This window comes from Castanea sativa, chromosome 1 (assembly GCF_040712315.1).
Source record: "Castanea sativa cultivar Marrone di Chiusa Pesio chromosome 1, ASM4071231v1".
In the NCBI taxonomy this organism is placed as follows: domain Eukaryota; kingdom Viridiplantae; phylum Streptophyta; class Magnoliopsida; order Fagales; family Fagaceae; genus Castanea; species Castanea sativa.
Genome location: NC_134013.1, coordinates 5,685,562 through 5,821,421, shown reverse-complemented (window position 1 = coordinate 5,821,421; position 135,860 = coordinate 5,685,562). Strand labels below are relative to the sequence as shown.

Sequence of the window (135,860 nt, the reverse complement as noted above, 5' to 3'; positions counted from 1 at the left end):
TTTTCGTTGACATATTCTCACATGACCAAGTCAGATAAAATTTTTATATATATAGCTTCCTCGGTACTATTGCTTTTCATTTTCTTCCCTCGCCCCAATACCAGGTACCTGACCACTCTCCTCGTCTTACGAATTTTTGAATCTTTGAAGTTGTGTATTGCTTGCTTTCAGATTTAAGCAATGCATTTGTGCTGATTCGTGCATAAATTTCGGGCCTGTTCGTGTGATTTCATTTATATACGTTAGCATTTTATATATTGAACAAGTTTGCTTTCACATGTGTGACCCCATCTGAAGTATACCTAACATAATTCACAAACACTTGCACTTACCGCAATTTTTACTTACACACCTAGGTACTCGTACTAACTCTATCTCTTGCTTCACACACAAGGTGGGGACTTCTTGTTTTTAATTGTTCCAAGTGGGGTCAAGCCCCCAACTTTGAAAGTTCCAATAGTGGGGTCAAGCCCCCAACTTTCAAACTTCAAGCTAGGTTATAGTGCAGCTTCTAGGTAGCTAAAAATTGTGGTTGAGGTTTAATTGAAAGGTAGTAGGAGAAATAGATATTTTTTATAAAAAAAAAACTAAAATGTGCATGAGTATTATTGTTTGACTTTTTATATGTTCAAATGTAGAAATTTTCAAATCAATTGTGAATATAGATGGAAAAAAAATAGATATAAATTACTAAGTGTAAAATGACTTTTCTCATTATTTTAAGTATTTATTTGACGAAATGATTTATTAAGTAAAAGTATGATTGTACCTTAAAAGATAGTACTTTAAAATACTATACATTATATTTTGAGGTAAAAGTAAGCTCATTAAGCTTAAAAGTCTATTAGTATTTTGAGATTTTTTTTTTTAATGACAATACTTATAGTAGTCCTTTCACAGAATTCAAAAGCTTGCCTGGTAACGTGAACTACATAGTGCAACATTACGAGAAGGCTCTAACAAGCAATTTGGAGGAACCCTCAAAAATGATGGGGAGGGTTATGGCTCATCTGTTGGAAAAGGTTAGGAGTACGGGTTTTCTAAATCCCTTCAAATTCAAAGCCGAGAAGATGGAGAGGGTTAGGGAAATCCTGATGAGGTTTGGCTTTCTAAAGGACACGTACCCTTACCAACCTGAGCTTTCACGTCATGTCGTATTGGTTGCACTACTGAGTTGCGTGTTTTTTAGCAGCTTCGACATTATGCAGACTCTTAACGATGACAACAGCATTGTGTGGTGGACTGTACATGTCTGTTTGTTTGCATTCTTCTATTTCTTTTTACAGCCTTGGATTCGATTCTTTTCTCAGCCATTGATAGGGAAACCAAGCTATTCCAATCTTTATAAGTGGTAAATATTACTCCCAATCTTATAACTCTGTTCAAACTTTATTCTGAAAGACATATAGATTTATAACACATTGATACATACATATATAAATGTGCAAAAGGCAGTCAACTTCGCTTGTACATGCTCATCCTTATGCATGTGTGAAGGAAAAATTATCTCCCTTCAATAGATTAATTTCATAATTCAGATTAAATATTATAAATCTAAAAGTATGTATATCTAGTGTGAAATTGTTGAAATTTAAAAAAAAATGACACTTTGAACACTGATAAATATCCTAATCATGAAATGTACACTTGAAAGGAATACTATTCCATGTGTATTTTGAGAGGGAGAAATTTTTCCCCCCTAACATCAAATCCTGACTGCCACTGTAAACAGGTATGTATCTTGGCTTTTCGTAGCGGCTGTGTATCATCTTCCCAGTTCTCACTCAGTGGCAATGTCTATGAGAATGAATCTGCCTTTATTTTTGACAACTTTTGCCTCTTCTATATTCTGTCTTCTCGCCTTCCACTGTATTTTTAAGGGCATCCAGTACATTTTTCCATGTGATGAGACTCAAAAGCTGCCAGACATATGGACCATTTTCCAGTTTTCTGCTGTAAGTCCTGATGAAGACCCTTTTGGTACCTCTATTATATGCTATCAAGTTATAGGTCTTTTCATTTGCTGTGCAAATTAGCTCTGAATAATTTCTCCATGCTTTGAAGGTTGTGAGTATAGCCTGCTGTACTTTTTTGAGTCACTGTAGAGAGGGACCGCTTGAACAAAGTTATTTGATAGACAAAGTCTGTTCATCTTGGCTTGCTCCGTTTGAGTCTGCGAGTTACTATTATTATCATCCGGATGATCTCTTGTGGGGCAACGATGGGATAATATACGTTCCACTTTTTCTCATGTGGGGTAATCAAGTGATAATATTCGTTCCTTATGCCAAGGTGCTGCTGCAACCTATTCTGAGTGAGCTAGTTTTAGTGTTTTTAAGTGTTTTACACTACTGAGAAATACGAATTGATCCATGAACTAAGAAGAATGGAAATCCACCAAAATAAGAAATTTATACATGTGAATGAGAATTTAGCAGCTGCCACATTAATTTATTGCCTAGTCTGCAAGTCATATTAGAAGTTGCTAGTTAAACTGAGTATATATTTATTCAAGATTCAATACAAATTTAATCATAGATAAACTATAAAGCAAATATATTTCAAATACATGTACACATGCAGTGTTTAACATATGAAAATAGAGTGAAAACCCAATAGGTAAAAACACTCCCAGGCCAAGCCCAAATCATCAAATCTTCTATGAAGGTTTTTGCAATACAAATGATACTCACACAACTTCCTGCTGGATGCATAGTCAAAGTACTCGAGCTCCCCACTTCTGCTAACAACTGCAGTCTCCTACCACATTCCTTCACAACAACTTGATGCTGCAAGTGTATCCGTTGACTGCAAATTTGATCTCTTAGTTACTCCTAAGTTTCTTAAGGATTTGACCAAGTGTCTACTGAGAGTTACCGTCCTATCTTGCGTGATCGAGCCTTGATCTTGCTTGACTATAGTTGACTATAGTCTTCACTCTTTCACAATGAACCAAAGTTTCAACCTTTAATTTAGTCCTCTTTACCCCAATTCAAATTATATTTACAAAATAAAAAATTACTAGTAAATTTGACATGGAATATATTAATAGTCAAAACTAAAAATCCTAACAGAGTAAAAACAAAAAATTTTAGAATTCTTAATACCAATAGCATTTTCAATTTTTTTATGTCATCTTGTATTATCCTATGTGTATATTTTGGATTTTTCAGTTCTTTTATGTACTTACTCTGTCATATACATATTCTCTCTTTTTGTTTTTTCTTTTTCAGTTAGCTAGCACTAGCAGTGAGTCATCACCTGCGAGTTCTTCAGACGAAATCAATCTCATCTACTCATGCTGGGTCACATTTATGGGCCTGTACATTGCCAATTATGTAGCAGAGAGGTCACTTGAGTGAGTATTATATATACTTGATCTCCTAACGTGCAAAGCGTTTTTAATAATTTCTATAAACTTATAGTACTAGTTGACATGAATTAGGACGTAGAGATGCTTTAGCCTAGAGATGAGCTGTATTGAGTTGTTCTTAATTAATTCTTATGTTCTTATGGTCAGACCAGGTGAAAAATACAAGAAGAATAAGCAAACGAAGCCTGATTTTTTAGATATGGTTCCCTGGTATTCAGGGTATATTTCTACCATATTTTATTTATTTAATATTAAGTATTTTTTCTCTTCCAAACACCCCCTTCAGTTGTTTTTGTTCTGGTGGTGGCTATGTGTTGCAGTACATCAGCTGATCTATACAAGACTGTTTTTGACCTCGTGGTATCAGTAACTGTATTCCTAGGTCGCTTTGACATGCGTATATTGCAGGTATATATAGGTGTATACTTAGCACACATCATTTAAAATCTCATCTTTTTTATTCTTACATATGACAATAAGTTCCTTTATTCCTTTAAATTTGTTATGGAAAAAAAAATCTGGATATGGATCATAATTAAGTAACTTCTTTTATCTCCCCTTTCCTTCCATCTTAGGCTGCAATGAATCAAATTCAAGTTGTGCCAAAAAATAAGAAGGAGGCTCAAGCTGGAATTCAACAAGGAGATTATTTATATGATCATTTTAGTAAAGAAAAAGAACTATGGTTCGACTTCATGGCTGACACCGGTGATGGTGGGAACTCAACTTATACTGTGGCACGACTACTTGCTCAGCCCCATATTAAAACCAATTCTGGAATCTTAAAACGCGGAGACTTATTACTCATTGGTGGGGATCTTGCGTAAGTTGGCAATACATATTATGATTCATAACATGATAATTTGCCATTTTCTTTATGTCGTTAGCCTTTTAATTTTTTGATTTGAGGCAAAAATTTTTACTATTTTTTAAAATAATTATTAAGGTGTCATACGTGATTGTTGTTAAATTTTCATTTGTTATACTATTCTACTTCTTTTTGCTGAGAGGCTATACTATTCTACTTCAATTGTGTTACTACTATGTTTATATATTACTTGCTGTCACATATGTTGTTTAATTTTGAACATTTGCTTTTAGGGTTTAATTTTGATTGTTTCACATGTAAGGGTATTCATACTTGTTTACATCATGTTAACACTCTTTCATATCATGTAAAAATGTGGATATCAATTATAAAAGTGTTGGTATTATGTGAAACAATCATTACTTTTATTATTATAGGTATCCCAATCCCTCGGAGTTTACATATGAAAGGCGCCTTTTTCGTCCTTTTAAGTATGCACTTCAGCCACCACCCTGTCATGAACAAGGACATATGGGTGTCAAGAAGCTTGATGAGATGCCTCCCTGTTATGAACAACAACGTATGGCTGTTGACAAGTCCGCAATCCCTCCTGGGATGACTGGGCTGAAGAAAGACAAAAAAAGAATCAAAAAACGAAAACAATCATTGCCATATGATGGACCTCGGTGTTTTGTTATTCCCGGAAACCATGGTTGATCTTAGTTTTTATATAGCTTCATCATCTTCTTAATTACTTTTTTTGAATCAGAAAAAAAGGGAATATCTTGTATATATAAAGAAAACATGATGAAAAGTAGTATTAATTTTATTACAAAAATAACTTACAAAATATAAATTGATGTCTTAATAAATATATGTGGTTTCACTTTACTATATTCACGATAAACTTATAGTATCCTATAGAAAAAAAGTATTAGGATCATCTACAATTCATTGGAAATCTTTTTACTATATATTTTCGATGAAAATTGCCGTTCATGTATCACTTTTTTTTTTGTTTTGGAGAAGAACATTCTTCATACTCCTTTAAGAACACTTGCATCTAGATTGTCACTGTTTTGTGGTAAAATTTTGTTTTTGCTTGACAGATTGGTTTGATGGACTTCACACCTTTACGAGAAATATATGTCATAGGAGCTGGTTGGGTGGGTGGTTCATGCCTCAGAAGAAGAGTTATTTCGCCTTGCAACTCCCTATGGGATGGTGGATATTCGGTCTTGATCTTGCACTCCATGGTGATATCGATGTCTACCAATTTGAATTCTTCTCTAAATTAGCTAGGAACATGGTATATACTTACATATGTTACTTAAAGCATTAAATTAGTGGATGAGAGTAATTAATTGCCTATGCATGCATATGCATTTTATACCATGAAGTATATAAATATGTATTATTATTATATGGATGATCTTAATGTTAATTGACTTTACCTTGCTTGTATATAACTATGTGTAATTAAGGTGAGAAGGACAGACTCAGTAATCATCATGACACACCAACCAGACTGGCTTCTTGATTGGTATGAGAATGGTGATTTTCAAAAAGATACTTCAGACTACCAATCAAATGGAAATAATGTCTCAAACCTGATATGTAACATTTTAAAAGAAAGGTGTAAACTTCGAATTGCTGGGGATATACATCACTATATGCACCATTCAGTTGTTAGATCAGATAAGTTAGATAATTCTCAGCCGAAAAGAAAGAATGAACCAATTTATCCCCAACATCTACTTGTAAATGGTTGTGGTGGTGCATTTGCACATCCCACCCATGTCTTCAGCAATTTCAAAGAATCTCATGGAGTTTCCTATAAGTGCAAACATCCTTATCCTCCTTACGAAATTTCAAGAAGGGTAATAGTGAAATTTTATTTTTTGTTCTTCCATTTCCTTTAATTACCAACTTCACATTTTATGACATTTTTCTTCTGCTTCTTGCTTAATACATCTTATTGATTTTTAATTTGCAGCTTGCATTAAGAAATATTTGGAATTTCAGAAAGGAAAATTGGCAGTTTGACTTTATTGGTGGCATTATTTACTTTACGCTGGTCTTTTCTATGTTCCCACAGGTGAATTTCTTTTCTACTCCTAGTAGACTACTCAAATTTATAATGGTTTTTCTCTCAGATTTAAATCTCTATGTAGGAAACATTAGGAATTCATTGCAAAATTTATATTAGTAGACAGTATCTAGTTGATTTTTACTACTTTTTCTTTTTCTTTTTCATGTTCTTCTCCAGTGTGAGCTTGATCACATTTTCCAGGAAGATTCAATTTCTGGTTTCTCGAGGAGTTTCTTTGGCACGGTGTGGAATGCTTTTATATTCATGATGGATCTCTCTTATGTGTCTCTAGGAGGTGCTACGCTATTGCTAATTCTGGCAATTGCATTTGTACCTTCCAAAGTGTCAAGTAAGACACGCGTTATGATTGGAGTTCTTCATGTTTCTGCTCATCTGACCGCAGCTCTAATTCTTATGTTGGTGCTGGAATTGGGTATTGAGACCTTTGTCCGGCATAAACTTGTAGCAACTTCAGGTCAGTTTTTCCTCTTTTATGTGACATTCAGCGAATTTTTTCTTGCTTCAAATAGTATCAAAGAGTACGGTAATGTTTTCTGTTATATGTTGATTGATTTATTTACATCTAACATAGTAAAGAAACAACTAAAATAAGACCTAACACTTGCACGCTAACAAATTCAACCACAATTTTTTTTTTCTTGTTCAGGCTATCACTCTTTATATCGGTGGCACCAATCTATGTTCCATAGGCACCTCCCAGTTCCAATTGCCATTCAAGATAGTATAAAACGATGGACTTTTGGGCTTTATCCGGCATGCATCAAGTATCTCATGTCTGCATTTGATCTACCAGAGGTGAGAACAATAGGTACAAGGACCCAAAAAAAAAAAAATTCAATGACTAAAGTAACATATTGTGATTGGAGCAAGAGTTTTTACACACTAGTGCGTATACACACGTGTAAAAGAGCAATAAAATCCTGAGTTAATTCATGTTTTCAATTTCAAAATCGTGAGTTAGACTTGCGATTTTAGTGTTACTACCACACAAGTGTGAAAGAAACACTATTCTTGTGATTTATGTTAATAAAAATGATATCAGTTGTAAGCCTATGCAAAAATAATGTTTTTTTTATTACAAATTCACAATTTATTACATGAGAAATGCTCTTTCTTAATTACTCCACAAACATGCTTCTTCTTCCTCTTCTCTACTGACCAATATTCATATGAAATGTGCAATCAGCTCATGGCTGTGACAAGAAGCAATATTTGCAAGAATGGGATGGAGTCTATCTCTCGATGGGGTGCAATCATTTATTATGCTTCCGTATTCCTTTATTTCTGGGTCTTGTCAACCCCTGCTGTTTCCCTTGTATTTGGAAGCTACTTATACGTCTGCGTCAATTGGTTGAACTTACACTACGATGAAGCCTTCTCCTCACTTAGGATTGCTGATTACAAGGCATTCACGCGATTTCACATCAAACATAATGGTGATCTTGAAGTTTTCACCCTCGCAGTTGATAAGGTAAGAAATTAACCCTTATAGGTGTAATTATATATATATCAGATACATTCAAATAAATTTATAGACAAACAGTTAATTTAAATTAGTAAAGCCAAATTGTTTGTTTTTGTGCTTGAATTTGAATGGTGGACTATGGTAAATACATGAACAAAAATAGAGCATCTGTCTTTCATAGAAGAAAAAAGTTTTTAATTTTAATTTTTCTTATTGTTTTATCTTGTATAAAATCCATGAACCTAATGAATATGGGATCTGGATCATTGACATTTAGGTACCAGAGGATTGGGAGCTGGATCCTGAATGGGAGGGGCCGAATTCAAATGAGTTGAGCCACCATAGAAAGAATCCCAGCCAATGGAAAGCTGCTGATTCGGATCAGGAGCCGTTAAACACAGTTAGGATTATTGACAAATTCGTTATTCCACAAAAACCTATTCCTGAATCTCTTGATGATATCAGTGGAAGTGAAACAGAATAATAAATCCGATTTCTTGGTCAAATACTCACCGACTAGGGCCGATGAAAGCAACAAATAATGTCTTGTAAAGCAGTGCTACACATGATCAATTGTACAATAATTCATTCTTTTTCATGCGGCGCAGCTCATCTAGGATTGTAAAAAAGCCAAGCTATGAATGAAAAGGTTCAGTTAGGCAATTGTGTACATTTATTTTTGGGGAAAATGTAAAATTTTAAATGAAATAAAAAAGGTCAAAATCAAATTGACTTTTTTTTTTTTTTTTTGAGAATCAAATCAGATTGACCTTAATCTCTTAGTTTAAAATTGTAAGCCAGTACAATGTAAATTTAACATTGTACCCTGCAAAGAAAAAGCAGTACAACACTTAGTTTACCTAATTGCTTGATTAATTGACATTACTGAACACAAATTTCACCACCAGCATAAAGTATAAGCAACTATATTAGCAGTAGCCAGCCCATGCAGAGCTAAACATAGCAGTACTGCAACTTACACCATCAAGAAAAAAAACAGGTGAAATATTCTCATAAGAATTTTGTCACGCCCAAGTTCAGCCAGTGTAGCATCTCTGCTGATCCTCTCTAGCTTCTAGGGTTATACCATCCTCGGCCTTTTGGCTAAGATCGAGTGTAGCTTCTAGGGTTATAATCCAAATACAAATAGCGTTGTCACATGTCTATGCCACTAATGTCTCAAGACATGGACATCAGCCCTAAGAATGAACAACATAGAAATTATAAAACTCATTGCAAACAATGATAAACGAGAGTAAAACAAAAGAACAAAAGAAAGTGTATATCAACAGAATGTCAGGAACGAGGCCAATGGACTTTGGGAAAATTGACACCTCCAGCCACATAAGAAAATGGTGGTTGGTGACAAAGCTAGAACTCGATCCATAGGACCCAAACCAAAAAGACTGATTTGAGTTGGTTTGGCTCGATTCTCTGAGTTAGAGAATTGTGTTACCTGACCCAACCTGAACTAGATATATATATATATATATATATATATATATATATATATATATATATATATGTATGTATATATGTATGTATGTATGTATGTATGTATGTTACGTACAAATCTTAATATTATACATTGCTGCAATATAAAATTATAGATACATCATCAAATAGTGTGTACTATCCCTTTTCTTTTGTCATCTACATCTGTTTCTACTCTTTAATATACTAGTCCATTTTGTTTTTAAGAGAAAAGAGACCCATGGAACCAAACTTAGCCAATCCAGAAAAAGATATTTGGTTTGGGTTGGTTCATTTCTATAGCTAATTCCGTTTGGTTTTGGGTTGAATTTGGTTGTCTGGATTGTTAATTTTCCCAGAATCAAACTACTACCAACCCGAACCAAGTTGCACCTCCAAAAAGGGGTATGTATGTTTCTTAGTAGAGAGAGAGAGAGAGAACAAAAGGAAGTTGTGCCCAAGGTGAAAACTCCATCTGCAACACCTACAACAAGTGCGTGAGGTAGCAATGGTGGAGTGGCAGAAACGTAGTGGTTACCAGTAAAAACAAAACCTTGTTTCAAGGGGATTTCAAAATTGAGGTCAATTAGTAATAAATAATATCATTTTATTTTTAAAATAAGATTATCAGCCCATAACATGTTTAGTTCAAAACAATAGGCAATTTCTTTCCATAGTCCATCAGATAAAATATTGTAAACAATTTTCAAAAGGCTTGTAACTGAACTTACTGGGCAACATCAGGTAGTAGGTCTCATAGTAATATATAATACAATTTTAATTTTAGAATAAAAATAGATCATCAACCCATAACATGGTTTGTTCTTCAAACAATAGGAAATTTCTTTCCATAGTCCATCAGATAAAATATTGTTAACAATTTTCAAAAGGCTTGTGACTTTACTTACTGGTCAACATCAGGTAGTATCATAAAGAATGAACTTAGTAGTCTACATGGCACTAAAACACTACAAGACTAAAAGGGCAACTTCAACAACCCAGAGCATACCAGGAGTCATTCAGAGGAAGCTTTGCTGTACTTTGGGAGAAAGAACTGAGATCCAGCCCCCTGCACATCAATCATCCAGTCCAATAGGACTTTTTAATAGGATAATTTGGTAAAGGGATCAGAGTTATCAAAAAAGAAAAAAGCTAACTAAAAAAGCTTCAAGGTAATAGAGCATGAGGAAAGTCATTGAAATGATTTCCAGCATATCTGTTCAATTTACTAATGAACAAACAAAAAAGAAGAATTGTAACTTCACCTCTTGACAAACATTCAGAATTGTAATTTGAGATGACTTCATAAGATGATCAAGCGGACAATCTGCCCCAGGAAACGAAATGCCTTTGTTGCTTCTTTTAGGCATCTGTTTTCCTCATCACGACACCAGTGCTGCATCAAAGAATTATAAATATCCAACAGATAAGTATTAGAGATCTCCCAACTTCAAACTAATGCAAATCAATTAGACATGGCAGGCACATGTATTAACCTCTCCAAGCATGTTGAGCTTCTTGTGAACATCTTTTATCAACTCTGCAACATTGCCCTCCCATCTGAAGAACTCCAACTCCCTTCCTTCTAGGAGCTTCTCAGAAACCTAAAGACAACAAATCAACAAGAAAGTGCTGTATTGATGGTTTGATACACATGCTTGAAAAAAATATAAACATTTGGAGAGATTTAATTTTTCTTGATGTGTCCAAATAGGGAAAAGTTTTATACAGGCCATCGGCCATCAACCCATCCAGGGACATCCAGTGAAAGAGTAACCATACATTGTCCAAATTATTGCAAGTGCTTAGGGCTCAATAAATGAGTGTCGCTTAAAATCTGTGATAAATGTAATAGGAAAATAACACAGAAATCACACAAATACACACAAGTGAATCTATGTGTCCGTGCCATGTCTATAAAGAAACCAACTTCATTTCAACTTTAAACTTGAATCATCTACAAAATACATGTCGGGGTGTCACCTTGAGACTAAGGCTTGATCGTTATTGTTGTTGTTGTATCATTTCCCAAATACTCAATAAATTACTGTAAAAGGATATTTTTCCAACCATGAAACACCGATACAGCATCAAATTGCTGAAGCAGCATGGACAAGAATATAAAATTACGCATACTTGTCTTGCTATAACTTGACCTCCTGCTATATGTGAAAAATATATATTGTAGAAATGGCACATGAACAATGGGGCACTCTTCTCTGAAAGTTCCCCCAAATACTTGGCATAAGATATCCCCGGACCGCTAGGTTAAGGAATCACAAAGCCCTGCTGCCTAAGCCACTCTAAATCTTTTTCAAGAGCTTCTGATCGCTCCAATCCAGTTTTTCTGAAATAGGCATCTGTAATAAAATAAAAAAATCCCACACATTAGAATCTCACAAAAACCACCAACTCTTATTTTCTTGCATCAAAATTATCCTACAATTTTTTTTTTTTTCCCATCAACGGGTTTAAATACAAGATTGGTTCCTAAAGTTTAGCTCATAAGCAATTTTAGTGCATTAACGACATTGACAAACTAAAAACTGACACGTCATCATTATATTGGACACATTAGAGACTAAAAATGTTCACTTAAAAAATTTGTAAAGAACTAAAATTAGTCAATTCAAGTTTTTTAGGGACTAAAAGCGATTACTTTAATGCTCTGTTTGTTTTGTAGCAATTTCTGTATTTTCCAGTATTTGGACAATCCCAATAAAGTGGAAAATGTTTTCCGCGCGAATAACGTTTCCAAAACTACACATGCTTAAGAAACCACCATAAATAAACTACCAGCCACAAATGATTTCCAGTTCATTTTCAAGGTCACAACCAAACACAAAAAAAGTGAGTTAGTTTTCAAGAAAATGTTTTCCCTGAAAATGGGTCATTTTCAAGAAAACATTTTCCGTTTGAAACATAAAATAGCATATCAGATTGTCAGGACAAAAATAAAATTAAACTCAGTCACTCACAGGCAACGTGACTGGATTCATCGACAATGCGCTCCACAGTGTAGAAGACGAGTTTGCTATCAACCAAATAATTGAGGAAACCTTCCATGCTGGGCTGCCACGTCACTCCTCCATCATCACCATCATTATCTGCAGCTAAATTATCGTCTTCACCGAGTGAATCTTTAGTGTATTTTTTGCCTTTAACGTTTCGGAGTCTCATAGCAACGAACCTCATCTCTTCAGTGATTCCTATGCTTTCTCCTGGATACTGCCTCCTATACCTCTTCCTCCGCTTTATAATTGGCGGAGCACTGGTTGTGGTTGTTGTTGAAATCGACGGAGATGGTGAATACGACGACGTGTTGGAACCAGAGCAACATAGAATTTGGGCTCTTCTTTTACTCATACTCTTCTTCTTCTGATTCGTCGTGTTCGTTGAAATGAAGGAAGAAGAATGCATTGGCATTGAGTGTTGTTGTAGTAGAAGAGGTTGCTGCACCGTTGTCTTCAATAACGACATCGTTTAACTCCAACAGTAGGGTGAGAGAGAGAGAGAGAGAGAGAGACAATGGTGGTTCTGAACTTCTGATTTACTGATATTTTCTTGTACTTCAGCAAGAGAATTTGGGCTTCAAATTAATGGGCTTCATAGCTGTTATTGGGCTTTTTGGCCTCACGGGCTGTGATTACAGTGGAATTATTGGGTACCAATTACAGTTTTTTTTTTTTTTTGAAAGCCAAACGTAATTAAATTCATTAAATGGGGCCTAAGCCCATAGATAAAACATCCATACAGATTTGATCAGTGATCAGGGGTGGGGTATCCTCCACCCATGCAATACAATCATCAACATTACAAGCATTTCTAGCAAGCAAATGTGCTGCAATATTGCAGCGTCTTCGCACATGGTTGGTTTCCCACTTCTTGAATGCCTTCAACCTCGTTCTTGAGCTCTCCACCAATTTCTTGATTGAGCTTGAGGATTGGTCAGGATTCACAAGAGCGGACATAACTATTGAAGCATCTCCCTCAATCACTACTTCTCCGAGTCCCAAGTCTCTTGCCAATGCAATTCCTTCCTCAGCTAAAGGAATTTCTTACACATTGCTCCCATCAGCTCTCCTTTCTCGTTTTTGATTACCACTCCCACTCCTGACTGCCCTGCCTCTTTAAACACAGCCCCGTCGATGTTGACTTTGAACCATCCAGGCTTTGGGGGGCGCCATGTTGGTTTGCTCCACCCTTTCGTTCTGTGATTGGTGTCATTTTAAGTATTGTTTTGCCGAAACTCCTCCACGTAGTTGGCTGCATCCCTGGCTACTGTTTTGGCCAGTTTGCATCTGCCTTCATGCTTTACCAGGTTTCTGTTCTTCCAAATTCCCTAGGCTGTGGTTGCAAATAGTTCCCAATCCATCTCCATTGCATACTCCTTCATCAACTAGATAATGTCGATGAATTCTTCCTGCTGTGAAATTCTAGAAGGTAACTTAATACCTGATTCCTTCCACACCTCCGTAGCCATCGAGCAATTCCATAAGGTATGATGTTTCTTTTTCACCACAGAACACGCAACCATCCAATTTCCCTATTTTCCTTCTGACTAGGCAGTGGTTTATGCCTTTGTGGGCAGAATGTTTTTGCAAGCCCTCCATAAAAAAATGTTTAATTTTGTTTGGACATTTCAGCTACCAAATGGACTTCCATATATTAGTCATCTTTGAATTATCCGAGCTAGTCCCTTGGTCACTGTTCTGATGGCCTTTTTTGAGAGCTTGCAGGGCTACCCCATACGCAATTCGGACTATAAAATTCCCATTATTCGTCCAAGTCTAAACTAAGGAATCCTCAGGTAGACCAGGGCTGATTGGGATGCTCAAGATTGCATTAGCCTCATGAGGGAGGAAAATGCTATTTACTTTCTCCATATCCCATGTACCTTTTCTACAATTCATCAGGTCAGCTACTCACTCCACATCTACCCCTTGTCTTCTTGGACTGCATACTTTGAAAGAAACAGGATTTGGGAGCCATCTGTCCTCCCAGACATTAATCATTCTCCCATTCCCAATGATCCATCTCATGCCCCTCTCAAGAATACCCGTTGCAGCCCATATGCTTCGCCATGCATAGGAAGGGTTCCTTCCCAGTTGGGCCTCCATAAAGCTTGAGTTCTTGAAATATCTGGCCTTGTAAACTTTGTGAAGAAGGGAGGAAGTATTCTGAAGAAGCCGCTAGCCTTGTTTGGTAAGGAGAGCAAGATTGAATGCTCTTAAGTCCTTAAAACCCAGCCCTCCGTCTATTTTCCTAGTACACATTCTGTCCCATGAAACCCAAGCCATTTTCCTCTCACTTCCTTGTTGCCCCCACCAGAAACTATTCACCATACTATTTAGCTATCGGCATAAAGAATCCGGGAGCTTAAAATAGTCCATTGTGTAAATGGGGGTGGCTTGGGCCACCGCTTTGATGAGGATTTCCTTACCTACACTTAATAGGAGCTTACCTTTCCACCCGGCAATCCTTCTTCTCACTTGATCCTTCAGTCCATTAAATGCTTTCTTTTTTTCCTTTTCCTATCATCGAAGGCAACCCCAAGTATTTTTCATATTGCTGAATGATTTGAGCTCCAAAAAGGTCCTTCACCCCCTCTTGTACTGCCCTCTTTGTGTTTTTACTAAAGAAAATGGAGGTTTTTTTCCTATTTAATTTCTGACCAGAGTCCCTTTCATAGTTTGTCAGAATTTTGCTCACTCGACTACTTTCTTCAGTGGAAGCTTCACAAAAAATTATACAATCATCAGCAGATAGCAAATGAGAAATCTGAGGTGCCCCTCTACACACTTTTACTCCGCTTAAACTTCCCAAATTCACCTCCCTTTTAATCATGGCTGACAGACCTTTGGCACGCAACAGAAAAAAAGTAGGGGGATATAGGATCCCCTTGTCGCAGCCCCCTAGTAGGATTAATGCAGTCTTTTGGGACCCCATTAATGAGGACTGAGTAAGATACCATCTTCACGCACATCATGGAAAGGGCAATCCACCTTTCTTGAAAACCCATTCCCCTCATTATAGCCTCTAAATACCTCCATTCTACCCTATCGTATGCCTTACTCATGTCGAGTTTAATGGCCATCAACCCTTTCCTTGTTTTCTTGATACTGTGCATTGTCTCAAACGCGACGAGCACGTAATCTGCGATTTATCCCCTTGGCACAAACGCACTTCGGGCTTCATTTATAACTTCAGGTAGGATCTTTTTTAGTCTATTAGCGAGGACTTTTTATATAATTTATAAAGTACGTTGCACAAGCTAATAGGTCTAGACTCTATAATTTTTTTGTGGACACTTCACTTTTGGAATTAGGCAGATATAAGTCTCATTTACACCATTAGGCATGACACCATTGTTTAAAGCATGCAGAACACACTTAATAACATTAGGGCCTACTATATTCCAATATTTTTGGAAGAAAATGGGAGACATACCATCCAGACCCGAAGATTTGGTGGGGTACATCTGCCACAGCGCCGCTCTAACTTCTTCAGCCTTGAAATCTTCCAAGAGTAGTGTGTTCATCTCCGGTGATATCCTCGTACTTACTGCCTCCAGATTGGGTTCGTATAATGCAGCTTGTTTAGTACTATAGATTGAAGAAAAATAATTCAGGATAATTTCCTCCACTTGCTTTTGGTCCTCACACCACTCCCCATTGGCTGACCAAAGCCCTCAATCTTGTTTGTGCGTTGTCTTTGTGTTGCGGTCGCATGAAAAAATTGAGTATTTTGATCACCACCAATTACAAGTTTATATTTAAACATGTAAAATTTAGCAAAAGCGTGAGTTTGGGTGTATCCCTAGAGTTTTCTATAACTTATTCCTTACTCATACAATACACAAAAACTTACAAAATATGTTTAGCGAATGGTAATGGTAATGTAGATTTGTATTGATTTTTCTTTTTCTTTCTTGGAAGTACACGTACATACAACACCTTTGTAAACCTAACCTAAAAGGAGGCTTATCCACTATGTACAAAGAATAAAAAATGGTTACAATGAATGATGTACAGTTAGGAGGAGAAGAAGAAAATTGATATCGAGGATTAAAAGACAAAAAGAATGTGAGAAAAAATCTGTGCAGTTTAGGCCCAATTATTAGGTCCATGGTTCTCCTTCGATGTCATCTCAATAGATCAGCAAGCAATCTTATATACAGGCTGCCAGACTTGCAGATGAATTGTGCTCGCAACCGTCTGCAATATTTCTCCACAGCTCCTATAGTCATCTTGGTAACCAGTGGAGCCTAGCTCCAGACTTTCTAGTGATTAATTGCACCAATTCAGTGGGCAAAACTGAGTAATGTCGTCACCTATAACGCTCTATCAGCTTCTGCAAAAATTCTAATGTCTGAGTATACGAAGGATCTGAACGGTTAATTGGTTTACATGAATTAATATGATCTGTTGACTCTAGTACCTGTTAAGAAAAGTAAAATATATAAGTGAAGGGTTGAAGAATAGGAAGAATACTAAGCAATACGCATGAGCTAGAAGATCATGCATTCATTTGAAGTTGTCAACGTTTAAAATGGCAAGGCTATAATAAAAGGCCTGACATCTGTCCAAATTGATCCTCTAATTGATCACCTCACAATATATTCAGTTGATCCCTCACTGCTCAAATGTGAGATCAATATCATTCCCTAACTGCTCAAAACTAAGAATAAACATCTTAAAGGTCTCCCATCTGCTGCTGAAAATAACGCAGGTTCTTAAACACTGTTGACCAATACTTTAATAAAACAACAGGCCCAAGATATACTCATGTTTGACAAAAACATATGTAAAAAGGTTAGATGCCACAGTTTCCAGGAACCAATCTATGAAATCATTGAAATGTACAAGAATACCCAATGAAAAGATTTTGCATTTTTCTAATGCTTACCTGTTAACTAATTATAAATAACATATATAGCACATCACTACTTTAATCAGAAAAGATTATCTCCTCTACAAGATGCAGACTAGACTCAAACCAATGTGCAGTAATGTATCAGCATGTCATGAAGACAAATGGAGCACTAGTAACTAACAAACGCTTCCAAGATGATTGATGGCTCATGGCAAAGTCTAAACAAGTTTTTAAAGCTTTTCCTGCTAATAAAGAAAAAAGTTAAAAACTAATTTGCAAGGCATGAAGGGTATGTTCATGCTCAACAGCCAACGCTACATATGCAATGATACTCTAAAGTCATTTCAACCGATTTTTTAAAACCTAACTACTTAGGCAAAAGATCTCTTTGTCTTCTTCAGCCTAAGTGTCATATGTTTATCGAAGTCATACTTACAACAAGTTCACCAAATCCAGGATATGCTGATTCAATTGATACTATTTCCATTCGGAAGGCCCATCCTCCATAACCTTCAACAAGGGGAGTTACCTTGGTCTGCAAAACAATTATTAGCTACCTCTTAAGCTCAGAAAAAGATACACAGGAAGAGATCCACTATTTTAACCAAACTGTGGACTACCTCACAGAAACTGAGGACATCAAGCACCCCTTTCTTATGAAGGTCTCGGATATAGTCGTTAAGCTCTACTAGTCTCGGCGACCCACTCCTTAGCTCCCCTATCTAAGAACAGCATAAATTAAATGCTGTTAACATCTACTTGTACAACAATTATTTCAACTACAAGATAAATGTAGAAACCAACAATCACGTGCTATTGGGGGCCGGGTGATAATAACCCAGCTTAGTTTATAAAGATCATATACTCACAGTTGGGGCAGGGCGAAACACCAGGCCCATTCGCCAAGGCATGTCTGCTAGTTTGCTGCCAAAATGTGGGCAGCTATAGAACACCTGAAACCAGGTTAAAACACAAGCATCATAAACAATTGATAATTGAAAGTTAATCAAAGGATCAGCAATGTAAGAAAATATTTAATTATTGATTGAAGCATACAACTCCAGCAGTGTTGTTCACAAGGTTATCTATATTTTCTGCCTTAGCTTTATACAGCATCTGCTTTACAACCAAGCCTCCCATGCTGCAAAAAGCAAAAGTAAATACATTAGATAAGATAATACACACACACACACACCAAATGCTACATGCTGTGAAACAACAGAAACAGACTCATCATGTTGCTCTAGGAGTCCTACAATGTCTACCAATAATGGAATTAGTTTCTTTTTCCATCTTATACCAATTGGCTGATAATTTTATTATATGTGAAATTGCAAATAGAAGCAATATATCAAAAACAAATTATGGTAGTCAAAATTCCCTGAACATTAGGATGAGTTATCATCTATTCACTAAATCAAACCAAACCTACTGGCATAAGGACTCTTATTTCCAGGGACATAAATCATCAGTGAAATACTTGAGGACCACAGTTAAGCTAATGAGTGCCTATTTGGAAGTAAATATCAATTTTAGATGTAAAACTTGGCAAAAATATGTTATGTTAGTTGCCGCATTGAAAATAAAGGAAAATCAGTGAATCCTTTATAGGAAAAAATCTTTGTGTGTGTCACTTTCCTAATGTGTATCAAATACAAGAAGCTTGTTATTGCCAAGAAACCACACAATCTCGTCCCTAAGACCACTATAAAAACCTGTGAGTCACAAACACCACCGGTCGATTCCCAATGCCTGCAGCAACAAGTTTCTCCAATAGCATGGAGCTTACTTCCTGCACATTTCCAGCAGAAGCAGGTAAAGACAAGCATCAGTAGAAATCAAATTATATATAAGCCAACCAGCAAAGAAGGAACTGTGGGACCAGCAGATTCCATTAAGAGATAATTGAATGAAGCAAATGCTACAATTTTGAAGTCAAAAAAGATCAAAACTAGGTCAAGCAACGTTATAGGTTTTTCCATATGAAGGAAATCTGAAGATCATCTTCTACTCATCAATAGAAGTACCACCTAGGATTGGTCTAGACTGACTAGGATGAAATCCATTAAAGTACATATTCAAATTATGCAAACATTAACCTCCATGGGTTCCCATAAAAAACAAGGTGTGAGAACTGTGAATCTTATACCCATGTCAACCATTGACGCTCACCAACCGTAGAAGTGCAAAATAATATGAGCTAAAAATTCTGAATGGAAAGTTCCCATTCCCCCATAACTCATGCTTCCTAAAAAGAATCTCAAAGTAACTTGCATGTATACAACAAACATCTTGCGTATGAATAACATTCTCAGATCTTTGATGATTCAAATTCCTAGTAACATAACATGATGGGTGTTAACAACTCAAATGACATATAAAGCTGCTTCTTGACTGTCAACCAAAACATACAAACCTGAAGGGGCAAACTAGCTCCAGACCATTGTGTGAGATTTGTCTGTATAAAACATGTAACTGTGGATTAGATGCTGAACATGGAGACCTCAAGATCAACTCCATAAACCAACTAGTCATCAAGGAATTAAGGACAAAATTTCCAAGAGGTAGCAGATACCAGAAAGACCTTTTAGAAAAACAAGAACCTTTTAAATTACTACCAGACTCAAAACAAACCTTGTATTTGAGAGTAAACATGCGAGCTTGAGGGAAGTCAGATGAAAGCCATTCACCTGGCCAAAATGTTCCTAGCTTCCCTGCTTCCTCATCAATCTTTTCTACCAAGCCAGATGTAGTTGAGGTCTTGTCCTCAGCTATGCGCCAAGACCTATAAGCCCCACCACGGATCCCATGGACAAAAACGACATCCAAAAGAGGCAGTTCTGATTGTGAGCCAGCATAATCAACAGAACTAGAAAGGCTACCATCATTTGGGGGTGTGTTTACAGGCGTACCCTCACTGGCTACAGTAGTAGCCAGAGTCGAAGATTTATCCCTTCGAACATTGTCCCGATCTACTTGTTCAGGACACTTCCAGTGGGACAGTTCGGGATTGATTAAAAATACCATATCTTTATATTGAGGACAATTGTTATCTCTGTTTGAAACACCAGTATCAGGAAGATTCTTATTTACATGGTCTTTATCAATTTGGTGATTGCAAAATATATTTAGAAGTGTTGCCCTAGCATAACTTTGTATCTTAGGGTCACTGCAACCTGGAATCTTCCCATTAGCACAATCCTCAAGCCATTTACACCAAGTTTTATCTGCCATAATAACCTTCTGGGCTTTTGGAAGGAGTGAAAGGATAGCTAACAGCCGAGCTGCATGCTTGCGAATGTGGGCTGTAGCTGGAACACGAACACTAGATGAATCATTAGTATCAGAAATAGGTGATTCCCCATGACCATTTGGAACTCGATCCTGAGCCTCAAGTGTTCTAGATGCATCATACGCTTCAATTGCAGCAAGTTTCTCAAAATCATCACATAACAGAAAACGTCTCAACAGACACAAAACCCCAAAATCAGTTATTTTTTCCTGAAATTGAGGCTCTTCAGCACAAATTTCAGTCAGTGCTTTGATCCCCTTCAGGGTTGCCAATGCAGAATCTGCAGCATCAAACTTAGCCAGGTTATCTTTCTTTAGATTTTTAAGTGGTCCCACAAAAGGTTCCAGAGAAAGAAGATCTGCCAGAGGGAATGTATCCACAGAACCAGTGGCTGTTCCCAGCTGCTTCACTGCTAGATTAACAACAGCAACTGCTAATTGATTAGCAATTTGTGTAGCAGAAAGAATGTTTGACTGATCGATTTTTGTCTGCAAAAGTTAGTAAACTTCATGAATACTAACAGAGAAAGAGCACTGATAGAAAAGAACTATCTATAAATAAATATACATATATATATATAATTAAAAAAAACAATTTAATGATAGTCCAAGAAGTTATATCTGAAGTACAACCAGATAAAATTTCTCTCTGCAACACATTTCAATGTGAAATAGCAATGAGATAGAAAATTTCTTCAAACCTTCACTTTGTCATTTTTAGGTTGAGTGCTTCCTTTAGCTGATGTCTTGGCAGAATCCAGGATTTCAGTTAGCAGAATAGCCAACCATCCTTGAGAAATTGGTACAGAAGATGGTCCATAATCTTCAAGAATGTGATAAAGTATCTTTTTGGCTGAAGATTGTACGGTGTCCGAGGAATTTTTCCCATAAATCCAAGGAAGCAATATACCAGACCACTTTTGACTCTCTTTAAGGGATAAATGCATGTCCCCCGTACAAATTAATTCTAGTGCTTTTGCCAGTGCATCTTGCACATGCTTATGCTTTGTCAATCGTTTAGCAGTGTCCCTCATTAGATGTAGGCCCTTCTCCATCACTATCTTTTTTGCCTCAGGGCTTCTCTCAACAGAAACCTGAAAGGCAGACAACGCCACCAGAGCCAAAGAAATGTCCTCATTTTTACTTGCCTGCGAAATAGTAGAAAGAAGACTAGAACTCCAATCAGAAACAGAATCATTTAAGGGCAGATTACGGTCCTCTAGTAGCAACCGTGCCACCAAACTCCCATGCCATTTCACAGATCTCTCTGGTGCCACTAAAGCAGTCATGACAGCATGGCCATCTTGATCCAGTTCTTGAATATGAGACCTATTCACCTCTGATGCCGTTGCCCAACTTGCTAATGCCCATGCAGCAAAAGGTACAGAAACATGTTCACAATGCAAATCATCCCAAAGACCAGGAACAACAGCAGAAGACAAATTATTAGCTTGCATTAGTGAACCATCATGCTTATTTTGTCGGAAGAGAGCTTTAGGTGTATGCCTAGCTGATTGTACATGATTGGTTTCACCAATACCTAATTCCATAAGCTCACTTGTTCTTGAAAGCCCCAATACTGTAGTTCCTCCAAAAATTTTCATTCCAATCCCTTTTATTCCGTTCCCACCATCTTCATCATCTTGATTAGCATTTGATTCATCCAAGTGAATGCCACCTTCCTCAAGAACTTGAATGGCTGCAGCAATATCTCCAGTTTCAGCATGCCCTGGTAGGGATGGCTGAAATGATACCTTGTCTGAAATATCACAGCTGGAAGTAACAATATCCATAATGGCAGCTACAAGCATGCTCCTACCTTTCAAAGAATCAGAAACATCGAATGAACTACGTCTTGATTGCTGTTCCCACAAAAATGCAATATATCAATGGCAAAACAAAAACTAAAAGCATCAAAAGATCAGTGTCTGTGACAGTTTTAATAATTAGTGAAAAATCAAAGAAATGTAAAAATGATCAAGCTATTTCATGTATTTGATATTGATGTTCCATATTACTTATTAAACAACAACAAAAAAAAAAAAAAAAAAAAAAGAGAAGAAGATGATTTGCTATTTATTGATATTGTCCAATACAAACAGGTCAGTCTCAGGTTCCTTTCATATGCCAATGCACACTATATTAACCGTTTCTTATAGACATTGCCTGTCCACCTTTGAGATTTACACCTGAATTTAACAACCAAATTAGGCTTTTTCCTCTTCTAGTTTTAAGTACACAAACCCTACATCTTACTTTTAACTTGTTTATGCAAATGAAAGAAATTCAGCATTAATATTTTTGGGTGGTCGTAAATTCTGAACAAATTAGTATTTGATGTGGACTCCAAAATGTTTTTTTTTTTTTTTTTAAATGGAGTCCAAAATGAAAATTAAAACAAAATCTGTCAAAAGTTATAAGTTCCAAGTCATAAACAAGGATCTAGGGCCATCAACTAACTAGCCTTATTCTACTCAAGAAAAAAGATAATGCGTATTAGTATCGGTGTTGTCCTGTTTGATTTTACATTTGATGCTGGTACTTCTAACAGTAATCTATAAAGAGAATGCTATATTTACCAGTCCATACTACCCTACAATAAAGATGATCAACCATATATCGAATTCCAAGAATACAATTCAGAATTCATTGGATGTGGCTAACAAGTGAATGCAATCATTATAGATTAAACTCAAGAATAAGAACAGGAAAGACCTTCAAACCAAAGTCCAAACTCCTATAGATTAAGCTATTTAAATGAATCAACTTTATTGATCAAACAAATCCAAAGCTACTTTCCGAGATTTAGATAATTGAAAAATCCAACATTTCAAGCTTTTTAACTAAATCAACTATCACACACAAATGGCATTGATTCGTCAATTGTTCAAACTGATCCAAAGCTACTTTCCAATACTTTTTCTTTTTCTTTTTTTACTGAAAAGGTAGAACTTTCCAATACTTGAATACATCAAAATCTAACATTTCTATCTTATAAATAACAAAAATTAGAAAACCTATAGATTAAGCTAATGGCATTGATTCTTCAACTGTTCAAACTAATCCAAAGCTACTTTCCAATACTTCAATTCATGAAAATCTAACATTTATATATCTAATTAATATAAAAATAAAAAAATTGATGGAAATTCACCTTCTTCGAACGCTGAGGGTGACATGAGAAAATGAACCTGAGAAGTTTGGGAATAGCATGAGGCCTCCCAAGCACGGAGGCGGAGACATTAGGATCGGCGATCAAGTACGCAAGCGCCCTCGCCGACTCGGCCTGAGTCCCAAACCCGTCCCTGGGGACCGCCACGGACTCAAGCAACCAATCGACGACGGCGCCACCTCCAGCACCAACGATCGCGGCCCTGCGACTGGCATTGGCGGCGGAAATGTCGGCGAGGAGCGCCGCAACCCTAAGTTCGAAGCCGGAGCGGACCTCATGGTTGGCGGAGGACAAGACGGAGCTGAGAGACTGCCAGAGAACGGAGGCTGCGACGCCGGTTTGCTTGGCGTGGTGGAAGATTCTGTTGACGGAATCGGAGGATTTCTTGACCGCGCGTTCGATTCCGGAGTACAAGGGATTAGTAGAAGTGGAGGAAGAGGAGGACGAGGAGGAGGAGGACGAGGAGTTGTGTTCGTCTGAGGTGGAGAGGATAGCGTAGTAGGAGGCGATTAGAGAGGAGAGGAGTGTAGCGGAGAGAGCGAGCAGGGAATTGCGAGAGAGAGAGGCCGTGGCAGAGGCGGCGGTAGTAGTGAGAGGGTGATGAACGGAAGAAGGCGGCAGCGGCGGCGGAGGGGCTTTTTGGGAAATTTCGAGATCGTTTGAGGGTTCGATTGGGTTTTGCGAAGAGGAAAATTGAAGGCGAGGGTGATTGGAGAGAGGGAAACGGAGAGAGCGTCGGGTTCTGAAGCAGAGCCGAAGCATAGTTTGTTTAGAGAGAAAGGGAAGGGAAGAGAAGGGAAACTTGTTATTTATTGAGGCCTTGGTTTTGTGTAATGTTTTTCTTTCTTTGTTTTTGATTGTGTGGGAGAGTGAAGAAGGAGGCGTGTATGGCGGGAGCAAAAAACGCGACAACGTGGGAAGAAAAGAAAGGTGATAGATGGTGAATAATGGTCTACAAGAGGAGGGAATTTCCCCCCAGAATATGCGAACCTTATTGGAGACATATAGAGGTTCATTCTTTTTCTTTTTAAAAACAATCAAACAAACGCAAATAATGGAGAAAGAATTAAGTTTCAGAAAAACAGCCCATAAACTCCACTCAAAACAACTATAATAAGGTTCATTCTTCTAATATAAGTAATAATCATACAAGTAATTTATGTAACATATAACTTTTCAACAAGTGAATGTAGAATAAAAACCTTTTCCAAAGATAGAAAAATTCGAATAAGAAATTCTTCTTTTGGTGGATTCAATTTTAAAATATCCGAAAAATTAACAGATTTTCCAAGAAAACTATTTTAGAAACTTTTTATAAGAAGAAAAAATATTTTTTTTAGAGTATTTTATATTTTTACAAGATAATGTTATCAAAACTTTCTTAAAATAGTTTATTAACAAATACTTTAAAAACACCCATTAAATGACCTTTAAAATAAATAATATATATTCAAGGATGAGATTAAATTCTATAAGGACGTGGTGTAAAACCCATGTTTTACCCCTTCAATCCCAACATGCCACGTCATCTTATCACATATTTAAGAATAAACACAATCACACTCAATCAATTCTAATACCCATAAATAAATCCAACAAAATTGGGAATTTATTGAGATGTTATTAGGTGTGGTAGGATATATTAAATTTTAAGTAAAATACTGATGTGGCAATCACTTATTGGATGGTGTAAAACATGGGTTTTACACCCCATCCTTATAGAATTTAATCTCTTAAAGGATATAGTTTAGCTACAAAATTTGTTGTAGCAACCTTACTCAATAAAATAAACATTACTACATATTTTGAAAATCTAACCATTGACTTGCATGTTCTTTATATTCTTAATACACATGTCAAATTTTGTGTCAATCGGATATTATTTACTATATGCTCTATAAGCTTATATTTTTAAGCATAATTTTAAACTACAAAAACTAACAATTAAAACAATTTATGCTTTAAAAAAAATAATTAAAATAATTTATTGATGGCATAGCTGATCTTTAATTTTCTTGAAATTTTGCAAGCACGGAAGATATAAGAAGAAGATGTTGTGGGCTATTTTTTTGTTGGACCCAAGGAAACTTTTTGCGTACTCCCTGGGCAACTTTTTTGCAATCCTACATCGAAAGTTACTCCCCCTACTTGCTACCTTATAAGCTTAAAACTGAAGGAGTAGTGTACCATCAAGGAGTACCTAGTCTTAATAACTGATGGTACACTACTCCTTCAGCTTCAGGCTTATAAGGCAGCAAGTGGGGGGAGTAACTTTCGATGTGGGATTGCAAAAAAGTTGCCTGGGAGTACACAAAAAATTTCCCTGGGTCCAACAAAAAAGTAGCCCACAATAAAAGGAGCTATAATTGATGGTACACTACTCTTTCAGCTTTAGGATTATAAGGCAGCAAGTGGGGGGAGTAATTTTCGATATGGGATTGCAAAAAGTTGCCCAGGGAGTACGCAAAAAGTTTCCCTGGGTCCAACAAAAAAGTAGCCCACATAACCAACTACAATAATCTATAAAAAAAATGTTCTTAGAGATATCATTAAGGGGTTATCTTTATGCTTGTATAGAGTCCTCTCTCTATTCAATGTCACAATATTAAACCATATATGGTGTAAGTCTCTCTTTATTCAATGTCACTAACCAATATTGCACATTACAAAAACCTATTATTTATAGTTGATATGACACAAAAACTTTTTGCAACATGACGATAGATCATGGACCCATTGATCGTAGTGTATTGACGGAACAAGTTAAACATTGATCTGAGTTATTGTGGAACGTTGGGGGACAGGTAATTGCATGTGTTTTCTTGTACTATGCATTCATGTCATAACTCTAATTAGCCATAAATACTAAATATTTGCATAAGATTTTTATTTTTTGTTATAATATTTGCAGGATCCTCCTGGCACACTGGATTGTCAATGTCGCCATGAAGATTTGACACTTCGAGGTCCTATGGTAGATGATCGTGTCCTTGCCATTGTGAGGTTGCTTGGTCTAGAGGGTCTACACTTGGTCCCATCCATACAGCTTGACCATGCATTGATCACTGCATTTGTAGAGCGATGGCGCCTAGAGACCCATACATTCCACCTACCACATGGTGAGATGACAATCACATTGCAAGATATGGAAGATATCACGGGGTTGCCCATCGAGGGTGAGGCAATGGTTGGGCCCACTAAAAGAACTTGGATAGAGGTGTGTGCTGAAATGCTTGGAATTCAAATTCCAAATGGCAGTCAAATTGTGCTAAAAGGTCAAAGGATTTTGATACTTGCACTTGTCGACCAAATCAGACAACCACTGCCTCCGAATGCCGATGAGATTCAAGTTCATCAGTACGCTCGCTGCTATATACTTGCCCTACTAGGGGATATGGTATTTCTTGACAGGTTCGGAAATAGGGTCCATCTCATATGGTTAGAGTTCATGTAGAACCTTCGTAATCCACGCAAGTGTAGTTGCGGTAGTGCAACCTTATCATGATTGTACAGACAGCTGTGCAATGCAATCGACAAGAAGGCAAAGCAGATTGGTAGACGATTGATTTTGGTCCAATTTTGAATATATGTCAAGTTTTCACATATGTCCCCCTAGACGGTGCCCCAACTCGAGGGTGTTTCTGGTCCATTACACATTACAACACATTGCAAATAAATAACATGTTACCCATTCATTCACATTATACATAACAACACATTACAAAGAAAAACCCATTGCATATTTCAAATAACAACCCATTACAAAGTACAAATAACAAATACAAAAAACAATAATAATGATAAATTACTATTACAAATAACACATTACTCATCAACAATATAAAAGTGGTATGTGTGTGTGTGTGTATATATATATATATATATATCTACCAAATGAAAAAGTGAGTATATATATTAGCTAGGTCTAACCAAAAAAAAAATTAAAAAGGTTTGAATATTTACCTACAAATTGAAGAAGAAGAAAAGCTTTTTAATTTGTAGAATGATCAATGTGTGTGAAAGGGAGAGTTTGGGTGTGGGAGAGAGCTGGGAGAAGTGAGAGTTGAGTGAGCTAAGAGGTGAGGTGAAAAGTGTATCAAAGAGTTTATGTCTGAGAGGTTGGTGTAAAATTTATTGGAACTTGAGTTTGATAGACTCGAGTTCCATTTAAAAATATTTTTACTGTGCATGCATAACTGAGATAGGTGGGGTAGGTGGGGTAATTTACTGGCCTGGAAGTCAAGTATGCTATCCTCGACTTTCAATGGAAGTCAAGTTCAGTAAACTCGACTTTCAATAGTCTATGTGGCTTTTCCTCTTTTTTTTTTTTTAATCCAGGTCAGAGCTAATTTTCAGTAGGAAGTCGAGTGTAGCGAACTCAATTTTGACTGGAAGTCAATTTTACTGTACTCGACTTCCAAAAACAGTCCAACTAACTAATAAACTTTGAACACATGCCATCCGCCTAATAATTTTCCAAAATTATGTTGTTTGGCAAATTTTTCCATAAATGAGTCACAGAAACTTCTTCATTTGATTGTTTAATTCTTTTTCTTCTCTCTACTCATCTATTCTTCTCTTTCAGTCTTCTCTCTTCACTTTACACAATCACATTTCCTTAATAGGACATATGGTTTGAACATCATTGTTGTGGGTGGCTTTGATGGATGTTATTAACGATGGTGTGTGGTCATTTTGCAAGTATATGCTACATGATCATTGAAGAGGGAGAAGTCAAGCAAGGTTTCATTCGTGGTTGGAGAAAGTGTAACTAAGAATGACAAAGGGTTGATCAATAAGTCATAAGAGGTACATGAATGTCACAACTTACAAAGGCAAAGACGGATAGAAGAGAAAGAAAAATAGATAGTGGACGGGAGAGGAGTTAGAAAGTGAGGCCGAGGGCAATAAACGACATAGTTTGCATGGGTGGTTATGAATAGCACATTTTTCTAAACGTTTCATGGGGGTTGGCAGTGGTGGCTCCAAGAATTTTTCTTAAGGTGTTCCTTAAAAAATATAAATTATAAAATCTAATAAAAAGAGAAATTCATATATTGACAACAACAACAATTAAAAAAAAAACACGCAAATACATAAAGTTTACAATTGTCTTCTACGAGTTTTCATATTTTGAAATCGTTGTTTGATAGTCTCATTATCAATGCTACAAGCTACATCTCTTTCAATGTACACAACCAAGTAATCTTTAATCCACTGAATGTAGAACAAATTATGGAACAAAATTTAATTTTATTAGCATAAAAAACTGAGAGTGTTCCCAAAATTTTTTTTGAAGGGTAGATCAATAAATTTTTTTAAATTATATATATATTTCAGGTGGCGCTGCCCTGCAGGTTGGTAGCAATGGTGTGTTGTCATTGTGAGCGGTAGAAACTATTTTAGTAGAATAACATATTATATTTAAATGGAGACAAGTATATTTAAATGTTTGGTAGAATAACATATAATATTTAAATGGAGGTGTGGAAATAATTAAGAGGTCAATGTAGATTCCATATTCCATAATAATAATAATGATAGAGATAATAATAGGTAGTGTGGCAGGTCAAACTTGAATAAGCTAAATTCTAACCTCACACAATTAATTTATAGAGATGAGGTGCCAATCAACCTTGGCTATCCTTGTTAAAATGAATTAATCAGATAATAATAGGATAAGTGCTTGGAATATATGCAAGACAAGGAAATTGAATAATACTAATCTTGGATTGATTAAGTTATGTTCCTTGGGTTTGATTCGAGATAAAGGTTTACACTTGTTCTTGAGTTACAATGATATTCCTCTATTTTCTCTTTTCTCCAAATGTTTCATCCCCCTCTTCACAAGGATCTCTTTGTCTTATATAGTCATCCTAGTTGTATTTTGGCCTTCCACTTGGAGGGCTAGGGTTTGTTTCCCTTGATACTTGTCATATCAAGATCTTACTAGAAGATTTCTTTACTACACCGTGAACTATGATAACACTGTTTACGAGTCATTCCTTCATTAATGCGCCAACTAAGTGGGTGCAGAGTATTGAATGCGAAGATGATGAATGCTTTTATCTATACTCTTCCTTCTCTTGCTTGATGACAAACTTTCCTTCTTTTCCTTGGTTTGTGCTTGATGGTCGACTTTAGAACTGGACTTTAGCCCTTCCGAGGACATATCAGCATCCTCAGGGTCCTCGGGCATTCTAGTCTTCTTGGGTTTGTGGTTGAGTTGTCATATTTGCTCCAAGGATTCTTTGACAGTACTTCTTGAGGTGTGTTCTTCTGGTATTGATCTCTTCTCACCCATTGCTGTCCTCGGCTTCTCATCCTCCCACAGGTAGTATTACTATTTTCTATTCTATTAGTTCATATTTGGATGAAAACTAATTAGGTTTAATTTTATGCATTTGAGATTTTTTTTAAAAAAATATTGGTTGATAAAGGAGTTTAATTTAATATTGTAGATGAATGGCCCAATGAGCCTAAAAAAAGGCCTAAACCAATCACATGTGGTTTGGTTTGGTAAACTATTCCTTAATTATAGTGTATTAGTTTGGAGTAATGACTTCCTACCTTAATAGGGCTGGGTTAGATTTCCAAAGGCTTTGTAGCTGAATTGACACCTTCCCATGCACAAAGTGCTTGGAGGTCTAGGAGGGAAAAAGTTTAAGTTACGGGGTTAGTAGTATATAATAATTATCTCTCAAAAAAAAAAAAGGCTGGGTTAGATTAAAAATACTTATAACTTGAACCATCCTAATGGTGGTCCAAATGCTCATTAGGGTTTGTTTGGGAGCAATTTATTTAGCTGAAATTAAAATTTTTTTACTGAAAGTTTAGAAAAAAAGTTGAAAAATAAGTTGAATAGTACAATAGAACCCATGAAAAGTATCAAAAAGTGTAGTGAGACCATAAATAATAGCAAAAATAAGCTAGAATTGCAAATAAGTTGAAAATTTCAGCCCATCCCAAACTAAAACACTAAGAATTCCTTCCTTCTAAGGATGGCCCAAGCGCAGACTGGACTTTAAACTGATTTTCCAGTGGTAATCTACATTAAATGGGAGCAAGTTGTGGAATTGTCTCCAATTGTGTATGTTGGGTGACAATAAAATGCCTCACTTCAATTACCATGATGGGCTTTGAAGTTTTTGAAGTTTGAAGCCCAAGTAGTGCTCACATGCAGCTGACGGATCAAGTTTACAATAGAGTCCCTGGTTTGACGAAGCAACAGACCATTTCATCTATTGCCAACTATTGGCTTATTAATAACACTTCTCAAATTTTGAACGCTAAATCAAGGGAGATGGACTGAATAGGACTAATTTGGACCGAATAAGACTAAAGTGGATTGAAAAGGATCAAAGTGAACTGAATAGACCGAATAGGACTAATGTGGACCGAATAGGACCAATGTGGGTCGAATAAAAGTGGATAGACCGAATAGGACCGAAGTAGACTTGATGGACCGAATTGAACCAATGTGGACCGAAAAGGACCGAATTGAACCTAATAAGACCAAAATGGACTAAAAAGGACCGAAGAAGACATAATGGACCGAATAAAACTAATGTGGACCAAATAGGATCAAAGTGGACTAAATATAATCAAAGTGGACCGAATAAGACCAAAGTAGACTGAAAATGACTGAAGTGGACATAATGTACCAAAATAGGTCGAATAGGACCAAAGTGGACAATATAAGACCAAATAGAATAGTAGTGGACATGATGGACCGAATTAGACCAATGGGAACCGAGTAAGACTAAAGTGGACCGAAAAGACTAAAGTGGATAGAATGGACCAAATATGACCAAAGTGGACCACACAAGACCGAATAGGACCAAAGTGGACCACATAAGACCGAATTGGACCGAATAGAATCAAAGAGGACATATTAAGATTAAATAGATCAAATAGAACCAAAGTGGGCCAGATTGGACCCAATAGGACCGAATAGGATCAAATAAGACTGAATAGGACCGAAGTGGACTAAATAGAACTGAGGTGAACTAAATAGGACCAATGTGGACCAAGTAGGACTAAAATAGACCGCATAGAAGCAAAGTAGACCGAATATACTGAATAGGACCGAATAAAGGTGTAACGTAGAAGTAAAAAAGGTGATACAGGGTGACTAAAGGTCTACAAAAGGAGGGAATTTCCCCCCAAAATATGCGAACCTTGTAGGAGAAATGAAGGTTCATTCTTTTTCCTTCTTTGTATTTGTTTACTGTATTTATTTTTTAAGAATAAGCACATACAAAGGAGAAGGAATGAGGTTCAAGTGAGTTCATTCATCTAATATAAGTAAGGAAAGAGAATGAGTTTCGTTTAAGTTATAATTATACAAGTAATTTACGTAACATATAACATTCTGATAAGTGAAAATTGAAGAAGAACCTTCTCCAAAAAAAAAGAAAAAACTCCGAATAAGAAGTTCTTTTATTGGTGTCCGGTGAAAACAACTTTAAAATAAATAAATAAAAAGTTATAGAATTAAATTGCATGATTTTCATGGGTGTACAATACATATACATACATGTGTATTATATTAGGAAAAATATTACTTGTGATTAATGATGCACAAACTTTAAAAAAAAAAAAAAAACAAAATTCCACTAGCTCTCTCTCTCTCAATTGCTACAATAGATTGACACTATAAATGAGTCATAGAAACTTCTTCACTTGATTGTTTAATACTTTTTCTTCTCTCTCTCTTCATTCTATGCTATTAGGTTCTAAAAGTTTATAACAATTGGCAAACTATGAATACAAACTTGTTTAGATATAGATCTTAGAATTTACAAGGTTTATTAGACAAGACTCAAGGTGTTGCAAGTCAGAATACAAGAAAAAGGAAGCTGCAAGTTAAGGAAATTCGAAACATGTCAGGTTTGACCGATCTAGAAGAAGGCTCGACTGATCGAGATGCGTTTCTGTAGAGTTTAATTAAAGTCCAACAGCCCGTTAAGCCCATTAAGTGATTAAGGTTTAAATCTAATTCTTCTAGTATTTAAAGGAAACTCTAAGGCACGTTTTGGAGAGACTTTGGAGGTATTCTTGTGAGATCTAAAAAGTACTATGCCTTCTCCTTTCAAAGTCACAACCAGAATTCCATCTACACATCATTAGAACTTGAAGATCTGAAATTGCTGCAACAAGATTATGCATAGCTAATGATTTAAAGTTTTGAGTGAGATCTTAGAGTCACAAACGTAGGTGTTTGTGTTCAACAAATTCGGATAGAAGAGTTCATGGATTTGGAACTGCATGTGGTCACGCGAGTAAGTACTACAAGAGGTAGCATTAAATTTAGGGAAAAATTTATTGTAAAATTTCTATTCTATTTAGTGAATTTGTTGCCTTGAGAATAATTTAGGTTAAATCCTCCCTGAGTTTTTTTACCTTGAAATTGGACGGTTTCATTGGTTTTTCTTAGGTTATCATATCGCTTGTCTTTTTTACCTTTCTGCACTTAGTGATATGATTGTTTGTGTTTAACCAAGTTCTGAATAATAAACTTTAGTAACAACTTAATTAATTAGGTTAAACAATATAAGTGTTCAGGGGTCTAAATAAACCAACATATACAATCACATTTCCTTAACAGGACATATGGCTTTGAACATCATTGTTATGGGTGACTTTGATGGAGGTTAGTAGCGATGGTGTGTGGTCATTGTGCAAGTATATGCTACATGTTCACGAGGGAGAAGTCAAGCAAGGTTGCCATATATGGTTGGAGAACGTGTCACCAAGGCAAGAATGACAAAGGATTGATCAACAAATCTTAAGAGATACAAGAAGGTCACAAAGGACATTTGTTCTAAACATTCAGGGTTTAAAAAAATAATAATACTAATAATATTGGTTGGTTTAATTTTAGAAAAAAGTTAACGGATGCTCTAAATAAATATATTTTTAGAAACTTTTTATGAGAAAATAAAAAGCTAATTAATTTTTTTGATAGTTTTTTTATATTTACTATAAAAGTTGTGTAAAGTTTTTTTAAAAATAATTTATTAACAATTATCTTAAGGGTATCCATTAACATATCCTTAATTTTGATATTAATTTTGATACGGTAGATACATGGCCATCAGCCTTAAAAAAAAGAAAAAGAAAAAAGCCTAAACCAATCACATGTGGGTTGGTTTGGTAAACTATTTTGACAATACTCTCTTTTCATGGTGGCCCAAACGAAGATTTGAGACTTTAAACTGATTTACCAGACTGGCATTGTACATTTTAAATGGGACCAAGTTGTATAGAATTGTCTCCAATTGTCTTGGGAGACAATTAAAGTTATTCACTTCACCTTCCATGATGGGCTTTGAAGCCCAAGTAGTGCTCACAGCTGATGGATCAAGTTTACAATAGAGGTTAACGGTTTGACGAAGCAACAGACCATTTCAACTTTTTCCAACTCTATATGTAGGCTTACTGTTACCTCTTATTATTAAGGATACTCTTTTCAAATTGTGAACAAGGATGATCGACGCTCAATCAAGTGAGAAGTAGAATTTCTAAAGAGAATACTGAACCTTGAGATCTCAAACACGATGATCAAGGGAGGTCTTAACCCATAAATAAAACAAGAAATACTCATATCTAAATTGAGAAATGGATAATATAAAATGCAAAACTTATCGGCAACAAGACAGGCAGAGATATTAGCCTTCACATTCAGATTTAATCAAATAACTCAAGAGGTATTGGGACGATACCAGCCTAGACTTATTCGATGCTTAAGTTAGTGATATTATTTATTTGTGTACAATAATAATTTTGTATGAAAAATTTCTCATACCTATAATAATGGTGGAGAACGATTATAATTTAACCTCCACAACACTTCGATCAGTTTGCCATTTCTAACATCATGAACGTTACGGTCAAAATGGGAGGTTATTGGTACCATTTACAGAGCCTGCACCTCTTATGGGCGTGATATCTAACACTTACCTCGCAATCCTAGTATTGTGGTTGACAATGGCCTGTAATTCTTGCACTAGCAATAATATAGTCCATGGTTGCTAGTCGTCTATAAGCAATTAGATCTTCCATTTTGGGTCATTCATGCAACATTTCTAAATAGATGATCTCTTATCCTATCAGCAATCACATGTTTGAATTCAATCGAAAAGGCTATTGCATTAGGAATTGTTGAGTTTCAATAAAAGCTTTAATGCAAATCGCATATTAAGCATCAATTTTTAACGTTCATGAGGTGATAAAAGCACTTTCTAATTTTTGTCAAATAGTAATGAATTGCGTGTAAAAGACGGTTTTTGTGCTTGAAAACCCATTTTTACCCCTCCAAACGCAATCTATGATAGGTCCTTGGATTTGGAATGAAAAAAAAGAGAGAGAAAAAGAGAGCACAAAACTCTAATTGGAATAAATGAGAATTTTTTAGGGTTAAATTCAATAGTTACAATGAGGAAGGAGAGATTTTACCACAAGACGCTCTCATTAAAATGCCAAAAACTGTCGGGTTGAGCTATAAAACTATTGACAATTAGGTGAAAAATTAGCCAACCTTAATTTCAACAATGGACTTTTTTATAATAATAAATGACGGTTTTAGATTTGGATAAAATTTTAGTGCTATCTCTTTCAAGAAGTCATTACTAGACCAAATGCAAGATAGTATGGTCTACCAAAGAGTTGAAATTTTTGAATAGAGGTTTAGAATACATTTTAAGATTTTAAGATAACACAATACATACTCTCTCTCTCTCTCTCTCTCTCTCTCTCTCTCTCTCTCTCTCTCTCTCTCTCTCTCTCTCTCTCTCTCTCTCTCTCTCTCAGTGCCACATATTTTTCTGTTATGAGAATTAATTAACCTTGTTTGAATGTTTTTCAAATAAATAAGGGATTAAAGGATTTGAATCACTTATTTTTAATTCTCTTAAATGGAAATAATTTGGGTGGTTTAATTTCACTAATTTTAATTTGTCAATTTTCCTCTTATAATGTTAACTTATATCCATGTCTTTAATATTAATAAAGATGGGGTTTAATTAATATCATGGTATTAATGGTATCATTTGCGGTGTCTCTTTTCTGTGGTTTCGAATCCTACCTCTCCCACCCCAACTACCTATTAAAAAAAAAAAAAACAAAGATTAGTATAATTATTAATTTATATCATTTTCTCCAATTTTCTTTTTAAATTTTAGAACATCTAAATAAAAGAAAGTGATATCTAATCTCTTCCACTTACTTGATTTTAAAATATTCAAACAAGGAAAAATGATAATTATATCCCTCCCCTCTTGTCTGCTTCCCCCTTTGACCATTTACTTTCTTCTTTTTCCAAATTTTCACACACATTGTAAAGTTGATATCCCCCTATCTGAATTCTAAACATATTACCTGAGGCTAGTTTGTTATGGGGTATTTTAGCTGCATGCACTAGGCTCTCAACTACATGGATAGTTCAATGTGCTCATCAGTACCTCACCCTGAGATGTGGATCATCCAAGGCACATTAGCATGGCGTACTTCTCCTGCAAATGTAAAATGGATCCTACAAGTGTGTGGGGCCACATTATGTAAGAATAGGCATTCCATGCAATTGTAGATACCCACTGATTAGCTGTTTCAATTAACTAATTTTTTTTAGAGAAACAAAAATACAGAAGAGAAGGAATGTGGTTTCAACATAAAAAACACAAAAGGAATGATATAATAAACTATATTCTGGAGGGCGAAAATGGGCAAATGCCCATTTCGCGTAAAAAAAAAGAAAGAAGGGAAAATGCCCAATTTCTCAAACTAATTAGGGAAATGCCTATTTTTTTAAACTCGATTTTCTCAAAATCGAGTTAAAAAAAAAAAAAATTCTAGAGCCCTATAGTGGCATTTTAAGGAGCCTATAGTGACATTTTAAGGACCTATAGTGGCGTTTTGAAACTCAAGTTCCATGCAAGTTATGAACTCGAGTTTCATGCAAGTTTTTTATTTTATTTTATTTTTATTTTTACCTATAACTCGAGTTCATGGAGTTCGAGTTCCAAAATGTCACTATAGGCCCTTTAAAACGTCACTATAGACTCCTTAAAACGTCACTATAGACTCCTTAAAACGCCATTATAGGGCTTAACTCAATTTTGAGAAAATCAAGTTTCAAAAGAGGGATATTTCCCTAATTAGTTTGGGAAAGGGAGCAATACGCTAATTTTTTTGCACGAAATGGGCAAAAGCCCATTTTCGCTATATTCTGGAGTATCTAAGTATTTTTCACTATACACAACACCATTTCTTAAATAATGTATAATTGTGTGTCCCAAAATAAGGCTACTGGGCCTCAGAGGAGTTTGGGCTCACAATCTATTTATATAATGGGCTTTTGGATTTTCTACCACGGGTAGCGCGATGCTTGGCAGGCCCGTTTCCTGAGTCTCCCCTCTTTTCTCACTATCTCTTTCCTTTCTTTCTTGGGGAGAATTGATATAGCTCTCTCTAGTCTTTTCCCTCTGAAATTGCCAATCCTTTTTAACTGAGTCTTCCCTGCCTATTTATATCCAAACTTAGTGGAACGGTCATGATTATTCTCCTTGTGGGTGGAAGGAGGGGTCCAATACTATTACCCATAAGTGGGGGTTTAGTTGGGAGTGGGAGGAAATGAGAGTGGCATTGGAACTGGCTTCAACGCTGGGTTTGATTCTCGGCAGGGGCGTTTCCTAGGCAATGGAAGGGAGGTCCAATGCCATTTCATCTAAGTGGATATTTGGTGGTGAGAAGGAGATAATGACAGTGGCGTTGGGACTAGCCCCGCATGTAAGTTCTTTGCTCGGCAGGGGCACGTCACAGGTTGCTTTGAGCACTCCGAGCTCACAACTCTTAGACGGTACGTGCGTTACAATGTGTGACTTGCGCGGGGCTCCTATAAGAGTTAATCTTCATGGGCCTTAGGGCGATTGGGCTTGACGGGGAATAAGGCCTGTACAATAACAATTACTTTTTATTTTTTAAAAAACAAACATCCACACAAGAGAGAGCATAAGAAACAATGGATAATACCAAACATCAGATAATATCTTATCTATAAATAAAATTCCTCGTGTTATTCATGATCTACGTTGCATGAATTATCAAAACTTTCCCCATTTCATGATGTCAGATCGATATTCACACACGTTATTTCATCTAATGGGCATTGATTTTTCGAGCACATGTGCAATTATTTTGTGATTTTTAGTATTAATATCTAATTTCAAAAATACGAAAAGAAAGCAGATTCATTTAGGACTAATTAAAATCATGCACCGTCATATAGCAAATCATCATTTAATTTTAACTACCAACTAAACTAGCCGCCAACATGTAGTTCATTGCATCTAACCAAGCATGACCTCAACCTCAAAACACTACGCGTACGGCAAATACATTATCTTTTGAAGCAAGTGAGACCTCTAAGCAAAATATAAATGTCACACACACACACACCATTAATTAAACATAAACATGAAAGAGAGGGTTTATCTTACATCATATATATGATCTAATATTATTTGTATAGTTCTAAGTGCATCACCCTTTGCATTTCTTTAGTCCAAATCATCATTTATGGCATGGTCACCAAAGCTGACAAATTCTTTGCCATAGTGGGTCACCCATGGCGTAATTTTAATAATATGTTCATTATGTACTTGATCTGAGATCAGACTATATATTTCTAAGCTTTAATAAATTAAATATTAAAATGTTCATACTATATATATATGCATTACTTTACGTGAAAATATTGGTATCTACCCTCAGATTACGAGTCCAAGATGGCAAAGTTCGTCAGACTGCAGATAAAGCCTCATGAGTTCTTTAGGATAAAACCTAATTTTTGAATAGTTAGGTCCCATCCCATGTCTCTCTTTGCTAAATGGAAGATAAAGATTCCATTTATTTCATGGTACCTCCACCACTTAATTGAAACGTGTTACGTGCAGGTGAAAAAAATAATCAAATCAGAGTAATGCATATTGGCTATCATATGCTGCTACTGAACCCATTCTTGTAGTACTACTACTATTAGACTATTAGGTGGAGTTGGGTTTACCATTACCATTAAGTCTTTTGAATTATGATCATCTTAAAGTAACTTTAGTTAGAAAATAATTTATTTTATAATATCTCTTTAAAGGATTGATAGCATCGTAAAATTTAAACCATTCGTTTAAAAATCAATAAATTCCATGATGAACTTGTACTAAAATTTTAAAGGGTCTCAATTCTTATATATGATGTTCTAATATGTTGGTTGAGACTGTTACTAAATTTGAAGCGTCCTTCTCTTCATAGATTAATCCATGATATTCGTAGAGGAAAGACATCCTATTTACTTCTTAATTTGTTTTTTATTATTTGGGTCCAAGTCCAACTCACATATGACTAGTGCACAGCTGATCATTAAACGGCTTGTAGTTTGTGGAACTTATATATTGAACAATTATCAATTTCTCAATTCTCCTAGACATACAATGACTAGGAGATTGTTTGGACTAGAGAAAGATTCAAAGTGAAACTTGATAAAGTGGAGTTTCTTGTTCCACCGTGTACCCTTTGACCATTGCATGTTCCCTGAACTTTCATCTGTAACCACAATCTAAGGCTATAAATAGGTCGTTGATGGATCAAATGTACGAACAAAAACTTAGCTTTCTTTGATCTTATTCCTTACAAAACCTAAGGCATTCTTTTATATTGCAACTTACTTTCTGATCACTTGCCTACCATTTTCATCTTCCTCATGGAAAAAACATTGTCATTTCAACTTCAACCCCCTACTTATGGGAACTTGATCACCATTCTCAGCATTGATGGGGGAGGTGTCAGGGGGATCATCCCTGCAACTATCTTAGCTTTCCTTGAATCACAACTTCAGGTATACTTTGCAGGATTACTAGTAGGTGGGGTTAAGTCTTAAATGTATTCAAAGACATAATTACTAGCTAGCAGCTAGGGCTTTCAAAATATTAGTATTACACAATTTCCTGTACTTGTGCAAGAGTATATTATTAAACTAGATTCAAGAAATTAAAACTCGATCATTATATAATAATTTATATATAAGAATGTTGTGAATGTTTCCTGGGTAGTGCTAGGTCTTAAAGTATTCAAAGACATAATTGTTACGACTTTCAAAATATTAGTTATTGCACAATTTCCAATACTTGTGGACGTGCGTATTATTAAACTTGATCCATGAAATAAAACTCATCTCGTATAGAATAATTGCAAAAGAACAATTTATGTTAATGTCATGTCTATGTTTGAAAAAATATATATGTATATAATGTTATAACAGCCATATTGACTTCACATAATTTGACAATAATGGTAGGAGTTGGATGGTGAGGACGCTAGACTTGCAGACTACTTTGATGTCATTGCGGGAACAAGCACAGGTGGTCTTGTAACTTCCATGTTAACTGCTCCAGATGAAAATAATCGTCCTCTCTTTGCTGCCAAGGATATTAAACCCTTCTATCTTGAGCACTGTCCTAAAATTTTCCCACAAAAGAGGTCAATCTTCATACTTGACTGCTCTTATATATATATACACGTATGTGTTAGAATATGGTATCAGGGTTATGTGGTATATCTGAGCTTTGTTTCATGCTTTGAATCTTTTGGATTTGTAAATATTAATTAACCAATTAACATGCATGCATATATTGGTTTCAATGGCAGAGGCTTGTGTGGAGCAATCCAAAAAATATACAAATCACTAAGAGGACCTAGGTATGATGGGCAATACCTTCACAAGGTTGTGAGGGAGAAATTAGGAGAGACTCGGCTGCATAGCACTTTGACGAATGTTGTGATACCAACTTTTGATATCAGGCATTTACAGCCAACCATTTTCTCATCCTATGAGGTCTATTTCTCTCCCTTTCTCTTTCCCTATCCAAAATCGTCTTATTTGTCAGCGCCATGCCACGAAGTTTGCCCCTCTTGAATTGTTTCCTTCTATAGTTTTGTATTTCTTAGTACTGTACAAGAATTGAAATTTTGAAGTCTTAAAAAAGGAAATAAATAGGGCTAGTTTAGAATAGACTTTTTCCTTTGCTGAATAGACTCTAGAGTTTAGACACAAAGAAAATTAATGACACTTAAAAACTTTTTGGAAACAGAAATCTTTCACTTTCAATGGCAAGGCAAACTAGAAAAATAGAACAAAGACATTGACTCTGCGCCGCTTAATTGAAATAGTATATTAGGTTTATTATTCAAGTATGATGTGGCTAGAACTCAATTTTTTCTTAACTCAATATAAGCAAAAGACATTGAAAAGAAGAAGACGAAGGAAATATTAATTTCAATTTACAAGTATATACTATGATTTTCCCTCAAAAAAATTGTGTTGCATGGATTTTGAAACCTTATTATTAAATATTGTTCACTAGTCGTCTAGTCCCTTAATTTGAAGTGCATGAAAGAGTCTGAGGAGCTTCTCTTGAAATAGAAAGCTATGGTGAAAAAACCTAATGATTTGTTTGTATAAGTGAATTTAAAGAGAACGATTTGGACTTTATTATTATTTTCTTGATGAATTGGACATTATTATTTAGTTTCAATGACTTGAATATAGAGTATGAAATTAGTATATAATTTTTTTTTCTATTGTTGAAATTTATGAAGAGAATTTCCCTTTGTTAATACGTACATTTGAAGTGAATATGTAAAGATGTCATTTCAAATCCATATTATCACATGTGTTTTTGCTCAAGCAAAATTTTCAAAACTCACATCATCACGTGTTGTTAAATTTATATCAAGCAATTTATGATAACAATTGTTTTTTAGATCCCTTAATTGTAAGTCCTCAAATCGAAACGCAACCTAAGAGAGAATTCTAACTTCATGCAGGTGAAAAACTTCCCTTGTTTGGATGCTCGATTGTCGGACATATGCATTGGTACTTCGGCAGCTCCAACTTATCTTCCTGCTTACCAATTCAAGAACCAAGATAATGAAGGGAATGTTCGAAAATTCAATCTTATAGATGGTGGTGTTGCTGCAAACAATCCGGTATATAATCATTTAGAGTGATAAAGTTAATTTTAAATTGCATATTTGATGCTCAACTTTTGACATTTATTTGAAAATCATCCTTATATATCTAATGGATAAAATTTTTTATGCATTGAATTGAATTCATGAAATTGAGGTCACTTTGATAATGTGGAGCTTATGATATGAAATGAATTATGTTTGCCATATTGCATTTTCTATCAATCAAATGACGATAATTTTTTTTTGTTGAAATAATGAAAGAAGAGGAATAAAATGAAACATTTTAGAGCATAAAGATGATTTTGTAAAGAAAAGATCAAAAGTTGAGAACAAAATATGCAATTTATTCTAAAGTTAAAAGTTTCAACACAAGAAAAGCTAATCTTTATAGCGTTTTTCTTTTCTTTTTGGCACCATGGTCCAGACATTAGTAGCCATAAACCAAGTGATTAAACAGGTCTTTAAAGAAAATCCTGATTTCTTCCCAATTAAACCCATGGACTATGGCCGCTTTCTAGTAATTTCAGTAGGCACCGGCTCACCAAAGACAGCAGAAAAATACAATGCTAAAAAGGCAGCCAAGTGGGGCACTCTGGGTTGGTTTCATCATGGTGGTTCTGTTCCACTAGTGGATGTGTTTACTCAAGCAAGTGCAGATATGGTTGATGTCCATATTGCTGTGCTGTTCCAAGCTCTTCGTTCAGAACATAATTATCTTCGAATTCAAGTAAGAAAATTTCTGGTTTCTCTCTAGGTTTTTATGTTGAATTCATATAAAGTTATTTAGTTTTGACTAGTCTTTTGAAATATGACATTAGGACGACACCTTGACCGGGACAGATGCTTCAGTTGATGTGTCTACAAAACAAAACTTGGAAAAACTTCAATATAGAGGAGAAAGAATATTGAAGAAACCAGTATCACGGGTGAATTTAGAGACGGGTTTGTCAGAACCAGTCGAAAATGGAGGCACAAATGAGGAGGCCTTGAAAAAGTATGGAAGAACATGCATGCATAAACACGTACACAATTACATGCCATTATATTATATTTATAATCTATGTATTATCATAAAATATTTCTCACAATATTTATTTCACGTAAAATTTTTGTTACTTATAGGTTAGCAAAAATACTCTCACGAGAAAGGATGCTTCGAGATGTAAAATCTCCACACACGAAAAGGCACTTCTAATGCCGATTACTACATCAGATTATGAATGATCTCCTGTCTATATATATATAGTAGTCCAAAAATTGTATCTTAGTTACTCCTGCATAGAAAGAAAGAGAGAAAGAAATGTACATTTATTAATTCAAATGATTCTTTTGATTTATTTTTTATTTTTGGTTTAAATTTCTGACTACATTGTGTGTACACTGTACAAGTTGTCATTCGTTCATTCTTTTATGTTATGAAAAAAGTTAGTTGAATATATAGATTTGAAAGTTTGATGCAAAAGCTACAAATACTAGCTATATGTGATTGCTATTTTTTGTAATATTAAATGTGTAATAAGGTGAACTATATGATTTTGAAGTAGAGCACTACTTCAGAATCTTAATCAAGTCCAAAAACAAAAACATAAAAAATATAATCAATGAAACCGAAAATAATTTGTGAACCTGCAAAAGCATTGTGACTCGTGAGCAAAATCTAGATTTTAGATAGTTTCGATTAATTTAATCCAATCTCACACCCTATTTGAAAGAATATACTAGAAAATAGGTTGTACCAAACTGGCACTAAATTAACATTTTAGATTTGGATTTACTATTAATTAGATCTTAAAATTTACTATGTAAAAATACATTAAAAAATGACTATAATTTAAAATTTATCCAAAATTAAGTAAACTACATAAATATTTTGAAACTTATTATTGTGACGAGAATAGGAATTTAGATCAAATGTTTAAACATATCAAAATGAGTAAAATCTTAGTATACTTAGTAATATATACAAGAATACCTATGAGATGTTTGATAAGATAAATATGAATATTGCTTAAAACGAACCCTAAATGACCTAAGAAATTTGACCCAATGCACATCATTATGCATTGTATCTTTTAAAAACCGGTGTAATCTAATAATTGAACTTTCTGCATTCCAATCATCATAGGTTGCCACTACTTATGGAAAAAATCCAGATTTGAACTATTGATTAAAATGTTCTAATTATTGAGCACAACAACTAGACATTTGCCCTTGAGTGTGCACATGGACACTTATGCACTACAACTTGAGATTGAAAATCAAGAGAACAATGTTAGAGACGCCTAACTTTTTTATATGGTCTCACACTAGTAACATCATTTTATTATACATCAATCATAACATATCATATCCACTATTGTAAAAGAAACTATGAAAAATTTTATATCCCTAGATTTATTGAAATTAAACCAAAAAAGAGTCATTGGATAGGATTTTTATATCCAAAATATTGCCCACCTTAAAATTCCTTTTTGCTAGATAATGAAATCCACTATCCACATTGCCATTAGGATATCATTTCACCTAATTCTTCTTACCTGCAATCCTCCTGGAGTCTCAGCTACAAATCTTGTATATGTTGCGTCTAAGATGCAATTTCTTCTTTGCTAAAGCAAGATCACTATAAGGAAATGGAATCCTCTGCTATTCCTGACAATGATAAAGATTCATATCAACTCAAACCATATTGAAGAAACCACTATGTATGCATGTGGTCCATATTACAGCATAAAAATGATGAAAATGTTGATTTCTAACCAGCGCTTGAAAGCTTAAAGGATTATAAATAGATTGGCACTATGTAGTTTTCGGCAGCAAAATTAACCTCCTAGCCCTATAATCATATTCTCATCCCAGTCCCTTATGGAAAAAACAATATCACCACTGTGGCCTCTGAAAGCTCGGATTTGTGTTAAAACATAAGAGCTGTTTGGACCCCAAATTAATAAATTACGGCTCGGTTAATTTTACTCTAACTTAAACTAAGTGTGGAATAGAGTAAATGCAAACACAAGATAACACGCTGATGTGTTATCGAAGAGGAAACTGAAGAACTCAACGAAAAAACCTTTCTGCCACCCTCTAAGCGGTAAATCGATCCACTAGACAATAAGTTGGGATACACGAATAGCAAGAGACTCTCCAAGCCTAATCTACCTAGTGCATCTAAGCCCTCCAAGCTCTTACTCCAACAAAGTTTCTAGAAACCGTGTCTTGTCTAGCTTTTCGGATCCTGCAATGCGCCCGATTGTATTCGTTAAAACTTGACTTCTTCCAACACTTCCCAACAACACCAAAACCTCACTTGACACTCAATATGGGTGTAGTAAGTGTTTGAACTATCAATCTCTCAAGGATTTGGAAATGCAGAGGTAGGAGTATAGGAAAACCATAATGAATGGTGTAGAGAATTGTGGATATGACAATCTCTCACTCTCAAGAGTTTGTGGCCAAGGTTTTCTCTTTGAAAAACTCTCTACTCAATATGTGGGTAATGCTGGTATATATAGTGTGTATGAGGATGTAGTGGAGTAGATATGACAAAATAGCAAAACAAATTGTTTCATGGGTATCTCGCAGGAAGGCCTTACCCGCGAGACACTCACGAAAACCAGGTGTCACCATTTGTCTTGACTCTTCGCATTTCAATCATATGCTGAGCACATGCCTCACTTCGCGGGAAGGCTACTTGCGAGCTACCTGCGAAAACTTCTTTTGTCTTCAATAGTTGCCTTAAGTCTTCACACTCTCTCTCTTTCATACAACCCTTACAAATAAATCACATATGAAATACAGGGTACAAAAAGTTGAACAAAATTACAATCAAATTTGGCACGGAATTAAAGGCAACACAAAATAGTTGTAAATTACAACTTTAGAACCTCCAACACATGAAAACCTCATTATTGTTCTTAGCATTAATGGAGGTGGAATAAGGGGGATTATTCCAGGATTCATTCTCAACTTCCTTGAGTTTGAGTTACAAGTTACAATATTGTTATATACCAGCCAGTTGGCACATGTCATCTATGTGTATAAAGTTGAAATATTAGTTTTCAATATAAAGTTCTTATTTAAAAGGAAAAAGAAATCAATCATTGGTAGCTTGCATAATTGCCTTTTTTTTTTTCTTTCAAATAAAAAATGGGTTTGATTAGTAACTTTCATGAGTTTCATCCCAATATAGTCACTTACAAGCCATGCGTGTAGATTAACTTCTAGAAGATCATTTGACAAGCTTGAGCTTTATAAAAATTGACTAAAGTGGTACTACATATAAGTTATTGAAAATAGTAATGGCAATTAACACATGACTAGTTTTTTCACATGGTTTTGTTTACACTTTTTACATTATGGTGCAGAAAATTGATGGCCCCGAAGCTAGAATTGCAGATTATTTTGATGTGATCGCAGGGACAAGCACAGTAGGTCTTGTGACTACCATGCCAACTGCACCAAATGAAAACAAACGCCCCATGTATTCTGCAAAAGACATCAAGGCCTTCTATTTTGATAATGGACCTAAAATCTTTCCTCAAGACCGGTAACAATTGAGCCTCAATGTTTTTCATGCTATCACTATATCTTGTTCCATATTAAATAACACTATACTAATCTGTATACTAATCTGCTTAAGCAACAGTTCTCCATTTGCTCAAGCAACAAAATTGATCAAAGCCATAACAGGACCAAAATGCGATGGAAAGTATCTTCATAGCCTTCTGAAGGAAAAACTTGGGAATACTCAATTACACCACACACTGACCAATGTGGTAATCCCAACCTTTGACATGAAGCAACTCCAGCCAGCCATTTTCTCCAGCTATGAGGTTTTCAAATTAATCCAAGTTTTTAACTTTACCTGAAATTAATCCTGTCTAATGAGAAGGAATTAACACTTCACATAAACAAAAAAGAACTAACATATATTTGTATCCATGCCTTAATTAGGTTAAGAACCATGCACACTTTGATGCCTTACTTTCAGATATATGCTTCGGAACCTCAGCTGCGCCAACATATTTCCCTGCCCATAATTTTGATACCAAAGACTCAACTGGAAGAGTGAGAAAATTCAATCTTATTGATGGTGGTGTAGCTGCTAATAATCTGATAATAAGTTTAATATACATCACTTTTTTATTCTATTTGAAGTCATACTCTCTTAAACGTTAATATCATTGTCTAATTTTCATATGATTCTATAGGCTTTAATTGCCATTGGCGAAGTGACAAAAGAGATTAACCGGGGGAGTCCTAACTTCAGTTCCATAAAGACAGCAGATTATGGTCGATTTCTGGTTCTATCACTAGGAACTGGTTCAACAAAAGTTGACGAGAAATACACTGCCAAAGAAGCAGCTTGGTGGGGTATATTCGGGTGGTTAACTAGTGGTCACTCTGCCCCATTGGTGGATGTGTTCACTCAAGCGAGTGCTGATATAGTGGACTTTCACATTTCTGTTGTTTTTAAAGCTCTCGATTGTGAAAATAACTATCTCCGAATTCTGGTAATAATTAAACTTAATAGTTAATACCCATGTTGGCACATTAATATGAGAGTGATAAATTAGTTACCTCTTGTTCTAAAAGTTTAAGTCTATGGAAAAAGACAACTTTAATCATTCAACAATTATTTTAACATTCAGGATGATACGCTGGAGGGAGAAGTTTCTTCTGTTGATATTTCCACCAAAGAGAATATGGAAAATCTTGCAAAGGTTGCAGAAGGATTATTAAAGAAACCGGCCTCAAGGGTGAATTTAGAGATGGGTAATCTGGAGCCTTCTAAACATGAGACTAATGAGGAGGCTCTCATAAGGTGTAAGATTATTCAAATTTTTGCAAAGTATAAAAAAATCTACATTGTTAATAATAACAATAGCTTTTATCTAAATAATGTAGTTTTGCAAAGCTACACTCAAAAGAGAAGCACTGTCGCGAAACCTCATCACTGCAGAAATGAGATACGAAACGCAACTGATGTTAATCTAAGAGCTGCAGAAATGATATAAAGTTAATGTAACATATTTCCATGGAACTTTGAACCGGCTTCCAGTGCAATGAAATGGAGCCTAGTCAGTAATTTGCTTGAGTCCTCTTGTTAAAGGCTAAAAGATTGTGTATTAAGCTGTATAAAATAAAGTATAAAGGTCTGCCTTTTGTATAGGTAGACAAGATATGTTGTATAAGTAATATAAGTGTAGTACAAGAAACCTTGAATAATTGGCCTAAGCACCTTGCGAGCTTATATTCTAAGAGTCTCTCACAAACTCATTTGGGTGAGTGGAGACCAACTTGAATTTGGCAGCTAATGCACGAAAACATCTTGGTGGAGGAGGCTTGGTAAAGATATCTGCTAGTCTTCTGACAAACAGATTGAGCTTTAAGTTTTAATGTATTATTTATTATTGTTGTTATTCTTGTTTTAGTATTTACTCTAATTGGTGTTTGGTTTATCCTGAGTTGGATCTTTAGCCATCCATGTGAATTGTATTGTCTTTGCTCTGGCTTCAAGCCTTCAGCCATGCATAAAAAAATGTCTTGCGGCCGGGTATATATGGGCGCTCTTACACTTATCAAGAAAGTTATTGTTAATATCATCAGTTTGTGCAGTCAAAATTGGGCAATAGAAGACTCATCTTTCACGTACAATTTACTTTTCTGGCTTCCACTTTTGTGCATTTTCCTAATATAGAAACAAATAATGTCGAGCTTTAAATCATGAGTCATGCTAATGAATGGGCAATGATTAATAATCTATTTTAGAAAAATTTTGATATCACTTTTATAGGAAATAGAAAAAATTGTTTAAAAATTATTTTTTTTTTCTCATAAAATTTTTTCTTTAAATAAATTATTAAAACATCATTCTTAGAGACATCCGTTAATATTTTCCTTTAATATATATCACCCGTGTAGTTGCTTCTGCAAATGTATTATTATTATTATTTTTGATGGTCTTTTGTGATGTATGTTGATGCGTCTTTTTCAAATGTTGTCATCATGCTTATTCCTAATGTGATAACCTAGACAACTCTCTCAAAAGTTTGACTATGTCTTTTTCCAAAAAAGAAAAGAAAAAAAAGGTTTGACTATGTCACCTGGGAAGTTTACCAAAACTAAAATATTGCAGCTGTAAGACTTCCTTCTTTTCCTTTTGACAGAACAATCAAATCTTTTAAGATTGAATAAGGATTTGCAAAATGGTATAGATACGTAGGGTCAATAATTCAACACGATTTAAAGACAAAATGCATAAGGCCAATAGAATTATCAAGTTTTTCACATTTCCTTTAAGCATTAGATAAAATTGAATTGTACACATTTGTTTGAATGGTTGAATTCTGACAAGTACCCCATTTGATGTTTCAATGATATGATCACCGGTTGGGTGTACACGTATGTTGTTGAAGTCATTCATTGAATAATAATGATAATAATGAGTGATTAATCATTGGACTTAGACTTTTTGAGTCAAATATGTTTCTATATATTATATTAACTATTCAAGGAGTTTCTAAAAGGTGTTTATCTCTCCAACATCACCATTTTGTTGGGAAAATAATACTTACAAAAACTGTAATTGAATCCAAGGTGTTTATCTCCCCAACATCATCATCATGTTGGGAAGATAATACTTGAGAAAACTCTAATTGAGTCCTTAATATAACACAAGAGCTCCACTATATTATATATATATATATATATATATATATATATATATATATATATATATATTAATTTCTCAACTTCATTTCTTCTTCTCTATATGAGCATTCTACTCACATGTATATATCTAACACATCTTTTGGTTACTTGAGACGCCGCCTTTTGAGAATCAAATTAACATATAAAATGCAAGTTTCATTCTTTTGTTATTCTTGAATGTTGCAGCCATTGTATGTAGCAAAAGCAAAGCTTGAGAATAATAATAAATTTAATTTTAGCCACCAGGTAGGGATTAACTTAGGGGTAGCCATTCAAGACCGCCTTTGTTAGGCCTGTTGCCTAACCAGACCCATATTGCCTTTATGGTCTAACCAAACTCATGCTTACCTACAATTCTTCTGAAGTGGTCTCACCTACAATTCTCACTTACAATGACCATAGCCTAAAGGGACAATTTTTGAGACAAAGTAAGAGGCAATGCTTTTTGTGAATTTTCAGTATATATGTACGTAAACAATATCAGAAAAGGTACAAGTTATTGGTCAAATTTGAAACACTTTGATCCGATGACTTTCATTTTGGGCTTATGGCCCAATCCAATGACGCGGATGAATCTTTGGACAAGGATATGACTGAGGAGTACTATAAATACACATACTTCCATGAAAAGAAGACATATCAAGTCACATAATCCTCTCTTTTTAACTTCCTTAAAAGTTCATAGTTTCTCTAAAGCTCTTAAATCCTCTCTCTCTCTCCTTACCTGCATCTTTATCCCAATGGGCTCAACAAATGTACCCCTACAACCTCCAACTTATGGAAACCTAATCACTGTTCTCAGCATTGATGGTGGTGGAATTAGAGGGGTTATCCCAGGAACTATCCTTAGTTTTTTAGAATCTGAACTTCAGGTAGAAAAATATATTATATATTAATCATACATGTTTCATGCCACAAACCTAAAGAAATTCAACACTTTTTTCCATTCACTAGTGAAGTTCTGCTTTGTTAAATCATTTATAAGGGTTCAACATGCAATCTTTCCATGTACTTACTCTATATTTGCTTATGTATGGTGCAGAAACTGGATGGTGAAGATGCAAGAATAGCAGATTATTTTGATGTTATCTCGGGAACAAGCACAGGTGGTCTTGTCACTGCCATGCTAGCTGCTCCAGATGAAAATAACCGACCTGTCTTTGCTGCCAAGGATATCAAGGATTTCTACCTAAACCACTGCCCTCATATCTTCCCACAGAACTGGTAAAAATTTAGAATATGAGATATAAAAATATCATTAATATATATAACTGTTTGATTATTGACTTGGCCCATTTGTTTTGGTTTTTAACATGATATTATTTTTTCCAAAATGCAGTTGTCCAGTATTTCCTCATCTTACAAAGATTATCAAAGCTCTAGCTGGACCAAAGTATGATGGGAAATATCTGCATAACCTTGTTAGGGAAAAACTAGGACATACAAAATTGCAACAGACATTGACTAATGTTGTTATTCCAACATTTGACATCAAAACACTCCATCCAACCATTTTTTCTAGCTATGAGGTTTGTCTTCTTCTCATTAAAATGGTTTTTTAATTGGTTACCCCAGTACTTTTTTTTTTTCCTTTAATTTCCACAATATATGTAGTGGTTCAGATTAACCCTAGATAAGAAAGTGACTGCAAATGATAGAGCTGAATTGTACTAACATTTACTTTGATTTGGTCATGAAACAGGTAAAGAACAACCCAAGCATGAATGCCTTACTCTCAGATATTTGCATAGCAACCTCAGCTGCTCCAACTTATCTTCCAACTTATTACTTCGAAATTGTAGACCCCAAGGGAAATGTGAGAGAATTTAACCTTACAGATGGTGGTGTTGCTGCTAATAATCCGGTATATGTCTTTATCAAACTTCATATGACTCCTAATGATTATTATATATAATAATTTTCCTAATTTTTTTTAATATATAGCTATTTAAAAAATAAGAAATTTAATCATTTAACTGTTATTCTAATATTACTAAATTGGTGCAATCTCAGGCTTTACTTGCCATTGGTGAAGTGACAAAGCAGATCCTTCGAGGAAGTTCTGACTTCTTTCCAATAAAACCAATGGACTATGAAAGGTTTCTGGTGATATCATTAGGAACTGGCTCAAAAAAAGCCGAAGGAAAATACACGGCACACCAGGCAGCTAAGTGGGGCTTGCTAGACTGGTTAACAAGTGGTGGTTCCACTCCAATTATTGATGTATTTTCTCACGCAAGTGCAGACATGGTTGATGTCCACCTCTCTGTGCTTTTTCAAGCCCTTCATTTTGAGAAAAATTACCTGCGGATTCAGGTACATATATCTCTTTCAAACCTTCCATAACCAGAAGAAATACATAAGAAAATACTACAGCTATTACCAATATTATTACCAAAAAAAAAAAAAAAACTTATATATCAATGAATGTAATGAATGACACATCGATAATGTAATAAATAAATTTCTTAATTACTTTTTGGGTGATACTAAGGGTTAATACAAATTTTATTACAAAAATCTTGCAAATTGATGTTCACCAATCGAGTTCTTCTACAGGCACAACAAAATCTCACAACATTTTCTCAACAAGTTGAGGTGTCAATTCATCATAAGTCAAAATAAAATAAGATTATATATAAATCAACTACAACTAAAAATAAAAGTGTTATAAAAGTATTATGAGATTTTTATTACGCATTGTGACTTTCTCTTCATGAATTAAAAAAATAATTTAAACATTTATTTATTATATGTTGAAGTGACTCTGATCATATTTATTATTATGTTAGTTTGAGAATATTTTTATAGTAAAATTAGTAAAAACTATGATAATTTTCTTACATTTTTTTTTGTTTTGTATTTAATAAAACAAAACATAATTAACATTGAAGTGACACATTGGTATAGATGTCTTATGTAATAAAAATCGTGGTATAAAAGTCAAAAGTTCTTGTTCACTTAATTAACGTAGACAAGTTTGAATCAAAACAATGCAGGACGATTGCTTGGTTGGGACGATAACTTCTGTGGACGTGGCCACAAAACAAAATATGGATGATCTCGTGAAAGTTGGTGAAGAGTTGCTAAAGAAACCAGTTGCTAGGGTGAACTTGGAGACAGGAGTTTATGAGACTTCTAACCATGAAACTAATGAAGCTGCCCTCATAAGGTTCTAAAAATAAATATATCAAACTGTTATTATATTCTACAATTTCTTTAGAAAAAAGTTTTGTTTTTAGTTTTCACATTAAGCTAATGCAAAAGCATATAATGTTGTTGCAGGTTTGCAAAATTACTCTCCCAAGAGAGGCACCTTCGCCATGCAAGGTCCCCCGTTGGACATGCTCATCAAGTTACCAGTACTCACAAAACAAATGGTCTTAGTAGACTAAGCATATAATTCTTTTGCTAATGTTAGCTTCCATGTATTCTTTTTGTAATTGATAAATGAAAGCCTATTTAGCTTCCATGTATTCTTTTTGTTAATTCAAAAGAATTTTTTTTACATCTCGTTTCTTTAGTCAAATTTCTGAACACTTTAGTCCTTGTTTTGTAGTGCTGTTTTTCTTGGCTCGTGCATGCATGTAATTGTATGGGTTACGACTTACGAGGAAAGAGAAGAAGAGAGAGCTTTCAATAAATGGTAATATGATCAAATTTCCACAATTGCGTGACCAAGAAAATAAAACTCTAGTCCTTGATTTCATCATTAGTGGTTGGAAATTGAAATAATCAACAATGACTTTACTGATGATGAATTTGTTGAATCAACCAGGAAAGTGATTTACTTAATAGATTAATCAACCTTTTAATAATATCACCAAATCCAGATATTTCCAAAACTAGTTGAAATTATGTAAGCGTGCTGTCACCTTTGAAAAGTTGTTTCTACTTCTAAGTGAGAGCGCTATCCATACCCACTAATTATACATTCAATTTTGTGTTCGAACATGGGCCATGAAATATATAGAGAACTGTATGTAAATTCAAGACAAACGAGCCAACCATCCATAACAATCAATGCGGGGCTGCGTTATAATTGTTGAGGGGGAAATTAATGTCCTCAAATGAAATATGAGGAGGCCAAGTTGAAACTCAACGTTGGGCTTTAAGATAATATCCAAAGGCTTTTGGTATAGTGACAAGCCTATCCAAGCAAGAAATAAAAGGTGCACCTTAGCAAGAACAACATTAAGGTCCAATAAAACACTTCATAATTGTTAATTAATAGATTATTGATCCTGTTACAACAATGCAAGAAAATAAAATTCTCCAGCTGTAGGGTAAAATTAAACTTATAGTCCAGCAGTCAATCACTGAACAAATTTAAGAAGGTGTTCATTTCAAGAAGTCCTAATGTGTCTTGGTCAAAAGGGTCTAGGGTACTTTCTGCTACTACTACGTCAATATGAGAGAAAAATTCCATTGTTACAAATACATTATATTCTTCAATAATAGAAAAACAAAAAGTAAAGATTAATGGCTCCAAGGTGCAAAGAAAGGAGTTATTTGGTGGTGTGAAGGGAGAGAGAGATTCCAGCTTAGTGCAGTAGATATTGAATCAAGATTCTTGTGGGATATGTATGTGGGGTATAAGTGGGGTAGTAAAAGCTGTTTTGAGTGAGTGAGTGAGTGAGTGTGTAAGCTTGTAATGGGATGGTGGACATTTATGGACTTAGGATATGTAGAAAAGGGAAAAGGAATGCTTGAGGCTAAGTGAGTGTGGGTTGAGAGGGATGATTTATGAGCTGGGGAAAGTTGAACTACAAGCTGAAATATGACAAAGTAACAAGAATAACAGAATTTTCAAAGGGCTTGGTGTGTGTTTGTGGGGATGATGTGATTACCCTTTTATAGTGAAATTTAGGGGGGGGGGGGGTGATTAGCAAGAATAAAAAAAAACGTAGGGCTGGTCAGGAGGCAAAATGGCAGGCTACTCATTACTAAGATTTGGTTATAAATGGTAGATTTTCTGGGTTGCCTTGCTTCTTTGGGCAATATGACACATGAGTGAATATTTGGGTAATCTTACATTAAATGTTGAGATTTTTGAGGTTGTGTCCAGCCAATAGGATTATGGCAAGTATTAAGGAAGAATCTTGGTGTTGCAATGGAGATTTGGACCTTAGAGAATAGGATTCAACACCCTAAGTCCGGTGTCAAATTTTGAGCCAACTTCAAAGAGTTTCGCTAGAGATCCCTTTATGCCCTCCAAACCAAATTTCCTAAATTTTCCCCCTTAGGATTCATGGGCTTGGCATATGAACCAATTCTTGAACATTTTGGGCATTTATAGAATTGATTTGTTGAGACTCAAGTAACTTGGTTATGGCTTCCTTCCGCTGGAGATAGAGCTCTGAGGAAGATGATGAAATTCCATTACCCATTAGACTTTAGCTGTTAGTACAACCTCTAGGCACTGTTTACGTCAGGGAGATGGTAGCAGAAAATTGATGGGACAACCCTTAGTCCATTCTTAGAGATTTGGTTGTCCCTTGAGGAAATCTCCAACTAAACCTTGGTCAAGGATGAATGATAAGGAAGCTAGCTGGCTGGTTCAGTCATCTGCCTTGGCTAGAACTTTGGATTGGGCTTATTCACGTGGGATGGACCCTTTGGCTGGGCTATGCTTATGTCCCTTTTCACTTGGGCTTGTACTCCTATCACATATTTGGACCTACAAAATGAACATCAATGACACAATTGCCATGGGTTTTCATCCCTCATGGACTCTTATTGTTAGTGGATATTAAATGTAGTTTGGGTTTTGATAGATATTTGTAATGGATCTTTGGGTAATGAATGTAATATAGTAGCATAAGCTTAATTATTTCAAAATGCTTCGCTAATAATATTTATCATTTTGAAATGATGAATTCCATATCATAAGTAATGTTTATGGTTCCCAATAATCATGTCATAATTTAAATGACGAGCTTATAGGATGAATAATCATCATAGAATTATGAATAGTGACGGGCAAAGGTAATTTAATCATTTGGTATTTCCCAAGTATTAACAATATTGGATTTTTTTACTAAACAATACCAATATGAATCAGGCTTTTTAATGTTGTCAATGAGAATTGGGCTTTTTGATATTTCTAGTGAGAACTAGGCTTTTTGATGTTGCCAATGAGAATTGAGTTTTTTTATATTGCCAATAAGAATTGTGCTTTTTAATGTTGCCAATGAGAATTGGGTTTTTTGATTTTGCTAGTGAGAACTAGGCTTTTTTAATATTGCCAATGAGAACTGGGCTTTTTAATGTTGCCAGTGAGAACTGGACTTTTTGAAATTGCAGGTGAGAACTGAGCTTTTTGATATTGTCAGCGAGAACTAGACTTTTTTAATATTGCCAGTGAGAACTAGGATTTTTGATAGATAATTCCCTATGGACTTAAATAATGGGATTTGAACCCCTTTAATAAAATAATTTGGGCATATGTATGAACTATAGGCCTCACAAAATATTGGGTCTTATAATATTTTATATTTGTGGCCCAATTTAGTGGTGGCATGGAGAATAGTTGTGGGTTAGCATAACAATAGGGCAAAAATATTTGGAGAAGCCCAATGATTTGTTGGTGATGTTTGAAAATAAATGGGTGGGATTTAAGTAAAAATAGGCATAAAAAAATGTACCCTAACAATAATCTTGCTGGATAATGGCTTTGTCTAACATTGTCAAATAAATACATCATAAAAGAATAGACTGGACATGAGTTTATAATCAAAGGGTCATGTTAGCAGTGCCTTTAGGGCAGGGATAAACCTAGAAGGGGTCTAGGCTCCCTTGGTCTAATTTTTTTTATTAGGTATAATTTGCCTATTTTAAGGTTAGGTGTCTCTCTTCCAAAGCCTTGGGCCCCTCCCCTAACAGCCTAGACAGCTCAATCCAAAAGAAAACTAAAAACTCACCCACAATTACAGCTTATAGCCTTATACAAACCAAATTAGAGGGGGGGGGGGGGTGGAGATGGAGACAAGAGATAGAGTCTAAGAGATTAGGGACAGAGCCTAAACTTAGAGTTAGGGGAGGGAAGCTTTGCTACTAACAGTTGTGTGCGGCGGCTTCGGCCTTCGACTTTGCTGCTGCTTAGCTACTGAGGGTTTATTTTTTTCTTTTTCTGTTTTTTGTCTTTGATTTGTGCGCTACTGGGTAAGAACAAAATTATTTTGTTTAAAATTTTTTAAAGGGTTGGGTCGTTTGTATTGGGCAAAATTGGTTGATTAGGCTTAATTTTTTTTTTTTTTTTAAGTTTTACTATTGGTAATTTTTGTTGTTAGGCTAATTTTTTTGGGCTTTTATATATATATATATATATATATATATATATATATATTAGATTTTATATTTATAAATTTTTTTAGAGTCTTTAAAATGAGGAAAATGCTAGAGGTACAAATTTTTTTACAAATTGCTAATGTGATTAGTGGTTACTTGATGTTGCGGAAACTTGAAGAAAGTACACGCAATACTCTCTTGGTGGAACAAAAACTAAATTATTAGTTTTTGGTAGTAAATCTAAAATCCACGAGGGGTTTTCCCTGAATTCATAAGGAAATAATCTGGAATCTACCAGAGAGAGAATTGGACAAAAGTATGTGTTTATTGATAATAGTCTAATTTGCCTCTGACGACTACAAAACATATAAATACTGAGAAAAACATCTAAAATCCCGAGGAAAACATCTAAAATCCCAATTCACACTAATTATGCGATTATGTAACAAAATACCGAAATTTGCCAAAAGTGGCAAAATTGAGTTAAATGCAGAATCATAAACTACTGACCTTAAGGTTCGTCCCAAAACAAGCGGGACATTATTATGACTTTTGAGCAAAATGTTATTAAGGAAACAAAAATTTCTATAAATGACAAAATTGTAGTTTTCGGGGCCTAAATGAAGGAATTCACCATTATCAGGGGATATAAAGCTATAACTATTGCTCAGAAGGCCATTTCACTTTAATGTGCCATATTTCATGCGATTCCGACTTTGAGGCCCATGATTTCTACTAGTATCTTTTTGTCTAGCATGTGATTTCAGTTGTGCATGAGAGTCCTAAAAAGCCATGGTAGTCTGTTCTACATCAGTCTCCCCTACTTGAAAAGAACTCGACCCCAAGTTTCCACTATCTAACGCATCAGGAGGATGGTACTCATATAAGTCAGCAACATTGAAGGTGGAAGAGATATTCATGTTTGGTGGAAGAGCAACCACATAAGCATTATTGTTGATCTTCTTTGTAATCTTGAATCGTCCATATTTCTTGTCTTTCAACTTGTTGTAGGTACCAACGGGAAACCTCTCCTTTCTAAGGTAGACCAATACTAAATCCTTAACACTGAAAATCTTCTCACGTCTCTTTTTATTAGCTGCTTCCTTGTACTTGGCATTAGTAGCTTCTAGTTTCTGCCTCACTTCCTTTTGCATTGCCTGAATATGGTCAGCCATATTCTCCGCAGCTTGACTAACTCCTGGAAGCTTAGGTAAGGGTACCAAAACCAAAGCGTGTTTAGGGGGCATGCAATAGACAGTGGCAAATGGAGACTTACTAATGCTTCTGCTGACTGAGTTGTTGTAAGCAAACTCTGCCTAGGAAAATGCGAGATCCCGCTGCTTGGGTTTCTCTCCTAAGATACACCGGATCAGATTCCCTAAAATGTGGTTAATCACTTTTTTCTAGTCATCAGTCTGAGGATGATTGGTGCTACTATAATTCAAGGAAGTGTCAAAACGCTTCCACAAGGTCTACAAGAAGTGATTAATGAACTTGGTATCCCAGTCAGAGGTGATGGGCTTTGACACCCCATACAAACGCATAACTTCTTTAAAAAACAAATTGGCCACTCGAGTAGCATCTGAAGTCTTCCTACATGCTATGAAGTGGAGCATCTTCGAGTACCTATCAACCACAACAAAAATAGAATCCATACCTCACTGGGTTCGAGGAAGACCCAGTATAAAATACATATACAGATCCTCCCATGGTGCTTGTGGAACTAGTAATGGTATGTACAAACCAGTATTTTGAGATTGTCCCTTGGCAGTTTGGTAGATTGGACACTTCCTCACATGATTGCCAACATCCCTTTTCAGTTTGTGGCCAATAATATCCTCTGCTTCACAAGTGCTATCATCTTGTCTCTAATCATCTACTTCCTTAATAAACTCTTAGGGATGCATAATTGATTACCCCAAAAAGGAAACCATCCTAAATGTACATTCTATTAACAGTAGTATAAGTTTGTTAACACTTAACCAAAATATCACCAAGATCCTCATCATTCTCGTACAGCTCCTTGAGGCAATCAAATCCTACAACTTTACTATGTAATGTGGTCAACAAAGATGCTCGTTTGTTGAGTGCATCTGCCACCTTATTAGTGACACTAGACTTGTGCTTCAATGTGAAATGGAAGCGTTGTATATAAGCTACCCGCCTAGCATGCATTTGGCTAATGCTAGCTTGGCTATTGATGTGCTTCAATGCCTGATGATTTGTATATAATACAAATTCCCTTTGAATCAAGTAATGCTTCTAATGCTTAAGAGTTCGTACCATAGCAAAGAACTCCAACTCATAGACCGACCATTTACTCCGAGCTTTACAAATTTTCTCATTGAAGAATGCTACTGGCCTGTTGTCTTGGGAAAGAACAGTGCCTATCCCAACCACAGATGCATCACACTCCACCCGAAACACTTTCTTAAATTTCATGTGATTCCGACTCCGAGGCCCATGATTTCTATTAGTGCATTTTTGTCTTGCACAATGATTTCAAGCACGCATGAGAGTACAGGAAGGCCATGGCGGTCTATTCTACATCATTATTGATAAGTAAAAAAATAATGTAAATGGTGGGCTCAAATGCAAACCAATAAGAATTTACTACCTTTATAAAAATGTTGTAGAAAAGTTTGTAACTATAACAATATTCTTAAAAAAGAATCAAAGATATTGTTAAAGGGAATAAAGTGTAATTAATAGAACAAAATTACTAAAATTAATACTCATGTATATAATAATATTTTTTTAAAAACAATTGCACCTCCCCCGGCCCCCACAAGTCCAAAGATGGCTCCGTCCCTGTGAGAGATGGAGTGATAAATATGTTTGCAGAGAGAGTGGTAAAGAATTTAGCCACTCCAACTTTCTTTAATCTCAAATTTGTTGCACAGTACAAGATTTTAACAAAAATAAGAAGAAGCAAATGCAGATCCAAAACTTTTGAAAGAGGAGACTTTAAACAACCCACGTATCCAATGACAATAACAAGAAGATAAAGAAATGATCAAGTGGGGTAGATTGGCAGTTGGATGGGTGGGTAGTTAATAGAGTTTTTTTATTATATTTTATTATTCATTATGTAGTTGTAGAGAACCACGTTATAGTCTTACATGAGGTACTTATTTTTTTAGGACTTACATAGTATTGATAATTAAAAAAAAAAATAGTAATATATATATACTATTATATATAAGAAATGCACAATAATATTTAATATATAATTTTAAAATATTAATAAATAATTTTTCATTTTAGTACAGATTTATTATTACGTTATTGTTAATTTCAGTTATAAACTTACTATATGTAAAATGTGGATTTGTTATTTTACTTTTCTAGATATAAGATCCTCTTTATTACATTTTTGGTATTTTTATTTTGCAAATATAAGATGTAAAATGCTAAAATTTACATAAATTCTTTAAAAAGATGTTATATATTTTTCAAGCATATATATTTATTACTATTATTTTATTAGTATATGAAAAAAAAAACTTATTATTTATTTATATAATTTAGAAATTCTTAATTAAATTATTTATGACATTATCGATTCAATCCTGGTCAAACCATAAAACCAAAAAATAGTCCCTTTTACGAATCTTTAATTGTTTCAATTTTTAACACCATAGGTTTACTGTAATTTCCCTTATAATTAAAATGTCATGCAAATTTTTTTTAAAATAAAATGTCACCATAGGCGATCTTTTATTGTATCAGCAATTATATGTTTGAATTTTAGTTGAAAAACCTAATGTATTAGGAATTGTTTTGAGTTTTGATAAAAGCTTATTAAGCATCAAGTTTGGACTTTTATGAGGTGGTAAAAGCACAGAAATTGTTTTGTTAAATACTTAAATTGCATGAAAAAACGGTTTTTGTGCTTGAAAACCCATTTTTACCCACTCCAAACGCAATCTAAGATAGGGCCTTGGATTTGGAATGAAAAAAAAAAGAGAGTGAGAGAGAGAAAAAGAGGGCCCAAAATTCTCTAATCAGAATAAATGAGATTTTTTTGTTGTTGTTAAATTCGATATTTACAATGAGGAAGGAGAGATTTTAACACAAGGCCCTCTCATTGAAACACCAAAAAATGTCAGCTGGGCTATAAGACTCTTGACAGCTGGATAAAAAATTATCCAACCTTAATTTCAACGATGGACTTTTCTATGATAATAAATGAAGGTTTTAGATTTGGATAAATTGCAAGAATTCGTTGAAGGTTTTACAATGAGATTTTAGTGCTATCTCTTTCAAGAATTCATTGCTGGACCAAAATGCAAGATAATATGGTCTACCAAAAAGTTGAAATTTTTTAATAGAGCTTTAGAATACATTTTAAGCAAAAACAATACTCTCTCTCTCTCTCCTTTTTCTTTTTTGGTGAGAGTGCCACATATTTTTCTGTTACGAGAATTAATCAACCTTATTTGGATGTTTTTTGAATGAATGAAGGAAAGGATTTGAATCACTTATTTTTAATTCTCTTAAATGAAAATAATTTGGGTGGTTTCACTAATTTTAACTTGTCAATTTTCCTCTTATAATATTAACTTATATCCATGTCTTAATATTAATAAAGATGGGGTTTAATTAATATCCCGGTGTTAATGGTATCATTTGCGGTCTCATATATGTGGTTTCAAACCCTACCTCCCCCACCCCAACTACCTATTAAAACAACAAACGAAAAAACAAAAAACAAAGATTAGTATAATTATTAATTTATATAATTTTATCTTATTTTCATTCTAATATTTAAAACATCTAAATAAAAGAAAATGATATTTATTCTCTTCACCTTAGTTTTTAAAATATTCAAACAATGAAAAATGATAATTATTTCCCTCCCCCTCCTGTCTGCTTCCCCCTTTGACCATCTACTTTCTTCAAACTTTCACACACATTGTAAAGGTTATATCTCAATATCTGAATTCTAAACATATTACCTGAAAGTGGATACTGGATCCTACAAGTGTGTGGGGCCACATTATGTGAGAATAGGCATTCCATGCAATTGGAGATACCCCTCTGGTTAGCAGTTTCAATCAACTGTTTTATTTTTATTTTTTTCTGTTTTTGTTTTATTATTATTTAGAGAAACAAAAATACACGAAGAGAAGGAATGTGGTTTCAACATAAAAATAAACCACAAATTTGGTTCCAAAGTTATGAAAACTTTTAAGAAATATAATATTAAGCTATGCTATACACAATACAATTTATTAAATAATGAGGAACAATTACTTTTTTTTTTTTTAAGAAACAAACATACACACAAGAGATAGCACAAAAAAACAATGGATAATACCAAACATTGAAAAATTTCTTATCTATAAATAAAATAAAGGTGATTATTCGTATTTAATTTTACGTGTTATTCATTATCTACGTTGCATAAATTATCAAAATTTCCCCCATTTCATGATGTCAAATCGATTCACACACGTCATCTATATATATATATATATATATAATAGGTGAAGTAGAGAGAAACTCTAATTGCAATTCTAAATTAGAATCTTAATTTTGTGCCATGTGTCAAGATTCATATGATTTCATTTGTCTAAATTTAAGTGGATCAGTTGTAATTCCGATGTGCTCCTTTTTTTTTTCCACACCTGCATATTTCAAGGTTCATCTCCCCTTCTCCAATAATAACCTTCATATACAGCTCTTCTGTTGTCCAATGAATGCTATGGAATTTGATAAGAATCTCTCGGTATCAATGATGCATGTATTTGGGTATTTCTGTATCTTATATAAGAAGAGGTTTTTCATAGATTCGGATTTTACTCACAATTTTAATGGTCCTAGTTTATGCTTCCTATGGTTTGATTACTTCTTTCTTTTATCTGCCTATATTTTCGTTCGTTTTTGTGAATAATTGTTATTGTTTAATTATAATTTTTTTCCTATCATTGATGTTGCATGTTTATTTTTTATTTCATAACAAGTTGCAAGGAAACTCAAAATTTTAATGGTCCTCGTTTATGGTCCGCAAAACGAATTCCAACCATTCCTAAGGTTTGATTACTCATTTCTTTCTTATGCCTATTGTTTCGGTCCTTTTTGTGAACAATTTTTATTCTTTAATTATAAAAGTTTTTTCGTTTGCCTATGATTGATGTTACATGTTTATTTCCTATTTCATGTTTCATAAAAGTTTTTTTGTTTGCCTATGTTAATCAGGTTTCCCCTGATTGCGTAATAGTATATGCTGTAAATAGCTTATTGTCTTGACAAAGGTCGTTTATGTTTTCATAGCTTATGTCCTTATTTGCTGTGCTTTTTTCCCCCACAGGAGATTGTCATAATATTGGAAACTTTGTTGCCAATGAATTGAGTCTTTAGAACTACTGATTTCCTTACCAAAGGCATAGTCATTAGGCGGAACATAATTTTTAATTTTAAGATAAGCCAAGAGTATTTTGTAAATATTGAAAAGAAGAAAAATCAAATATGAAATTCAAAAGCATAGTCATTAGACGAAACATAATTTATAAGTTTAAGATAAGGTAGGAGTATTTTGTAACTCAATGGATAGCATCATTTCCTGAATTAGTTGAATCATAGTTCAAATCTCTCATAATTTTTGTAACCATTCAAGTATTATTAGTTTTTAAATGTAGAAAAGATCTATGTTCAGAAAGATTATTTTCTTAGTGCATGAAAGCCTTGATTAAATAAATAAATAAATAATTTTAATTCATTAATATCTTGGTCTAATGATAAAAAATAATCATTATAAAGTAAATATTATATATTCTAATCATATTTTATTTAAATAGTTAATTAATAAAAAGGTAACAGTAACTTAATTTGTTATATTTGCTGATAACCTTAAATCAAGTGGGTAACTAAACAATTTTTTTCAGTTTATTTATTTATTTATTTTTATTTTCTATATCATGTTGGACTATAACATTACAAATCAAGTAATAACTCCACCATTTTTTTTGTAGTTATATTTTACGTTAGACCATGACATGGTTACATAGTAGTTTATTAGTTTTGCCACGTTGCTTTGTAAAAAGCTAGATTTCTTATTTTCTTTCATTTAATTTTTGTCACTTTGAACAGAAACTAATAAGGTTATACTGACTTATACATGATAAAAATTATATTATATCAATTAATAATTCATGTCACATTGAATAGTAACCCACAAGTCTTTGATAATTTTTTTTCCAAACTATAAATTATGACGAGTCAAATTCGATGGGAGGTTTCACCGTATCACATGATAATAACTCGTATTTATTTTCTTTTTCATTTTTTTTGTCACTTTAAACATATAATTATAAGATCACACATAAACATCCATGACTAAACTCATAATGAATAGATATATACTAATTAAAATTGAATATACAATACATTGAGTGATTTAAATGAATCACATTTCTTGTCACTCTTTAATAATTTACCAATATTTGAATATAAATTTGAAGAAAGTAGTGACCCAATTCTGAATCTATCTTTATAATTGTTTATGGATTCTTCCCATTGTACGGTTTGATAAGTAATAATTAATAAGTTTGATCAATTTTCTTCTCTATGTTAAGACTTTTTTCCCTTCCTTCTAAGCAAATTCAATTCCTTTATGTTTTACATTGATTTTTGTTTTTGTTGATTCATTGAACTAGTTTGTGTTATATTCTTGGGATCCAAATCATTGCCCACTTTCTAATACTGTGAATCGTTAGGGGACTAAAACAGCAATTCAATGAACCTAATTAACCACTAACATTAAATGTAAAGTATTAATATTAACGGATAGAAACAATGAAATTCATTAAGAACCAATTGCAATACAAAATTCTATACGAATTGAACCATTTCACCATTTCATTTCAAAATTTTTAAACACGTGATTATTATGTATTGTTATTTAATATCATACTATGAACCTTAAAAAATGATTTTATTATAAATAGTAGATGAAATGTTATAATACTATTTCAAACAAAACAACAATATGAAAAAATTTAAAAACCTTCCTAATGACATATGGGTTGAAATCTTTTTGAAAGTGGGCAAAGATTTGGCAACACTCTCAGGAAATATTAAGTTAAGGTAAAAAACTATTTCTTCAATTTGTATCTATTTATTCATTTCCCTCTATATAAATAATTCAGTCTATTAATTTAATTTTTTCCTTTGTCTTAATTAGTTGCAAACGCTTCAAGAAATTAACAGAAAAGAAATTAGTCCTCCAACAAATTAAGCTGACTTCGTATTTCAATCATTCAGGTCTACTACATGACAAAGAAAAAAGCTTAATATTTTCATGTTATGAAGCAGAAAATCCTTATGCGCTACTGATAGTGGGAAGCTACCAATATTTTTTGAATGAAGAAGTCGTTGTAGGAAAAAAAAAATTGAAAAAACTCTTCCATGTGGCAATTTTATTGCACCTTATATTTATGGAATTATGCTACTTTGAGTCAAATAATGAAGGCATTGATAACCTTTTGAAAATTTTAAATGATGAACATGGGAAGCATTGGCTTGTCAAATGCCGAAAAATGCTTCGACTACTTACTCCAAGAACCGACATGTATAAAATTCCAAACTTTCAAGCATGCCACAAAATTGGAATGGGACATTGGAATCGAGATGAACCTTATTCTTACGGTTTTGAAGAATTTGTAGTGACGTGCAAAATATGCTCAATCGACCTTGAAATGTTTAAGTTGGTGCATAGGCTTCTTTAAGTCTCTTTTATTGTATTTTTTTACTTTGATTATAGCATCACTTAAATAATAAGATGCAATATTATGTTCCATTGTTATTTGTTTGTTAAGCTTTGCAAAACTTTTACAATTATGATTTCCTTAATAGTTTGCCAAAATCAATGATTATAGATTATGGAAAATTCAGAGTGTAATCAACCTTATCCTCGTGATTATCAAAAAATTTTAGTTAAATGCAATATATATTTTTAATGTTTTATCTAATTCTATCCTCTTTGTGATAAACCCAAAAAGACAAAAAAGAAATTGTCCAATAGTATCACTACAATTAACCATTTCCCGTGCAGTTATCAATAATATTTAAATTATATATATAAGAATTATACTATGCATCTTAATGTGTATTTTCAGTATATCCATGCAATTGTAACAAAATTATGTAATGCAAAGTTTTGTTAATCAAAATTTTCTGGTTAATAATATAAATTTAGACTTAACTAAGCCTTTTAAACATGATTAAATCTACCTAATAATATCCTTACAACATTTTTTAAAGACTTAACAAAATATAAGAATGACTATTTATCAATAGTATTTACATTATATATATAAGAATTATACTATGCATCTTAATAAGTATTTTTTAAGTATATCCATGCAATTGTAAAAAAATTACATAATGCTAAGTCTTGTTAATGAAATTTTCTAGTTAATAATATGAATTTAGACTTAACTAAGCCTTCTAAACATGAATAAACTCATGATTAACAAATAAATTAAAAAAACAAATTCTATAGTATCACTTAAATAATAAAATGCAATATTTTTTTTTCATTGTTTTATTAAATGATATCCATTCCCATTTAATATTTAAACATGAATTTAGACTTAACTAAGCCTTTTAAATATGAATAAACTCATGATTAATAAATAAATAAAAAACCAATAGTATCACTTAAATAATAAAATGCAATTTTTTTATTATTTTATTAAATTATATCAATTCTCGTGCGGTAGCACGGGTTATATACTAGTTTCATCTAATGGACATTAATTTTTATTTTTGGTGAACATATGCAATTGTTTTGTGATTTTTAGTATTAATATCTAATTGATTTCAAACATAAGAAAAGAATGCAGATTCATTTAGGACTAATTAAAATCATGCACAGTTATACAGCAAATCATCATTTAATGTTAACTACCAACTAAACTTGCCGCCAACATGCAGTTCATTGCATCTAAACAAGCATGATCACAACCTGAAACTCTACACGTACGGCATATACATTATCTTTTGGAGCGACTGAAATCTCTAAGCAATATATAAATGTCATCTATATTCAAACCATTAATTAAACATGAAAGAGAGGGTTTATCTTACATCATATATTATTTTTATGATATATGATGTAAGGTATATCACCCTTTGCATTTCTTTTGTCCAAATCGTAAGCCATGCCATTATGGCATGGTCACCAAAGCTGATAAATTCTTTGCCATAGTGGGTCACCCATGGCGTACTTATAATAATATGTTCATTATGTACTTGATCTAAGATCAGACTATCTATTTCTAAGCTTTAATAAATTAATATAAAAAAGTTCATACTATACATACATACATGCATATATATATATATATATATATATATATATATATATATATATTACTTTACGTGAAAATATTGATATCTACCCTCAGATTACGAGTCCAAGATGGCAAAGTTCGTCAGACTGCAGATAAAGCTTCATAAGTTATTTAGGATAAAACCTAATTTATGAATGGCTAGGTCTCACTTCAGGTCTCTCTTTGCTAAATGAAAGATAGAGATTACGTTTATTCATTGTACGTAGTCCATCACTTAATGGAAACGTGTTACGTGCAGGTGAAAAAATTAATCAAATTAAAGTAATGCATATTGGCTATCATGTGCTGCTACTGAACCCATTCTTATAGTACTACTATTAGACTGTTAGGTAGAGTTGGGTATACTATTACCATTAAGTCTTTGAATTATGATCATCTTAAAGTAACTCTAGTTAGAAAATAATTTATTTTATAATATCTCTTTAAAGGATTGATAGCATAGTAAAATTTGAACCATTCATTTAAAAGTCAATAAATTCCATGATGAACTTGTACTAAAATTTTTAAAGGGTCTCAATTCTTATGATGTTCTGATACGTTGGTTGAGTTTGTTACAAAATTTGAAGCGTCCTTCTCTGCATAGATCAATCCATGATATTCGCAGAGGAAAGAAATCTTATTGACTTCTTAATTTGTTCTTATTGGGGTCCAAGTCCAACTCACATATAAGTGCACAACTGCTCATAAAACGGCTTCCAGTACGTGGGACTTATATATTGGACAATTCTCAGTCTCCCATGTGGGAAAAATTCAAATTTATTTTTGATAATTAAATCCAAAAAGACATACATAGACTAGGAGATTGTTTGGACTAGAGAAAGATTCAACGGGAAACTAGATAAAGTGGAGTTTCTCGTTCTACCACGCACCCTTTGACCATTGCATAGTTCCCTGAACTTTCATCTTTCTATAACCATAACTTAAGGCTATAAATAGGTCGTTGATGGATCAAAATTCAAATGTAAGAACAAAAACTTAGCTTTCTTTAATCTTATTCCTTACAAAACCTAAGGCATTCTTTTATATTGCAACTTACTTTCTGATCACTTGCCTACCATTTTCATCTTCCTTATGAAAAAAACATTGTCATTTCAACTTCAACCCCCAACGTATGGTAACTTGATCACCATTCTCAGCATTGTTAGGGTAGGTGTCAGGGGGATCATCCCTGCAACTATCTTAGCTTTCCCTGAACCACAACTTCAAGTATAATTTAGAGTGCTAGGTGGGGTTAAGTCTTAATGTATTCAAAGACATAATTACTAGATAGCTAGGGCTTTCAAAATATTAGTATTACACAATTTCCTATACTTGTGCAAGCGTATATTATTAAACTAGATCCATGAAATAAAAGTCGATCATTATATAATAATATTTATATAAGAATGTTGTGAATGTTTACTGGGTTTTGTTGGTCTTATATAAAGTATTCAAAGACATAATTGGTATGGCTTTCAAAATATTATTTATTGCACAATTTCCTATACTTGTGGACGTGTGTATTATTAAACTTGATCCATGAAATAAAACTCATCTGGTATAAAATATTTGCATAAGAACATTTTAAGTTAATGACATGTATATGTTTGAATATTTATGTAAGGACACAATTCAAATTCCCAATTTACAACCGAAAGGAAAAGGGGCTTGAAAGGCCTTTTTACAATAAATTTGTAGAGAGTGGGTTTGTAATCTAGATTTTAAGGATGATTTAAATAAAAAAGAAAAGAAACGGGCTCCGAGCCCAATGGCACGAAAAGAGTTATTTGTAAGAGTATGAATTAAGGCTCTTCCTCGGACACAATCTGAGGATAGTTTATAATATTGTTTCCTAAGGTTGATTACAACTATAGATCGTTAGATTATCATATACTATTGTATTTCTTCTCAAAAGGAAAAAACCTCTCCCTCTTCCGAAAGTCTTTTTTCTTATTTATACTTCCTCTTCTTCTCTTTATCATCTTCCACCTCATGGTTGTAACGCTGGTTTTGGATACTTGTCCCATCCATTTTCCCTGAAGTCCGCTGGGGTCAGGGACCAAGTTCCAAACCTCACGCTCAGGTCCAATCTTTCCATTAATGCAATCAGTATATTAATTACAGAGCTTTTAATGGGTGGGCGGTGGCAGCAGCTTTACCTTAGATATTCCACCGCTCTTTCTATTGTCCTTCACGTGTACCGTGTCTTTCCGTAGTTATAGGATTTCTGATAACACAGCCCGGGGACATTAACCTCTCTTCCTATGACCTCGGCTTGAATAGCCGAGGACAAATCCATTCCTCGGACATAATTGGTCACTCGTTTATCACCTCTTCACCTGGTATTTTCTTTATGAGATATATTTACGTACTCCTAGATCATTTGATGTCCTCGGATTTGGGTTTTTAGCCCAAAAGACTTTGTTGGGCCATCCTTTGTAAATTACTAGGCCCAATGTCCCTACAATATATATAAATATAAATATATATATATATATATATATATATATATATATTTGTATGTATGTATGTAATGTTATAACAACCATATTAACTATACATAATTTGACAATAATGGTAGGAGTTGGATGGTGAGGACGCTAGACTTGCAGACTACTTTGGTGTCATTGCGGAAACAAGCAGGTGGTCTTATGACTTCCATGTTAACTGCAACAGATGAAAACAATCGTCCTCTCTTTGCTGCTAAAGATATTAAGCCCTTCTATCTTGAACACTGTCCTAAAATTTTCCCTCAAAAGAGGTAAATCTTTATACTTGACTGCCTTTATATATGTATACATGTGTTAGAATATGGTAGTAGGGTTATATGGTATATCTGCAATGACGACTCTAGAAAAGTTTTTTAGGGTGGTCACTAACAAATTTAAACTATACAAAATCTAATAAACCGATAACTTGAATATTTGCTATAACTACGAGTAGAGTCGCTAAGGAGAGCAAAATTATTGCGACTACAAAGCCAAAAAAAAGTATAATTGTTGTCACCATCAAGGAGAACTCACAACCACAATATTTTTTTTGTAACCTTTTTTAGAAAAAAAATGTTATTAAAGATTATTTTATTGAATAGGTTGAATGATCTACAAATTTTATTTTTTTGTTTTATAGTAGGCTTTTTGTTGAATAATTTGTTCAATTCTTATTGTTTGGTCTTATCTTGTTTTTGTTTGATTTATGTTTGTTGGTTTTGGGGGCTAATATTTATTGTTGTTATTTAAGCTTTAAAAAAAAAAAAAAAGATTAAGGATTATGTTTGGGGGTAGAGTTAATTTTGGAGTAATACTATGTCCACAATATTTTTATAATAAACCTTATGCAAAAAGCTGTTATTGGTGAATAAAAAAATAATATTAGTATTAAACCCAGATAGGATTAGTACACAATGGATTTGTTGTGAAATTATTGTAAAAATGTTGTGAATATAGTAGTATTACTTGTATTTTTGTTGAATCTCTCAAGTTAAGGTGTTCAAAATTTTTATTAGAGTGGTCATAATCAAGGTTTTGAAACTAGGACCAGACCGTACGGTCCGACCGGAAAAACCTCGAACTGCTCATTTTTGCGGTTCTTTTAGCCTTAAGAACCGCTCTATGGGAAAAAAGCAAGGACCCGTGTGAACCGCAGTCGAACCTCACGGTTTTGGGAACCGTGAACGGTTCTCATAGGTCCCTTTTTAAAAAAAAAAAATCAAAACCTTAAACGGCACCATACCGGAGTATTTACTATTTTTGGTCGGAAAAAAAAAAATCCAAACAGAAAACGTAAAAGAAATCAGAAAACGGAGGATTTGACCTAGAAAACGTCTGATCTTTGTCTCAGTCTCTTTGCCTCACTCTCAAAAAACATCTCACATAATCCAAACACAAAACAAAATCCAATTCTTACAATAAAGTTGAATCAGAACAAGCAAATATGAAGAAAAAGAAGAAGAACAAGAACAAGCCAATCTAACCCAGTCTGGTGGTGGGGAGGAGGACGAGTGGCGATGGGGTGGCGGACGAGGTAGTGCTACATAGGGAACGCCGATCTCCACCGACTTTGCCCTTTCAGTGACCTAGATCTCCACCAGCGCTTCAGATTCTCCTCTCTCTCTCTCTCTCTCTCTCTCTCTCTCTCTCTCTCTCTCTCTCTCTCTCTCTCTCTCTCTCTCTCTCTCTGATGTGAAAAGTGAATACTAAGTAATGAGTATGTGATAAATGTGAAGCTTGAGTAATGAATTGGGTATGAAAAATGTGTGGTGGAGGTTATCCTTATCCCTTAGTTTTAATTTTTTTTTTTTTTTTATGTAATCGTGTGGTTTTTTTTTTTATTCAAACGTGTGGTACTTAATATTAAGAAATGGGAATTATGAAATACTATCACAATAAATTTTAAATAATAGATTGTTATTAGCTAATATTGGTAAGTAAAAAAATAATTTTAGTGGTAAGTTCAAATTAGAACTAGTAACAACTTTCCGCATAAAATTTTGATGTGATTCTTGTGAAAATATTGCAAAAAATATTGTGGATATAACATAACAATTCTTTCTTCATCTGCTTTTGTTTGTATTGCTTTTTTATCTCTTCCTTTAATTTCATTCACTTTTGTTTCTGGTGTTTTTTTAAGTTTGTAAATGTGAGCTAGATAGCTGGTCACGTGGGCATTAGAAAGTGGAAATTAGAAAGACAATCTGATGCTTTTATTTATTTTTTTATATAAAAAAATGGTTATTATTATTATTGGATAAATATTTCATATTTGGGTTTGAGATGGATATATTAGACATAGTTAAAATATGAATTTATAGTTTTAATTTGACTATTTTAGTTAATTTTTCTATTTTTTACTAATTTAATATTTTATATATATTTAAAATAATTATTAAATTAATTATGACGTCATCATGGTTCGACCCTGGTTCGACTTCAGTTCGACCTCAAAAACCTTAAACCTCTCATTTTTACGGTTCAATGAACGGTCCAAGTTTGAAAACCTTGGTCATAATAAGTTATTTTAGCATATAATTTTTTTAAAAGTATATATATACATTTTTTTAAAAGTATATATATACATTTTTTTACAAGTCAGGGTAGTCTTGTGACTACCCTAGCTTACATGTAGAGCCGCCACGGTATATTTGAGCTTTGTTTCATGCTTTGAATCTTTTGGATTTGTAAATATTAATTAACCAATTAACAAGAGCATGCATATATTGGTTTCAATGGCAGAGGCTTGTGTGGAGCAATCCAAAAAATATACAGATCATTGGGAGGACCTAGGTATGATGGGCAATACCTTCACAAGGTTGTGAGGGAGAAATTAGGAGAGACTCGGCTGCATATAGCACAATGACGAATGTTGTGATACCAACTTTTGATATCAGGCATTTACAGCCAACCATTTTCTCATCCTATGAGGTCTATTTCTCTCCCTTTCTCTTTCCCTATCCAAAATTGTCTTATTTGTCAGCGCCATGCCACGAAGTTTGACCCTCTTGAATTGTTTCCTTCTATAGTCTCGTATTTCTTTTTGATACAAAATGGAATTTCTACTCTAACCTAATCTAAGTGTATATATATGTAAAACTCTTTCGTGGAGACTTGAACCTCATCCCTTACCTCCCACATTCCACAAGCATTTATACCTGTGAAATGACCATCGCACCAAGGGTGTGCGGTGGTTAGTCTCGTATTTCTTAGTACTGTACAACCATTGAAATTGTGAAGTCTTAAAAAAGGAAATAAATAGGGCTAGTTTAGAATAGACTTTTTCCTTTGCTGAATAGACTTTGGAGTTTAGACACAAAGAAAATTAATGACACTTAAAAACTTTTAGGAAGCAGAAATCTTTCACTTTCAATGCCAAGGCAAACAAGAAAAATAGAACAAAGACATTGACTCTGTGCCACTTAATTGAAATAGTATATTAGGTTTACTATTCAAGTTCAAAGATTAAAATTATTTATGATGTGGCTAAAACTCAATTTTTTCATAACTCAATATAGGCAAAAGATATTGAAAAAAAGAAGGAAATATTAATTTCAATTCACAAGTATATATACTACGATTTTCCCTTAAAAAAATTGTGTTGCATGGATTTTGAAACCTTATTATTAAATATTGTTCACTAGTCGTCTAGTCCCTTAATTTGAAGTGCATGAAAGAGTCTGAGGAGCTTCTCTTGAAATAGAAAGCTGTGGGGAAAAAACATAATGATTTGTTTGTATAAGTGAATTTAAAGAGAATGATTTGGACTTTATTATTTAGTTTCAATGACTTGAATATAGAGTATGAAATTATTATATAATTTTTTTTTTATTGATGAAATTTATAAAGGGAATTTCCCTTTGTTAGTACGTGCATTTGATGTGAATATGTAAAGATGTCATTTCAAATCCATATTATCACGTGTTTTTGCTCAAGAAAAATTTTCAAAACTCACATCATCATGTGTTGTTAAATTTATATTAAGCAATTTATGATAACAATTTTTTTTAGATCCCTTGATTGTAAATCCTCAAATCGAAACACAACCTAAGAGAAAATTCTAATTTCATGCAGGTGAAAAACTTCCCTTGTTTGGATGCTCGATTGTCTGACATATGCATCAGGACTTTGGCAACTCCAACTTATCTTCCTGCCTACCAATTCAAAAACCAAGATAATTAAGGGAATGTTCGAAAATTCAATCTTATCGATGGTGGTGCTGCTGCAAACAATCCGGTATACAATCTTTTAGAGAGATAAAGTTAATTTAAATTACATATTTGATGCTCAACTTTTGACATTTATTTGAAAATCATCCTTATATATCTAATGGATAAAAAATTTTATGTATTGAATTGAATTCGTGAAATTGAGGTCACTTTGATAATGTGGAGCTTTGATATGGTATGAATTATGTTTGCCATCATCGATCAAATGACGATAATTTTTTTTTTTTTTTGAAATATTGAAAGTAGAGCGATTAAAATGAAACATTTTAAAGCATAGAGATGATTTTGTAAAGAAAAGATCAAAAGTTGAGAACAAAATATGCAATTTATTCTAAAGTTAAAAGTTTCAACACAAGAAAAGCTAATCTTTATAGTGTTTTTCTTTTCTTTTTGGCACCATGGTCCAGACATTAGTAGCCATAAACCAAGTGACTAAACAGGTCTTCAAAGAAAATCCTGATTTCTTCCCAATCAAACCCACGGACTATGTTTGCTTTCTAGTAATTTCAGTAGGCACTGGCTCACCAAAGACAGCAGAAAAATACAATGCTAAAAAGGCAGCCAGGTGGGGCACTCTCGGTTGGTTACATCATGGTGGTTCTATTCCACTAGTGGATGTGTTTACTCAAGCAAGTGCAGATATGGTTGATGTCCATATTGCTATGCTGTTCCAAGATCTTTGTTCAGAACATAATTACCTTCGAATTTGTTAGGACATATGTGAATGATGTTAGGAACATATGTCATTTAGAATTGGCTAATCCTTTGACAAAACGCACTTTACTTGTAATTGGGCAGATCTAAGATGTGTTTAATACTTCAAACAACAAGGGTTTAAGTCCAAGTATTAAAGTCATGCAAATCTGTCCAAGAAATAAGTGAAGAAGTGCTGGATTTTAAAACTCGACAGCTAACTCAACAGATAGCATCTATCGAGGTTTGAAAGACTGCTTTAGCCCGATAGTCGACAGCTGCTTGATAGATATCCTATCTATCGAGAATTATGAAAATCAATTTTTCAGATCTGATTACACTCCAATCCGTGTGTACATGTTTAAGCTTTCTTTTCTCACAACCCTAAACATATATAAGGATTATTTTAAGGGCAGTCAAAGGTAGCGTGAGTGTAGAGCAAAGTTTTGTTCATGCAAATTGTGACCGGAAACAAAATTTTCCCTAGTTCATCTTTCTCTAGAAGAAGTTACTGCATTTGTACGCCGTTGGGTTTTGTGACCAAGGAGCTTCATGCTTTTCATCGTGTTGAAGAACTAAAGAACTTTGCAGCCAACATTTTTCTCAAGTTGGTGAGTAAGTTGCGTACTGGGATCCACGCATCTATTGATTAGTCACATACTGGGAGCCGTGCATTGAAAAGGAGAAATTGTCACTACAGAACAAGTCCAATTATGTATTAGGGTAAGGGTTCAACTGTAGGTTGGTATAAGGTACTGAGATTACTTTACTTGTAATCACTTGTTATGATAATAGTGGATTCTCGAGAGTGGTGACCTTATATTCACCCGGTGGGATTTTGCCTCGGTAGTTTTTCCCATTCGTAAACAAATCACCGTGTCAACTTTATTTTTTGTTGCATATTAACTTAGTTGGTGATTTGTTTGTGCTACCACATGTTTTGCATGATAATTGAATTAATTAATTAACTTCGCTAAATCAATTGATTAATTTATTACAAGGGGTCAATACATTCTTAGCCTATCAAGTGGTATCAAAGCAGGCACACTCTGATTAGGGTTAATCTTTGTTGTGTGATCCATTGACCCCTGTTTGTTATGGATAGAGGATAGTCTCTTATTATATCTCCTTTATTTGATAGCACTAATTATGCATACTAAAAAATACGCATGAGAGCTTTCTTGCAGTCATTAGATGAAAATGTGTGGCAAGCTGTAGAGATAAGCTAGACCAAGCCAAAGGAAACGCCAACCAATTGGGATGATGCTAAGATCAAGGCAACAAACTTCAATAGTAGGGCATTGAACACTTTATTCAGTGCAGTCACAAATAAGGAGTTTAAGTAGATATCCTCTACCGAAACTGCCAAGAAAGCATAGACCATTCTCCAGACAACCTATGAGGGAACCAAGGCTGTCAAGGACTTGAAACTTTAGAGACTCACTACAAGCTTTGAAGAGATCAAGATGATGAAAGATGAGTCGTTTGATGAGTCCTATGCCAAGCTCAAGGACATAGTGAACTTAGCCTTTAATCTTAAGGAAATCATTCCCTAACCCAAGATTGTGAGAAAGGTGCTCAGATCTCTACCCGAGAGATTTCATGCCAAGATCACCGCAATTGAGGAATCAAAGGACATTGACAAAATTCCTTTGACAGAACTGGTTGGCAATCTGCAGACCTATGAGTTGGGTTTGACAAGAATCGGAAAATCGATTAAGGGTAAGAGTGTGGCACTAAAGGCCAAGACAAGTGACACGGATGAGTCTTCAGATGATGAAGATTCTAAAATGAAGTCCTACATCACAAAGGACTTCAAGAAGTTCATAAAGAATGCCAATGGGAAGGGATTCTACAAAGACCATAGGCAATTTAGTTCTTCTCAGTTTAAGAGCCAAGACAAAGGGAAAAAGGATACTAAGGATAGCAGTCAGTACACTGTTCCCTAAAGACCCAAGTGTTTCGGGTGTTAAGGCTTTGGATACATGAAATAAGAGTGCCCACATATCTCAAGACCATTGAAAAAAGCAAGGCACTTGCTGCTACATTGAGTGACACCTAACCTGAGGATGATTCGAAAAATAAGGATAATGGAATCCTGAATATCTTCACTACCACTGTAAATCCTACTAAGGGGATTGTTGAAGATGTGGAGGAAGAAGAGGACTTGGTGGAGTATAAGTTTGAAAATATGGATGAGTAAGATGACATCCACACAGCCTATGCAAAATTATACAAGGTCTCTGAAAAGTATGAGAAGTTGTATAGGTTGGTCACCAAAAAGCTTAGTGATGTGGAGCTTGAATAAAAGGAAATCTCTACAAAGTTTGATGAAGCTAATTAAACAATTGGAGAACTAAAGTTTGAGAATAATTTCTTGGCTGAGAAGACCAAGAAGCTCGAGGCAAAACTATTCCAAGTCAGAGCTCAGCTGGAGATGACCTCAAGTGCAAAGCTTAATGAGAAGCTCAGCCTTCAGAAATTTGCTTCTGATCGAACCAGTTTAGGGTATGATTTCTCTTCTCCTAATATTGCATCCTCTAGTACTACTATTTTTGCTTCTCTTGCTAACAATGTTGAATCTGAAAACACTGATGTCAAAACTATTTTAGCTAGTGAGAACATAAAAAAGGGTAAATCTATCTTAGGAGTACCCCCTAAGCTTGTTAAGAAAGAAACTAAAAAACCCCAAGGCTAAGAAGAGTAATACCCACAAGTCTAAACAGAAGAAGCAACATCTCTACCATCACTGTGGAGCAACTGGACATATTCAACCAAATTGCTATAAGTGGCTAGCCACTCAACAAAGCAACAATATGATCTCATCAGGAAACCATAATCCTTTTTAATCCTCTCTTACTCCTCTTGGAGATCTACTTAAAGCCCTCATGTTCCTTTTGAACTTGAAAGTTGCAATTCTTCCCCCTCATTGTCAGTTCAAGGGTTCGCTAAAAGGAAAGGTTCTTCCAAGGTGTGGAAGGAAAAAGACTTAAAGTGATTTTGTCACTTTTCTCTCTCTCCCTCTCTATTTTTTATTGCATTACTTGTGTTTTTGCTTTCTTGTTTTGAGTCAGTCTAGTTTTATGCATTACTTTATTTAACATGTTTTTGTTTATTTGTTTGTTTTCAATTTTTCTTTATTTTATTTTTCATAAAAATGAAAAAAAATTGAAAAATCAGAAAAATACAAAAACAATGTGTTTTTGTGTACATTGGTACTTGCGTACCTTGGATGGCCATTGAAACAAAGTATTCTAAACTTTGTGTAACACCCCAAATATTTTTTAAAGCAATTTTTCCAAAGAGAATAATATCTAAATTGGGCTTTATTTTTTTAATCAGTATGGTTAATTATTTTGTGGAGGACTTATGAATACTTAAGTGATTTATGGGGCTAGATGAAATATGGGAGGAACCTTATGGGTGGAGTGATAATTAAACACAAGATATTTTTGGGGCAAACTTATAATTAAGCCCTATCCCATAAGTTAGCCACCCCCCCCCCCCTATTCTTCCTCATTTCACGTTGAAATCTCTCTCCCTCTTGATCAGCTGCCCCTTCTCTCTATTTCTCTATCCTTCTATCTCACCCACCCACTAAAACACACACAAACACACTCTAGCTCCCATCTCCTTCATCATTTCTTTCCCCTCTCTAGTCCAAATCTCTCTATTAGGGAGGATTATGTCTCCATTGGTTTTCCTAGTAGCTAAAACTCCATGAGAGTTTGAAGTGGATTAAACCCAAGGTAAAAATCTAAGCTTTTATCTCAATTTCTTCTATGAAATTCTTTGAGTTTTGCTATTTAATGATTATTATGATGAATACTTGATGGGTTTTGGTGAATAATGGAAGATTAGAGGGTTAAGATGATTTGGGTAGCAATGGTTTTGTTAAAATCCGAAAATTTCATATTTAAGAGTTTTTGCTTTGATAAAAGGTTTTGGTTGATTAGTTTTCTAATGGGTATTTGAGGGTTGGTTTGCTAGATCAACTGTATGGGTCTTCTTGTTGCATATGTTGATGTGAGTTGATTTTAAAGTGCGTTTCCTTTGCATTTGAGTGACTTTGACATATGTGAATGCGGGTATTTGCTTGTCGCATGCCAAGTGTTTGATAAATTGCCTATATGAGTTATAGGATGAAATTTCTTGACTTGTGTTGTGATGGTTGTTATATTAGGTTATGGGTTGTAATCCTAGTTGTTTATGTGTGTTAACACATGTAGATTTAAGGTTAATCAAGTCTTAAAGCTTTTGGAATAGTATTAAAATTATAGTAATTTTCTTTTGGGACTGTAAATCTGTCCTTGACAGATTAAGTAAGCTGCATTACATGATTTTTAATAAATTACAGAAAAATCATTTTGAGCTGAATTTTAGGTGATACATACTAGACATATAAAGGCTTTTAGCTTTTTGGATAACACTAAGTGGACCAAATGAATTTTATAATAAGGGCTGACCTGTTGGAAGTTATTTGAAAGTGTGATTAGGATGCTGAGACTTTAAGGAATTTACTTTAAGCTTTTGTGGTGTGGTTTAGCTTGTAAGCCCATATGTGCTTTCTTTGACAAGTGTTTTACTTTGGCTAATTTTATCATGGGTTGGTAGTGACAACGTTGTATCAAGTTGGTAAATGCACATTGTTTGCGAAAGGGAAATTAAAGACATTGGTTGTGTTGTAGTCCTATAAGTTTCTTGTATGTTTGTTTGGTTCCCTTTTGGGTAGGGGTACTTGTCTTGGGCTGGTCAAGCTAGGCTTTAGGGCCTTAGGTTTGATTTTCGAGGGAATCCTTCCCAATTTATGGAGACAAATTTGATAGCGTAATTTTTGTAGTTGACCTTGTTATTAATAGGCTTGATACTTGTGTTTCTAGGTTCCAAGGTACTTGGTGATGGAACTAGTAACTTAATTGGTTGAATGCGGTGCCCAGTTGAGGTAAATTTGGAATGGACTGCTGAGGTAAGTAGCTTTTTAATGGGATTTTTGGAAAATAACCATGTTTTCATAAATGTTGTTTTTAAGTCAAACACATTTTGGAAAATTATATATGGATATATGTTTTCTTAAAAGTATTGTGTTGTGATCCTATTTTATATTATTATATATGAAAATGCATCATATTTGGTATTGCACTTGGGGAAATGCATGAATTGTTGACATGGAAAATATGAGCATCTTTTATTTAATCTTTGATAAGGAAATTATGAATTTTATAGTTTATTAGAAAATCTAAAGATGCTTATCTTGTCTTGTTATGTGAGAAATTGATAGAAAATCTTTTTGACAAGAATGAAGTTAAAAACCTTACAAATTTTGTGGAAGACAGATTATTTGAGATTTTTCTGAAACTATCTAGATATAAACTATATGTTTCAAAGTTTATGTAACCTGTGAGCTTTATGTGGTTTTAACACCATGTTATGTGTGATTTCCTAATGATTACTCGATTTGATTTCCGTAGTCTTTGTGACAATGAAATAAAATCCAGGTCAGTGCCCTTTCACTTTGAATGATGCGTTCTTCCCTATTGCCCATGGGGGGAAGATGTTCCTTAATTGTGTGTGGGTGAGGCTGCTGCCCATGAGGCCAAGAGACCACACGTAAGAGAGGTCCTATTTGACGCGCTCCCTCTACTGCCCATGGGGGAGAGAAAAACCTTGAGGGTATGGGTGAGGCTAATGTCCATAGGGCCAAGAGTCTACATACCAGAGAGGACAATATCATTCCAATTGCGAATGAGTGGATCCCCTGACCGATCTATGTGGTAATGTGGTAAATTTATGATAAATTACCGTATGTTAGATTTTATGGCTTTGGAATTATATTGTTAGTGATCATAGATTATAATATATAGTTTCATGATATTATTTTGAGAAACTTTGTGTTTCGTCATTTAATCATTCTTGTTACATTATTATTGAAAATGATCTTACACTATTCAATTAGCAATTTCCCAAACTAAAACATGTTTTGTGAACTATTCATTATCATGAAACTTGCATTTCCCCCACCCCCATTAATTATGTTACTTACTAGGATTTAGCTCATTTCAATCTCCAACAGTTTTTCAGATAAATTAGCTACACGTCAGGCATGGACCTTAATTTATTGGTGGTGATTGGAGCGCTATATTAAATTGGGAGACTTGAGCCATTAATGGTCAATGACTCAATCTTGCAAAGTTCAACGAGATCATAATTAATTCTATTAAAGGTTGGATACTTGAGGTCTGCTAGCCTTGGGTGTGGTAGGCCTAGATTTTCTGTTAAGGTTGACCTTAGAGAGGATTGCAACTTTGTGTTTATTTTATTTGGAGCGTTGCATTATTAAGTGTATTTGGAGACACATGATTTGTAGTTTGTATTGCTTGTAAATGTGTCATACAGCTCTGACTTATATTGTGGAGAGATCAATATATTTATTTACTTCGTCAATGGAAAAAAAAAAATCCCATACAGGTTCTCTTGAAGGCTCGGTTTTTCATGCTTTGGACCCTTTTGGGTTTTGGGGCATGACACTTTGTATCTTTTGTAACTTAGATGAGCATTTCTATGCACAACTAAGCAAGTGAGCTTTGTGGCTCGTGTTTGTGATGAGTATGATTAAGTAATCTCTTAAATTTAACACTCGTATCACGCTTTTTGACAAAAATGACTAGAAAATCCTAACAGAAAGACATAAATAATCATCCACCACCATTGTCTGCCAATCATGAAATGACATTTGTATGCTTTGACATAGCAAAAGTGCAATGTCAAAAGCTTAACATCATTGGATATTTCTTTTCTCTCCCTTATATGCCCATGGATGATATGTTTAAAAGAAAAATACGCAAAGAAAATTAAAAGCAAAAAGGAATCAATATGTTTTTTATAGGATGTACCTCAAATGTGATAGTCCCAATCAAGTAGTCATGATCGTGTGTGAGTTAAATTGATTTGCTCATATCTCAAATCGTCATAAGATGTAGAAACTTGTGCAATCTTACGATGTTTTTCACACACAACATGCAATATTTTTTGCTACTTTTGATACATGTGCAGGTACAATGTGATTTGACCATCACAAGGAATACATGTGTTAATGTATGCCCACTAAACTATCTTGACTTTTTTTTGAAATATAAAATTGATTAGACTTGTTTAGTGTGTGCGGGCGTTTTGGAGCTATATGCTGGACATTTTTCTTGTTGCGAGATGTTTTTAAGAGTTAAAATGTTGTTTGGATCCTTGGTAGAGTAGCATGTTTGATTGCATTCATGTCTGTGTTTTTCTATCTTTTAGAATACTATTTTTGAGCAATCTCGACAGCTTCTCGATACCTCTTGACAACTAGGTTATTTATCGAGCTCTTGATCTTCCTTTCTTGACAGCTGCTATCACAATTTCGATCCATTGAAGTTTTTTAGAATTTGTTTTGATAGCTTCTCGACAGCTTCTTGATCTATCGAGAAAGTTTTGTCTCCTCGATAGCTACTCGATCCATCGAGGTTCTTTTGCTGTGGACACCTCTCTATAGCTCCTCAATAATTCTTTCTATCACTTTTTAATTCTCGACACCTCTCGATACCTGCCAATCCATCGAGCTGCGTATATGTCTATTTATGAGGTCAGCACGAATTTCTCTCATTTCTCCCCGATCTCTCTAGATAGAAAAATGTCTCTCCCTTTCTTAAACTCTTCTCACTCAACCTCTTCATCTTCCCCACTTAATCTTCGATCTATTCGTTGCATTTTTCACTGGTATGATCTCTTTTCCATCTGTTTATTATACATTTCAAGCATTTTGACCTAACTTTTGGGGGTTTTGAAAATATTTGGGGTTTTTCAAAATTAATGAAGTTTTTGTAAAAAATTTTAGATGGGTTTTGTTCAAATGATCTTAAAATGATCATGCATTGCATAAAATTGCATATTAACAATGTTTCATGCATTTTAGATGTGTGTTTACTTTGTTGCAAGCTTGTGTACTGGTAGGTTTGGATTGGGCTGAGCCTATGATGCTTTTATTGTGCATGTCACATGTTCATGAATTTTTCATGAACACGTACCTTCCATTTTCGATCATATTGATATTAAACTGTTTGATACTTTTCTGCTTCTCTCTCTCTCTCTCTCTCTCTCTCTCTCTCTCTTAGTCTGCATCATGGCACATAAACGTAAGTCCACTCCATCCTAGAATCCTCTTCATTCCAGGGCATCTTCTTCTGATTCTACTCCTTCCCATCTTCAGTTCTGTGATGAGAAAGCCCGTAAGGACTTCTCAGAGAACTTTTCTCGACGAGGCATTCATTCGGAACACCAAGTCGTTCTATCAGATTTTTTCGATATTGACCTTCCCACTATCATCTATAGTAGGGGTTGGGAGGCACTTTGTGGCATCCCGGTCACTTTTTCCTCCATGATCATATAGGAGTTTTACTTTAATATGCACGGATTCGATTATTTAGTACCTCTTTTTGTCACTCGCATTTGAGGTACGCGCATTGTGGCCACTCCGGGTCTTGTATCAGAAGTGCTCCACATCTTGAGGGTAGCGCATCCTAACTACCCCAGCTGTGATCGTCTTAGGACTGTGTCCAAAAACGAGCTCATGTCTCTATTTTATGAGACTCCTTCTTCTTGGGGTAGTCATCAGAACACCCAAAAACGAGCTCATGTCTCTATTGCTGAAGGTCCCAGGTTCTTTAACATAGTGATGACATTCGTTCTCCATCTTTTGTCTAACTATAATTCTATCACAGAACCTCGTGCTTGATTTTTGTTATCTCTTCTAGAGAACCTCAATATGGACTTCCTTTCTCACTTCATTCTCTCCCTCATAGATGTATATAGGGATACAACAATCCGTTATAAACTTATCTTTCATTCAGCTATCATGAGGATCCTTCGCTACTTTTCTATCTCCTTTCTCGTGTCGGATCCTTTTTGTCATATGTGCTATTGATGAGGGACTATTAGACAGAGTGAGGCCCAGCTTCAACCAAAGCGATCATGGACCAAGACAGCGACTCCTCCAGCTTCTTTAGCTCCATCCACATCCACTCCTTCTTCTTTCGTGGATGGTGTGGTCCTTAAGGCGATTATGGCGCAATTTCAGCGCATGGATGCTCGCCTTGACACTCTCAATGATGATTTGTGTCAGGTGAACAGCCATGTCGGTCAGATTGCACAATAACAGGCTCTCCTTAGTGGCCTCATAGAGTCTCCCACTCCTTCTCTAGAGACTTCTGAGGATGAGGACGGTGATTGTAACGTCTCAATCACAAAAAAAAAGAAAAAAAGAAGTGGTCAGAATTTACTTGGACCACATGTGCCTACCTACCCCATTTAACCCCCACCACTCATCTCACAAATATCTCTACTCTCTTTGATCGGCTCCCCACTTCTCCTCTTTTCTTTCTTTTCTTCTTTTTCATTTTCGGTAGAACACTCTTCACTCCCTCAAACTCTCCCACCGGTACCTTCATATCACTACTTCCACCATCATTTTTCCAACAAGATCACCGGAAAATTCTTGTGAACCCATAAACACCTTCACATCTTTTATTTGAGGTAAAAATTTCTAATCTTTTTGGTGGGTTTTACACTTTTGCTTGAGATTATTTTTATCTAAGCTTTAATTATGATACCCATGTGATTTATGAGTATTGGAAGTGATATTTATGTGTTTTTATGTATGGGTTTTGTATTGGTGGAATTATTTGATGAGAGGGTATATAATTTGTGCTAAAATTGCTACTTAAGGTTTATGTATGGTGGAAAAATTTAGGGGTTTTAAGTTATAATGTATGATGGTTGGTAAATTTAATTTTTCCATTGCCATTGAGTTTATTTGGATTTATTTGAAATTCTAAATTTCTTGTCTTGGAGAATATGTTGATTTTTTTGCTTTCATGGGTCTCTTAATGATGTAGTGTAAATCTTATGAAAGTTAGTCATAATGTTAGAGATATTATAAATTGGTTAACTTTATAAATTGGAGTTGATGCCTTGTGAATAAATTTGTTGAGAAACTTTGGGAATGGTATATATTATTATTGATGAAGTTAAATACTAGGCTTGCCTAATTAAGTGTTTATTTGGCAAATCCTAAATTATGGTTAGATACAATTTCAAGCTCTATACTTATTGTGATAGGTTTACTTGATATTGTTTAGGTTCTAGCTAATCTCCTTGGAGCTTGAAGAGTTAGGTTTTTGTGGTTGCGAGGTAAGTAGCTTCTTAATGGGATATTTTTGGAAAATAATCATATTTCATAAATGATGTTTTAAGGTCAAACACATTTTGGAAAATTATATATGGATATATGTTTTCGTAAAATTGTTGTGTTGTGACCCTATTACATATTATTATATATAAAAATGCATCATATTTGGTATTGCATTTGGGGAAATGCATGAATTGTGGACATGAAAAATATGAGCATCTTTTATTTAATGTTTGATAAGGAAATTATGAACTTTATGGTTTATTAGAAAATCCAAAGATGCTTATCTTGTCTTGTTATTGGGAAAATTGATATAAAATATTTTGACAAGAATGAAGTTGAAAACCTTAGTGGAAGTTAGATTATTTAAGGTTTTTCTAAAATTACCTAGATATAAACTATGTATTTGGAAGTAACGTAACATGTGAGCTTTATGTGGTTTTAACACCATGCCATTTGTGATTTTTCGGTGATCACCCGATTTGATTTTCGTAGTCTTTGTGACAATAGAATCAAATTCAGGTCAGTGCCCTTTCACTTTGGATGACGCATTCTTCTCTGTTGCCCATGGGGGGAAGAAGTTCCTTGATTGTGTGTGGGTGAGGCTGCTATCCATGGGGCCAAGAGACCACATGCAAAAGAGGGACTATTTGACGCGCTTTCTCTGCTGCCCATAGGGGGAGAGAAAAACCTTGAGGGTATGGGTAAGGCTGCTGTCCATAAGGCCAAAAGTCTGCATACCAGAGAGGACAATATCATGCCAGTTGTGAATGGGTGGATCTCCTGACCGGTCTATGTGGTAGTGTGATACATTTGTGATAATTTACCGTATGTTAGATTTTATGGCTTTGAAAATTATACTGTTAGTGCTCACAGATTATAGATTATGGTATATAGTTTCAAGGTATTTATTTTGAGAAACTTTGTGTTTCATTACTTAATAATTCTTGTCATATTATTATTATTGAAGATGAAACTTGCATTTCCCCCACCCCCATTAATTATGCTACTTACTAGGCTTTGTCTCATTCCATTATTTTTATAAACTTTTCAGAGTAAGCAACAATATTTTGAGATAGCATTTTTGGTGGCTAAAAGTAGTTAGACTAACTACTGATGGAGACTGAACTTTTGTAATGGAGTTATTTGATGATGTACATTTTAGAATAGGCTTGACTCGTTCTTTTGTATATTATAGTGGTTGTGACTGTATTCGTACTGATGGGACAAGCTGTTGATATGTAATCGTTTATTCAGACCTCTATTCTTTTGTGGCCAATGGTCCTTATAATTAATGCTTAGAGCTCTGACTTACTTTGAGAGTATATTCAGTGGGATTATTATGGTAATTCTTGATGTTGGTACTTGATAGAATTTATGTGGATTGAATTGTCAAAAAAGTAATAAAAAAAATTACAGGTACTTAAGATGTCTTTCTCATGCTTTGGACCCCTTGGGGTTTGGGCCGTGACAGTTATGGTATCAGAGCATAGGTTATGATTCTGTAGACTTTTGAAAATAGGAATTGATTTTGATCTAAGTCAAAGCATTAGGGGTTGATGAATTCTTTATTTTATACCTTTGTTTCAGCTTCCACCTGCTATTCCTTTTTCTTATCTATCTTTTCTATGTTAACTTTCTATGTTGTCTTGTGATTTATTTGCTTGTTTCTTGGGTATAGGTATAAGTACTTTGGTACACTATGCCTCTTAAAAAGAAAGCACGTAAAGTAAGGCATGTGGATGAGGTTACAGCTTCTGAGCATGGCCTTAGGCAATGCCAAGAGTGTAAGAGATTTGTCACTCCTGTTGGTGGTGAGATTGATGAGGTGGCAGACATGATCTATGCTAGGATTGCTAGATCGGTCTAGGGTGGTGAGTGTAGGTAGGAGGGTTGTTCTTTTGGGGAGTCCCATAAGCAAAACCCTTAAACTTTTAATGGTGAACCTGACCCAATGGTAGCAGAGAATTGGTTGCTAAAGATAGAAAAGTTATCGAGAGCCCTGAACAACTTGATTTTGGAATTATTGGTTTCTACCCCTGTTGGTGATACTTTAATAACTAGTCTTGTGCTTAAGTATCGTATTCTTTGTATTGAGGGTAAAGAGTTATTGGCTGACTTGGTGTTATTAGATATGCATGATTTTGATGTCATTTTAGGCATGGATTGGTTGGCTTCTTACCATGCCAGTGTGCATTGTTTTGAGATAGAGGTGATGTTGGGCCTCTAGGTGAATCAAAATTTATGCTCAAGGCTTCATGTTTGCCTTTTATGCCTGGTGTGATATCATGCATACAAGTGAACTGCTTGCTTAGAAAGGGATGCCAAGGATTCCTTGCTAGTGTAGTGGATTTACAAAGCTAAGAATTGGAGATAGGAGACATTCCCATTGTGAAGGAATTTCTGAATGTTTTCCCTGATGATCTATCGGGGTTGCTCTCGAATCATGAGATCGTGTTCTCTATTGATCTCCTTCCTAGTACTGCACATATTTCTAAGGCACCATGTAGAATGGCACCCTTAAAGTCGAAGGAACTTAAAGGGAAATTGGAAGAATTGCTAGATAAGGGGTTTATTTGCCCTAGTGCCTTAACTTAGGGTGCTCCAAATTTTTTTGTTAAGAAAAAGGATGGGTCTATAAGGTTGTGTATTGATTACCATGAGCTAAATAGAGTTACCATTAAGAGTAAATATCAATTGCCATGTATTGATGACCTATTTGATCAGTTGCAAGGAGCACAAGTCTTTTCTAAGATGGATCTTCGTTCTGGTTACCATCAGTTAAAGACTAAGGGTGATGACATACCAAAGATGACTTTTTGGACTAGATATGGTCATTATTAATTTTTGGTGATGCCATTTGGATTAACTAATGCCCCTACTACTTTTATGGATTTTATGAATAAGGTATTTCATAAGTAGTTGGATCACTTTGTCATTATGTTCATTGATGATATTTTAATTTATTCTAAGAGCCAAGAACAGCATGAAGAACACTTGAGGACTGTTTTACAGATTCTAAGAGAAAGGAAGTTGTATGCTAAGCTGAAGAAGTGTGAATTCTGGTTGAATCAAGTGGTGTTCTTGGGTCATCTGATATCAGGATGGAATTACGGAGGATCCTAATAAGATAGAAGCGGTGGTTAATTGGGATAGGCCAACAAATGTGAGTGAGGTTAGAAGTTTCTTGGGCCTTACTGGTTACTATAGAAGATTTGTAGAGGGATTTTCCCGCATTGTGGCTCCTTTGATACAACTAACTTGAAAGAATGTTAAATTCGAGTAGAAGAAAGAATGTGAGAAAAGCTTCCAAGAGCTAAAGCGGAGGTTGGTCATAGCTCTAGTGTTAACTATCCCTTCAGGTACAGGGGGTTTTGTCATTTATAATGATGCTTCTCATAAGGGACTTGGTTGTGTGTTGATGCAAAATGGGAAGGTTGTGGCTTATGCCTCTCGTCAGTTGAAACATTATGAGAAAAATTACCCACTTATGACTTGGAGTTGGCTGCAGTTGTTTTTGCCTTGAAAATTTGGAGACATTATTTGTGTGGGGAAAGATGCGAGATTTTCACTGATCATAAAAGTTTGAAGTATTTCTTTACCCAAAAGGAGTTAAATATGAGGCAACAAAGATGGTTGGAACTGGTTAAGGATTATGATTGTTCTATTAACTATCATCCTGGTAAGGCTAATGTTGTAGCTGATGCTCTTAGTAGAAAGCCTTCAAGTTTTTCAGCTGCTTTGCTAACCACTCGAAAGGAAATTATTCAGGATCTTGAAAGGATGGAGATTGAGGTTGTTATGGGCCATTTTGAGGCCTACCTGGCTAGTTTGAGTGTTCAACCAACTTTGGTGGAAAGAATAAGATTGTCATAGGTAGATGACCCACATTTAAAGAAAATCATGGATGAGGTGTGTAGTGGAAAGAAATCTGAATTTTCTATCTTTGAGGATGGTGCTTTGAGATTTGGGAGTAGACTTTGTGTGCCAAATGATCCATTGATTAAAAAGGAGATTCTAGAGGAGGCTCACTATTCTCCATATACAATACATCTGGGTAGTACAAAGATGTACCACGATCTTCATGAAGAACTTTTGGTGGAATAATATGAAAAGAGAGATTGCTCACTTTGTAGGGCAATGTTTGACTTGTTAGCAAGTTAAGGTGTTGCACCAATGACCCTTAAGTTTGTTGCAACCACTACCTACTCCCCAATGGAAGTGGGAGAAATTTAAATATGGATTTTGGTTCAGGATTGTCGAGATCTCCTAAGGGTTATGATGTTATTTGAGTGATTGTTGATAGAATGATAAAATCAACTCATTTTCTACCTATCCGAAAGAACTACTCTCTTGATCAGTAAACTCAGCGTTATGTTGATGAGATCGTGAAACTTCATGGAGTACCCGCTTCTATTGTTTTAGATAGAAATCCAAGATTTACTTCTCATTCTTGGGGTGGTATGCAAAAGGCTTTGGGTACTAGATTAGATTTTAGCACAGCTTTCCACCCTCAGACAGATGGACAGTCTGAAAGGACTATTCAAACTCTAGAAGATATGTTGAGAGCATGTGTTTTGGATTTTAAAGGGAGTTGGGCTTGTCACTTACCTTTGGTGGAGTTTGCTTACAATAATAGTTACCATTCAAATATTAAAGCAGCACCTTATGAGGCTTTGTATGGGAGAAAGTGTAGATCCCTGATTTGTTGGGATGAGGTGGGAGAACAAAAAATCTTAGGGCCAGAGATTATTCAGAGGACTTGTGAAAAGGTAAATATGATACATGATCGACTACGAGCAACCCAAAGTAGACAAAAGAGCTATTATCACATTAAAAGGAAGGCTTTGCAACTTGAAATTGGAGTTAAAGTTTTCCTACGGGTTGCACCTATGAAAGAAGTAATGAAATTTGGCAAAAAGGGCAAGTTAAGCCCTAGGTTTGTAGGGCCTTTTGAGGTCTTGGAGAGAATGGGCGAAATTGCATATGAAATTGCATATAGAATTGCCCTACCCCCGGCCCCATCAGGAATTTACAATGTTTTCCATGAGTCTATGTTAAGGAAATACATTCATGACCCTTCACATGTTTTGAGCTATGAGTTTCTTCAGATTAGAGATGATTTATCATATGAAGAAATTCAAGTAGAGATTTTGGACCGTTAAGAGCAAGTGTTACACAATAGAGCAATATCTTGGGTAAAGGTGCTTTGGAAGAATCACTCAGTGAAAAAGGCATCTTGGGAGTGTGAAGACGATATGTTGTCAAAATACCTAAACCTTTTTCAGGATCGAGGTATATAAAATTTCGAGGACGAAATTTTTATAAAAGGAGAAGAATGTAACGTCCCAATCACAAAAAAGAAAAAAGAAAAGAAGAAGAAGAAGTGGTCAAACTTTATTTGGACCACATGTGCCCACCTACCCCATTTAACCCCCACCACTCATCTCACAAGTATCTCTACTCTCTTTGATCGACTCCCCACTTCTCCTCTTTTCTTTCTTTTCTTCTTTTTCATTTTTGGTAGAACACTCTTCACTCCCTCAAACTCTCCCACCGGTACCTCCATATCACTACTTCCACCATCATTTTTCCGGCAAGATCACCAGAAAATTCTTGTGAACCCATAAGCACATTCACATCTTTTATTTGAGGTAAAAATTTCTAATCCTTTTGGTGGGTTTTACACTTTTGCTTGAGGTTATTTTTATCTAAGCTTTAATAATGATACTCATGTAATTTATGAGCATTGGAAGTGATATTTATGTGTTTTTATGTATGGGTTTTGATTTGGTGGAATTATTTGATGAGTGGGTATATAATTTGTGCTGAAAATGGCTACTTAAGGTTTATGTATGGTGGAAAAATTTAGGGGTTTTAAATTATAATGTATGATGGTTGGTAAATTTAATTTTTTCCATTGCCATTGGGTTTATTTGGATTTAGTTGAAATTCTAAATTTCTTGTCTTGGAGGATATGTTGATTTTTTTGCTTTCATGAGTCTCTCAATGATGTAGTATAAATCTTATGAAAGCTAGTTATAATGTTGGAGATATTATGAAATGGGTTAACTTTATAAATCGGAGTTGATGCCTTGTGAATAAATTTCTTGAGAAACTTTGGGAATGATATATATTATTATTGATGAGGTTAAACACTAGGCTTGCCTAATTAAGTGTTTATTTGGCAAATCCTAAATTGTGGTTGGATACAATTTCAAGCTCTATACTTATTGTGATAGGTTTACTTGATATTGTTTAGGTTCTAGCTAATCTCCTTGGAGCTTGGAGAGTTAGGCTTTTGTGGTTGTGAGATAAGTAGTTTCTTAATGTGATATTTTTGGAAAATAACCATATTTCATAAATGATGTTTTTGGGTTAAACACATTTTGAAAAATTATATATGGATATATGTTTTCTTAAAATTGTTGTGTTGTGACCCTATTACATATTATTATATATAAAAATGCATCATATTTGGTATTGCATTTGGGGAAATGCATGAATTGTGGACATGAAAAATATGAGCATCTTTTATTTTTGATAAGAAAATTATGAACTTTATGGTTTATTAGAAAATCCAAAGATGCTTATCTTGTCTTGTTATTGGGAAAATTGATATAAAATCTTTTGACAAGAATGAAGTTGAAAACCTTACAAACCTCGGGGAAGTTAGATTATTTAAGGTTTTCCTGAAATTACCTAGATATAAACTATTTATTTGGAAGTAACGTAACCTGTGAGCTTTATGTGGTTTTAACACCATGCCATGTGTGATTTTCCGGTAATCACCCAATTTCGTTTTCGTAGTCTTTGTGACAATGAAATGAAATTCAGGTCAGTGCCCTTTCACTTTGGATGACGCGTTCTTCCCTGCCACCCATGGGGGGAAAAGGTTCCTTGATTGTGTGTGGGTGAGGTTGCTATCCATGGGGCCAAGAGACCATATGCAAAAGAGGGCCTATTTGACGCGCTCTCTCTGTTGCCCATGGGGGGAGAGAAAAACCTTGAGGGTATGGGTGAGGCTGCTATCCATGAGGCCAAAAGTCTGCATACTAGAGAGGACAATATCATGCTAGTTGTGAATGGGTGGATCCTCTGACCGGTCTATGTGGTAGTGTGGTACATTTGTGATAATTTACCGTATGTTAGATTTTATGGCTTTAAAAATTATACTGTTAGTGCTCACAGATTATAGATTATGGTATATAGTTTCAAGGTATTTATTTTGAGAAATTTTGTGTTTCATTACTTAATCATTCTTGTGATATTATTATTATTGAAGATGAAACTTGTATTTCCCCCACCCCCATTAATTATGCTACTTACTGGGCTCTGTCTTATCCCATTATTATTATAAACTTTTCAGAGTAGGCAACAATATTTTGAAACAGCATTTTTGGTGGCTAAAAGTAGTTAGACTAATTACTGATGGAGGCTAAACTTTTGTAATGGAATTATTTGATGATGTACATTTTAGAATAGGCTTGACTCATTCTTTTATATATTATAGTGGTTGTGACTGTATTCGCACTGATGGGACAAGCTGTTGATATGTAATCGTTTATTCAGACCTCTATTCTTTTGTGGCCAATGGTCCTTGTAATTAATGCTTAGAGCTCTGACTTACTTTGAGAGTATATTCAGTGGGATTATTATGGTAATTCTTGATGTTGGTACTTGATAGGATTTATGTGGATTGAATTGTCAAAAAAGTTTTTTTAAAAAATTATAGGTACTTGAGATGTCTTTCTCATGCTTTGGACCCCTTGGGGCTTGGGGCGTGACAATGATGGTGGTTCTGATGGCGATAGTGATAAGGATGATGGTGCTAACTATTCCAATGATGCGATGACTGCTTAAGTTACTTGCCATTTGTCATTTGTGACAAAAAAGAGGAGTAGTTTTGGGTATGAGAGTAGTCATGTACTTTGGGGGAGAGTTAGAATAGGAGATTTTTGTGAGGGGGAGTGTCTATACTTGTTAAGGGATGTAGTGAGGACATATGCATCTTTTCTTTTCTTTATCTTTTAGATACTTTGTTTTTGTACCTTTGGTCTTGTGACCACTTTGTGATAGCAGACATTGTACTTATTATTGATATATATACATATTAAGGTTGTTATTACTTTCTTTCACCTATCTCTTCATGCGTTGTTTCTTTCTTCTCTTTATGCACATGCTTCTTATTACTTGCATGCAATCTTTTATTTCTGTTTCACACTAAGATGCCGTAATGAGTTTTGTTTAAAGTGTTTCAGAAATACAAGTTGTCAAAGTCTTCTTGCCATGAACTCTCTTCTTGTAAAGTTTTTCAAGAGTTTGAATTAGGATAGATTTTATTGTATTCAACAAGTATGAGTTGAGTGATTTATGGCTTCTCTCATATATTCATTTATTTGTTGTGGTTTTGTCACAGATTGTCAAAAAGGGAGATTGTTAGGACATATTTGAATGACGTTAGAAACATATGCCAGTTAGAATTGACTAATCTTTTGATAAAACGCACTTTACTTATAATTTGGTAGATTTAGGATGTGTTTAATACTTCAAGGAACAAGAGTTCAAGTCCAAGTATTGAAACCATGCAAATCTGTCCAAGAAACAAGTCAAGAAGTGCTGGATTTTAAAGCTCGATAGTTAGCTTGACAGATAGCATCTACCGAGGTTTAAAAGGTTGCTTTAGCCTGATGCTTGACAGCTACTCAATAGATACCCTATCTATCGAGAATTATGAAAATCAGTTTTTCAGATCTGATTTCACTCCATTCCTTGTGTACATGTTTAGACTTTCTTTGACAAAATACACTTTACTTATAGTTGGGTAGATCTAGGATGTGTTTAATACTTCAAGAAACAAGGTTTCAAGTTCAAGTGTTAAAGCCATGCAAATTTGTCCAAGAATCAAGTGAAGAAGTGTTGTTCATTAAAACTCGACAGCTAGTATCTATTTAGGTTTAAAAGAGTTGTTTTAGCCCGAGACTCGACAGCTGCTCGATAGATAGGGTATCTGTCGAGATTTATGAAGTTTAGTTTTTCAGAGCTGATTTTTATCCAATCCGTAAATGTATTTTTGGGCTTTCTTTTTTCACAGCCCTAAACATATATAAGGATTATTTTAAGGGCCGTCACATATTGCACAGTTGCACAAGAGCACAATTTCACAAGTGTGAAGAAAAGTGTGACCGGAAACCTAGTTGCCCTAGGTCATTTTGAAGAAGCTACTGTGTTTGTACACCGTAGGGTTTTTTTACCAAACAACTTCATGATCTTCAACGTGTGATGAACTGAAGAAATTGGCAGTCAACATCCTTCCCAAGTTGGCGATCAAGTCACATACTGGGATTCGTGCATCTATTGGTTAGTCACGTACTAGGAGCCCTGCAATATAAGAAGAGATTGTCACTACAGAACAAGTCCAATTGGTTATTAGGGTAAGGGTTCAACTGTAGGTTGGTATAAAGTACTGAGATTCCTTTACTTGTAACCACTTGTTTTGATAGTAATGGATTCTCGAGAGTGGTTACCTTAAAATCACCCGGTAGGATTTTTGCCTCCGAGGTTTTCCCTATTCATAAATAAATCACCGTGTCAATTTATTTTCCACTGCATATTTATTTAGTTGGTAATTTGTTTGTGCTGCCACATACATTGCATGTCAAATTAATTAATTAATTAAACTTGGCTAATTAATCAACTAATCCATCACAGGGGATCAATATATTTTTGGCCTATCAAGTGGTATCAAAGCAGACACACTCTGATTAGTGCTTAATCTTTGTTGTGTGATCCATTGACCCCTGTTTGTCATGGATAGAGGACAGGCACTCATTGTACCTACTTTATTTGATAGTACTAACTATGCATACTAGAAAGTACGCATAAGAGCTTTCTTGTAGTCATTAGATAAGAAAGTGTAGCAAGCTGTGGAGATTGGCTGGACCAAGTTGAAGGAAGTGCCGGCCGACTAGGATGATGCAAAGATCAAGTCGACTAATTTCAACAACAAAGCATTGAATGCTCTATTAAGTGTGGTCACAAATGAGGAATTCAAGAAGATATCATCTACTAAAACTGCAAAGGAAGCTTGGGCCATTCTCCAGACAACTTATGAAGGAACCAAGGCTGCCAAGGATTCGAAGCTTTAGAGGCTCACTACTAGCTTCGAAGAAATCAAGATGGAGAAGGATGAGTCATTTGATGAGTTCTATGCCAGACTCAAGAACATAATGAACTCTGCATTTAATCTTGGAAAAACCATTCTTGAACCCAAGATTGTGAGAAAGGTGCTCAGATCTCTGCCCGAGAGATTTCATGCCAAAATCACTGCTTTAGAGGAATCAAAGGATATTGACAAGATTCCTTTGACAGAGCTAGTTGGTAATCTGCAGACCTATGAGTTAGGTTTGACAAGGATTGGTAAGTCGGGTAAAGGCAAGAGTATGGCATTGAAGGCCAAGAGCAGTGACACAGATGAGTCTTTCGACGATGAAGATTCTAAAATGAAGTCCTACATCACCCAACAGTTCAAGCAATTCATGAAAAATGCCAATGCAAAGGGCTTTGACAAGGACTGCAAGTAATCAAGTTCTTCTCAGTCTAAGAGCCAAGACAAAAGGAAGAAGGATGCTAGGGATAACGGTTAATACACTGTTCCCTCAGGACCCAAGTGTTTCGGGTGTTAAGGATTCGGTCACATGAAACAAGAATGCCCTACTTATCTCAAGTCCATTGGGAAAAATAAGGCACTTGCTGCTACCTTAAGTGACACTGAACCAAAGGATGATTCCGATAATGAAAATGACGGAATCCTAAATGCCTTTACTGCCACTGTCAATCCTACTGAAGGGATTGTAAAAGGTGTGGATGAAGAAGAAAACTTGGTGGAATCTAAGTTTGAAAAGATGGATGACCAAGATGACATCCGCATAGCCTATGCAAAGTTATACAAGGTCTTGAAAAAATATGAGAAGCTGTATAGGTTGGCCTCCAAAAAACTCAGTGATGTGGAGCTTGAATGAGAACAACTCTCCATTAAGTTTGATGAAGCCAATCAGGCCATTGGAGCACTGAGATTTGAAAACAATTTATTGGCTGAGAAGACCAAGAAGCTTGAGGCAGAACTGTTCCAAGTGAGAGCCTAGTTGGAGAGGACCTCAAATGCAAAGCTTGATGAGATGCTTAGCATGCAAAAATCTACCTCCGATCGAACCGGTTTAAGGTATGATTTCTATTCTTCTAATATTGCTTCTTCTAATACTACTGTTTTTGTTTCTCCTGCTAACAATATTGATTCTAAGAATAATGATGCTAAAACTGTGATAGCTAGTGAGAACATAGACAAGGGTAAATCTATCTTAAGAGCACCCCTTAAGCTTGCTAAGAAAGAAACCAAAAACCCTAGGGCTAAGAAAAGTAATGCTCAAAAGTCCAAAGAAAATAAGCAGCATCTCTGTCATCACTGTGGAGCAGCTGAACATACTCGACCAAATTGCTACAAGTGGCAAGCCACTCAACAGAGCAACATCATGATCTCAGCAAGAAACCTGAGTCAGTTTCCATCCTCTCTTGCTCCTCTTGGAGATCTCCTCAAAGCCCTCATGTTTCTTACAAACCCAAATGGTTGCAATTCTTCCCCCTTTTTGCCAGTTCAAGGGTTCGCCAAAAAGAAAGGCTCTTCCAAGGTGTGGAAAGAAAAGGGCTCCAAGTGATTCAATCACTCTGTGTGTGTGTGTGTGTTGTGTTTGCATTACTTGTTTGTCTTGCTTTCTTATTTTGAGATAGTCTAATTTTTATGCATTGCTTTATTTGACATGTTTTTGTTTGGTTGTTTTTCAGTTTTGTTTTTATTTTGTTTTTCATTCATAAAAAAAATTTGAAAAATCAGAAAAATACAAAAACAGTGTGTGTTTGTGTACATTGGTACTTGTTTACCTTGAATGGCCAATGAAACAAAGTTTTCTAAATTTTGTATCATTTGTAACTTAGATGAGCATCTTCATGCACAACTAAGCAAGTGAGTTTTGTGGCTCTTATTTATAATGAGTAAGATTAAGTTGTCTCTTGTACCTAACACTCGTATCACTCTTTTTGACAGGAATGACTAAAAAATCCTAAGAAAAAGGCATAAATAATCATCTTACTACTGTTGCCCGTCAATCATGAAATGACATCGGTATGCTTCGGTATAGCAAAAGTGCAATGTCAAAAAGTTTAACATAATTGGGTATTTCTTTTCTCTCTCTTGTATGCTCATGCATGGTATGCTTAATAAAAGAAAAATATGCAAAGAAAAAATTAAACAAAAAGAAACAAAATGCTTTAAAACATTATTGCAAGCGTGTATTCTAGGAAATATGAGAGTTATAGGATGTATCTCGAAGGTGATAGTCCCCATCAAGCAATTATAATCGTGTGTGAATTAAATTGATTTACTCATATCTCAAATCGTCATAACATAGAAACGCTTATGCAATCTTGCAATGTTTTCACACACAACACACAATATTCTTTGCTACTCTTGATACATGTGCAAGTACAATGTGATTTAGCCATCACAAGGCTTACTTGTGTTAATATATGCTCACTAAACTGTCTTAACTTGTTTTTGAAATATAAAATTGATTAGACTTGTTTAGTGTGTGTGTGTGTGTGTTTTTGGATTTATGTGCTTACATTTCTTGATTGAGAGATATTTTTGAGAGATTAAAATGTTATTTGGATCCTTGGTTGAGTTGCATGTTTGATTGCATTCATATCTATGTTTTTCTCTTCTTGAAAACTATTTTTAAGCAATCTCGACAGCTCCTCGACACCTCTCGACAACTAGGTTATCTATCGAGCTCTTCAGCTTTTCTTTATCGCAATCTCGATAGCTTCTCAACAACTCCTCAATCCATTGAGAAAGTTTATGTCTCCTCGATAGATGCTCGATAGCTCCTCGATCCATCGAGCCCTTTTTGCTGTGGACACCGTTGGATAGCTGCTCGATAGCTATACCTCTTCAAGCCTTTAAAGCTCAACACCTCTCAACACCTCTCGATCTGTCGAGAATTAAGAAGCTCTATAAATAGGATCCGCGCGATTTTTCTTCATTTCTCCTCGATCTCTCCCGATTATTGTCAGTCTTTTCACCTCCCAAACACACTCTTCTCACTCTAAACTTCATCCTCAAGGGGTTTTCAGCCTAAATCAAGTATTTCTTCACTAATAAGGGTCCTTAATCCTTTATTCTTCATGCATTTCATGCATTTGACCTAACTTTTTGGGTTTTTGAAAATATTTGGGGTTTTTTCAAAATTAATGAAGTTTTGTGAAATTTTTGGGATGGGTTTTGTGAAAATGGCTTTAAATCATCATGCTCCCTCTCATATTCAATTCCGTGATGATAAAACCTACAAGGACTTTTTGGAGAACTTTTCTAGACGAGGTATTCATTCGGAACGCCAAGTCATTTTTTCTGATTTATCCAACACTGACCTACCCACTATCATTCACAGTAAGGGTTGGGAGTCACTATGTGACGTCCCGGTCACTTGTCCATCTATGCTTATATAGGAGTTCTACTCCAACATGCATGGATTTGATTACTCAGTACCTCATTTTTCTACGCACATTCGAGGTACGCACATCGTGGTCACACCAAATATAGTATCCGACATGCTCCATGTCCCTAGGGTAGCACATCCTGACTGCCCTAGTTGTGATCGCCTTAAGACCATGTCTAAAGACGAGCTTATGTCCTCTTTTCGTGAGCGTCCCTCTGATTGGGGTGATTGTCAGGTCACTCCTTGTTCGGCCTTTGCTAAAGGTCCTAGGTTCATTAACATGATTATAACTTTTGTTTTGCATCCTTTATCTTATTATAACTCCATTACAAAGCCCCGTGCTCAATTTTTGCTTTCCCTTTTAGAGCATCTTACCATAGATTTTTCCTCTCATTTCATTCTTTCCCTCATAGATGTGTATAAGGATACGGCGACTTGTGATAAGCTCATCTTCCCTTCGGCTATCACTAGGATTCTATGCCATTTTTCTGCCCCCTTTCCTGTTTCCTACCACTTCCATGTCATGTGTGCCATAGACATTGCTACTATTAAATCGAGCGACGCACAACTACATTCGAGGCGGTCTAGGACGGCGGTTCCTCCAGCTTCTACAGCTCCATCCACATCTAATCCCTCTTCTTCTACGAGGCGATGTGACTCTCGAGGACATCATAGCACAACTTGTGTGCTTGTGTGCATGGATGCTAGCTCTTCTAGTGCTGATGAGATGTCTACTTAATATACTTACCCTTTGTCACTCGTGACAAAAAAGGGGAGTAGTTTTGGATATGAGAGTGTTTATTTTTTGTTGAGGGATGTAGTGAGGATTTTTATGTATCTTTTTCTTTTCTCTCTATTTTAGATATATTTTTCATGTATCTTAGATCTTGTGATCATATTGTAATAGCAAACCTTGTACTTGTTGATATATATACATATGAGGTTATTATTACAGTTCTTTCATCTATCTTTACATGTGTTGTTTCTTTTCTCTCTTTATGCACGTGCTTCTTATATTTCGTATGCAATCTTTTAATTCTGTTTCACACTAAGATGCCTTGATGAGTTTTGTTTAAGTGTTTCAGAAATATAAGTTGTCAAAGTCTTCCTTGCCATGAACTCTCTTCTTGCAAAAATTTTCAAGAGTTTGTGTTAGGATAGATTTTACTGTACTTAACAAGTGAGTATGAGTTCAGTAATTTATGACTTCTCTCATATGTTCATTTGCTAAAAGAGGAGATTGTTAGGACATATATGATTCGTGTTAGGAACATATGTCAACATTTTATGTAATTGGCTAATCCTTTGACAAAATGCACTTTACTTGTAATTGGGTAGATTTAGGATGTGTTTAATGCTTCAAGAAACAAGGTTTCAAGTTCAAGTGTTATAGTCATGCAAATTTGTCCAAGAATCAAATAAAGAAGTGTTGTTCATTAAAGCTCGACAGCTAACTCCTCAGCTAGTATCTATCGAGGTTTAAAAGAGATGTTTCAGCCCAAGGCTTGACAGCTATTCGATAGATATGGTATCTATTGAGATTTATGAATTTTAGTTTTTTAGAACTGATTTTCATTCAATCCATGAATGTATGTTTAGGCTTTCTTTTCTTACAACCCTAAACATATATAAAGATTATTTTAAGGGCCATCACAGGTTGCACAATTGCATAAGAGCACAATTCCATAAGTGTGAAGAAAAGTGTGATCGGAAACCTAGTTGCCCTAGTTCATCTTGAAGTAGCTGTTGTGTTTGTACACCGTAAGGTTTTGTGACCAAGCAACTTCATGATCTTCATCATGTGATGAATTAAAGAACTTCACAGCCAACATCCTTCTCAAGTTGGTGATCAAGTTGCGTACTAGAATCCGCGTATCTATTGGTTAGTTACATATTGGGAGCCATGCAATACAAGGAGAGATTGTCACTACGGAACAAGTCTAATTAGGTATTAAGGTAAGGGTTCAACTATAGGTTGGTATAAGGTACTGAAATTCTTTTACTTGCAACTGCTTGTTTTGATAATAGTAGATTCTCGGGAGTGGTGACCTTAAAATCACCCGGTGGAGTTTTTGCCTCGGAGGTTTTCCCTATTCGTAAACAAATCATCGTATCAATTTATTTTCCACTAAATATTTATTTAGTTAGTGATTTGTTTGTGCTACCACGTACATTGCATATTAAATTGATTAATTAATTAAACTTGACTAATTAATTAACTAATCCATCATAATGGGTCAATACGTTTTTGTCCTATCACGCGCATCTATTGGTTAGTCACATACTGGGAGCAGTACATTGAAAAGGAAATATTGTCACTACAGAACAAGTCCAATTGTATATTGGGGTAAGGATTTAACTGTAAATTGGTATAAAGTACTGGGATTCCTTTACTTGTAACCGCTTGTTGTGATACAAGTGGATTCTTGAGAGTGATGACTTTAAATTCATCCGGTGAGGTTTTGTCTCGGTAGTTTTCTCCATTTATAAACAAATTACCGTGTCAACTTTATTTTCCACTGCATATTAACTTAGTCGGTGATTTGTCGCGTTTTGCATGTTAATTGAATTAATTAATTAACTTGGCTAAATCAATTGATTACTTTATCATAAGGGGTCAATACATTCTTGACCTATCAAAATTCAAGTAAGAAAAATTCTGGTTTCTCTCTAGGTTTATGTTGAATTCATATAAAGTTATTTAGTATTGACTAGTCTTTTGAAATATGACATTAGGATGACACCTTGACCGGGACGTACAGATGCTTCAGTTGATGTGTCTACAAAACAAAACTTGGAAAAACTTCAATATATAGGAGAAAGAATATTGAAGAAACCAGTATCAAGGGTGAATTAAGAGACGGGTTTGTCAGAACCAGTCGAAATGGTGGCAAAAATGAGGAGGCTTTGAAAAAGTATGGAAGAACATGAATGCATACACACGTACACAATTACATGCCATTATATTATATTTATAATCTATATATTATCATAAAATATTTCTCACAATACTAATTTCGCTTAAAATTTTTGTTACTTACAGGGTTGCAAAAATACTCTCACAAGAAGGATGCTTCGAGATGCAAAATCTCCACACACGAAAAGACACTTCTAATGCCGATTACTACATCAGATTGTTAATGATCTCCAGTCTATATGTCTAGTAGTCCAAAAATGTTACTGTGGGGAGTAAAAAGACCCTGATGGGAATATGGGCCGTTGGGCCATGCTAAGGAAGGCCGACCTGCTCTTGGGTTTAGGACTTGTCAGTACTACGGGTCGGCCTATATTCCGAGGATCCGAGGATCCAGCCGAGGGTGATTTTATCTTCGGACGGACACCAGAGAACCAGGGACTTCATGATAAAGGTCAGGGAATGACACGGTCAAGACCGATGGTTAAAGGGGGGAAGCCCTTGGATGTCCCATAAGCACTGATATTAGAGAAATATCAAAGATTAAGGCTGTCACCTCCACATTAAAGACCCTGCACCTACCACCCTGGCCGCATTAATGGGGAAATGACACCTGAACAGTGGAAGGGAAACTTCTGGTTACTATTCAAAGGCACTGAGAAAAGAAATATCTAGGCTAAGGGGGAGTAGGGGCAACACGTGTACAAAGTATCAAAAAGAGGAGTATTTAAGGAGGAACTTAGAACAGAAATGAGGAGGCCCCTTCTTTGTAACCTAAAGAAAAGAGAAAAAGAGAGAGAGAGAAATAATATAAGAACAGTTCTCGGCTTACGTCCGAGCAGGTTGACTTACAGTATTCCTTGTTGTTTTCAAGTGTTTATAATCTTTGACTTGTCATTTAATCCTCAAACACTTCTAACCTGGGTTTCAAGCCCACACTCTACAAATTACATTGTTTAAGGCTCATTGGGCCTGAGCCCGTAACTATTCTTGAGGCCAGGTGCGATTGTGCACTTACAATTGGCGCCGTCTGTGGGAAATCCAGTCTAGAAGCGACAGGGATACTATGGCAGGCTTAGGTGCTCACCATGCTGAGTCACAGGGATCACAGCCTGAAGATCATTTTGAACGTCTTGAACATCGAAGAGATCGTGAGGGGAGTGTCCATACAGAATATCCAGGTGCTAGCCATATTCATGAAGGGGGTAACACCACCCACGATGAGGGTTCTAAGTCCATGCAGAAGGAAATCAACCGTTTAAAGAGAAAGCTACGCCGCGCTAAGCGTAGGTTTTCACCGTCCTCATCTAACTCTTCCTCAGAGGAGGATAGGGGAGCTGGCCACAGCTCAAGGTCGCGCTCTCCCACCAGTGCAACATCCTCCAGTGAGGAGAGCGATCGGCCAACTCGCAGACGTAAGAAGCCTCGTTCTAGGGGCTTAGGCAACGATGCAATGAGCAGGGCGTTGCACCAGCTCTCCAAATCTCCATTTGCACGGAGGATTGAGAAAGGAAGGCTTCCCAGAAAGTTTACCCAGCCCACTTTCACCATCTATAATGGCCGGACTGATCCGGTGGAGCATGTGAGTCACTTTAACCAGAGGATGGCGGTGCACTTTCACAACGAGACCCTGATGTGCAAAGTTTTCCCCTCCAGCCTGGGACCTGTTGCTATGAGGTGGTTCAACGGCCTTAAGTCGGGGGTCTATAAGTTCGTTTGGGGAGCTTACTAGGGCATTCGCTTCACGGTTCATCACGTGTAGCGAGTACCTCGGCCATTGGACTCGCGCCGTTATCCATGACCATGAGGGAAGGGAGACGTTGAAAGCATACTCCGATCGTTACTGGGAGATGTTTAATGAAATAGATGGCGACTTTGATGAGGTGGCACTTAATACCTTTAAGGTGGGCCTCCCTACTGATCACGACCTGAGAAAGTCTTTGACTAAAAAGCCTGTTCGTAGTGTACGTCGCCTCATGGACCGTATTGACGAGTATAAGAGAGTGGAGGAAGACCAACAGCAAGGAAAGGGAAAGGAGAAGGTTATCCGCGGGAGAGAAGGGATTTCGGGTCGGACAGGATATCACAATAACAGGCCGAGGAGAGATTACGTTGGACAGTCCGCCTCGGCAGCACCTCAGGCCGTGAACACTGTATTCCGGGAACCAGTGCATCAGCTGTTGGAGAAAGTTCGCAAGGAACCCTTCTTTAAATGGCCTGATAAGATGGCAGGAGACCCTGCGAAGAGGAATCACAACCTCTTTTGCCAATACCACCGGGATGTGGGCCACACTACCGAGAACTGTCGGACCCTGTGGAACCATGGAGCGGCTGCGTCGGTGAGGGAAAGTTAAAGCGCACTGTGTCGGCCCACCGGGGCAGGTCAGTCAAGTAGGCTCAAACAACCAGAGGAACAATACATCTCGGCCAGCTTTGGGAACAATTAATGTTATCTTCGCTGCCCCTGGCAGGACCGGGTCAGGTCACACTAGGGTGATGGCGGTTTTCCATCCACAGACCGAGGATGTGGGCCACAGGCCGAAGAGGTTGAAGGGCACTTTGCCCGTCCTAGATTTCTCGGAGGAGGATAAAGTAAGGACTATCCAGCCCCATGACGATGCTCTTGTGGTCACCCTCAGAATAGGGAACTATGATGTGAGGAGGGTGATGATAGATCAGGGCAGCGGTGCAGATATCATGTACCCTGATCTATTTAAGGGGTTAAGGTTGAAGTTGTAAGACCTTACTCCTTATGACTCGCCACTTATAAGCTTTGAAGGGAGACCCGTTGTACCGAACGGACAGATCCGTTTGCCCGTTCAATCCGGCTCAGAAACGGTTAAGGTGGACTTCATCGTGGTTGATGCGTACTCCCCATACACGACCATCCTTGCCAGGCCTTGGCTGCATGCGCTTGGAGCCGTCTCCTCTACCTTACATGTTAAAGTTAAATTCCCCTCGGGGGAATGTGTTGAGGAAATCCTTGGCAGCCAATCGGTAGCCAAGCAATGCATATCGGCTGCAGTGCTGCACCAGACAGAAGCCGAGTCTTCGGCTTTGATCACCAAAGATTTATAGCAGTTAACGGCTCCTGGTTCATCTGGGATGGTGACAGGAGATGAGACACAGTGCGAGGGGTTAGAGAAGTTTCCAGTAGCTGATGACCCAGAGAGGTTCTCCCAAGTCGGTGTACTTTTGCCACACCAAGAGAAGATGGAATTATTAGAATTCTTGAAGGACAATGTTGATGTTTTTGCGTGGGATCCTTATGAAGCTCCAGGCGTGGATCCGGGCTTCATTTATCATCACCTACATGTCAACCCGGCTATTGTTCCGAGAAGGCAGCCACCCCGGCGCTCTTCCAGAGAACATTCCGAGGCTGTGAAGGAAGAGGTGCTTAAACTCAAGAAGGCTGGGGCTATCAAAGAAGTTTTCTACCCCGAGTGGTTAGCCCATACAGTCGTCGTCAAAAAGAAAAATGGAACGTGGAGGGTATGTGTGGACTTTACTGATCTAAACAAGGCCTGCCCTAAAGATTCGTTCCCAATGCCACGTATCGATCAATTGGTGGATGCCACTGTCGGACATCCTCGGATGAGCTTTTTGGACGCCTTCCAAGGTTATCACCAGATTCCATTGGCACTAGATGATCAGGAGAAAACTGCCTTCATTACGCCGACGGGGAATTATCATTATAAGGTCATGCCATTCGGCTTGAAGAATGCTGGGGCTACTTATCAGAGGATGATGACCAGAATGTTCGAACAGCAAATGGGGAAAACCATTGAAGTATATATTGACGATATGGTGGTGAAAAGCAAAACAATACCCTCACACGTGGAAGATTTGGCCGACACTTTTCAGATATTGAGAAAGTACAAGTTGCGCCTCAATGCCTCGAAATGTTCTTTCGGCGGGGGGTCTGGAAAATTCTTGGGATACATGATTACTCATAGAGGCATAGAGGTAAATCCAGTGCAGGTCAAGGCTATTCAGGACTTGCAACCTCCTCGGAACCCAAAAGAAATTCAAAAGTTGACGGGGATGATTGCCGCTTTGAACAGGTTCATATCTCGGTCAGCTGACCGGTGTCGTCCTTTCTTCCAACTGTTGAATAAGTGGAAAGGGTTTCAATGGACCGAGAACTGCGAGTTAGCTTTTCAACAGCTCAAGCAATATCTATCTCGGCCACCTATTCTGTCTCGTCCAGAGGCACATGAGATTTTGTTTGCTTATGCGGCAAGGCCGTCCACGCGGTCCGCCCGGTCACGATAAGAGATGATAGCGGGGTGCAAAGACCGGTATATTATGTTAGTAAATCTTTGGGTGATGCCGAGGTGCGTTATCAACCCTTAGAGAAAGCGCTCCTGGCCGTGGTTCATGCCACGCGAAAGCTTCCCCATTATTTTCAGTCCCACATAGTGGTTGTTCTGACCCAATTGCCCCTTAAGGCAGTGCTGCGTAGCGCCGACTACTCAGGAAGGATAGCAAAATGGGGGACCATCCTAGGGGCTTTTGATGTTAAGTATAAGCCTCGCACCTCGGTGAAGGGCCAGGTTCTCGCTGACTTGGTGGCGGAATTTGCCGAGCCCTTACTGGAAGAAACTCTAAAAGAAGCACACATGGATGAAAAATCAGTTGGTGTGATTACAGCTGCCATGCCTCCGATTTGGAAAGTGTATGTGGATGGGGTGGCTAATCAGAGAGGATCTGGTGTTGGACTTGTTCTGACGTCCCCAGAGGGAATTGTCTTCGAAAAATCTTTGAGATTGGCGTTCTCGGCTACTAACAATGAGGCCGAATACGAAGCGGTCCTGGTAGGCATGAAAATGGTGCATAGGATGGGTGGAAAGGAAATCCACATCTTCTCGGATTCTCAACTGGTGGTCGGCCAGGTCATGGGAACCATGGAGGCTAGAGATCCAAGGATGCAGGAATATTGGGCCCAGATTAAGCGTCAGCAAACTGAATTTGACTCCTTCGCCTTAACTCATATCTCTCGGAGTGGGAACACCCATGCAGACTCCTTAGCCACGCTGGCAACGTCCTCGGCTCAAGGTTTACCTAGGGTTATCCTCGTTGAGGATTTACTAGAACCCTCTCTTGTCATTACCAATGCGCCTCGCATCCATCTAATAAGGCCTGGACCTAGTTGGATCGACCCGGTCGCATCTTTTCTTAGGGATGATGTCCTTCCTGAGAACAAATCTGAAGCAGATAAGATACGCCGGAAGGCGCCAAGATTCTGGTTGTCCGAGGACCAAAAACTGTACAAACGATCCTTTTCAGGACCGTACTTGTTGTGTGTACACCCTAATTTAACGGAAGGGCTTCTAGAAGAATTGCATGAAGGGATTTGTGGCAGCCACACTGGGGGAAGATCCCTAGCCCACAGAGCTCTGACTCAGGGTTATTGGTGGCCCAATATGCAAAGAGAGGCCCAAGACTATGCCAGGAAGTGTGATCAGTGTCAAAGGTTTGCTCCAAATATTCATCAACCTGGAGGAGTTCTTAACCCCCTTTCCAGTCCTTGGCCCTTCGCACAGTGGGGACTAGACATAGTTGGGCCATTTTCGAGGGCGACAGGCAATAAAAGATGGCTTCTCGTGGGAACAGACTATTTTACTAAATGGGTTGAGGCCGAGCCCTTAGCAAATATAAGGGATATTGACTCTAAGAAGTTTGTCTAGAAAAACATCGTTACCAGATTCGGTATACCACACACACTCATCTCAGACAATGGTGTTCAGTTCGACAGTAAGGCTTTCAGGAAGTATTGTGGTGACATGGGTATTATAAATAGGTATTCCACCCCAGCTTATCCTCGAGGAAATGGGCAAGCCGAGGCCGTTAACAAAGTCATTGTCAGTGGGCTGAAGAAAAGGTTGGATGATGCGAAAGGCCGATGGGTAGAAGAGCTCCCTCATGTTCTGTGGACGTATCGGACCACACCGCGCAGGTCCACTGGAGAAACTCCATTCTCTATGACTTATGGAGTCAAGGCAGTGATACCTCTGGAATCTGGTTTTCCCACCCTAAAGACCAGCTCCTTTAGCCCGGAGAATAACAATGGACTCCTGGAAAAAGGCCTAGATTTGCTTGAGGAACGACGCGAGGCAGCAATGGTCCAAATGGCTTATTATCAACAGAAGCTAAAACGGGGATATGACGCCCACGTGAGGCTAAGGCCACTTGCACCTGGTGATCTCGTACTAAGAAAAGTTGTGGGCACCTCTAAGAACCCAGCTTGGGGTAAGTTAGGACCCAACTGGGAAGGCCCCTACCGCATTGTATCAATAGCAGGCATAGGGTCATATCGGCTAGCTGATCTAGATGAAAGAATTGTACCACGCCCATGGAATGTAAATAATCTTAGAAGATATTATTATTAATAAAATGTGCTTTTATCGGTGAACATTTCAAAGTTATGACTACCTCTGACGCATGAAGTTACTATCTTTAAGAATCAAACAGAAACTTGGTTAAGTGTAGTCCTCAGACCACAAACCTTGTGGAAATTGATGTCTTGTCATTTGTTAAACAGAACCTTAGTTATGCCGGGTCTTCGGACCTCCTGCTTTGGGGAAATTAACATTTGAAGTTACTATCTTTAAGAATCAAACAGAAACTTGGTTAAGTGTAGTCCTCGGACCACAAACCTTGTGGAAATTGATATCTTGTCATTTGTTAAACAGAACCTTAGTTATGCCGGGTCTTCGAACCTCCTGCTTTGGGTAAATTAACATTTGAAGTTACTATCTTTAAGAATCAAATAGAAACTTGGTTAAGTGTAGTCCTCGGACCACAAACCTTGTGGAAATTGATGTCTTGTCATTTGTTAAACAGAACCTTAGTTATGCCGGGTCTTCGGACCTCCTGCTTTGGGGAAATTAACATTTGAAGTTACTATCTTTAAGAATCAAACAGAAATTTGGTTAAGTGTAGTCCTCGGACCACAAACCTTGTGGAAATTGATGTCTGGTCATTTGTTAAACAGAACCTTAGTTATGCCGGGTCTTCGGGCCTCCTACTTTGGGGAAATTAACATTTGAAGTTATTATCTTTAAGAATCAAACAGAAACTTGGTTAAGTGTAGTCCTCGGACCACAAACCTTGTGAAAATTGATGTCTTGTCATTTGTTAAACAGAACCTTAGTTATGCCGAGTCTTCGGACCTCCTGCTTTGGGGAAATTAACATTTGAAGTTACTATCTTTAAGAATCAAACAGAAACTTGGTTAAGTGTAGTCCTCGGACCACAAACCTTGTGGAAATTGATATCTTGTCATTTGTTAAACAGAATCTTAGTTATGTCGGGTCTTCGGACCTCCTACTTTGGGGAAATTAACATTTGAGGTTACTATCTTTAAGAATCAAACAGAGACTTGGTTAAGTGTAGTCCTCGGACCACAAACCTTATGAAAATTGATGTCTTGTCACTTGTTAAACAGAACCTTCGTTATGTCGGGTCCTCGGACCTCCTACTTGGGGAAATTTAACGTTTGAAGCTATGACCCTCAATAACCAAACAAGAACTTGTCCAAGTACAGTTCTCGGATCACAAATCTTGTTGGTGTCCTTGCCCTTATCACACATATTAAGGAAATTATTACGTCTCCATTTGTTAAAATTAGATCTTCGGCTCTTTATTTTTAAAAGTGTCAAATCTGTTCAAGTTATAAAGGTTTGATTTTTACGTAAGTTATTTGCACGATGACACGCTTTAATATCTAAAGTTATACGATAATTTTTGAAGTCATGATGGTTTGAATGGTGGAGTGGCATTCCCTGTAACTACTTATTATTACGAACTTTCATGGCAAACATAAAGAAAATAAAGTAAAGCAAAGGCAGTAATAATGAAGGCCGAATAAAACGTTTTTCATTAAGCATATACAAAGAAGAGATATATAAAAGTTCATAGACTGGGCCCTAAGCTAGGAAAGGGGAGCTTGATGGGAACTGCTGCCATCCTCAGTACTCTTCAAATCTATTTCAAAGGTTGATAAGGCTTGTTTCCCTTTGTTTGTTGAAGGCATGAGGGGCTCCAGGCTTGGGGTCTCCTCCTTCTCGTCATCATCACGCTTGTCTTCCTCTTTATGGGAACCTTCAGGTTCTGTAGGAGTAGGAACAAGCTCTTGAACCAACGGAGGAAGAGTAGGAGAGGCCGGGGGCGGGAGGGTCTTCAATTTATTGAATGTCTAGGGGAAGCCAAATATTTTCGGGCTTCCTCGAATTCAAACTGGGAACCCGCCATATTCATGGCCTCCCCGGACTTCTTCTGACAGTATTCACGGCACAAGGCCGCGAAAGCTTCTGTCAGCTCCTCTTGGGTTTTGATGACCCCCTCCTGATAACTGTCCTTCTTCGCGGCCTCCATGGTGTGCTTGTGGGCGTGAGCTTCCTCTTTAGCAGCGCAAGCTCTTTTTCAAGATCGGAACGTGCCTGTTGGATTTGGGCAAGTTCGTCCTCCTTTTGACGAAGGAGCTTACACTGCGCCTCCACCTGGCTCTCCATTGTCTTCAAGCTGGCCTTGTCGCCGTCTCTTTCTCTCTTCAGATCGGCCAGCTATGAAGTGAGCCTTCCTTTCTCTGCCAGGGCCTGGCCTAGAGACTTTTCTGCTTCTTGTCTCAACTCCTGCTCCATCCCAGCACGCTTTCGAGAGTCCTCCACAAACCTCTCGACTGCAAAAACTTCTTGGATGGATTGAAAAAGGGTTACGAAGGTTAAAGGCAACGGAATGCTTATAAATACGTATAGGAAACAAGAGTGTGCAATTGGAGCTTACCAGAGCTAAACCTCTTTTTAATGAGAGGAATAGCTGCGGATGGCCCATCTTCTCCAAAGACTCCATGTCCTTGGGTAACAGAATAGACCGCTCCAGCACCTCGGCTAAGTGGTGGGCGTGGCCTTGTTGCGCTGCTCTAATGCTGGAGTGGCAAGGAATAGGGGCGCCGTCCAGCCTCAGGTCAGGAGACCAAATGGTTGGCGCTCGCCGCACCTCAGCCACTTCTCTGATCTCCCCACTCTCAACTGAGCGGGCGCGCCCTTTGCCTTTATCTGGCTTCTGCTGCTGGGCCAGTGGGGGTTGCTGCTTTATTTTCTTCGCCTTCTCCACACCAGCCACCTCGGCGTCCACCTTCCTCTTTTTCTTAGGATCGTCGGAAGGAGGCTTGGTGTCGGCTGGAGAAGGAGGAGGTGGTGGCAAGGCAGGACGAGCTTGGGATCCCCTCGCACCCTTCTTTGCCACCCGGGCGCCTCTGTCGGACATGAGATCCTTAAGCGTGTCCATTTCTTCTTCGGTTGAACTATCGTCTGGACGCGCTATCACTAGACCTGCAATCCCTGAGGCCTCGGCTTCTTCTTCTTCCTCCTCGTCGGAGAGGATAACAAATGGGTTTTTGCGAGGTCGAGGAGAGCCCTCGAACTGGAATTGTTCTATCTCCTCGTCCAAAGTGTTGGAAGAGGACACTCGCTCCTCCGGGATGGCAATGCCCTGAGAATGTACGGCGAGGGGAACTGCCGCTATGGGCTGGTTGAACAACACGGTGTGAGGGGTGTCGGGGAGATCGCGGTCGTCCAAAAAATTGCGTCGGGCTACGTTTATTTTTCTTCGCCTTCGGTCACCTGCGATTATAGCGTTTTCTATCTCCTGGAAGTCCGAGGAGATGAGATCATACCCTAGAATCAGATGAGCAGCTCTGAGTTGTAGGTCTTCGCTGACAAACACCTCGGAGCGCAGTACTCGGTTAAGATCCGCTACGTTGCACTGGCTTAGGCGTTGCAGTGGCTTAGGCGTGGGCGCACGTGTTGCTTATCTGCAAAAAAGACGTCAAAACAAACAAGCCCGATCAGATTCACACAGATATGTAGTAAGTTTAAGTAATTGTGAATGCTCATTTTCTTGTGTGATAGGGGAAGTTGTGTTGTGGAGAGATTAATCCTATGGCATCGCACCTGGGTCCCCCCACTCAACTAGGCAGTGGAGGCCGTCGTACCAGTTCCCAGAGACGATCAGGTGGTCGTCCTTCATGCCTTTGTTAGATTTGGGTAGACAAGAGATTAACCTAACGACACTAGAACGGGACTTAATGTAGTAACCTACATTGGAGAGTTTGTGGGACTTGTACAGAAAAACGACATCATGCCAGGAGAAGTTTAGACCCATTTGCTCGTTTAGAGCATCGACGCTACCCAAAACTCTAAAAACGTTTGGGAGGCACTGATCGGGACACAACCGGTGGTTGCGAAGGTACTCCCTAGTTACAGGTTTCATCGGGAGGGACATCCCACCCTCTATAAAGGCTATCATTGGGATGATAACCTCTCCCTCTTTCCTAGAATCGGCGACGGCTTCCGCCGGACAATATTCTAGACCTACGTCGCTGGGAATACGGTACTTGGCCCTAAAGCCTTCCATCCCAGCGGCGGTATCAACTAGACACTTGAATCTCCCCATTACAGAGGAACGAAAGATTAAAATCTAAGAGGGAGAATGCTTATAGTGACAGCCGAGGACAAGGACCGAGGAGAAAAAGTTAAGAATATAGAGAGCAAGAACTTACAAAGATAAAGAGGTGCAAATTTCCATGGTTTTCTGCAGGTAAAGTATGATTGCTGATGTTTTGATGGGATTAGCCCCTGGGAAATTAAATGAAGGCGCAGGTTCCCGAAGCGTCACGATGTGCGGAAAAGCGGCCTCGAAATTATGTTTATCCCGCCCAAATTTTCGTGGAGTAACGAGGACCGTTGGATACCCATCTCGCCGTTGAACGTGGGGGACAAAGTGTAATTTACAGCAATAAATGGGCGCGTTTTTTAAAATTAAACCGCCAAGTGGCATCTTCTGGGACGCGAAATGGTTTCCACACGTGCAATCATTCACAGAGTATGTGGAGTAAGTTCTCGTCAGGTCAAAACCCTATTTTCCTCCTCAGACGTTGAAAATTAGTGTTTTGAGGGGCTATTGTGGGGAGTAAAAAGACCCTGATGGGAATATGGGCTGTTGGGCCATGCTAAGGAAGGCCGACCTGCTCTTGGGTTTAGGACTTGTCAGTACTACGGGTCGGCCTATATTCCGAGGATCCGAGGATCCAGCCGAGGGTGATTTTATCTTCGGACGGACACCAGAGAACCAGAGACTTCATGATAAAGGTCAGGGAATGACACGGTCAAGACCGATGGTTAAAGGGGGGAAGCCCTTGGATGTCCCATAAGCACTGATATTAGAGAAATATCAAAGATTAAGGCTGTCACCTCCACATTAAAGACCCTGCACCTACCACCCTGGCCGCATTAATGGGGAAATGACACCTGAACAGTGGAAGGGAAACTTCTGGTTACTATTCAAAGGGCGAGAAAAAGAAATATCTAGGCTAAGGGGGAGTAGGGGCAACACGTGTACAAAGTATCAAAAAGAGGAGTATTTAAGGAGGAACTTAGAACAGAAATGAGGAGGCCCCTTCTTTGTAACCTAAAGAAAAGAGAAAAAGAGAGAGAGAAATAATATAAGAACAGTTCTCGGCTTACGTCCGAGCAGGTTGACTTACAGTATTCCTTGTTGTTTTCAAGTGTTTATAATCTTTGACTTGTCATTTAATCCTCAAACACTTCTAACCTGGGTTTCAAGCCCACACTCTACAAATTACATTGTTTAAGGCTCATTGGGCCTGAGCCCGTAACTGTTCTTGAGGCCAGGTGCAATTGTGCACTTACAGTTACCTTAGTTACTCTACATAGAAAGAAAGATAGAAATAAATGTACATTTATTAATTCAAATGATTCTTTTTTTTTTTTTTTTTGAGAATGAATTCAAATGATTCTTTTGATTTTTTATTTTTGGTTTAAATTTCTGACTACAGTTGTGCGTACAAGTTGACAAGAAAAAGAATTCATTATTCGTTCATTGTTTTATCTTATGATGGAAAAGCTACAAACTAGCCACATGTGATTGCTATTTTTTTTTTTTTTATTAAATGGGTAATAAGGTGAGCTATATGATTTTGAAGAAGAGCACTGCTTCAGAATCTTAATCAAGTCCAAAATCAAAGACACAAGAAGTATAACCAATGAAACCGAAATTAATTGTGAACCTGCAAATGCATTGTGACTCGTGAGCAAGATCTAAATTTTAGATAGTTTCGATTATTTTAATCCAACCTCACACCCTAATTGAAATTAAGAATATATTGGAAAATAAGTTGTACCAAACTAGCACTAAATTAACATTTTAGATTTGGATTTACTATTAATTAGATCTTATTTAATAAGTTTAATGTGTAAAAATACATTAAAAATGACAATTATTTAAAATTTGACCAAAATTTAGTAAACTATATAAATATTTTGAAACTTATTATTGTGACGAGAATTGGAATTTAGATCAAATGTTTAAAAATATCAAAATGAGTAGAAACTTAATATACTTAGTAATATATACAACCATACCTATGAGATGATAGATTTTGATAAGAAAGGCATGAATTGCTCAAAAGGAACCCTAAATGACCTAAGATATGTGACCCAATGCACATCATTATGCATTGTATCTTTCAAAAACCGGTGTGATCTAATAATTGAACTTTCTGCATTCCAATCATCACAGTTTGCTAATTATTGAGCGCAACAACTAGACATTTGCCCTAGAGTGTGCCCATGGACACTTACGCACTTTAACTTGAGATTGAAAATCAACAAAGCAATGTTAGAGACGACTAACTTTATTACATGGACTCACACTAGTAACATCATTTTATTATACATCAATTATAATATCATCTCCACTGTTATAAAAGAAGCTGTGAAAATTTTTAAATCCCCAGGCTTATTGAAATTAAACCAAAAAAGAGTCATTGGATAGGATTTTTATATCCAAAATATTGCCCACCTTAAAATTCCTTTTTGCTAGATAATGAAATCCACTATCCACATTGCCATTAGGATATCACTGTCAAAAGGTAGTAGTTTTCTGTATATATTTTTTTGTGTGCTGAATACAATCGTATATAGATACAGAGCAAAGGAACCTATTCTAGCCTATACATATCTTGCGGCAAAAAATAAGGGCATCCCTTGAAGTATGGGATTTACATAGACATATTTCTATACTTATCTTATTAGACAGCTCACGCCAACACTTCCTCTCAAGTTGGTGCATAGATATCTTTTATGCCCAACTTGTCAAGTGAGTTGTAGTAGTTCCTTGCAGACACTGCTTTTGTGAGTACATCAGTCAACTGGTCTTCTGATTTAACAAATGGAAGCTGAATAATCTTTTCTTCAAGGTTTTGTTTGATGAAGTTCCGATCTACCTCAACATGCTTAGTGCGATCATGTTGAACCGGATTGTAGGAGATAGCAATGGCCGCCTTGTTATCACAGAATAAGTTCATTTCGGAACTAGGAGCAACACCGATCTCAGCTAGCAGCTTTTTCAGCCAAAGGAGCTCGCATATTCCCTTAACCATTCCCTGAAATTCAGCTTCAGCACTAGACAAGGAAACTACCTTCAATTTCTTGCTCCTCCATGTAACCAGGTTGCCTCCCACAAAAGTAAAGTACCCAACAGTAGATTTCCTGTCCGTGATGTTCCCTGCCCAGTCCGCATCAGTGTAGCCAACAACCTTCAAATGACCATTCTTTGAGAACATAAGCCCTTTCCCAAGAGAGGACTTCAAATAATGAAGGATTCGCATTACGGCATCCATATGGTCTTCACTCGGGCAATGCATGAACTGACTCACTACACTCACAGCATAAGCAATATCTGGCCGAGTATGAGATAAATAGATGAGTTTACCCACTAACCGTTGATACCTTTGTTTGTCTGCTGGTACCTGGTCTACATATTCTCCAAGTTTATGATTTTGGACAATTGGAATATCAGCAGGCTTACACTCTAGTAATCCCACCTCTGCCAGCAAGTCTAGTATATATTTCCTTTGGGAAAGAAATATGCCTTGTCTTGACCTTGCCACTTCAATGCCCAAAAAATATTTAAGCCCTCCTAAGTTCTTCATCTCAAACTCAGTTGACAATTGCTCTTGAAGCCTGGATATTTCTTCTACATCATCTCCTGTAATTATCATGTCGTCTACATAGACTACGAAATTTGTTATTTTTCCCAATCGATGTTTTAGGAAGAGAGTGTGGTCAGAATTGCTTTGTTGAAATCCATATTTCCTCATTGCCAAACTCAACCTGCCGAACCATGCTCGAGGTGATTGCTTTAGTCCATACAATGCTCGTTGTAACCTACATGCCATCTTTGCCTCTGATGTAGCAGTATATCCTGGTGGAATGTCCATGTAAATCTCCTCTTCAAGATCACCATGGAGAAAGGCGTTTTTTACATCAAGTTGGTGCAATGGCCAATCTAAGTTTGCTGCAAGAGATAACAGAACTCTAACAGTTTTTAGTTTGGCTACAGGTGAGAAAGTTTCCTGATAATCTATACCATGTTTCTGTGTATAACCCTTTGCTACCAACCTTGCCTTGTATCGATCAATCGACCCATCTGCTTTATATTTAATGGAGAAAATCCACTTGCACCCCACTGTCTTCCTCCCTTCAGGCAACACACTCAAAACCCATGTGTTATTTTTTTGCAACGCCTCTAATTCTCCTTTTATAGCTTGAGCCCATTTTGGATTTGATAAAGCTTCTTCAACACTACTTGGAATCTGACATGAGGAGAGTGTATGTGCAAAAGCCTTGAAAGTTTCCGATAATCTTTGAGTAGACACATAGTTGGCTATTGGATACTTGGATCGCAGTTCTTCTATGTCTGGGGAGTATCAATTTGGAGGCTTGCCTCGATTGTGTCTGAAAGGTAGAACATAACCCGCAAATGTATCTATAGCATTAGTTTGTAAAGGTGTGGTAGGAGAGCTTACCTCAAGAATATTCTCAGCAGGGGGGTCGTTGGGTACTGAGGAGTGAGGGAATTCATCAGATTCTGCATCTTCTGATGATTCAATCACTGGTTCAGCTTCAGTTCTTAAAGGTCAGGTACAGGTTCAGGTTCAGATCTAGGTACATGTTCAACCATGTCGTTGTCATCATTCGGATGTGCTGGATTGTCACCAACGTCTAACACTTCAACATTAGACCAATTCCGTTCTTCACCATAGATCTCCCCCTGAAGAGGGGAATTGGGTACCGGTGACGAGAAAAATTTTTCAAATTCTAGGAAGGTGACATCCATGGTAATGTAGATTCTTTTAGCAATGGGATCGTAGCATCTATATCCCTTTTTGTGTACTCCATACTCCAAGAATAAACACCGGACAGCACATGGGTCCAACTTAGTTCGTTGATTTTTATGGAGGTGAACAAAAGCAACACAGCCAAAAATTTGCTGAGGAATCATCAAAACAGTAGGTAAGGAGACATGATCAAAAAGCACCTTTAATGGAGTCTGAAATTGTAAGACTTTGGTGGGCATACGGTTCAGTAGATACACGGCTGTGGCAACAACATCACTCCAGTATCTATTCGGCACATGTGCATTGATCAATAGAGCACGGGCAGTTTCTAAGATATGCCTATTCTTCCTTTCAGCAGTACCATTCTGTTGTGGGGTTTGTGAACATGAGGTTTCATGGAGAATACCATGGCTGTTGAAGTATGTCTGGAATTGTTGATTAACATATTCCCCTCCATTGTCAGAACGAAGGATCTTAATTTTTGCAGAGAATTGTGTCTGAACCATGGTATGAAATGATTGAAATATAGCAAACACTTCATCTTTGTGTTTAAGGAGGTAAAGCCATGTCATTCGTGTGCAATCATCAACAAAAATTACAAACCAACGATGACCAGAAGACGTAGTTACTAGGGAAGGTCCCCAAACGTCGGAATGTATTAAATCAAAAGGAATCATACTTCTATTCATGCTCATGGGATAAGAAGCCCTATGACTTTTGGCTAAGATACAAGTATCACATTTAAAATCTAAGTGTGTTACATTGGAAAATAACCCAGGTAGTAAGTGCTTCAAATACCCAAATGATGGATGCCCAAGTCAATGATGCCATAACCAAATCTGTCTCTCCTTGTTACCAACCATGTGGTGCATGTGATTTGCTCTTCCCGAACTGAAGTCATCCACGTAGTATAACCCCCCCCTCTTAGTACCACGCCCAATTATCTCCTTGGTGAGAATATCCTGAAGAAGGCAAAAAGTAGAATACATCAATACCACACAATTAAGATCTGAAGTAACTTGGCTTACAGACATCAATCTATTTGAAAGAAAGGGTACAAGTAATGTATTAGATAATGAAAGGGAAGGAGATAAAGTCACTGTTCCAGCCCCTGTAACTGGATAAGTGACCCCATTGGCATTTGCAACACAGCTTCGTCTCAGCTGAGTTGTATTAGAGAAATCCTTTGAATCAAATGTCATATGGTCTATAGCCCCAGAGTCGAGAATCCAGTCCTCATCATCATTGTGAGTAGAGATATGAAATGCCTTACTCAAAGTACCTAGATCATGTGAAGATTCGGCCTACGGGATGAGGGATACCGAAGCATCACAGGTAACCATAGCAGCTCTCCCAATGTGGTCATCATTAGCAATGGTTTCCCGTTTTTTTCGTGCTTGAAGGTCATTCCACCAATCTGGATATCCATGTAGTTTGAAGCAGGTGTCACGGGTGTGTTTGGAGTTGCTGCAATGGGTACTCTTCATGCCGTCAGATGGCGGTTTTGTTTTGGATGAGGAGTTGGATTTCCCGCTGCTCAGGGAAAGAGCTCCTAGTTTCGGTGGCATCTGGTGATGGCTTCCCTTGATCCCTTTGGAAGCCATAACTGCTCCTAGAGTAGTATCTGCACCCGAGATCATCACGGTCTGCCTGACCTCTTCCCTACGGACAAATGCATAAGCCTGTTCCACTGTAGGGAATGGTTTAATTTGGAGCACATCACTCCGAGTTTTATCCAATCTGTCATCTAGTCCATCAAGGAAAGTATAAACTCGATCTTCCTGTAGAATGGAGTTGTATTTCTGTATGTCAATAGCACACTCCATCGGGTTAGGATGACGGAAATCGATTTCTCGCCACAACCCTTGAAGGTCGTTGCAGTATTTTTCAATGGGTCCACTTGCCTGCTTCATACGAGTACGACGTCGGAGATCATAGACTTGCGACGTGTTTGTCCCATCAAAATAGGTTGTAGCAGTAGAATCCCAAACCTGTTTTGCAGTTGGGAATCGGATAAAATTGGCAATCAAGGAAGGGTCCATCGAATTGATCAACCATCCCTTGACAATGGCGTTTTCGGTGCGCCATCTCCTGAATGAAGGATCGGTTTCTGGAGGCTGAGGAGAATCTCCATTGATATATCCCAGCTTGTCCTTGCCAGAGATATACATCTCGACAACCTGGGACCATACGGCATAGTTGGATCCTTCCAACTTGATACCGATCGAAGTAGTTGAAGAATCGGCAAGCAAAGGTTGAGATGAGGTCTGGGCTCTAGTCAAGACCTCCGTCATTCTTGTAGTTAGATCGTTAAGGATGGAATCGGTCTGGGAATTGGTCTGGGGAATGAGAGGTTGTGTTATGTCTCTAGATTCTGCCATGGAGTTTATTGGGTCTGGTTTTTTCTGGTCACACAGTGGTTTGAGCAGAGGTCCTAGGAACCTGCTCTGATACCATGTCAAAAGGTAGTAGTTTTCTGTATATATTTTTTTGTGTGCTGAATACAATCGTATATAGATACAGAGCAAAGGAACCTATTCTAGCCTATACATATCTTGCGGAAAAAAAATAAGGGCATCCCTTGAAGTATGGGATTTACATAAACATATTTCTATACTTATCTTATTAGACAGCTCACGCCAACAATCACTTCACCTAATTCTTCTTACCTGCAAATCCTCCTGGAGTCTCAACTGCAAATCTTGTATATGTAGCGTCTAAGATGCAATTTGTTCTTTGCTAAAGCAAGATCACTATAAGGAAATGGAATCCTCTGTTGTTCCTGTCAATAATAAAGCTAAATATCAACTCAAACCATATTGAAGAAACCACTATGTATGCATATGGTCCATATTACAGCATTATTAGTCCCATAAAATGATGAAAATGTTGATTCTTAACCAGTACTTGAAAGCTTAAAGGATTATAAATAGATTGGCACTATGTAGTTTCCGGCAGCACAATTAACCACCTAGCCCCATAATCATATTCTCATCCCAGTCCCTTATGGAAAAAACAATATCACCCCTGTAGCCTCCAACACATGGAAACTTCATTACTGTTCTTAACATTGATGGAGGTAGAATAAGGGGGATTATTCCAGGAATCATACTTAGCTTCCTTGAGTCTGAATTACAGGTTTCAATATTGTTATATACCAGCCAGTTGGCACATGTCATCTATGTGTATAGAGTTGAAATATTAGTTTTCAATGTAAAGTTCTTATTTAATAGGAAAAAGAAATCAATCATTGGTAGCTTGCATAATTGATTTTTTTTTTTTCAAATAAAAAATGGGTTTGATTAGTAACTTTCATCCCAATATAGTCACTTACAAGCCATGCTTGTAGATTAACTTCTAGAAGACCATTTGACAAGCTTGAGCTTTATAAAAATTGACTAAAGTGGTACTACATATAAGTTATTCAAAATAGTAATGGCAATTAACATATGACTATTTTTTTCACATGGTTTTTTTTACATTTTTTACCTTGTGGTGCAGAAAATTGATGGCCCCGAAGCTAGAATTGCAGATTATTTTGATGTGATCGCAGGGACAAGCACAGGAAGTCTTTTGACTACCATGCTAACTGCACCAAATGAAAACAAACGCCCCATGTATGCTGCAAAAGACATCAAGGCCTTCTATTTTGATAATGGACCTAAAATCTTTCCTCAAGATCGGTAACAATTGAGCCTCAATGTTTTTCATGCTATCACTATGTCTTATTCCATATTAAATAACACTATACTAATCTGCTTAAGCAACAGGTCTCCATTTGCTCAAGCAACAAAATTGATCAAAGCCATAACAGGACCAAAATACGATGGAAAGTATCTTCATAGCCTTCTCAAGGAAAAACTAGGGAATACTCAATTACGCCACACACTGACCAATGTGGTAATCCCAACCTTTGACATCAAGCTACTCCAGCCAGCCAGTTTCTCCAGCTTAGGTTTTTAAATTAATCCAAGTTTTTAACTTTACCTAAAATTAATCCAGTCTAATGAGAAGGAATTAACACTTCACATAAACAAAAATGAACTAACATATATTTGTATCCGTGCCTTAACTAGGTGAAGAACCATGCACACTTTGATGCCTTACTTTCAGATATATGCATTGGAACCTCAGCTGCCCCAACATATTTTCCTGCCCATAATTTTGATACCAAAGACTCAATTGGAAGAGTGAGAAAATTCAATCTGATTGATGGTGGTGTAGCTGCTAATAATCCAGTAATAAGTTTAGTATACGTCGCTTTTTTATTCTCTCTGAAGCCATACTCTCTTATCGATATCATTGTCTAATTCTCATATGATTCTGTAGGCTTTGATTGCCATTGGGGAAGTGACAAAAGAGATTAACCGGGGGAGTCCTAACTTCAGTTCCATAAAGACAGCAGATTATGGTCGATTTCTGGTTCTATCACTAGGAACTGGTTCAACAAAAGTTGAAGAGAAATACACTGCCAAAGAAGCAGCTCGGTGGGGTATATTTGGGTGGTTAACTAGTGATCACTCTGCCCCATTGGTGAATGTGTTCACTCAAGCAAGTGCTGATATAGTGGACTTTCACCTTTCTGTTTTTTTTAAAGCTCTCGATAGTGAAAACAACTACCTCCGAATTCAGGTAATAATTAAACTTCAATGCTCAAGTCCAATGTGTGCAGATACTACTATACACAAGTTTTATTCAATTCAGAATTTTATTGATTGAATTTAACTGACGCCTTGAGTCCAAAAAGTGCAAGGGATATAACTTCATAGTCAATACCCACGTTGGCACATTAATATGAGAGTGATAAATTAAAATTAGTTGCCACTTGTTCTAAAAGTTTAAGTCTATGGAAAAAGACAACTTTAATTATTTAAAAATTATTTTAACATTGACATATCAGGATGATACACTGAAGGGAGAAGCGTCTTCTGTTGATATTTCCACCAACGAGAATATGGAAAATCTTGCAAAAGTTGCGGAAGGATTATTAAAGAAACAGGTCTCAAGGGTGAACTTAGAGACGGGTAATCTGGAGCCTTCTAAACATGAGACTAATGAGGAGGCTCTCATAAGGTGTATGATTTTTCAAATTATTGTAAAGTATAAAAAAAAAAATCTGCATTGTTAATAATAACAATAGCTTTTATCTAATGCAGGTTTGCAAAGCTGCTCTCAAAAGAGCACTGTCGCGAAACCTCATCACTGCAGAAATGAGATGCGAAATGCAACTGACGTAAATCTAAGAATTGCAGAAATGATATAAAGTTAATGTAACATATTTCCATGGAACTTTGAACTGGTTTCCAGTACAATGAAATGGAGCCTAGTCAGTAATTTGCTTGAGTCCTCTTGTTAAAGTCTAAAGACTATTAAACTATATAGAATAAAGTACAAAGGTCTGCCTTTTGTATAAGTAATATAAGTGTATAAGTAATATAAGTGTAGTACAAGAAACCTAGAATAATTGGCGCATGCGCCTTGGCTTATATTCTGACAGCCTCTCACAAACTCATTTGGGTGAGTGGAGACCAACTTGAATTTGGCAACTAATGCACAAAAACATCTTGGTAGAGGAGGCTAGGTAAAGATATCAGCTAGTCTTGTGATAGACAGATTGAGCTTTAAGTTTTAATGTATTATTTATTATTGTTGTTTTTCTTGTTTTTAGTATTTATTCTAATTGGTGTTTTGTTTATCCTGAGTTGGATCTATAGCCATCCATGTGAATTTTATTGTCTTTGCTCTGGCTTCAAGCCTTCAGCCACGCATAAAAAAAATGTCTTGCGGCCGGGGATGAAAGCACTTACACTTATCAAGAATGTTATTGTTAATATTATCAGTTTGTGCAGTCAAAATTGGGCAATAGAAAACTCGTCTTTCACAATTTACTTTTTTGGCTTCCACTTTTGTGCATTTTCCTAATAATATAAGGATTTTGCTAATGTGTGCCTTAAGAGCACACAATAATTAATCATTTTTAGAAATATTTTCTCTGGAATTGAAAAAGTATTAACAGCTTTTTCCACTCCCGAGAAAATATTTCTAAAAATGAATGGCTTAATTTTTAAGGCCACACATTAACCGGACTCATAATATAAAAATAAAGAAATCCAAGTCTTAAACCTTTAGTAATATATGATTACCATCACACTCTTGGTGCAATGGTCACTCCATAAGTACAAGTACTTGTAAAGTGTGAGAAGTAAGAGTCGAGGTCTAAGTCTCCAGAAATGAATATCACAAACATATACACTTAAATTAGGATAAAGTAGATTTTCTATCTTGTAAAAAAAAAAATTTAAAAAGTAATATATCATTTGATATATACCAACCGTGCACTTGCTTCTGTGATGTATGTTTTTTTTTTTTTTTTAAATTACGATGGTCTTCTGTGATGTATGTTGATGCGTAGTTTTCAAATGTACATCGTGCTTATTCCTAATGTGATAAGGCCTAACAGGAAAGATGTTATCAATTTTCATACTTAATTTGTTCCCTTCTCAAAACATAAATTAATCTTCTTCCTACCTTGGTAGTAAACTGCAAATAATTGATTTACAAATATTGCAGCAATACAAATATCAGTTAATACTAGATTGGAAATGCAGTAAGTCAAATACTGCCATAGAAAATTCTAAACAGATGGTGCTAAATCATGTTCCTGTCAAGAAAAAACTTAGTAAACTCTCAATATGAACTACTTACAGTAGGAATAATGGCTAAATGATTTATTTCACCATTTTCCTAATAGCTTAAGCTTTAGAAACAAGTCACATAATTTCATGCTGCAGTTCTTTCATTAATCTCTACCGTGATTTTATTTTTTCATTAATCTCTACTGAAGGTCCTAGAAATGATCAAGTTTTGAAAACAATGCAAAGGCCAATAGAATGACCAAGTTTTTACATTTCTTTTATGCAGCGCTTGAAATTGAATGATACGCATATGTTGAATTGTTGAATTCTAACAAGTACTCAGTTACTAGAATTGCCTTTGCAAGTTATCCTCTGATAATGGATATAATATTCTTCACATTTAAAATTCCATTTGCCCTTTCTTCACGTTTGTTTTAGCCAAAGAGAAAAGGAAGCATAACCTAGACAACGATCTCAAAAGTTTGACTATGTCAACTGGAAAATTTACCAAAACTAAGTATCGTAGCTACAAGACTTACTTTTTTTTCCTTTTTGACAGAACAATCAAATCTTTTAAGAATGAATAACCATGCATGTCGGATTTGCAAAATGGTATAGATACATAGGGTCAATAATTCAACACGATGTGAAGACAAAATTCATAAGGCCAATAGAATTATCAAGTTTTTCACATTTCCTTTAAGCATTAGATGTCATTGAATTGTACACATTTGTTTGAATATTGACTTCTAACAAGTACCTCAAATGACTTTTCAATGATATGATTACTGGTTGGGTATACGCGTTAATAAAGTCCTATATTGAGTAATGACAATAATAATGAGTGATTAATATAACATAGTTAAACTCATAGTTAAACTTTTTAAGTTAAGTTTGTTTCTACAAATTAAATTCTCAATGAGTCTGTTTAAAGTGTTTTATCTCCCCAACATCACCATCATGTTGGGAAGATAATACTTAGAAAAACTCCAATTGAGTCCAAGGTGTTAATCTTCCTAGCATGATGAATCATCATCGTGTTGGGAAGATAATTTCTCAATATGATGATAATTCTACTCACACGTATATATCTAACACATCTTTTGGTTACTTGAGGGTAACGGCGCCGCCTTTTGCGAATTAAATTAACACGTAAAATGCAAAGTTTGATATTATTGTTATTCTGGAATGTTGCAGCCATTGTATATAGCAAAAGAAAATCTTGAGAATAATAATAAATTTAATTTTAGCCACCAGGCAGGAATTAACTTGGGGGTAGCCATTCATGAGCGCCTTTGTTAGGCCTGTTGCCTAACTAGACCCATATTGCCTTTATGGTCTAACCAAACTCATGCTTACCTACAATTCTTTTGAAGTGGTCTCACCTACAATTCTCACTTACAATGACCATAGCCTAAATGGACAATTTTTGTGACAAAGTAAGAGGCAATGCTTGTAATTTACACGGCCTTTCCAATCACTACATTGGTTTATGAATTTTCAGTATATATGTACGTAAACAATATCAGAAAAGGTACAAGTTATTGGTCAAATTTGAAACACTTTGATCCGATGACTTTCTTTTAAAGCTTATGGCCCAATCCAATGACGCGGTTGAATCTTTGGATAAGGAGATGACTGAGGAGTACTATAAATACACATACTTCCATCATGAAAAGAAAACATATCAAGTCACATAATCCTCTCTTTTTAACTTCCTTAGAAGTTCATAGTTTCTCTAAAGCTCTTAAATCCTCTCTCTCTCTCTCTCTCTCTCTCTCTCTCTCCTTACCTGCATCTTTATCCCAATGGGCTCAACAAATGTACCACTACAACCTCCAACTTATGGAAACCTAATCACTGTTCTCAGCATTGATGGAGGTGGAATAAGAGGGGTTATCCCAGGAACTATCCTTAGTTTTTTAGAATCTGAACTTCAGGTAGAAAAATATATTATATATTAATCATACATGTTTCATGCCACAAACCTAAAGAAATTCAACACTTTTTTTCATTCACTAGTGAAGTTCTGCTTTGTTAAATCATTTATAAGGGTTCAACATGCAATCTTTCCAAGTACTTACTCTATATTTGCTTATGTATGCTGCAGAAACTGGATGGTGAAGATGCAAGAATAGCAGATTATTTTGATGTTATCTCAGGAACAAGCACAGGTGGTCTTGTCACTGCCATGCTAGCTGCTCCGGATGAAAATAACCGACCTGTCTTTGCTGCCAAGGATATCAAGGATTTCTACCTAAACCACTGCCCTCATATCTTCCCACAGAACAGGTAAAAATTAGAGTATGAGATATAAAAATATCAATAATATATATATATATATATATCTGTTTGATTATTGACTTGACCCCTTTTGTTTTGGTTTTTAACATGATATTTTTTTCCAAATTGCAGTTGTCCAGTACTTCCTCATCTTACAAAGATTGTTAAAGCTCTAGCTGGACCAAAGTATGATGGGAAATATCTGCATAACCTTGTTAAGGAAAAACTAGGACATACAAAATTGGAAAAGACATTGACTAATGTTGTTATTCCAACATTTGACATCAAAAGACTCCAGCCAACCATTTTTTCTAGCTATGAGGTTTGTCTTCCTCTCATTAAAATGGTTTTCTAACCCCAATACTTTTTTTTCCTTTAATTTCCACAATATATGTAGTGTTTGAGATTAACCCTGGATAAGAAAGTGACTGCAAATGATGGAGCTGAATTGTACTAACATTTACTTTGATTTGGTCATGAAAACAGGTAAAGAACAACCAAAGCATGAATGCCTTACTCTCAGATATTTGCATAGCAACCTCAGCTGCCCCAACTTATCTTCCAACTTATTACTTTGAAACAGTAGACCCCGAGGGGAATGTGAGAGAATTTAACCTTACAGATGGTGGTGTTGCTGCTAATAATCCGGTATATATCTTTTTCAAACTTCACATGACTCCTAATGGTTATAATATATAATTAATCTCCTAATATTTTTTAATTATAAACCTATTTAAAAAATAATAAATTTAATCATTTAACGGTTATTTTAATATTACTAAATTGGTGTAATTTCAGGCTTTACTTGCCATTGGTGAAGTAACAAAGCAGATCATTCGAGGAAGTTCTGACTTCTTTCCAATAAAACCAATGGACTATGGAAGGTTTCTGGTAATATCATTAGGAACTGGCTCACAAAAAGCCGAAGGAAAATACAGGGCACACAAGGCAGCTAAGTGGGGCTTGCTAGACTGGTTAACAAGTGGTGGTTCCACCCCAATTATTGATGTATACTCTCACGCAAGTGCAGATATGGTTGATGTCCATCTTTCAGTGGTTTTTCAAGCCCTTCATTCTGAAAAAAATTATCTACGGATTCAGGTACATATATATCATTCAAACCTTCCATAATCAAAAGAAATACATAAGAAAATACTACAACTATTACCAATTTTATTACCAAAAAAAATTTAGTAACTTACTATCAATGAATGCAATTAATGACACATCAATAATATAGTAATAAATAAATTTTTTAATTACTTTTTGGGTGAGACTAGGGGTTAGTACATATTTTATCACACAAATCCTATAAAAATTGATGTTCACCAATCAAGTCCTTCTATGAGCACAACAAAATTTCACAATATTTTCTCAAAAATTTGAGTGTCAATTCATCATAGGTCAAAATAAAATAAGATTATACACAGATCCACTACAACTAAAAATAAGGTATCATAAAAATATTGTAAGATTTTTATTGTGTATTGAGACTTTCTCGACATGAAATAAAAAATTGATTTAAACATTTATTTATTATGTGTTGAAGTGACAATGATCACATTTATTATTACGACATTAGTCTGAAACATTTATAGTAAAATTAATAAAAACTTTGATATTTTTCTTACATTTTATGTTTTGTATTTAAGAATTGACACATTGTTATGCAAGTCTTATTATAAAAGTCAAAAGTTCTTGTTCACATAATTAACATAGACAAGCTTGAATCAAAACAATGCAGGACGATACCTTGGTTGGGACAGTATCTTCTGTGGACGTGGCCACAAAACAAAATTTGGATGATCTTGTGAAAGTTGGCGAAGAGTTGCTAAAGAAACCAGTTGCTAGGGTGAACTTGGAGACAGGAGTTTATGAGGCTTCTAACCATGAAACTAATGAAGCTGCCCTCAGAAGGTACTAAAAATAAATATATATTCTACAATTTCTTTAGAAAAAGTTTTGTTTTTAATTTTCACATTAAGCTAATGCAAAAGCATTTAATTAATGTTGTTGCAGGTTTGCAAAATTACTCTCCCAAGAAAGGCACCTTCGCCATGCAAGGTCCCCCGCTGGACATGCTCATCAAGCCACCAGTACCCACAAAACAAATGGTCTTAGTAGACTAAGCATATAATTCTTTTGCTTATATTGTGTTAAGAGTTGAGATTATATCTAATGCATCAATACACAAGACATATTAAAATGCGAACACGTGTTCGTATCCCAACATGTTTAGTGCATTAATGCATTGGGCATAAGCCTTGTCTTTAATTATATTAAAGTATTGTAACATCGAGCATAGGACACAAAAATCCCACCTTTTGATTCTTTGGTAGCATTGGTTGAATAAAATGTTGGATAAGTTAACTTGACACCGACACAAATGTTTTTTTTTTTTTGTTTGGTGGGTGATTTGTATATGATAAATGAAAGCCAATTTAGCTTCCATGTATTCTTTTTGTTAATTCAAAAGTTTTTTTTTTTTAATCTTGTTTCTTTAGTCAAATTTCTGAACACTTTAATCCTTTTTTTGTAGCACTATTTTTCTTGGCTCGTGCATGTTATTGTATATGGGTTATGACTTACGAGGTAAGAGAAGAAGAGAGAGCTTTCAATAAATGGTATTATCATCAAAGTTCCCCAATTGCGTGACCAAGAAAATAAAACTCTAGTCCTTGATTTCACCATCAGTGGTTGGAAATTGAAATAATCAACAATGACTTTAGGGATGATGGATTTGTTGAATCAAACAAGAAAGCAATTTAATTGATAGATTAATCAACCTTTTAATAATATTATTAAGGAAAATGCTAACAAATGCCCTTAGGGTATTAGTTAATAATCTATTTAAAGAAAGTTTTTATGGGAAAAGAAAAAAAAATAATATTTTGACAGTTTTTTTTTATTTTTTATAAAAGTGATGTTAAAACTTTCTCAAAATGAATTATTACCAAATTTAGATATTTCCAAAACTAGTTGAAATTATGTAAGGGTGCTGTCACCTTTGAAAAGTTATTTCTACTTTGCAGTTTGTAGCGAGCGTTATTTAGTACCCATTAATTATACATTCAATTTTTTGTCATGAGAGCGTTATCCATACCCATCGTACATTCAATGTTGTGTACGAACATCTATGGGCCATCAGCCATGAAATATTCAGAGAACTATAAGTGAACAGAACTCATTAGCCAACCATCTCAATCAACGCTGAGCTAAATAATAATCCCACCTAGAACGGTAATCGAGTGCATTAATTGGCTTTGTTTAACGTCGTCAAATAAATACATCATAAAAGAATAGACTGCGCATGAGTTTATAATAAGGTTCATGTTAACGGTGTCTTTAGGCTAATTGTTAATGGGTCATATTAACATATACTTTTAGAGCAATTGTTAATAAATTATAGTAGAAAAGTTTTGACACCACTTTCATAGAAAATGTAAAAAATTGTCAACAACATTTATTGTTATTTTATTATTTTCCTAATAAAATGTTTTTGAAAATAATTCATAAATCAATGCTCTAACCAATGCCCTTAGAGCATTAGTTAACATTTCACATTGTTTATAAATCATATTAAGGGTCCGTTTGGATAGAACTTGATGTGGGATGAAAACGCTCAGACCGTCCCTGGACGGTCATCACCTCGGCAGCCGTCCAGGAGTTATCCTTAGGACGAGGGTAACGGACAAGGCCGTCCTGAGGATGATAGCGAAGCTACATCCCTCGCCCATGGGATGTGCATAGCCTGTCCCGAGAGCACTTATCCATATAAAGATTCGTGGACGAGGATGCTACACTTGGAATTATCAGGCACACTCGACGAAGGAATTCCAGGACGAAGATATCATACTTAGGAGAATCTCCGAATATAATATGACAATCTCTTATCCCACGCATAACTGTTATGTATCCGTTGTGAAATAGAAGTGTAACTCCTAAACGGTTATGGCAGTTACATTTAATCCTCCTTGAATCCAGGAGAGGTTTCAGTATTCGATAACTGTCTATGGGAACACTATATAAACACTGATTTAGACAAAGCAAAGGTACGTTAAATAGTTTTTGCCAAAAGATTGGAATTCCATATATCAAGAGAAAACTGACTATACCATCGGAGGGTTCTTGGCCGGCGGTTCCGGTCACCTTTGATTGTTTTACTTTGTTTTTCAGGCCATTGGAGAGCGAGTTGTCCTTTCAAATCCGGATCATCCAGCCTACTGATTGAATTGCATCATCAGAACTTATTACTGAAAACTAAAAACATTGTAACAAAATAATTTTTAAATGTGTAAATAGTACTGTGAGACCCATTTTTAATTAAAAAAATGCTGAAAAGTGAAATTTGTGGGTCCCATGAACAGTACACGGGACCCATTATACACAGAAGAGAGTTAAAAATTCTACTTTTGTGGCTACTGTTCATGCACAGTACATGAACAGTAGCCTTTGTCTCCCTTAAAAGCTGCCCAAAAAAAAAAAAAAAACTGAAACATGAACGTGGACGCAGACCCTAGATCCAAACCCACTCTAAGAAAGTTTTGACATCATTTTTATTTTGGAAATATAAAAAGTTATCAATAAAATTAATTATTTTATTATTTTCTCATAAAATAGTTCCTAAACCAATACCTTATGGCATTTTTTAACATTTCCATATAATCAAAGTGGGGGCATTACACTAGTGGAAGGTTTTTTTTTTGTCAACTGAAATTAGTGTGCATTTTGGGAATAAGTTGAATTAGTGGCTTATCTTCACTTTTAGCTTATTTTTGCTACTATTCATGAGTTTCATTACACTTTTTGATATTATTTATGGATCCTACTATACTATTCAGCTTATATTTTATCATTTTTTCTACACTTTCAACAAAAAGTTTTCAATTTCAACTAAATAAGTTGTTTCAAATGAAAACTAAATATGGTAGATGGTGATTTTTCTATATGATGAATAAATAACTTTTTAGTTTATCTCAGATATGACATAGACTATGCAAATCAACTACCAGAAACTACATGATACATAAAAACTATGCAAATCAACTACCAAAAACTACATGATACCCAAATGAATGCAAATTCCTTTCTTAATCCTACTTCATAGTATGTGTGTGTGTATTAATCTTTTTTTTTAGTATATTTTTTATTATCCTCAACACACATTTTTTTTAATTTTCGACAAAAGTAAGGACTTGCAACAACAATATGCTGATTGCTTGAGTAGGATAGTTTTTTTTTTTTTTTTTTTTTTGCATCAAGAGTAAGGGAAAAGTATTCGATACTCCTGGAAAACAATGACGTGTTGCTCGCTCTTCTGAAAGTACCCAATAATTACTCAAGAGTAAGGGTATACTCTCTTTACTAAGTATATTATACAATTTTTTCTCATTTTTAGATATTCTGTCATCTCTAATGTTAAATTATCAATTGTCTTAAAAGCTTAATTTATTAGGAAAATGTGAATTTAATCATTTAACCATAATTATAATATTTCCCCTCACATGTGGCCCTAAACTTCTCCCCCCCCCCCCCTCTAATAAGTGTGGCCCAATATGTGAGATTTTTAATATTTTAAATGGAAGGTAGAGTAAAATCAAATATCATATTTATGATCTCTTACTTTGATACTATATTAAATTAACAATAGTCTCAAAAGCTTAAACTATTAATAAATGATGAATTTAATCATTTAACTATAATTCTAACATCAAATACCAGTTTGCTGCGGGAAAGTGTCTCTAGGTGACACTTCCACACAAGATTAATTATAAAAATTATTATTGGTTTTTGAATGATTTCCTAATAATTAATAGGAACAAAGAAAAAACCAAAAAAAAAATCCTAAACGTGAGAAGAACATCAATGATTTACATGGTTCGACAATAACCTATGTCCACAAGTAGTAGCAGATGAATTCACTATATCAAAAAGAGATTACTAAGTGTATATAGACTCAAATAGGACCCACAAATAATAAAGTCTCTATAAGGCTCTCTCAAATTAATTCAAAGTCACCACCAAATCTTTATTTCAATTTTCTATTTAATTATAAGATTTTAATACCTATTTTTTTGGTGATCAAAGTATATTTTCTTGGTGGTTAATGAATACTAATAAAGTCAAATTAGAGTTTTTTGAGAGAGTTTTAACCTATGGCGTCTGCTTCTGATGATAGCTCTTTATCATTAAACCAAGATACAAATCAGTTTTTGGTGTAGGCAAGGATTGAATCCTAGATCTCTTATACAATTATAAAAAACCTTACCAATTAAGCTAATTGGAACCCACAAGTGACATTAAAGTTTTAGACGTTATCTTACATAATAAATCTCCATATTACCTTATCAACTCCATATAATAAATCATAAGACTCACAAACTAAGCCAACCTCTACAACACGGCAACACCCACCACATTGCCATTCCTATCTATTCATCATAGATATAAAGTCCAACCTCTTACTGAGCCCCATCCATCAACATCATGAATAATACATGACTTTGAAAAATCAATTACCAAGATTTTGCAAAGTTTTAAAAGGAAAACGACAGTTTAACCACAGAAAATAGTACTTCAAAAATCTAGAAACAAAGATCTTTATTTTATTTTATTTTTAGAGAAAAAAATCTTAATTATGTTTGTGCGTGGATGGAGAGGTTCAGAATTTAATAATAATAATAATAATAATAATAATAAGATTGGTGAAGGAGAGAAAAAAAATTAAGTCATGTTTGAAATTTAAAAGTTTTTTTTTTATAAAAGGAAAAAAGAAAAAAAGATTGATGATATATATGCCATAAAATAAAACAAAATGTAAGCATTTACATATATAAGAACGTGTGAGTACTTGTCGTTACTCCACTTGACATGAATATGATTGATAAGAACACTAAAATAGTCTAAAACTATGCGTTTTAAGAATCATAAAGATTAATATAATTCATACCATTTTAAAAAAAATAAAATCTTGGTGACTTTTTGAGTGCAAGATACCAAGAGTACTGACCCTTTCATATGAGACAAAATTTCAATTCTTCTGCCTAAGAGCAACCACATCAGTTTTTCTATTTCACACATCTATTTTTACACTAAAAACCTACTTTTTATATTTTACACATTTACTTTTATAAAACACCCACATCAGTTCATCTATTCTACTCCTCTTGTAATTAAATAATCAATTTCCTCACAATTTTTTATTATTTCTCCTTACCACCGAGATATATACGCGCGCTCTCTCTCTTCTTTCCCATTTCTAATTTGTTTCTCTCTCTCTCTCTCTCTACCCATTTCAGATCAACTCTCTCTCTCTCTATTAACCCTCCCTAGCTCTGATCCGAGCTTCGATCCACGATTCACCAGCTCCGAGCTCCGATCCGCTCTAATCCATCAACTCCGATCCACGATCCACCAGCTCCGAGCTCTGATCCATGATCCACCAGCTCCGAGCTCTAATCCACTCCGATCTGAGCTTCAAGTTTCGATCAACAATCCACTAGCTCTGAGCTCCGATCCACTATCTGTGTCTGTGTATCTCTGTTTTTTTTTTTTTGAGCAAGTGTATCTCTGTGATGATATGTCTGTGTGTTTGTGTGTAGGTGTGTTTGTGTGCATCTGAGGAAAAAGAAGAAGATAAGCAGTTAACTGGGTTTGTTGAGCACGGATAAGAGAGAGAGAAAAATGAGCGAACAGAAACTAATATAAAAAAAAGGATAAACGAGCTACAGTAACCGTGCTAATATATACGGTTATTGTAGCTCGGGGATGGATTTACATAGTTTTGCATATTTTTACACCCATTGATGTAGGGGTGGCAAAATTGGACACGACTCGCGAACCCGACACGACACGACACGAAATTAGTAGGTTATGGGTTGAGACTTAATGAGTTCGTGTCATATTCGGGTTGACTCGATGAATCCGTTTGATAAACGGGTTGGGTTAGGGTCCAACCTATGAAACCCATTTGACCCGTTTGACCCGTCTGACCCATTTAATTAAATGAAATTTTACCAATATACCATTCAAACTATATGTATATAAACTTATTAGTTGATGTAGTTTATTTTCTTTGACGTATTGTGATTGATTATTTATGATATTGAGATATGCTTTAATTTTGAATGATTATTTGTGATATAATTACTCATTAGTTCTGAATTTTATATTTAAAATATTTATTTGCTTGTTTTTCCATAAATGCTTTTCTTCATTTTGATAAAATCAGATAAACAGGTCAACACGACTGACCCATTTAATAAATGGGTCGTGTTAGGGTTGAGGAATCTTGACCCGTTTAATAAACATGTCGGGTTAGTGTTGACCCTTATAGTCGGACACGTATGAGTTGACACGACACGAACCCGACACGCGAACATGAATTTCTACCCCTACATTGATGTGGGTGTTTTTTGCTCAAAATGTGTAAAATTGATAGTTATTTCTATTTTAGAAGATTTTAGAGGGACTGATGTGGATGCTCTAATAATTCTTTTGGTGAAAGGGAAAAGTTTTTGCCCCATGTGGAAATAACTCAGCCTATGGGACCTTTAAAAAGACATTTGTGATGGCTTTAGATTTTTAGAATAATTAGGACTTTTTTAGAACTTTTTCTAGAATCAAGATTTAAGATTGTGATTATTGATAGAAAATCAAACAAAAGAGCATGAGTTATTCTATTTTTATTTGTGATGGAACTTATTTGATGGAATAGTATGGTGTACCTTTTTTTTCTAATTTTTAAATGAGACCTAACTTTGGCTCTCTTTTTTTGTTCGTACGTAGATAAGCCAGACAATTCCAATAGTGTGTATATATATATGATTGTTTGTGTGTGTATGTGAGAGGAGGGCGGTTTGGTAACAAAGGCTAGATAAGATAATCATCAGCTCCGGCAGCATTCAAAGAAGGGCAACCACCCTCAAAACACCGCGGCCTCTCTGAGAGCAGAGCCTCATTCTTAAACTAATGAGAGTATACTATTCCAATAGTAATGATTAAAGACTGTTGGGATTTTGAATAGTATACAGAGGCGGTTGGGGTTCAAATCAACCTTTGACCTGGCCAAAAACCAAAAATTATATATAAAATATTTTAATTTTTTCTTGTTTTGACCCTTCAAATAAAATTTTGATCATTCTAACCCTAAGTTTTGTTTAATACCAATTGAAATAAGTTTGAATATAATTATTGTAAGGACCAAAAATCACAAATCAGACTAGACTATCACAATTTGTTCCTTGATTAAAGATCCGAATACAATATATTTGTAGAGAGGGTCCAATAACAAAAGTCCCCTTTCTGTGTTTTCTGGCTCCTATTTATATCCTTGGCTCTTATCATCTCAGCCCTACACCTTGCCATCTATTCAGCTTCTTCCCCCGACACCTGTCCGTCGGTAATAAAGCAAAGCCCTAACTTTGGGTTCCGTACTGTTCAGGTCACGTCTACATTAATGCAACGAACAAAGTCGGTACTTCCTAATTAATGCGGCCAGAAAGGTTGGTGCCGAATATTTAATGCAACACTCAAAGTTATCCAGCCACGTTCAGCTATTTGCAATATGTCCCCTATGTCATCGACTTCTTTCTCTTCTTTTACACACCCATGCCACTTCATCCTCGGGTATCCTTGGGTATATTTCCTTATTCCTTTATTCTCCCTTGCTTACTATATCTCCAGGTCTTCGGTTCTTCGGGTCCTCGGGTCTTTGGGTCTTCGGCGTCTCACAACAGCCCCCTTAATACTTGAGTTATTAACCATAAATTAATAACCAAGTTTTAACCTCGCAGACACGCTTCTTACGTGTTTCTTTGTTTTCACACGTACGAACGTCTTTTCACTGCCTATGACCCGCGTCTGGCGCCTCGTAGCCCACGATGGAGCATTTATGGAGTCTGGCGTCTCTTTTCCCGTGCACATTCTACGGCTGGATGAATATCGTACGGCTCAGATTTCGATCTTAATTATGAGCGGGAAAGTTACCGCCCTTACCTCATTATTTTTATTTTCCCACCCCTATAAAAGCAAACCTTCAGGCTGGATGAAGCTCATTTTGGCGTTTTGAAGGATTAAAAGAAGAGAGAGTTCCCGAGGACAGGTTTTAAGCATTCTTCAGAGGTGTGTTCATTTTCTTTTTGCTTCTTTCTACTTGTTTGCTTTTCTTCTCTTGTCGTAAGGATTAATGGGTAGGTACACTAAGCTAGTAAATACAGATGAGGCGAAGGCCGCCTTTAAAAAACGATATAGGATCCCCGATGATGTAGACATTCAGTATTGTGAGGAAGAAGAGATTCCACTTATATCACGGCCACCCGAGTCAGTTTTGATTCCAATGATTGCGTTTATCGAGGGGGGAATGGAAATTCCTATGGGTAGAGTGACTAGGGATTTTCTTATAAACTATTGGCTTACCCCATCACAATGCTCCCCAAATGTCCTTAGAATTTTAGGATGCGTAGACGCCCTTAACCGAAGGATGGGAACTAATTTGACTTGGCAAGATGTAAACTGGGTGTACAACTGCCAAAAAGGGGACAGGACTAAATACTATATGAAGTGTAGGATCCCCTCCGTTAGGCTGATCTCTTGCTTACCTGATTCAAGTAAAGGGATGGACGAAGATTACCTTATCATTTCGGGAAATTGGCATGACGGCTTACACTACCCTACCCGAGAAGGGGTGCCAGGTAGGGTTCCCGAAGACCGACCTA

The 135,860-nt window shown here is 35.9% G+C and overlaps 9 protein-coding genes, 2 long non-coding RNA genes and 3 pseudogenes across 15 annotated transcripts; 10 read left to right on the top strand and 4 right to left on the bottom strand.

Annotated features, from left to right (window-relative positions):
* Positions 1–957: 957 nt before the first annotated feature.
* On the top strand, positions 958–2,282 carry LOC142610630 (uncharacterized). Its single transcript, XR_012839842.1, has 3 exons — positions 958–1,351; positions 1,733–1,955; positions 2,065–2,282. It is a non-coding gene; the product is annotated as an uncharacterized LOC142610630 (long non-coding RNA).
* A 400-nt stretch (positions 2,283–2,682) lies between these two features.
* Positions 2,683–8,405, top strand: LOC142637993 (uncharacterized). The gene is made up of 12 exons (XM_075812010.1): positions 2,683–2,721; positions 3,234–3,358; positions 3,521–3,592; positions 3,694–3,781; positions 3,949–4,196; positions 4,619–4,893; positions 5,291–5,490; positions 6,178–6,279; positions 6,451–6,748; positions 6,941–7,089; positions 7,481–7,765; positions 8,037–8,405. The coding sequence occupies exons 1-12, from the start codon at positions 2,683–2,685 to the stop codon at positions 8,241–8,243; spliced, it is 2,088 nt and encodes a 695-aa protein (XP_075668125.1). The 3' UTR covers positions 8,244–8,405.
* Positions 8,406–9,986: 1,581 nt separating this feature from the next.
* LOC142610620 (putative inactive heme oxygenase 2, chloroplastic) lies at positions 9,987–12,740 on the bottom strand (annotated as a pseudogene).
* Positions 12,741–16,110: 3,370 nt separating this feature from the next.
* On the bottom strand, positions 16,111–24,541 carry LOC142616944 (uncharacterized). Of its 4 annotated transcripts, none has more exons than XM_075789680.1 (10): positions 23,553–24,536; positions 21,100–22,260; positions 19,742–20,887; positions 19,524–19,565; positions 18,823–18,899; positions 18,164–18,248; positions 17,977–18,060; positions 17,728–17,829; positions 17,544–17,642; positions 16,111–16,672 (listed from the first exon to the last, which is right to left on the bottom strand). In XM_075789680.1, the coding sequence occupies exons 1-10, from the start codon at positions 24,330–24,332 to the stop codon at positions 16,562–16,564; spliced, it is 3,687 nt and encodes a 1,228-aa protein (XP_075645795.1). In that variant the 5' UTR covers positions 24,333–24,536; the 3' UTR covers positions 16,111–16,561. The 4 variants fall into 4 exon arrangements, 2 of the variants coding, with proteins under 2 accessions (XP_075645795.1, XP_075645802.1); XM_075789687.1 differs by having other exon boundaries at positions 21,100–22,217; positions 23,553–23,725; XR_012840894.1 differs by lacking the exons at positions 16,111–16,672; positions 17,544–17,642; positions 17,728–17,829 and having other exon boundaries at positions 17,997–18,060; positions 18,164–18,899; positions 19,798–20,887; positions 23,553–24,541.
* Positions 24,542–26,284: 1,743 nt separating this feature from the next.
* Positions 26,285–27,024, top strand: LOC142637803 (serine/threonine-protein phosphatase 7 long form homolog). The gene is made up of 2 exons (XM_075811805.1): positions 26,285–26,332; positions 26,482–27,024. Exons 1-2 carry the CDS (start codon positions 26,285–26,287, stop codon positions 27,022–27,024), a joined length of 591 nt encoding a protein of 196 aa, XP_075667920.1.
* Positions 27,025–39,184: 12,160 nt separating this feature from the next.
* LOC142629639 (patatin-like protein 2) lies at positions 39,185–42,989 on the top strand. 2 transcript variants are annotated; one of them, XM_075803672.1, is made up of 7 exons: positions 39,211–39,459; positions 39,919–40,100; positions 40,269–40,455; positions 41,448–41,609; positions 42,019–42,321; positions 42,413–42,588; positions 42,717–42,989. In XM_075803672.1, the coding sequence occupies exons 1-7, from the start codon at positions 39,325–39,327 to the stop codon at positions 42,787–42,789; spliced, it is 1,218 nt and encodes a 405-aa protein (XP_075659787.1). In that variant the 5' UTR covers positions 39,211–39,324; the 3' UTR covers positions 42,790–42,989. The 2 variants fall into 2 exon arrangements, with proteins under 2 accessions (XP_075659779.1, XP_075659787.1); XM_075803664.1 differs by having other exon boundaries at positions 39,185–39,459; positions 42,413–42,989.
* A 2,470-nt stretch (positions 42,990–45,459) lies between these two features.
* LOC142637644 (patatin-like protein 2) lies at positions 45,460–47,559 on the top strand (the record flags this gene model as incomplete). The annotated part of the gene is made up of 7 exons (XM_075811782.1): positions 45,460–45,579; positions 45,956–46,137; positions 46,237–46,423; positions 46,545–46,704; positions 46,800–47,104; positions 47,243–47,415; positions 47,499–47,559. Coding segments are annotated over 7 exons (1,188 nt in total), but the record flags the coding sequence as incomplete, so codon positions are not given.
* Positions 47,560–49,927: 2,368 nt separating this feature from the next.
* LOC142643518 (patatin-like protein 2) lies at positions 49,928–52,780 on the top strand. The gene is made up of 7 exons (XM_075818180.1): positions 49,928–50,176; positions 50,347–50,528; positions 50,644–50,833; positions 51,007–51,168; positions 51,318–51,620; positions 52,304–52,476; positions 52,590–52,780. Exons 1-7 carry the CDS (start codon positions 49,928–49,930, stop codon positions 52,705–52,707), a joined length of 1,377 nt encoding a protein of 458 aa, XP_075674295.1. The 3' UTR covers positions 52,708–52,780.
* Positions 52,781–58,565: 5,785 nt separating this feature from the next.
* Positions 58,566–59,036, bottom strand: LOC142637490 (uncharacterized). The gene is made up of 2 exons (XM_075811772.1): positions 58,878–59,036; positions 58,566–58,808 (listed from the first exon to the last, which is right to left on the bottom strand). Exons 1-2 carry the CDS (start codon positions 59,034–59,036, stop codon positions 58,566–58,568), a joined length of 402 nt encoding a protein of 133 aa, XP_075667887.1.
* Positions 59,037–67,931: 8,895 nt separating this feature from the next.
* LOC142637399 (patatin-like protein 2) lies at positions 67,932–101,272 on the top strand (annotated as a pseudogene).
* Positions 83,738–85,207, top strand: LOC142629654 (uncharacterized). The gene is made up of 3 exons (XR_012843090.1): positions 83,738–83,906; positions 84,512–84,563; positions 85,084–85,207. It is a non-coding gene; the product is annotated as an uncharacterized LOC142629654 (long non-coding RNA).
* Positions 101,273–109,509: 8,237 nt separating the features above from the next.
* Positions 109,510–118,521, bottom strand: LOC142637307 (uncharacterized). The gene is made up of 6 exons (XM_075811612.1): positions 117,550–118,521; positions 117,286–117,390; positions 117,088–117,189; positions 116,035–116,724; positions 114,248–115,702; positions 109,510–110,553 (listed from the first exon to the last, which is right to left on the bottom strand). Exons 1-6 carry the CDS (start codon positions 118,519–118,521, stop codon positions 109,510–109,512), a joined length of 4,368 nt encoding a protein of 1,455 aa, XP_075667727.1.
* Positions 118,522–118,543: 22 nt separating this feature from the next.
* LOC142637210 (patatin-like protein 2) lies at positions 118,544–121,441 on the top strand (annotated as a pseudogene).
* A 3,093-nt stretch (positions 121,442–124,534) lies between these two features.
* LOC142622723 (patatin-like protein 2) lies at positions 124,535–127,594 on the top strand. The gene is made up of 7 exons (XM_075796252.1): positions 124,535–124,802; positions 124,973–125,154; positions 125,278–125,467; positions 125,632–125,793; positions 125,944–126,246; positions 126,890–127,062; positions 127,165–127,594. The coding sequence occupies exons 1-7, from the start codon at positions 124,671–124,673 to the stop codon at positions 127,280–127,282; spliced, it is 1,260 nt and encodes a 419-aa protein (XP_075652367.1). The 5' UTR covers positions 124,535–124,670; the 3' UTR covers positions 127,283–127,594.
* The last annotated feature ends 8,266 nt before the right edge of the window (positions 127,595–135,860 follow it).

Coding starts and splice junctions, on each gene's coding strand:
- LOC142637993 (XM_075812010.1), top strand. CDS start 2,683: ATGATACTCACACAACTTCCTGCTGGATGCATAGTCAAA. Junction 3,593..3,693: donor ATGGTTCCCTGGTATTCAGG/GTATATTTCTAC, acceptor TATGTGTTGCAG/TACATCAGCTGATCTATACA. Junction 4,197..4,618: donor CTCATTGGTGGGGATCTTGC/GTAAGTTGGCAA, acceptor TTATTATTATAG/GTATCCCAATCCCTCGGAGT.
- LOC142616944 (XM_075789680.1), bottom strand. CDS start 24,332: ATGCTTCGGCTCTGCTTCAGAACCCGACGCTCTCTCCGTTTCCCTCTC. Junction 19,566..19,741: donor TGTTTACTCTCAAATACAAG/GTTTGTTTTGAG, acceptor TGTTTTATACAG/ACAAATCTCACACAATGGTC. Junction 17,830..17,976: donor TGTTTCGCCCTGCCCCAACT/GTGAGTATATGA, acceptor TGCTGTTCTTAG/ATAGGGGAGCTAAGGAGTGG.
- LOC142637803 (XM_075811805.1), top strand. CDS start 26,285: ATGACGATAGATCATGGACCCATTGATCGTAGTGTATTGACGGAACAA. Junction 26,333..26,481: donor GTAGTGTATTGACGGAACAA/GTTAAACATTGA, acceptor TAATATTTGCAG/GATCCTCCTGGCACACTGGA.
- LOC142629639 (XM_075803664.1), top strand. CDS start 39,325: ATGGAAAAAACATTGTCATTTCAACTTCAACCCCCTACTTATGGGAAC. Junction 39,460..39,918: donor TCCTTGAATCACAACTTCAG/GTATACTTTGCA, acceptor CAATAATGGTAG/GAGTTGGATGGTGAGGACGC. Junction 40,456..41,447: donor CCATTTTCTCATCCTATGAG/GTCTATTTCTCT, acceptor AACTTCATGCAG/GTGAAAAACTTCCCTTGTTT.
- LOC142643518 (XM_075818180.1), top strand. CDS start 49,928: ATGAAAAGAAGACATATCAAGTCACATAATCCTCTCTTTTTAACTTCC. Junction 51,169..51,317: donor GTGTTGCTGCTAATAATCCG/GTATATGTCTTT, acceptor GTGCAATCTCAG/GCTTTACTTGCCATTGGTGA. Junction 52,477..52,589: donor AATGAAGCTGCCCTCATAAG/GTTCTAAAAATA, acceptor ATGTTGTTGCAG/GTTTGCAAAATTACTCTCCC.
- LOC142637490 (XM_075811772.1), bottom strand. CDS start 59,036: ATGAAATTTAAGAAAGTGTTTCGGGTGGAGTGTGATGCATCTGTGGTT. Junction 58,809..58,877: donor AGTTGGAGTTCTTTGCTATG/GTACGAACTCTT, acceptor ACAAATCATCAG/GCATTGAAGCACATCAATAG.
- LOC142637307 (XM_075811612.1), bottom strand. CDS start 118,521: ATGACGGAGGTCTTGACTAGAGCCCAGACCTCATCTCAACCTTTGCTT. Junction 116,725..117,087: donor CAAATCACATGCACCACATG/GTTGGTAACAAG, acceptor ACCATGGTTCAG/ACACAATTCTCTGCAAAAAT. Junction 110,554..114,247: donor CAGAAGACCAGTTGACTGAT/GTACTCACAAAA, acceptor TTGTTCAACCAG/CCCATAGCGGCAGTTCCCCT.
- LOC142622723 (XM_075796252.1), top strand. CDS start 124,671: ATGGGCTCAACAAATGTACCACTACAACCTCCAACTTATGGAAACCTA. Junction 124,803..124,972: donor TTTTAGAATCTGAACTTCAG/GTAGAAAAATAT, acceptor TGTATGCTGCAG/AAACTGGATGGTGAAGATGC. Junction 125,155..125,277: donor CATATCTTCCCACAGAACAG/GTAAAAATTAGA, acceptor TCCAAATTGCAG/TTGTCCAGTACTTCCTCATC.